Raw genomic sequence first — 144,179 nt, 5'->3', positions numbered from 1 at the left:
AGTGGAACTATACAGTAAAAGTTAACATGTTATCAATTCAATCAAGCAATAATGATAAAGCAATACAATCAAACATATCCTAATTACTCTTGTTAATGCAAAGATAATGATGCATGCCCTCGCCTGCACTCCCTCAGCGTCTTCATCTTACATACGCATGACAACCTCCCGTAGTGCTCCACAACGCCAAGGCACATGCAATGCGATGCATGAACATGATTACCAAGTTGTTATTAGTCTTTTTCATATAGCAGGATTGGGAAGCTAAGGTACCTTCCTTATATCAATTCTCAAATGGTGATCCATTATAGGGTCGTCAGTCCTAGACAATCTCATACGATATTATGGTTCTAAGTTGCTGCAAAGGGCTCGTCACCAATCAATGCATGCCTAATCATACCTTAGTTACTATAATAAGGTTCGTCGCCTCAATGCAGTATCAAGGTATGCTCGAGGTCACTATAAAGGGCTCGTTACCAATCAATGTAGGCCGACAACACGAATATAGTGTCCCATACCACCATAATTGGCTCATGAGTCTGGATTACTCCCTGGTCACTACGGGGAGGCTCCTCACCCTAGCATAGGCCGACAGCTTGACCACGGTGTTCCATACCACCATGCCCGGCTCATGAGTCTTAGTGGATCGAGGTACCATGGTTAACGGGATTTCACTGGTAAGTTTGGTACCCTAGATTCAAACAGTAGTGTCCATACATGGTGAACATCCACCGGGACAATCGGGTTACTTGACGAGCTCGATTAGCACGAGCGCACATTGAGTTGAACGACATGAAGTGCACAAACACTCCGTGTGGCCAAACCACTGCCGACAACCCTAATACGACTCGGGTTTGTCAAACACATCCTACGTGACGAAAGCGACCTCAACCACGAACTCAAAGCTTGTTACCAATTGCCTTGACCATAACGTGGCCCCATACACATTCAACCATAATAGCAAACATATTATAAAATGCAAGATAATGAGAATCCATTCATAAGTAAGGTGGTAAAATTAACAACTTGCATGAAGGAATTCAAATACATAGTTAACATGGATAGTTAGACTAAGAAATTCATGGAGGAAATAGTACAAATAAGGAAGTAGTTGGGATTTTATATCTTAACTCCCTCATAAATCACACCTTACTAAATACGAACTTATTCAGGCATTTTCACAAGCACTTGGACTACACTTGGCAACATACATCACATATGTCAGCCATATTACATAGTAGGGCAAATCCTTTTGACAAGGAGTTGTCGCATAAATAACAATCATATTCCTACGACAATTAATCATGGCAATCACAACGCCAAATTCCAAATGCATACAAACATTTCAACAAACACATGAATCACACTACTTACAACATAGAATATCTATATACGTAAAACGAAACATATATCGCATTTGGCATGTGAAATGGCACCCACGTCAGTAATAAATCATTAACTGACATTGAAAGCTTTGAAAACCATAACTTATACGAATATAGTCCATACCTTAAACCAGAAATTGCGCAACGGATTCGATTTAGACGATAAGTCTTCGTCAACGGCGAATAGGTGACCTAAGCCATGAATTAGATTAGCTACATCAACACTTAAACTATTCTAAGTTCCAAAACAGGTTAGGGTTTAATTAACTTACCCAAAAATGAGATTAGAATCGCTGGAATAATGATTCAAATGCGATGGATTAGGTATGCAGGGTAACCGGAAAGAATTCCAAGATGATTCACCAACTTCTCTCTCACTTTCTCTCTTTTCCTCTCTCTCTCTCTCTCTCTCTTAGCTAGGGTTTGAAAAATTCGTATGGAAATTGAGAGTGAGGGTTTAAGGTCTTTATATAGGCCTAAAATCGATGGAATAAGCCCAGGGCCAAGGTATACTTAGGTTATAACCAAATCGGGTCTATTTCGATTCAATGGAGCATTTCTGGAGGTCCTTTTTCTGAATGCAGTCGGACTTAAGGTCACTAATATTGGATCTTAAGCAAGTTAAGCTTTCTATCCAATTGGGTTTCCAATCGCTCATGGCGGACCAATTTCAATTCAACAGTCATAGAAACTCGATCAGGGCCATAAGCACTTTGACATGTGTGGGCCATCTTCCTTGATCCGAGGGTGACTTTGGGTCAGAATCCAACGGTCAGAATGCTTATAATCGATGCGCAAGAGACAAGACTCTGATTACTTAAATTCATATTTAATTTTTAAATAAATTCACCTTTCTCACACTCTTCACTCCGGACTCATGCAAATCGTCTCAGGACATCATCTGGACTTGATTTTCGAGCTGATTGTCAAGCCCAACAAGGTGGTCATAATTGTCTAAGTTTATCGCTATCGGACATTCGACGTGCGGTCCAGGTCTGATACAAAGTTTTCAAGTACTCCTGAGAGCAACTGGGTTTAGCGTTGAATCCTAGATTTCAGGGTAAGGTAGCGCTAACAATTCTACAGATTTTGGGTCTTACAGATCGTATCTAACGTGGTTGGTGCTAATTTTCGCAAGTAATCGAGTTTAGCGCTAGTTAATTCACGTTTAATTTCTAAAGGATTGAGTCCTAAGAGAATTCTAGTTGAGGTGGTGCTCGGGTCTTTGTATGGAATTTTTTGGGTGTTACAATCTACCCCCCTTAAAGAAAAAATTTCATCCTCGAAATTTGTACCTTTTCATACTCCTCGAGGATCTGAGGGTAGTTCTTTCTGACCTCAACTTTAGTCTCCCAAGTAGCCTCTTCTTCATTGTGATGTGTCCACAGTACTTTCACAAGTGGGATGACCTTGCTACGCAGTACCTGCTCCTTCCTATCCAGGATACATGCCGGTTGCAGTACATAGGTGGCATCCTCGCTCAACTGCACCTGCTCCCAATTAATAATATACGAAGGATCAGGAATGAACTTCTTCAACATGGATACATGAAATACGTTATGCACGCCCGCGAGTGGTGTGGACAAAGCAAGGCGAAAGGCTACTGCCCCCACTCGATCCAGTACTTGAAATGGACTAATAAATCTTGGCGTGAGCTTCCCCTTCTTAGCAAACTGCAGGACTCCCTTCATGGGGGAAACCTTAAGAAACACATGGTCTCCAACCTCGAACCCAAGCAGTCGCCACCTCGTATCAGCGTAACTCTTCTGCCTGCTCTGGACTGTCAGAAGTCGACGTCTAATAATGTTGATTTTCTCTGAAGTTGCCTGAACCAACTCTGGGCCAATCAAACTACGCTCGCCAACCTCTGCCCAGCAATGCGGTGCTCTACACGGGCGACCATACAATGCCTCATAGGGAGCCATGCCGATACTCGCCGGGAAGCTATTGTTATGCGCGAACTCTACATAAGGAAGACAGTCATCTCAACTGTCCTTGAAATCCAAAACACAAGCTCGCAACATGTCCTCCAAAATCTGATTCACAAGTTCCGTCTGCCCGTCTGTCTGCGGATGAAACGCGGTACTGAACTTCAATTTCACACCCATCGCTTCCTAGATATAAGTCCAGAAGATAGATGTGAATCGCGTGTCTCTGTCAGACACGATCTCCAAGGGAACTCCGTGCAGACGTACAATCTCCTTGATGTACAAACTAGCCAACTCATCTGTAGAGTTCGTAACTCTGATCGGTAAGAAATGAGTCGATTTCGTCAATCGATCGACGATCACCCAAATGAAGTCATGTCCCTTCCTCATTTTCGGTAGCCTTGAAATAAAATCATAGAGATAAAATCCCACTTCCATCCAGCTATGGGCATGGGTTGAAGCAGTCCAGAAGGTCGGCAATGCTCTGCCTTGACCTGCTGGCACGTGATACAACGGGATACGAACTCAGCAATGTGAACCTTCATGTTGTCCCACCAGTAGGATCTCCTCATGTCTTGATACATCTTCGTGCTACCTGGATGCATCGCAAGCTTCGAATTATGGGCTGACTCGAGAACCTCCCGTCTTAAGTCAGGAATGTCTGGGAAATATAGGCGGCCACGATATCGTAGGCCCCCATCTGAACCAACACTCCACTCGGAGTCCTCATCTGTATGAACCCGCTCTCTCATCTTCTCCAGTAGCTCATCATCTGCCTGAGCTGCAATGATCCTTCATCAATGAGGGGTTGTACTCAAATGTGTGCGATAACCTCATACGGCTCTTCCACCGTGAGTTTCTGCTCAAAGTCTCGCACAAACTCCATCATGTCTCATTCTGCTATCATTAGCGGAGCCGCAAACTCTATAGTCTCCTTGCGACTCAACGCGTCTGCCACAAGGTTTGCCTTGCCCGGATGGTAGGAGACCTCGAACTTAAAGTCCTTCAAGGTTTCCATCCATCGGCGTTGCCTCATATTCAAGTCACGCTGAGTGAATATATACTTAAGGCTCTTCTGATCACAAAAGAGCTCGAACTCCTCTCCGTAGAGGTAATGTCTCCAGAGCTTTAGTGCGAAAATGACAGCTGTCAACTCCAGGTCGTGTGTAGGGTAATTCTCTTCATGTTTCCTCAACTGTCTCGAGGCATATGCAATCACCCTGTCCTTCTGCATAAGGACACAACCCAGACCAATGCGAGAGGCATCAGTATATATCGTATACTTAACCCCTTGCTCTGGAAATACTAGCACAGGGGCGGACGTCAACTTGTCTTTCAGCTCTTGAAAAGCTATTTCAGCTTCTCATTCCAGGCAAACTTCAAGTCTTTCTGTGTCAACTGAGACAATGGTCTGGCTATCTTCGAGAAATCTCGTATGAAGCGTCGATAATATCCTGCTAGGCCCAGAAAGCTTGTCACCTCAGTAACCGAACCAGGCTGCTTCCAGTCCTGAACTGCAGCTACCTTAGCGAGGTCGACTGCTATCCCTTCCTTGGACACCACATGTCCTAGGAACTTGACTTCCTCTTTCCAGAAGTCACATTTCTTGTACTGCGCAAAAAGTTGATTCTTCCTGAGAGCATCCAAGACCGCTCTTAGGTGCTCCTCGTGCTGTCCCCGACTCATAGAGTATATTAAAATGTCATCGATAAAGACAATGACGAATCGGAACAAAAACAGCCGAAACACCTTGTTCATCAGATCCATGAATACGGCCGGTGCATTTGTAAGAACGAACGACATCACAAGGAACTCGTAATGGCCAAAGCTAGTTCTGAATGTGGTCTTCTGCATGTCCTCATCCTTGACGCGCAACTGATGATACCCTAACTGCAAATCTATCTTCGAAAAATGACGTGCCCCCTTCAACTAATCAAATGGATCATCGATCCTGGGCAAGGGATACTTGTTCTTCACTGTCACCTGATTCAATCTGCGATAATCTATACATAATCGCAAGGAACCATCCTTCTTCTTAGCAAACAGAACAGGTGCTCCCCAAGGGGACACACTAGGTCGAATAAAGCCTAAATTCAACAAGCCATCAATCTGCTTCCTCAATTCCTCCATTTCACTCAGAGGCATGTGATAGGTGGGCAATGAAATAGGTGTCGCACCAGGCATGAGATCGATGGTAAAATCAATCTCACGCTGAGGGGGTAATCAAGGAATCATCTTAAATACATCCTCAACATCCCGAACCACTGGCGTGTTTTCAAGCGCCGAACCAGCGATACTCTCCAACAAAGAAGTATAACAACCAAATCGAGAAGGGAAACTGACCTGAACAGGGAAAGTAAATGTCTCGCCCTCAGGTCCATGGGCTGTCACCAATTTAGCCTCACAATCAATCTCTGGTCGCATCTTCGTGAGTCAATCCATGCCCAAAATGGCATCATAATGATATAGAGGTGTGACAAATAAGTCAACTAGAATCGATCTGCTCCCTAGATCTATCGATCTACTCCCTAGATCTATCGAACAACCCATATAAACCCTGGTAATATCAGAGGAGGTCCTTGTAGCAGTAGTGAGTGTCACTCCCTTCATAGTAACAGTGCCCAAACTCAGGTGCTTAACTGCTGCATACGATATTATAGAGGTAGTGGACCCGGTATCCACCAACAAGAAGACGGGAATACCTTGGATGTGAGTTGAAACCTCAAAAGATCTCGGTGCTAAGTCACCCCCAAGCGCTTCAGCTATAAGCGCGTGAACTCGAGCCTGCTATGGGTGATTCGGCGGTGGTACCATAGGCCGTTGAGGTTGCCTGAAGTGCGGTATGAAAGGTCTGAAAGATGAGTGAACTAGTGCTGAACGAAGGAGTGGAGTTGATATGACCTGAGGCATCGGACGGCTGATCCTCTGTGGCGGCGTAAATCCACTGTCCCGCATTCGCGTGAAGCAATTACGATCCAAATGCCTGACTTTCCCACAGTATGTATAGTGCAAATCTGAATGCATCAGCTGAGCCGGCGATGCTGCACGTCTCAGAGGAGAATCTGCCTGTGGCCTCTTGCTAAGAAATGGTCTACTCGAAAAGTCAGGTCACAGTCTAGGAACCATAGGTGCTCGCATACGGGACAACCTGTCCCCATCCTGCTCAGCTCGCAGGGACATGCTCACCAACTCAACATAAGAAGAGATGCTAGCACAGCACATCTTCGATCGAATTTCAGGCCTCAATCCCTCAGAAAAATGCTGCATCTGCATTGGCTGATCACCTAGAAGCAAAGGAGCATACCTACCCAGCTCCATAAACCGGTTCTCATAATCTGTCACTGACATCCCTCCCTGACGGAGGCGAAGGAACTCACTCTCCTTCTCGTGTCGGTAAGTGATGGGAAAATACTTCTCATGGAAGTGAGTCTCAAACGCCTCACACATCCACACGAAACCCTCCACAACTGTGTGAAGAACACTGTCCCACCATAAACTGGCATCCTTCTCAAACATGAAGGAGGCAGGTTCAACCTGCTCCGCCTCAAAACAGTGAAGCGGCCCCAGCATCTTAGAGATGCGGTCAATCCAGTACTCGGCCTCCTCGGGTCTATGAGTACCCACGAATGTGGGAGGTCATAAGCGTTGGAATCGCTCAAATGTGCCGCTAGCACTAGCATTCCTAGATGGGTGCATAGGTGAAGCAGGTGGAGTCGCCCCCATCGACTGAGGAAAGATACCAGCCATGGTAGACAAAATCTGTTGTTGCTGCTGCATCAACAGCATTATCTGCTCTAGCCTATCAGGAGACAGAGCGGATGAAGATACATAAGGCGTCGACGCAGATGCACGATTCTGCTTAGGAACCGAAGGCGTGACTGGAGGAACCATAGATGGTGTCACGGGAGTCGGCCCAGCAGCGGGGCCAGTAGCTGGCTGAGAGTCCGACCCAACACCAAAATGAGACGGGCCCCACTGGGGGTCCATCTGGCTATCGCCTAGGGGGAGACCCTGTCAAGCGACTCACCCAAAGAGAGACGGGCCGAAGTCCTCGAGCCCTTAGGAGGCATACCCTACATTCAACAGAGGGTGCAACCTATGAGATTTAACATCCACATAATCCACCCACACAGCATTCACATCACAACTTAAGGAAAATAACATGCATTTCATTTAAAAAAATTGTCGCAATACAAGAAGTGCAGTATTACATGGATCACGACAGAGAAAGCATGCGAGCTAATACAACTTAAGCTTCAAACAACAAAACAACTTCCAAATTACTATGCCTATAATGGCTACACACAATAACAAGCAATAAAACAGGGTAAAGGATGACTACATATGCAACTACTCGTCAGAATCTGGTGATGGAGGAGGGGCACCCTTATCCTTCAGGCAACACAGGATAGATTTCAGAGTGTGAATCACCTTCTTGAACTTATGTTTCACGAGGCCCCGAATATCCATAATGTCCTGTTGTAGGACAGCCTAACCCTCCTCAAGTTGAGCTATACGGGCATCCCTGGCGGCCTGATCCATGCCCTGCTCCAGTGCCGTAGGAGGAAAACTCTCACTCGTGTCCTGAGCCTCCACTTCTTCCTCCTCCTGCTCTTCTTCTTCTTCTATTTCAGCTCCACCTTCTTCATTACTCTCTTCCTCTTCGCTGTCAGTCTCATCCTCACTTTCTTCAAGTAGAACTTGTCATCATCGTGGCCCGATGTCCATCTGATTAAGAGTCATCTCATTGATGTAACGGACAGGTACCGGCCTTTCTGCCCCAAGTTTGTAGCCAAACTCATGTGCAATCTTACATATGAGTCGGCCAAATGGGAGTGATTCAATCCTTCTATTTGAACATGCGATAAGGATTATCTGTCGTAAGATGTACGTAGGCACACATAGCTTCTCTCCTTACCCCACCTAATATAATTAATCCACCATCAGGCGCGTGCACTCATTGCGGTTACTCCACCTAGGATAGACGTTGAATGTGCATATGAGGTGAAGCAAGCGAAAGTTGTCCGTCATGTTGGTCACTAAAAGGCTTCTATTAGGCTGCTATTCAACCAGACGACCACAAAGGAACCACGTGCGGTGATCCCTTTCACGCGCACTACTCAGATTCTTCTCACTTGCATGAACCTCGCCAAGCGACATGTTCAGAAGTCGGGATATCAAAGCAACGTTTATTGTGGCCTCCCGATCTCTTCTGCAAGGGATCTTTAACTGCAATGGCTCCAGCGAAGGTTCTCGAATGTGGGCATAGAAAGCTCAGACAGTACCCACATTTGTGAGGTATTCAACCTCAAATAGCGGACCCCACCTGGCCTCTTCCAGACGCTCAAATAAGAGATATTCTCCAAATAGCCGCGCATCTATATGAGCTTCAAAAAGGACCCTGCGGCCCTCATAAACTCCATGAGATAGCTCCGCCAACAAGGTCCTTCCAACGGGATCCTAGGGATCGAGTTCCCGCTTTGTCTGAAACTCTCGAGTGGCGGTTGTGCTCGCGGCGGCGCCTCTCAGCCTCCTTGAACGGGTTGGGCGACTAGGCCTGACTTCATCAACGGGAGCTCTCTTCTTCCCCATGAAAGAGAGAATGATGGAAATGGAAAATATGGCTGTAATAAGCTCAAATAGGGCCATGGAAAATGAAACAAAAGAGGGAAATGGAAGGAATGATGGGGCTTTCACGAATTTGAGACTTAAAGTAGGGATTTGAGTGCTCAAATGGAAAGAAAAGAAAGGGAAATCAGCAATGGAGGTGGGTTTTGAGATGGGTAGAGTGAGGGTGCATGAAAATGGAAGAAGAAAGGGTTTGGAGAGGGATTTTTGTGGGGTTGTGAGAGAATTTTCAAGAAAAGGAAAGCTTGGAAGGGTGATTTGTGAAGGAAGGAGGGTTTGGGAGAGATTATAAATGTCCAACTATGGAGGAGTGGGCCACACTAGGCCCCAGCTGCATCGGACCGAGCCAGCCCACCCAGCTAGGCCCATGGGGCGGCGAGGGCTCGCCAAACCGGCGAGGGCCTCGCCGGTCTCTGGAGTGTTTGGTGAGGGCTCACCATTTGGGCGAGGTCCTCCTATCCCCAGGGTCAGAAAATGATGTGGGTCCCACCCTGGGTCCCCCTGAAAATGCCCCGGTTGGGCCCCCAGTCCGTTTCAACTCATTTCGAGTCACTTTGAATAGAACCTGATACAGATTCAAGTTTACCAAATTTTTAATGGCTGGAATGGGATGATACACAGTCTAGACCCGTCGATGGATGGTCTAGAAGTGATTTGGGGTCGTTGTGTGTGATCAAGAGTGTGCACGGATTCGATCTCGGCATTCGTTTTCAGTAAACTTTCATCGATTGGTGCAATTGGGAATCCTACATTATTTTTAGATTTATCTCACACCCTCCTATGCTAAGGTGGTGTCAGTGTGCATTGTGTGACCATAACCCAGGTCCGGTTTAATCCAAATCATGCTCCGATACTAACTTGTAATGCCCTGAAATTCGAGGGTCGAGCATAACTCAGCTCTCAAGTTTCAAAACATCACTTATGCAACATATGTAATGATGAATGTATGTTGTCTGTATTAGTGCATAAAACATGAAGTAAATTAAGCCAAACTGCAAACATAATCCAGGGACAGGTGAAACATGCAAGCGGAAGACTGAAGAAATATATATATATATATATATATATATATATATATATATATTTACATCCCTAAGATATGTATGCTCTGCCAGGTCATAATTACAAGTGTTTGTTTTAAAATACGAGTATCAAAATGAAATAAACCACTGCAACAATAACCCTGAATCCTCGTAGCTCAGGACACAGCTCACATGAACCCGCTTGAGAACTATATAAAGGAGAATGCCTCCTCGTCATCCTCATACTCTTGCTCTGCCTCGTGGGTCGCATCATCATCTGCATCTAAGACAGAGTCTGGTTGGTATTTAAACACCGTCCCAGAACGTGGGAGTGAGTGATCAACTCAGTGGAACTATACAGTAAAAGTTAACATGTTATCAATTCAATCAAGCAATAATGATAAAGCAATACAATCAAACATATCCTAATTACTCTTGTTAATGCAAGGATGTATGTAGAAATGATGCATGCCCTCGCCTGCACTCCCTCAGCGTCTTCATCTTACGGTACGCATGATAACCTCCCGCAGTGCTCCATAACACTAAGGCACATGCAATACGATGCATGAACATGATTACCAAGTTGTTATTAGTCCTTTTCATATAGTAGGATTGGGAAGCTAAAGTACCTTCCTTATATCAATTCCCAAACGGTGATCTATTATAGGGTCGTCAGTCCTAGACAATCTCATACAATATTATGGTTCTAGGTCACTGCAAAGGGCTGTTCACCAATCAATGCATGCCTAATCATACCTTAGTTGCTACAATAAGGCTCGTCGCCTCAATGCAATATTAAGGTATGCTCGAAGTCACTACAAAGGGCTCCTCACCAATCAATGTAGGCCGACAGCATGAATATAGTGTCCCATACCACCATAATCGGCTCATGAGTCTAGATTGCTCACTGGTCACTACGAGGAGGCTCGTCACCCCAGCGTAGGCCGGCAGCTCAACCACGGTGTCCCATACCACCATGCCCGATTCATGAGTCTTAGCAGATCGAGATACCATGGTTAACGGGATTTCACTGGTAACTTTGGTACCCTAGATTCAAACAGTAACGTCCATATATGGTGAACATCCACCGGGATAATCGGGTTACTTGACAAGCTCGACTAGTATGAGCGCACGTTGAGTTGAACAACATGAAGTACGCAAACACTCTGTGTGGCCAAACCACTGCCGACAACCCTAATATGACTCAGGTTCGTCAAACACGTCCTACGTGATGAAAGCGACCTTAGCCACGAACTCAAAGCTTGTTACCGATTGCCTGGACCATAACGTAGCCCCATACACATTCAACCATAATAGCAAACATATTATAAAATGTAAGATAACGAGAATCCATTCATAAGTAAGGTGGTAAAATTAACAACTTGCATGAAGGAATTCAAACACATAGTTAACATGGATAGTTAGACTAAGAAATTCATAGAGGAAATAGTACAAATAAGGAAGTAGTTGGGATTTTATATCTCAACTCCCTCATAATTCACACCTTAATAAATACGAACTTATTCAGGCATTTTCACAAGCACTTGAACTACACTTGGCAACATACATCACATATGTCAGCCATATTACATACTAGGGCAAATCCTTTTGACAAGGAGTTGTCGCATAAATAACAATCATATTCCTACGACAATTAATCATGGCAATCACAACGCCAAATTCCAAATGCATACAAACATTTCAACAAACACATGAATTACACTACTTACAACATAGAATTTCTATATATGTAAAACGAAACAGATATCGCATTTGGCATGTGAAATGACACCCACGTCAGTAATAAATCATTAACTGACATTGAAAGCTTTGAAAACCATAACCTATACGAATATAGTCCACACCTTAAATCAGAATTTGCGCAATGGATTCAATTTAAACGATAAGTCGTCGTCAATGGCGAATAGGTAACCTAAGGCATGAATTAGATTAGCTACATCAACACTTAAACTATTCTAAGTTCTAAAACAGGTTAGGGTTTAATTGACTTACCTAAAAATGAGATTAGAATCGCCGGAATAACAATTCAGATGCGATGGATTAGGTACGTAGGGTAACTGGAAAGAATTCCAAGATGATTCACCAACTTCTCTCTCACTTTCTCTCTCTTTTCCTCTCTCTCTTAGCTAGGGTTTGGAAAATTCGAATGGAATTTGAGAGTGAGGGTTTAAGGTCTTTATATAGGCCTAAAATTGATGGAATTAGCCCCAAGGCCAAGGTATACTTAGGTTATAACCAAATCGGGTCTATTTCGATTCAATGGAGCGTTTATGGAGGTCTTTTTCTGAATGCAGTCGGACTTAAGCTCACTAATATTAGATCTTAAGCAAGTTAAGTTTTTAGTCCGATCGGGTTTCCAGATCACTAATGGCAGACCAATTTCAGTTCAACGGTCACTGAAACTCGATCAGGGCCACAAGCACTTTGACATGTGTGGGCCATCTTACTTGATCCGAGGGTGAATTTGGGTCAAAATGCTTATAATCAACGCGCAAGCGACACGACTCAGATTACTTAAATTCATATTTAATTTCTAAATAAATTCACCTTTCTCACACTCTTCACTCTGAACTCATGCAAATCATCTCAGGACATCATCTAGACTTGATTTTTGAGGTGATTGTCAATCCCAACATGGTGGTCATAATTGTCTAAGTTTATCGTTATAGGACTTTCGACGTGCGGTCTAGGTTCGATACAAAGTTTCCAAGTACTCTCGAGAGCAACTGGGTTTATCGTTGAATCCTAGATTTCAGGGTAACGTAACGCTAACGATTTTACAGGTTTTGGGTCTTACAGATCGTATCTAACGTGGTTGGTACTAATTTTCACAAGTAATCGAGTTTAGCGCTAGTTAATTCACGCTTAATTTCTAAAGGATTGAGTCCTAAGAGAATTTTAGTTGAGGTGGTGCTCGGGTCTTTCTACGGAATTTTCTGGGATGTTACAATTACTCTCTCAAATACTTTAGAATTAGTTTCACATCTTCTTCTAGTTCTACTTCTTGTTAATTTCAGAAATGTACAAGTTTCAATCCTTGTGGATTCGACCTCGATCTTACCAAGATTATTACTACATCGCGACCCTACACTTGGGGTTGTGAACATTTCTCCATACCTATGTTTTTTAAAGTAGTACCATTGTCAGTGATGATTCTTTTCGAAACGCCATGGCGATATATTATCGCATGTCGGATATAATTCACAATGCCTTTTTCTTCAACGCTTCGCATTGCGATCACTTCGATCCATTTGGAGAAATAATTTGTTGCTGCCAAGATATATTGTCATCCTTTAGATGAAGGCAGATTTATTGGACCGATCACATCAAGTCCTTAGGCAACGAAGGGCCAAGAGGCTGCTGTTTGATGAAGGTCTTCAGGAGGAACATGTATGACATCACCACGTACCTAACATTCATTACATCATTTCGCATAATCAATCAGATCTTTGAATAATGTGGGCTAGTAATATCTCATTCGATGCACCTGATGGAATAAATTCCGACCGGCCTAATGTGCTCAGCATTCTTCAGAATGGGCTTCTTTTAATACTTGATTTGCTTCTTCTATATTCAGACATTATAATAGTATTTCATTATAAGATCTTTCGTATAACACTTCGCTGCATATGATAAATTTCTTCGGTCTCTACTTAATTTTAATTTTTGTGTTGGGTCCTCTGTCAGAATATCATATTTAAGATAATCTATGAAAGGCTGGTGCCAATCGTCTGCGGTAATCTCTATGCATGATACTGAAAGGGCCAAGCTATATGTCCTAGAGGGGGGGGGGGTGAATAGGACTATGCCAAATTTAAAATAATGACAATGGAATTAAATAATGTGATAGCCAAATAAAACAAATCAATTCACAATGCTTAAATGGAAAGCAACCTCAATAATCAAGTATTGAGAGATTGAAACAAATGCAGTTCTAAGGATAACCTTACACCATAAAAACCAAGGGTTTATGGCAGGACAACCTTATTTCTAGAACGTTCTTTGAATCAAAAACTCAAACTGAAAAGGAATAAATAAATAGCAAGGAATTGAGATAAATTGCAAGAATTTAAATCTAAATTATTACAACATTCTCCACTTTGCTTGAAATGCAAATATTATAACATTCACATCCACACATACATTCCACAAACTTGAATGATAAAAGATAGGAATTTAATCAAACATTCAAACCACAAAACACAAGGAATTATAGTGATTCACCTGTGTGTTCACCAACTGTTAAACAACAACCACACAACTACTCCACTCCTAATATCCTCACACAGGGGATATTAGCGTTCACTATCAAAATAGGTTTCATATGTTCACCTAAAACCTTCACAATTGTGTCTTTTTAACTTGGGCTTACACAATCCAAAAACCCACACTTTCTGAGTTTTCTGGCTCTCCTTAGATAACCAACATAATGAGATTTTTCTGGCCCAATCTCAAAAGAAACCAAAAGAATGTAAATTACATAAAAGTAAAATACCTGGATTTCTCCTTTTTGTAGTAGCCCGGTAGAACCAATCGGAGTAGATGTTCGAATCAATGTTCAATGTCCAATACTCACTTTATAATGGTTCTAAGTTCTAATTGATTTTAAATTAAATCAAATGGGCGTAGCTCTATTTGATTTTGTTCCAAGAAGAAGGAATATAGCAATTCCTCTTTTTAAATAAGATTGGAATATAGGAATAAAATCAAATAAGAAAAGCTAATAAAAAGAATATTAAATATCCACAATGTGGCTTAAAATGAACAAACTTATCTCAGAGTGGAGACTTGAATTTTCTTGAAATTAATCGATGAAAAACTCTGAAATTTGTGTTCAATTTATAGATGAAAAGATCACATCTATGACTAGTCTTAGGAACCCTTCGACTGGTCGTAGAACCAACGACATTTTGAAATTTTTTAGCGTGATCTTAAAAACCGTTCTACGACTGGTCTTAGGGAGTCTATGAATGGTCGTGGACCACCTACGATCGGTCGTAGTTGACCCAGGATTGGTCGTAGACAACCAGGTTTGGTTGCTGGAGTTTGATCCGTAGTTCTAGGACTGGTCGAAGGTCGAGTCGTGACCTCCCTTTGACCGGTCAAACAGTCTCCAGGACTGGTCGTAGAGTAACCAAAAAATTTTAAAAATCTTCAACAACTTAGGACTGGTCGTAGAATTTCTTGGACTAGTCAAACCAGTGCTAGGACTAGTCAAACAAGGTCCAAGACTAGTCTTAGAACAGACCAATTCATATAAATAGATTCATTTTGAATTATGTATACAAAATGACCTACCCTAAGGTCAATCTAAGGTCTATCATACCTGGGACATGAAGTATGAACATTGAACTTCATCCTTTCAGATGTAGGTTAACCTTTGAACCTTATGAAGCTTAAGATCTCTATCTTGATATAGCTTGATCTTGAGATCTTCGAAAGCTTGTGTAAGTGCTATAGTTTATATCCCTGTTTGTTGTCAAATTTGTAGTGCCAAAATCACTATTATACTCTGTTATACATAACTTGCATAAGTGAAGCTCTCTCAAGGATCAACATTCATAATCAAGCAAAGCTCTCAAGTACAAGACTCAGGATCTTGAATGAAAGAACTGATCACAAGACAAGACTCTTGAATGCAAGAACTGCTCACAAGACTCAAGCTGAAAAGAAAAAGAAAGTACAAGGCAAGACTCAAGCTGAACTCAAGACTCAAGTTGAAAGTCAAGCTGAACTCAAGACTCAAGTTGAAAGTCAAGCTGAACTCAAGACTCAAGCTGAAACTCAAGCCACTTTCATGATTGAGCTACTTCAAGGTTTAGTCTACATCAAGACTTCAAGGCTCATTCTTCATGGTCTCTTGTTTCAATGTCCATACTTCATGATTGAGGTTTGTTTGACCATAGGATGACCTTAGAAGTAGTTCAGTTCGGATACATAAGTCGAATGTTATTTTACATGTGATTGGTCTGTTCTTCGACCAGTCTTAGGACTAGTTTGAATCTTGGCGGTCGAAGCATTTCTTAGACTGGTCAAGCATAGCCTAGACTATTCAAACTTAGCCTTCGACTAGTCGAATTTATGCCTAACCAAAGTATAAGAACCCATGTATGATTAACATATGAAAGGACCTAAGTCTAGGGTCGTTCTAGGGTCAGTTATACTTTAAATTATTGGACATTGAAATTACTACTCGAATCTTCAGTAGCGCTTTGTAGAACTTCTACTTGAAGTGGACTTAAAATAGTAGCTTGATCTTGAACTTGAAGTAGAAGTAGGAATCTCGAAGAAATCATCGATTTAATTAAAGTATTCAAGCCAATCCTCGTCGAACTTCCTGAGAGATAATTTTGTGCTCCATCTAAGCTAAGTGTGCTTATTTAATATCTTCTTTCCTTAGCTTTATTTTAATTGATTTTGTTTGCTATTCCAATCTGATTTGAAAAGAGGAATTGTTATTCCCTTTCTTTGGAATCAAAATCAATTAAGGCAAGCTCTGTTTGGTTTAATTTAAAATCAATTAGAACTAGAACCATTGTAATCCACAAACTTAAATGACAAAAGATAAGAATTTAAGCAAACATTCAAACAACAAAATACAAGGAATTATAGTGGTTCGCCTGTGTGTTCACCAATTGTTAAACAACAGCCACACAACTACTCCACTCCTAATATCCTCACACGGGATATTAGCGTTCACTATCAAAATAGGTTTCAGATGTTCACCGAAAACCTTCACAATTGTGTTTTTAATTGGGCTATCCCCACATACAAAGCCACAATTGTAAGGGTTTTGGGTGCACTCCTTAGATAACCAACATAATGAGATTTTTCTGCCCAATCTCAAAAGAAACCAAAAGAATGTAAATTACATAAAAGTAAAATACATGGATTTCCTTTTTGTAGTAGCCCCGTAGAACCAATCGGAGTAGATGTTCGAATCAAGTTCAATGTCCAATACTCACTATATAATGCTTCTAAGTTCTAATTGATTTTAAATTAAATCAAATGGGCTAGTCTATTTGATTTTGTTCCAAGAAGAAGGAATATACAATTCCTCTTTTATAAGATTGGAATATATGAATAAAATCAAATAAGAAAGCTAACAAAAAGAATATGAAATATTACGGTGTTGCTTAAAATGAACAAACTTATCTCGTAATGGAGACTTAGAATTTACTTGAAATGCTAATTCGATGAAAAACTCAAATTTGTTGTTTCAATTTCATAGATGAAAAGATCACGTCTATGACTAGTCTTAGGAACCCTTCGTGGTCGTAGAACCAACGACATTTTGAAATGGTTGTTATGCGTATAAATCATTCAACCGTTCTACGACTAGTCGTATGGATTCTACAAATGGTCGTGGACCACCTACGATCGGTCGTAGCTGACCCAGGACTGGTCGTAGGAAACATGTTTTACACGTTGTAGTTTGAGTCGTAGATACATGACCAGTCGAAGGTCGAGTCGTAACCCTCCTACGACCCGTCGACCAGTTCTCAGGACTGGTCGTAGAGTAACCAAAAAATTTTAAAAATCTTCAACAACTTAGGACTGGTCGTAGAATTGCTTGGACTAGTCGAACCAGTGCTAGGACTAGTCGAACAAGGTCCAGGACTAGTCTTAGAACAGACCAATTCATATAAATAGATTCATTTTAAATTATGTATACAAAATGACCTACCCTAAGGTCAATCTAAGGTCAATCATACCTGGGACATGAAGTATGAACATTGAACTTCATCCTTTCAGATGTAGGTTAACCTTTGAACCTTATGAAGCTTAAGATCTCTATCTTGATATAGCTTGATCTTGAGATCTTCGAAAGCTTGAACTTAAACTTCATCTTTAGTTGTACTTGAGTCTTGAAATGTACTTGAGTCTTGAAATGTACTTATGTCTTAACATGTACTCTTCTTATCAATGTAGCTCTAAACATTGATGCTTAAAGTACATGACTTTACATTTCTTAAAGCATAATACCATACATGTCTTGAACCATTGTGATGCAGTGTCTTGATCATATATATATATATGTATCAACATACAAACACAAGACACAGATAGAGGTTTTGGCACAACAAAATTTGACAATCAAAGGAGCAACAGACCATAGCACTTACAATCTCTCCCTTTGTCAAATTTGTGACAAAACACACTCATATAAAAATAAGAGAAGCACTATATGCATAATAAAGAATCATGCACCAGTTGTCATAAACCAGAAAGCACACAACATTCATCTATACTTACTCCCCCTGAGTAGCAACACACATATGAAAAATATAATGATTGCTACACATATTATAGTACTACTCATATCCATAAGCAATCAAACCGAAAGCTTCCAAAAGCCTTCTCCCCCTTTTTGTCACAAAATAATAAAGGAAGAAACAATGTAAAGGATGAAAAGATGGAGTAATAGATGAATTTAATCAACAATATATAAGCAAGTAAAAGTTCACAATCCATTTACTAGTTTAACTAAAAAGTCAGCAAACCAACTAAAGTGCACAATCCAACATAAGTATGAAAGTTAATACAAACCAAGAATTAAAATCATTCAATCAGATCCTGAAAATGGAGCAAGAATGGTAGGATCAAGTTTATACATCCCCTTGTTCAAGCGGCTAAGATACTTACGCATATATTTAAACTGAAGATCATGGGTAACATTCATATTCTCTACCTTCTCCTCTAGAGCACGAAGATGAGCATCAAACTCAGATGGCTTATAGTCAGGATCATTTCCAGAATCTGAATCAAGTTCATCGAAAATATCATCCATATTCACATCATCAGAAGGACGATCACCAGCTTCTTCATTCCCAGCGTCAGCTCCTCCACCACCAACATCCACTTAGCCACGAGCCAATTCCAATTTCATCTTGTTAATATTCGAATTATTAAAAATAAGATGATAGATGGGAGCCTCTCCAACAGGCATAGTAACTAGCATGTGATTAGCTAAAATAATTATGAGATAGGCAAAAGGAATATCACTATGACCTAGATGGAGACGAGACTGATTAATGGAATGACATATAAATGAAGGCAAATTTTAGTACCAGAAATGATAGAGTGCAAAACACGGACCATAAAGGCAGTTAATTCTGTCTTATTACCAGAACGAGGATACAGATTAGAAATAAAAATCTTGGGAAGTACCCTGTATTTGGGTAACAAGTACCTTGAGGGGAGTGCATTCCCTTTATGAGTCCATTGCACATTCATGTTACATAAAACTCTGGTTAGCATACGCTTTTTAGATTCTGTGGGTTTTTCAGCTAAAGTATGAATAGGAATATCCTCCTTATTAATAGGTATATCCATTAACCCTGCAATCAGATGACGATCAACCTCAAATGGACCTTCTCTAGTATCAATTTTAAAAGTTAAATTCTCAAAAGAGAATTCTGAGATACATGCAAACATGGTCTGTGCAATAGATTGGTATGCAGGCCCACCCCAATGTAAAATGTTATCCCATCCTACAACTTGAAGGAGTGGAAAGATACCAAAAGGTGAAGTGTGTTCAATGGATACTGGTCTCTCAACAATGACACTATGTATACGCAAATCCCGCACATCAGAGGGATCATCTTCGGGAGACCAAAGATGAAGCCAAGTGATTGGAGTTGATCTAGAGGATGATGGACCACGAGAAGTTTTCTTTTTCCCTCTAGCATCCATTTTCAAGAATAAACACATGGAAACAAGAAGATTCAATAGATTTGAAATGGGGTTTTGATAGATCAGATTTTTTAAAAGGAAACCCCAAAATTGTAATGAAAGATCAAATAGATTACTCCAAGAGTGAAAATGGAGTACTATTAACAAGAATCTACAAGAAAAATGCAAAAGAACCACTAAACTCGAAGAATAATGAAGGTGGGTTTGACTGGTCGGGCTTTAGCACATTGAAGAGGAAAAAGGAAATGAGGAAGATGAGATTTTTCCTAAATTTTAAAAGACCCAACGCGCTCCACGACCAGTCTTAAGTTATCCTTGACCGGTCGTACCACGACTGGTCGAGTACATCCTCGATTGGTCGTGTACCGACTAAAATACGCAATTTTCATAAAAATTTAAAATTTAAACACATAAATTATCAAATATAAATACACTATGATACAATTATGTAAGAATATTCAATTTAAATTGCACATACCAAGATCAAATTTTAATTTACTAAACCTATTTTTGTCAAGCAGTTTAGCGAAAATGTCAGCAAGTTGAGTCTCGGTCGGTATATATTCCAAAGATATTATCTTTTCTTCCACTAATTCATAAATGTAATGATACCTAATGTCAATGTGCTTGGTACGTGAATGCTGGATTGGATTTTTAGAAATGTTTATAGCATTGGAATTATCACAATATAAGACCATAGAATCTTATGCTATTCCATAATCACTTAACGTACGTTTCATCCAAACAAGTTGAGTACATGCATTTCCAGCCGCAATGTATTCAGCCTTAGCACTTGAGAGTGATATAGAACTTTGCTTCTTGCTAAACCAAGAAACTAAACAATTTCCAATATAAAAACGACCACCACTGGTTGATTTCTTATCATCGATATTTCCAGCCTAATCAGCATTAGTGTACCCAGCCAACTGAACACTAGTATCATATGGATACCAAAGACCTAAATTAGCAGAACTTGTGACATATCGAATAATCCGCTTAACAGCTGTTAGATGTGATTCTTTAGGATTAGCCTGATATCTAGTGCAAATACCAACACTGAAAGCAATATCAGGTCTACTAGCAGTTAAATAAAGCAAACTACCAATCATGCTACGATACAATTTAGGATTCACATCTTTACCTGTAGAGTCCTTTAAGAGTCTTAGAGTTGTACTTATAGGAATCTCAAAACTCTTACCATTCTCAAATCCGAATCTTTTAATCAAGTTCAAGGCATACTTAGTTTGAGAAATAAAAATTCCATCATGTTGTTGTTTTACTTGCAACCCTAGGAAATAGTTTAACTCCCCAACCATGCTCATTTCGAACTTAGATTTCATTAAATCTGCAAACTCAATAGTCATGTCAATGCATGTTGATCCATAAATAATATCATCCACATAGATCTGAATCAATAAGATATCATCGTTATGTTTCTTAACAAAGAGCGTCTTATCGACACTACCCATTTGAAAATTATGACTTAGTAAAAACTTAGTCAATTTTTCATACCATGTTCTAGGAGCTTGTTTTAAACCATGTAGAGCTTTTTTAAGATGGTATACATGATCAGTAAACTTAGGGTCTTCAAACCCTGTAGGTTGTTCAACATATACTTCTTCATGTAAATTGCCATTCAAAAAAGCACTCTTTACATCCATTTGATAAATTTTAAACTTTCTAAAGCATACAATGGATATAAAAAGTCTGATTGATTCAAGGCGAGCAACTGGGGCAAAAGTTTCATCGTAATCAATGCCTTCTATTTGAGTGTACCCTTATACAACCAGTTTTGCCTTGTTTCGAATAATGTTACCAAGTTCATCAGAATTATTTCTGAAAATCCATTTTGTTTCAATAATATGTTTATCTTTAGGTCCAGGAATAAGATATCAGACATCATTTTGAACAAATTGATTAAGTTCTTCCTACATAGCTATTATCCAGTTTTCGTTAGAAAGCGCTTCTTTTACATTCACCGGTTCTATCTGGGAAGTAAAGTACACATAATTACATACGTCTTCTAATTGTCTACGAGTGCACACACCAGTGAGAGGGTTTTCAATTATTTGAGTGGTTGGATGATCTTTGACAGCCCTCAATTCAGAGTTTTCTTAATTTGATGAAGTATCAGGTTTGTCAATTAAAAGAACTTCATCATTATCTGAACTTGGGGCAGGTGTATTCAAGTGATCATCAATGACCACATTAATGGACTCTTGAATCACACCAATCATGTTATTCAATACACGATATGCTCGACTGTTTAAAGAGTATCCTAAAAAGATCCCTTCGTCACTTTTAGTGTCAAACTTTTCCAGATTTTCATGGTCACATAAAATATAGCACTTGCTACCAAAAACTCAAAAGTATTTGACTGTAGGCTTCTTATCAAACCAAAGTTCATATGCTGTTTTACTATTAGATTTACATGTATAAACCCGGTTAATAATATAGTAGGCGATATTCACTGCTTCAACCTAAAGATTTCTAGGGAGCTTCATATTATTCAACATTACGTTTCCCATTTCTTGAAGCACTCTATTTTTCCTTTCCATAATTCCATTTTATTGTGGTGTTTTGGGCATAGAGTTAGATTTTAAGAGCTCCTTAAGTAAATCAACTATTTTTTCCGCTAAAGGGTTTTGGTTCTGATTTTTATAGTTGAAATAGTTGCTTTTAGGTTTTTGAAAAGATTTAACATTTTTAGAAAAACTTTGATTAATACTTTTCCCTTTTGAGTTTGAGGTTTCTCCTCTTACAAACTTAGGAGGTGTATTTTTTTGTTTAGAAGGTCTATTCTTATCATAGCCCAACCCGGATCTATCACCACATTTTCTAAATCCAGATAAAAGTTTTTCAAACTTTGGATCTCCTTAGGCATACCTCCATGTATCCTTTAAACTCAAAAGTGAAGAGTTTTCAAGCTTAAGTTTATCATTTTCAGATTTAATATTTTCAATCTGGGAGGTTTTGAATTCTAAATCACTTTTTGTCTTTTTAAAACAATCTGAAATAAGGGATTTTTCTAAAACAAGTGAATCAAAATTTTCTTTGAGTTTTAAAAACTTTTCTTTTTGAAGTTTCAGTTTTACAGCAATTTTACAACTTTCCTTGTATAGGGCATTGTAAGCATCTTGAAGATCTTCTTCATTTTCATGATCACTATTCAGATTTTCTTCACTTGTTGAATCATCATGATCTGAAAAAGTAAACTTGGCTAGAGTCATAAGGGCTTTAACTTCATTACCCAACTCAATTTCAGAATCTTCTGATTCAGAAGAGGCTTCAATGCTGGAAGATTCATCCCAAGTAGCCAACATTCCTTTCTTGTTAGATTTGTCCTTTTTAGGACATTTGTTTGCTAAATGCTCATATTCTTGGCAGTTGTAACATTGACTATCTCTCAAAGACTTCCAAGTTTTAGTTTTAGATTTAGATATTCTCTTATCATTTGATTTTTGAAAGTCTACCCTCTTTTTACTTTTGAAAATCTTATAAAAATTTTTTGCTAAAAGAGCCATATCATCTTCAGAATTTTCTAAATTAGAGTTTTCTTAAGAAATACATTTAGAAGATTTAAGAGCGATAGATTTACATTTAGGAGCTTTAAAGTTTAACTCATAAGTTTGTAAAGAGCTAACTAGTTCTTCTACCCTCATATTGTCCGTATCACGATGTTCCAGGATCGCAGTTACCTTAGAGTTGAACCATTCAAAAAGTGAGCATAGTATCTTTGCACATACTTTACTTTCTGGGATTTTGTCGCTAAGACTCCCCATAGAGTTTACAATGTCATTTAATCTTGTATAAAAGTCCATAAACATTTCATTTTCCTCCATATGAATTTCTTTAAATTTGGTTGTGAGGAGTTGGACTTTAGATTTTTTGACAATTGATGTACCCTCGTGTGTCATTTCTAATATATCCCAAGCTTGCTTTACAGTATCGCAGGATATAATTCTTTTGAATTCATCCGGTGATAGTGCGCAAGTGATTGCGTTTAGTGCTTTTGCATTAGCACAACTCTCACTTTTCTGAAGTGTGGTCCAAGAAAAATAAGGTGAAATTTTTATATATTTTGAACCATCGACAGCAGTTACTTCCATGGTAGGAGGGGTTCATTCAGTCACTGTGGCTTACTACATGATCTCATCCATTAATTTGAAAAAAATCCTCATCATGGCTTTCCAATAGGCATAGTTGGAGCCATCAAATGGTGGAGGCCTAGTGACTGAAAGCCTATCAAAATTTGACATCTTAAATATAGCTTAGATCGTTAGCTCAGAAAATGAATCCAAAAAATAAAGAATTTAAAAACGAGCCATTAGGCTTTAATACCACTTGAAAAGGCCAAGCCATATGTCCTAGAGGAGGGGGGGAGGGTTTATAGGACTATGCCAAATTTAAAATAATGACAACGGAATTAAATAATGTGATAGCCAAATAAAACAAATCAATTCACAATGCTTAAATGGAAAGAAGCCTTAATAATCAAGTATTGAGAGATTGAAACAAATGCAGTTCTAAGGACAACCTTACACCATAAAAACCAAGGGTTTATGGCAGGACAACCTTATTTCTAGAACGTTCTTTGAATCAAAAACTCAAACTGAAAAGGAATAAATAAATAGCAAGGAATTGAGATAAATTGTAAGAATTTAAATCTAAATTATTACAACATTCCCCACTTTGCTTGAAATGCAAATATTACAACATTCACATCCACACATATATTCCACAAACTTGAATGGTAAAAGATAGGAATTTAAGCAAACATTCAAACCACAAAAACATATTGAATTATAGTGGTTCACCTGTGTGTTCACCAACTGTTAAACAACAGCCACACAGCTACTTCACTCCTAATACCCTCACACAGGAGATATTAGCGTTCACTATCAAAATAGGCTTCACAGGTTCACCTAAAACCTTCACAATTGTGTCTTTTTAACTTGGGCTTACACAATCCAAAAACCCACACTTTCTGAGTTTTTTGGCTCTCCTTAGGTAACCAACACAATGAGATTTTTCTAGCTCAATCTCAAAAGAAACCAAAAGAATATAAATTACATAAAAGTAAAATACTTGGATTTCTCCTTTTTGTAGTAGCTCGGTAGAACTAATCGGAGTAGATGTTCGAATCAATGTTCAATGTCCAATAGTCACTTTACAATGGTTCTAAGTTCTAATTGATTTCAAATTAAATCAAATGGGTGTAGCTCTATTTGATTTTGATTCCAAGAAGAAGGAATACAACAATTCCTCTTTTCGAATAAGATTGGAATATATGAATAAAATCAAATAAGAAAAGCTAACAAAAAGAATATTAAATATGCACAGCGTAGCTTAAAATGAACAAACTTATCTCAGAGTGGAGGCTTGAATTTGCTTGAAATTAATCGATGAAAAACTCTGAAATTCATTTTCAATTTATAGATGAAAAGATCATGTCTACGACTGGTCTTAGGAACCCTTTGACTGGTCGTAGAACCAACGACATTTTGAAATTTTTGAGCGCGATCTTAAAAATTATTCTATGACTGGTCTTAGGGAGTCTACAACTGGTCGTGGACCACCTACGACTAGTCGTAGCTGACCTAGGACTGGTCGTAGACAACTAGGTTTAGTTGTTGGAGTTTGAGTCGTAGTTCTAGGACTGGTCGAAGGTCGAGTCGTGACCTCCCTATGACTGGTCGAACAGTCTCCAAGACTGGTCATAGAGTAACCAAAAAATTTCAAAAATCGTTAATAACTTAGGACTGATCATGAAATTTCTTGGACTGGTCGAACCAGTGCTAGGACTAGTCAAACAAGGTCCAGGACTAGTCTTAGAACAGACCAATTCATATAAATAGATTCATTTTGATTTATGTATACAAAATGACTTACCCTAAGGTCAATCTAAGGTCTATCATACCTGGGACATGAAGTATGAACATTGAACTTCATCCTTTTAGATGTAAGTTGACCTTTGAACCTTATGAAGCTTGAGATCTCTATCTTGATGTGGTTTGATCTTGAGATCTTCGAAAGCTTGAACTTAAACTTCATCTTTAGTTGTACTTGAGTCTTGAAATGTACTTGAGTCTTGAAATGTATTTAAGCCATGAAATGTACTCTTCTTATCGATGTAGCTCTGAACATTGATGCTTAAAGTACATGACTTTACATTTCTTGAAGCAGAACAGTGTACATGTCTTGAACCATTGTGATGCAGTGTCTTGATCATATATATATATATCAACATACAAACACAAGACACCGATAGAGGTTTTGGCACAACAAAATTTGACAATCAAAGGAGCATGAGACCATAGCACTTACAGATACAGGAAGTGCTTCAGCAATTTCATCGATGAGTTCAGGTGATGGTAAGAACCTCCTTTCTTCGATTGTGACCTGAAGAGGACTCCGATCGGGACAGGATAAAGCTGCGGCCAAGCTGGCTAAAGTGTTTACCCTTGTGTTTTCGCATCACGGAATATGCTTGATTTCGACATTATGGAATTGCTCCAATAATTATTATACTCGACGACAGTACAGCAGGAGTTCTTGCTTTCTTATTTCAAACTTAGTTGTTAGCTGATTTATGTCCAATTTAGAGTCTCCGAAAATCTTCAGCGTTTTTATCTTCATCTCTTGTGCAATCTCCACTCCTATGATAAGAGCTTTATATTCAGACTCATTATTCGTAAATGCAGTGTCTAGTGTGAAAGAGTATGGCAGTAGATTGCCATGGGGGCTGATGAATATCACTCTAGCATCTGCTCCTGAAGATCTAAAGGCACCATCAAAGTACATTTGCCAAAAATTAGGCAATTTGATCATCATTACTTCTTCATCTGGGAAATATCACTAATCATTTCATTGTCTGCTATGGGATGAGCTACTAAGAAGTCTTCTACTGCTTGTCTTATTACTACTTTTGTTGGCTTATAAGTGATCGTATATTCTAAGAGGAGCAACATCCATTTGACCAATCTTCCTGATAACATCGGCCTTGTCATTAGAAATTTTATTGGATCCGCTCGTGAGATCAGGATTATATCATGAGAAAGGCAATAACGCCTTAATTTCTGTACTACGAATATTAATGCCAAGCATACTTTCTGAATAGGCGAATAATTACATTCTGTGCCTATCAGAGTTCGGCTCAAATAATAGAGCGCAATTTCTTTTCCTTGCTCATTCACATGTGCTAACAAAGCTCCCAAAGAATTTTCAACTGTAGAGATATATGGGATGTAAGATTTTCCTTTCACAGGGGTTGCTAACACCAGAGGTTGCTTCAGTAATTCTTTGATCTAGTCGAATACATTTTGACACGATTAAACCCATACGAATTCTATTCCTTTCTTCATCAAATGTGCAAATGGTTGATGTCACGCCTAAAACTCGAAAACCGGGCTCAAAAAATTCCTGATCGCTGAATCCAGTGCCGACAGCCTCCGTAGTACCCCATTCTCGACTCTCAGCGCCCATATGCCAGATTCTGATCCTGGGATCCTACAAGGAGGATTTTTCAACGTATATTTAACTTGTCATAAGCATAACCACAAATTTACCCAAATCACAAAGGCAACATCATCATCACTTATCCACTAATATAAACATTTGAATACAGTGCTGAAAGGGAAATACATATATCAAAAATCAAAGCTCCATAAGACCGTTGCACGCTTCAAGCTCAACCTTGCTACGACCTAACGCCATCTACATGCATCTATCATGCATAAGCTTATAGAAAGCTTAGAGGGTGGTGTAAGTGTATGCGCAAGGTAAGTGTCAAGTATGCAATATCAAAGTAATACGAAAATATGCTAGTAAGTCCATAAATATCATCAGCCTTATCCAGGCTATGCGATGTAAAAACATAATAAGCCAATATCATATACTGAGGAAGCAGTGCAGAACAGTTATATAATATGGAGACATAGTAAGTCAAATATCATATATTGAGGATGCAATGCAATATACGATGCAAATGAAATGACAAAGCTGAAGTGTGAAGTCGAGATGATAGTACATAGTGTCATAAGCTGTGGGGTCCATCACAAAGGGACTTCTATCCAAACCAGTCTCATACCAAAATTGGATAGATAGACTCAATGTGGTAAACTCCTGATCTCAGGTTGGTCACCTGCCCCAACCGAAATCCTAGCCAATGTGAAGGTACACATAAAAATTACTTGCACACTACCAGCCTTAGTGGATAGTGAATGAATGAATGATTGAAATGCTAAGTATGCAACTCCTGCTCAATAAGTCCACATATCAGTACCGTACATCTTTGGGATCATTAGTGGGTCTAGTACACTCCACATTGGCTACTGCCTCCTTAGCTGTACAGCCATGTAAGTGGAAAAGACCTCACTATCCGCCTAGCCAGTAGTCTGCCAATACCTATCCAGCTCATCGATAGCGGACCCATTTGGGAACTGGTCAAACTCAACCAAGTTTACAGACCCCTCACCCGGGTGGATAAGGCCACACCTCCTTCCAACCGACTACGACATAGTGAGAGACGTTGACTACTGGTATTCGGCACCCAGGCGCTCATGTATCCACTCGGTCTAGACGTTAGAGTCTTCTCCGATACTAGAGGATTTTGGGACTGTCACCCAAGGACATCCAATGTGCCCACAGTGCTAGAAACAAATATTTTTGGTATCCATCTGGCTAACCACGATGAACCTGTGGAGGCCACAACCCTAATATCGTTAGGGCACCAAGTGATCATGTCACACAAATGCGAGATGCATGAGTCATACAGTCCAATAATACATCAATCCTTCACATACCGTGTGCTCATGTAGGATGACTCCACCTATCCGGGTGTAACGTCTCGAAAAAAAATCGTACAAAGACCCAAGTACCACCTCAGGCAGAAATCACTAAGGACCAAATCCTTTAGAAATTAGAAGAAAATTAATTAAATATTAAACTAAATGATAGTGGAATTAACTTGAACAACTATCTATATGAACTTCAAGACCCAAAACCACTAATATCGCTAACTCAACATTACCCAAGAACTGAGGAGCAATCGAGGAGCAATCTCAAAACTCAGTTGCTCTCGGGAGCACATTGAAACTCCATATTAGACCTGTATTGCACGTCAAAAATCCAATTACCGTGAAACTATAAGATTATGACCACCTTACTAGGCTTGACAACCATCACAGAAATCAAGCCTGAATAGTACCCAGAAACGTACAACTAGAGCCTTGAGTAAAATGTGTGAGAAATGCAAATATCTTTAGAAAAGGAACTCAAACTTAAGTAAATTGGACCATTCACTTACCAGTGAAATTGAAGACTTCAGACCGTCAGATTCTGACCAAATTATACCCTTAGATCAGAGAAATTTTCCTACACATGTCAGTATACTTGTGGCCTTGATCGAGTGACGATGACCGTTGAACTAAAACAGGTCCTCCACGGTCGATCTACAAATTCGATCAGACCAAAAGCTTAACCTAGCTTAGATCCATGGTCAGGGAACTTACTCCATGCCATATGCGAGTAATGGACCTCCAGATGAATCCTGTTTGCCCGAAACAGACATCCTTTGGCTATAACCTAAGTATACCATGGCCATGGGGCCATTTACATCACTTCTGGGCCTATATAATGCCCTTAACCCACCCCTCTCTCATTCCATACAAATTTTCTCTTACCCTAGGAGAGAGAAAAGAGAAAAGAAGAGAAAAGAGTGGAGATCGAAGGGAAACCTTTGGGGTTTGCTGCAGTACTCATGTTCTGCCACTCCACTCAATGAATCGCCTTTACGTCTAGCTACTCAACTCATTTCAACTCCATTTTTGGGTAAGAAATCCTAACCCTAATCTGTTTTAGGAATCCAAATAGAGAAACCGGTGAAATAGCTAACCTATTTCAATGTTTAGGTAGCCGCTGTGCCGTAAATAAAGATGTGGTGTACGAAATGAGTTCGTAACGAGCGTACCGACGAAAGGTGCGGACTATAAACATTTAGGTTATGGTTTTCAAGGCTTTCAATGTCAGTAATGATTTATGTCTAACTTGATTGCTGTCATATGATCTTAGTTACGATTTTTGATATATCATGTATGTGTAAACTAGGTTGTATACTAAATCATTCCATGTGTTTGTTGAAATGTTTGAATGAATAGAAAATTATGATTTATGCTTGCTATGACTATTAATCTAGAATTCATGTTTGTTGTACGTATGACAACTCCTTTGTGAAAGGATTTGCCATAATATATGTTATAAGTAATTTATTACATGTATGTTGAAATGTGTAGTCTAAGTGTTTGATAAAATGTATGAATGAGAAATTGCTTGTTGAAATGTATTTAATGAGCGTGTTGAGATAGGATTCTCAATTACCTTATCTATAGTTACAATTTCCTTCATGTAACTTATCTTGCTACTACGTGATTTATGGATGAAACGCCTATGTATGTTAACATGTGCAATATGGTTGTTAAAATGCCCGAATCAGAATTGTATTTGAATTGGTTGTTAAATGTTCTTTTGACTATCACATATGAATGCCTATTGTATTTGAGTATGACTGAGACTAATAAGTAGTCCAGGCAATCGGTAATAGTTTCTGATCAAGTGGCTGAACTAGTTTTGCTACAACAGATATGTTCAATGAATCCGAGTCATACGGTGATTATTGGTAGTGGTTAGGCCACGAGGAGTGTGTATGCACTCCATGTCGATTAATTTAGTATGTGCTCATACCAATCAAACTTGTCAAGTAACTCGATTAGCCTGACGTGTGTTTACCATGTATGGACGCTACTGCTTGAATCTAAGGTACCACTTACCAATGTAAATCCCGTTTAACCTTAGTACTACGAACCGCTAAGACTTATGAGCCAGGCATGGTGGTGTGGGACACCATGGTCGAGCTGTCGGCCTATGCTGGGGTGACAAGCCTCCTCGTAGTGACCAGTGAGCAACCCAAACTCGTGAGCCGAATATGGTGGTATGGGACACTGTTTCGAGCTGTCGGCCTACAATCAGGTGACAAGCCTCTCGTAGTGACGTCGAATATAAAATAGGCCTACACAGATGGTGACGAGCCTCCCGTAGTGACCTCGAGTGTAAACTCGTAAACTTGCCTATCCACTACTTTTAAATTAGGAGAGATGTTGCCCTATAACTTGCGTATCATATGTGATTAACTAGGAATGACGAACTTAGATGGATCATTGTTTGGGTAAATGATTTAAATGGAGGTACTTTAGCTTCCCAAATCTGTTGTATGAATAAGCCTAATTAAGAACTCGGCTAACACGTGCATGCACTGCACTACATGTGTTTTGGCAATGAAGGCACAGTGGGAGTAGCATGTACAACCGTGAGATGGTATCGTTGAGGGAGTGCAGACGAGGGCATGCATCATTACCACATATCATCTTTGCATTAACCAGAGTAGTTAGGGAATGTTTGTTATATTGCTTTACTATTATTGCTTGACTAAATTGATAACATGTTAACCTTTGCTTTATAGTATCACTGAGTTGATCACTCACTCCCACTCTAGGATGGTGTTTTAAAACACCAACCAGACTCTGTTGTAGACGTAGGCGGCAACAATGTCTACGCTGTTGATTGGAATTTCATAGATGAGGAGGAAGAATTCTCTTACATTCAGCATCAGGCAGGCCCATTTGACCATGTACTGATCGTTGGGCTTATAGGGACTATAAGGATTAGTTGGACATTTACATTGTTATATTTTATAAATTTTGGATTAACACATGTATATATTCAGCCTGGTAACATACTCATACTTTGGGGATTGAGAAACACTTCTATACATTATATACCCATCTCAGTCTTCCGCTTGCTTAACTTAATTATCTCTGGAGTATGATATGTTGTTTTAGTATAATCTCACTCATGTTTAATGCACAAATATGGACAACATTTAAACATCATTATCTATGTTACATAAGTAATGTGTTGGAACTCGGGAGTTGAGCTTCTGGTTGACCCCCGATTTTTGGGGCATTACAAGTTAGTATCAGAGCATGATTTAGATTAAACTAGATCTGAGTTATGGTAACACGATGCACACTAACGTACTTTGACTTAGGAGGGGACGATTAAATATAGAAAATGTCCTATGATCTCAAGTTTCACCAACGAGCCAAAAGTAACTGTAGCATATAGCTTGTACGCGACCAAGACCATGTAAAATGATCTCAATTCCTCCTTAGGCCATCAAACAATGGGTTTAGACTATTACCTGGGACATATTTGAAACACGCCAAAAGGCGTGAATATGTGCGAGATGGGGTGAGAAAACAAACTTCACGGCCATAGGGTCCCAAACCGTAAAATACCGGGGGAATCAGAGTGGCCCCCACACATTTTTAAAACCCCCCCCGGGGGGGGGGGGGGGAAGGTCACTGTCCCCAGGCGGTGGTGCTGCCTACGGTCTAGCGAACCGCGGCAGGTTCGTGGATCCGGCGATGTGGGTCCTATTTGCATGTGGGTCCACCCTATTTAGGGTCCCTTTACCCTCATTTGCTCATTTCACCACTCCCCTAGCTTTCAAACCCCTCCAAACTTGCAATTTCTCTTTCAAATCTCTCCTCCATGCATCACAAACTTCATCTTCTTCCTTTTCTTGGACCCACCTCCACCATTCTCTCAAACCCATATCCTATTACCTTCAATCCCCTTTATTTCTTCTCATTTAAGTGCATAAACCCACCTTTGTGTCTTATAAACCTCCACATCCACCAACCCATCGTATCCTTTAATCTTGCTTTACTCTCATGGTTCTTTTTAAGCTAGTGGCTGCCATCTTTTCCCTTTCCACACTCCTTTCTCTTATGGGAAAGAAGAGGCCAACTGCGGATAAAGCCGGGCCTAGCTGCCCTACCTGTCTAAGGAAGTAGAAAGGCACCAAGGCTAGCACTAGCATTGAGCAGGAGCAAAGGACAAAGTGGGATCTTGATCCCCAAATTCCTCTCGAAAGAGCTCTTCCAGTGGGCATTAGACATGGTAGGTTTCAAGGGCGTAGAGTTATCTTTGAAGCACACATGGACGAAAGACTATTTGGGCTTTATCCAGTGATGGACCTCCTTTTGGACACTGTGTGGGGTCCCATATTGGAAGGTAAGTCACGTGCATGTGAGAGCACTGTCCGAGCCTTCTACGCCCATATTTGAGATCCACTGTTGGAGCCTTTACAGTTCACTATCCCCGTAGGAAGGCGGGAAGCCATTGTCGATGTGAACGTGATAACCCGAATTATGGGGATTCAATGTGGAGAGGTACATGCTAGCAAGAAGAGTCTCAAGAGTATGCATGAAAGAGATCATCGCACGCGATTTCTTTGTGGCCGACTGCTCCACTGGAAGCGAGGCAATTGCCTCCCAACGATCGAGATGACTCATGACTTCCACCTACTCTACCACATATTCACATACAATGTGTATCCTAGGCGGAGCAACTGCACAGAATGCACACGTTTGATGGTGGACTTCCTATACAGAGCTGGGCAGGGAGATAAGCTGTGTCTACCTACATATGTACTAATACAGATAGTCCAGACCGCACGTGCCGTTAGGACGGATATTTCACTTCCATTCGGCTGACTTATATGCAAGCTTACTAGTGAATTCAGCTACAAACGTAACATGGATGAGCTTGCCCTGATCCACTTCATAAATGACACTACACTCAACAACATAGGCATTGGGCCGTGTCAACGTCAAGCCCGACTTGATGAGTATGGTGACAAGATAGAGGAAGAGGAAGGAAGCAATGAAGAGGAGGAGGAAGAAGAATTTGAAGAAGAAAGTGTGGGAGAAGGTAGTGATGAAGGGGGAAGTGAGGATGAGGAAGAACGGGAAGAGGAAGAAGAGGAGTCACAAGACTCTGATGGGGGCCCTCCTCCTGCTACACATGAGCACCACCGTGATCGGGCTGCCTTAGAAGCCCGCTTGGCTCAGATTGAGGAGAGCCAGGCCACCATGAGACAGAGGTTAGAGAGACCCGAGCCGAAGTGAAGCAAGAGCTTGAGGAAAATAAGGCCTATATGAAACAAAAGTTCAAGAAGATGTCCCGCACTTTGAAGACCCTCCTATGCTACATGCAGGACAAGGGTGCTCCTCCTCCATCACTAGAGTCAGACGACTAGTCATATGTTGTAGTCATTCTTAGGCTTTCTTTGTTTTCCTGTTTTCTATGTGATAACCTTGATAGGCTTAGTAGTATGTTAGAGTTGTTGGTGTATTTTAGTGTTTAAAGCCTTATTTAGATTAGCTCACATGCATCTTTTGTCATGATCCATGTAAGACTACATCTCATGTATTGTGAAAATTTTGGTTAAATGAAATGCATATAGCTTCCTTTGATATGGACTGTGTGGAATTTTTAGCAAATTAACCTTTTCTGAATCTCACACATGTTGCACCCTATGTTGTATATAGGGAATGCCACCTAAGGCCACTCGGAGTACGTCACGTCTTGCACTTGGCGAATCAAGTGACGGGGCACCTCCCTTAAGCGATAGCCATATGGACCCCAGTTTGGGCCCGAATCACGAGACTATGTCAGATTCTCTACTAGCCACTGGCCCCACAAATGGGCTAACACCTAGTGCACAACTAGTTCCAGAACAGAACCGTGCATCTACCTCGACACCACACATGCCTCAAGTGGCTTCTCCTCCTAATGCAACAGCAGCAGCAGCAGATTTGGACCACTATCGTAGGGGCCCTTCCCAGAACATGAGCATGGCCCCGCCTGCACCACCTACGCACCCTGCTGGAAACATGAATGTCAACGGTTTATTCAAATGCTTCCAGCGCTTCTGACCTCCTACTTTTGCGGGTACTTACAGACCTGAGAAGGCCAAGTACTAGCTTGATCGCATCTCTAAGATGCTGAAGCTGCTGCACTGCACTGAGGAAGGCAGGTTGATTTGGTTACATACATGTTCTAGAAGGAGGCTAGTCTATGGTGGGACAGCGTCCTACGGACAGTTACTGCTGGGTATGTATGGACGTGGGAAGCTTTTAAGACCCACTTCAATGGGAAGTACTTTCCCCTCACTTACCACAATGAAAAGGAGGGAGAGTTTCTTCGCTTCCGACAGGGAGGGATGACTATGTCGGAATATAAGAACAGGTTTACAAAGCTAGCTAGATACGCTCCTTTGATACTAGCAGATGAGCTAATGCGAATGCAGCAATTTTCTGAGGGTCTGCTACCTAAAATATGTATGAAGATGTATTGCGCTAACATTCCCAACTATGTTGAGCTAGTGAACATGTCCCTGCGAGTTGAGCAGGATGGGAATAGATTGTCCTATACACGTATACCCATGGGTCTGAGGCCTTAACCTAATTTGTTGAGCAAACCGTTCCTCGAAAAGAGGCCACATGCAGATTCACCTCCCAAACTTACGGCTCGACCAGCATAGCAAAGGAGATCAGATGTGTGGTGCACCTACTACAAGAGTTGCATCATACTGACACTTACTGCTTTACCAGGATGAGGGACAACGACTTCGTCCCTCCTCAGAAGACCAACAGTCAGATGTTGCAACTTATCTCAGCTCCACCTCTACGATCAGCACCACCTGCATAGCCATCTTACTGGCCACCTGCACCTCGATTTAGGCCACCTTAACGACATATGGTGGCGTAACCGAATCATCCTCAACAAGCTCGGGTGCACTCACTTACAACTGAGGCTTCTGAGACAGCAACCGCAGCACCATTGGCTTTCGAAGTCACAACACATATCTAAGGTATACCAGTCTTCCTATTGGTGGACACTGGATCTACTATTTCAATAATATCATGCGCAGTAGTCAAGCAATTAGTATTGGAAACTACTCCTATGGTTGGGATGAGACTCCTTACCACCACAGGGACCTTCTCAAACACTACCAAGATTTGTAATGGTTGCTCGATAGACTTAGGAAGTAGAATAGTACTCGTTGACCTGATTGTTGCCCCACTGTGTCATTACGATGTCATCCTTGGTATGGATTGGTTCACCGAGATGAAGGCAGAGATCGATTATGATACTAGAGTGGTGATAGCCCATGGACCTGAGAGCATGACATTTACTTTTCCAGCTCAGGTTAGTAGGTACTACCTCATTATTTGTTATGCTACCTTGCTAGAGAATGTTAATGGTCCGACACTTGGGAACACGCCTGTAGTCCGAGATTTTACGGACGTGTTCAGGACGATACCTTGATTACCTCCTCGGTGCGAGATCGACTTTACTATAGACCTTGTGCCCGGTGAGACAACCATTTCGTTACCGACGTATCGTATGCCTCCATATGTAATGGAGGAATTGAGGAGACAGATTGACGGTTTGTTGGAATCAGGCTTCATACAACTGAGTGTATCTCTTTAGGGAGGACCTGTGTTGTTTATGAAGAAGGATGGATCACTGCGATTGTGTATTGATTATCGTAGGTTGAACCATGTGAGAGTAAAGAACAAGTATCCTCTGCCCAGGATTGATGATCTGTTCGACCAGTTGAAAGGGGCACAATATTTTTTAAAGATCGACTTACAGTCAAGGTATCACCAATTGCGGGTCAGGAATGAGGACGTGTAGAAAACAGCGTTCAGAACTAGCTTTGGGTACTACGAGTTCCTTGTGATGTTGTTTAGGCTCACAAACACACCAACCGTGTTCATGGACCTTATGAACCAGGTGTTTTGGCTGTATCTGTACCGATTCGTTATCATATTTATTGATGACATCCTGACATACTCCAAGAGTTAGAAAGATCAAGAGGAGCACCTGCGAGCAGTCTTTGATACTCTCAGGAAGAACCAGTTGTTTTCTTAGTACAAGAAATGCGACTTCTGGAAAGAAGTAGTCAAGTTCCTGGGACATGTGGTGTCCAAGGAAGGAATAATTGTGGACCTTGCTAAGGTGAACGTAGTTCAGGATTGGGAGCAACCCAGTTCGGTTACGGAAGTGAGGAGTTTCCTTAGTCTGGCAAGTTACTATCGTTGATTCATTAAGGACTTTTCCAAGATAGCCAGACTGTAACGCCCCAAAAATCGAGGGTCGAGCAAAGGCTCAACTCCCGAGTTCCAATGCATCACTTATGCAACATAGATAATGATGTTTAAATGTTGTCCATATTAGTGCAGTAAACATGAGTGAGATTATATTAAAACAGCATATCATACTCTAGAGATTATTAAGTTAAGCAAGCGGAAGACTGAGGGTATATAATGTATAGAAGTGTTTCTCAATCTCCAGAGTATGAGTATGTTACCAGGCTAAATATATACATGTGTTGATCTAAAATTTACAAAATACAAACATGTAAATGTCCAACTAATCCTTACAGTCCCTGTAATCCCATCGATCAGTACATGGTCTACATAGACCCACCTGATAGCTGAACGTAAGAGAATTCTTCCTCCTCGTCTATGAAATCCCAATCAACAGCATAGACATCATCGCCACTTGTATCTACAACAGAGTCTGGTTGGTGCTTTAAAACACCATCCCAGAGTGGGAGTGAGTGATCAACTTAGTGGTATTATAAGGCAAATGTTAACATGTCATCAATTCAATCAAGCAGTAATGATAAAGCAATACAACAAACATTTCCTAACTACTCTGGTTAATGCAAGGATGATATGTGGTAATGATGCATACCCTCGCCTGCACTCCCTCAGCAACACCATCTCACGGTCGCACATGCTACTCCCACTGTGTATTCATCACCAAAGCACTTGCGGTGCGGTGCATGTACGTGTTATCCGAGTTCTTAATTAAGCTTATTCATACAGCAGATTTGGAAAGCTAAGGTACCTCCCTTTAAATTATTTACCCAAACAATGATCTATCTAGGGTCGTCAATCCTAGTTAATCACATACGAGAGGCAAGTTATAGGGCAACATCACCCCTAATTTAAAAGCAGTGGATAGTCAAGTTCACAAGTTTACACTCGAGGTCACTATGGGAGGCTCGTCACCATTCGTATAGGCCTATTTTATACTTGAGGTCACTACAAGAGGCTCGTCACTTGATCGTAGGCCGACAGCTCGAATGAAGTGTCCCATACCACCGTATTCAGCTCACGAGTTTATGTTGCTCACTGGTCACTACAAGGAGGCTCGTTATCCTAGCGTAGGCAGACAGCTTGACCATGGTGTCCCATACCACCATGCCCGACTTATGTGTCGTAGCGGATCGTGGTACCAAGGTTAGACAGGCTTTACATTGGTAAGTGGTACCTTAGATTCAAGCAGTAGCGTCCATATATGGTAAACACACATTAAGCCAATCGGGTTACTTGAGAAGTTCGATTGGTATGGGCTCACACTAAATTAATTGATATGGAGTGCATACGCACTCCTCGTAGCCTAACCACTGCCAATAGTCACCGTACAACTCGGATTCATTGAACCTATCCATTGTAACGAAACTAGTTCGACCACTTGATTGGAAACTGTTACCGATTGCCTGGACTGCGTATTATTCCTAGTCATACTCAAATACAATAAGCATTAATATGCGATAGTCAAAATAGCATTTAACAACCAATTCAAGTACAATTCTCATTCGGGCATTTTAACAACCATATTGCACATATTATCATACATAGGTGTTTCATCCATAAATCACGTAGTAGCAAGATAGGTTACAGGAAGGAAACTATAACTATAGATAAGGTAATTGAGAATCCTATCTCAACACCCTCATTAAATACATTTCAATAAGCAATTTCTCATTCAGACATTTTATCAAACACTTAGACTGCACATTTCAATATACATGTAATAAATCAGTTATAACATATATTATGGCAAATCCTTTCACAAAGGAGTTGTCATACGTACAACAAGCATGAATTCTAGATTAATAGTCATGGTAAGCATAAATCATAATTTTTTATTCATTCAAACATTTCAACAAACACATGGAATGCATTTAATATACAACCTTGTTTACACATACTTGATATATCGAAAAAGTCATAACTAAAATCATATGGTACCAATCAAGTCAGACATAAATCATTGCTAAAATTAAAAGCCTTAAAAACCATAACCTAAACGTTTATAGTCTGAACCTTTCATCGGTACGCTTGTTACGAACTCAGTTCGTACACCACATCTTTCTTTATGGCACAACGGCTACCTAAACATTGAAATAGGTTAGCTATTTCACCAGTTTCTCTATTTGGATTCCTAAAATAGATTAGGGTTAGGATTTCTTACCCAAAAATGAAGTTGAAATGAGTTAAGTAGCTAGACGTAAAGGCGATTCGATGATTGGAGTAGCAGAATAGGAGTACTGCAGCAAACCCCAAAGGTTTTGCTTCGATCTCTACTCTTTTCTCCTCTTTTCTCTCTTCTCTCTCGTAGGGTTGAGAAAAATAGTTTGGAATGAGAGAGGGGTGGGTTAAGAGCATTATATAGGCCTAGAAGTGATGTAAATGGCTCAGGGCCATGGTATTCTTAGGTTATAGCCAAAGGATGTCTGTTTCGAGCCAACAGGACTCATCTGGAGGTCCATTACTCACATACGGCATGGAGTAAGTTCCCTGACCATGGATCTAAGCCAAGTTAAGGTTTTGATCCGATTGGATTTATAGATCGACCATGGAGGACCTATTTCAGTTCAATGGTCATCGTCACTTAATTAGGGTCACATGTATACTGACATGTGTAGGGAAATTTCCCTAATCCAAGTGCATAATTTGGTCAGAATTTGACGGTCTAAAGTCTTCAATTTTGTCTGCAAGTGAATGGTCCAATTTACTTAGGTTTGAGTTCATTTTCTAAAGATATTTGCATTTCTCACACATTTTGCTCAGGGCTCTAGTTGTGCGTTACTGGGTACTATTCGAGCTCGATTCCCACCGTGGTTGTCAAGCCTAGTAAGATGGTCATAACCTTATAGTTTTACGGTAATTGGACTTTCGATGTGCGGTCCATGTCCGATACGGAGTTTCAATGTGCTCCCGAGAGCAACTGGGTTTTGAGATTGCTCCTAGGTTCTTAGGTAATGTTGAGTTAGCAATTCTAGTGGTTTTGTGTCTTGTAGTTCGTATAGATAGTGGTTCGAGCTAATTCCACTGATTATTTAGTTTAATACTTAATTAATTTTTATCTAATTTCTTAAGGATTCGCTCCTTAGTGATTTCTGCCTGAGGTGGTACTCGGGTCTTTGTACGAATTTTTTCGAGATGTTACACAGACCGTTGTCTCAACTCACTTGGAAAGATCTTAAGTTTGCCTGGAACGAGAAGGCAGAAGCAGCCTTTCAGGAATTGAAGGACAAGCTGACATCCGCCCCTGTGCTAGTATTAACAAAACAAGGGGTCAGATATACCATATAGACTAACGCCTCTCATTTTAATTTGGTTGTGTTCATATGCAGAAGGACAAAGTGATTGTCTATGCATTGCGACAGTTGAGGAAACATGAGAAGAACTACCCTACGCATGACTTGGAGTTAACGGACGTCATCTTTGCATTAAAGCTCTGGAGACATTACCTCTACGGGGAGGAGTTCGAGCTCTTTTGTGACCACAAGTACCTCAGGTATATATTCACGCAGAGAGACCTGAATATGAGGCAACAACGATGGATGAAAACCTTGAAGGACTTCAAGTTTGAGGTCACCTATCATCCCGGCAAGGCCAACCTTGTGGCAGACATGTTGAGCCAAAAGAAGACGATAGCATTTGCAGCTCCACTGATGATACAGGAATGGAATATGGTCAAGTTTGTGCGAGACTTTGAAGAGAAGCTTATAGTAGAGGAGCCGTTCATGAGTGTCGCACACATTCGTGTCCAGCCACTTATCAATGACCGAATCATTGTGGCTCAGAGGGAAGATGAATGGTTGCTGGAGTTGAGAAAACGAGCTAGTGAAGATGAAGACTCTAAATGGAGAGTTGGTTCAGATGGGGTTTTACGTTATCATGGCCGCCTATGCGTCCCAAATCTTCATGACTTGAGAAGGGAAGTTCTCAAAGCTGCTCATAATTCGAAGATGGCGATGCATCCTGGTAGTACAAAGATGTATTGAGATATGAAGCGTTCATACTAGTGGGACAACATGAAGGCCCACATAGCAGACTTTGTGTTCCGTTGTCTTACGTGCCAGCAAGTCAAGGCCGAGCATCGCCGACCTCCTAGATCGCTTCATCTCACGCCCATAACTGAATGGAAGTGCGATTTCATATCTATGAATTTCATTACCGGTTTACCAAAGACGAGAAAGGAACATGACTCCATATGAGTGATTGTAGACCGATTGATGAAATCAGCTCATTTTCTCCCTATTAGAGTTTCAAACTCAGCAGATGATTTGGCCAACCTGTACATCAAGGAGATAGTACGTCTACATGGAGTGCCTATGGAGATCGTGTTAGATCAAGACAAGCGATTCACATCTATCTTCTGGACTCGTATCCAAGAAGCAATGAGTGTGAAATTGAAGTTCAGTACTGCATTCTACCCACAGACTGACGGGCAGACGGAATGGGTAAATCAGGTGTTAAAGGACATGTTACGGGCATGTGTGCTCGATTTCAAAGATAGTTGGGATGACTGTCTTCCCTATGTAGAGTTCACTTAAACAACAGCTTTCAAGCGAGCATTGGCATGGCTCCCTACAAGGCACTGTATGGGCGTCCGTGTTGAGCACCACATTGTTGAGCAGAAGTTGGTGAGAGAAGCCTGATTGGCCTAGATTTAGTACAGGCGACCTCTGAGAAGATTGACATTATTAGGCTTTGACTTTTTACAGCACAAAGCAGACAGAAGAGTTACACCGATACACGACGGCGACAGCTAGAGTTTGAGGTTAGGGACCGTGTTTCTGAAAGTTTTCCCAATAAAGGGAGTCCTTCGCTTTGGTAAGAAAGGGAAGCTTACACTGAGATTCATTAGCCCATTCCATATACTAGACCGAGTGGGTATGGTGGCATACTATCTCGCTTTGCCCACACCACTCGCAGGTGTGCACAACATATTTCATGTTTCGATGCTAAAGAAATACGTTCCTGATCATTTCCATATTATCAAATGGGAGCAAGTACAGTTGAGTGAAGATGCTACTTATGTACTATGACCAACACGTATCCTTGATAGTATGGAACAAGGGCTACATAGCAAAGTTATTCTACTCGTGAAAGTATTGTGGACTCACCACACTGAGAAAGAGGCAACTTGGGAAACAGAAGCTAAGGTCTGTAAGAACTACCCTTAGATTCTCGAGGAGTACGAAAAGGTACTAATTTCGAGGATTTTTTTTTTTTTCAAGGAGGCTAGATTGTAACGTCTCGAAAAAAAAATCCGTACAAAGACCCGAGTACCACCTCAGGCAGAAATCACTAAGGACTGAATCCTTTAAAAATTAGATGAAAATTAATTAAGTATTAAACTAAATAATCAATAGAATTAGCTTGAACCATTATCTATATGAACTGCAAGACCCAAAACTACTAGAATCTCTAACTCAACATTACCCAAGAACCTAAGAGCAATCTCAAAACCCAGTTGCTCTCGGGAGTACATTGAAACTCCGTATCAGACCTGGACCACGTGTCGAAAGTCTGATTACCGCGAAACTATAAGGTTATGACCACCTTACTGGGTTAGACAATCATCGCAGAAATCGAGCCCGAATAGTACCCAGAAATGCACAATTAGAGCCTTGAGTAAAATGTGTGAGAAACGCGAATATCTTTATAAAAGAAACTGAAACTTAAGTAAATTAGACCATTCACTTGCGGGCAAAATTGAAGACTTCAGACCGTCAGATTCTGACCAAATTATACCCTTGGATCAGGGAAATTTCCCTACACATGTCAGTATACTTGTGGCCCTGATCGAGTAACGATGACAGTTGAACTGAAACAGGTCTTTCACGGTCGATCTACAAATCCGATCAGATGAAAACCTTAACCTGGCTTAGATCCATGATCAGAGAACTTACTCCATGTCGTATGCGAGTAATGAACCTCCAGATGAGTCCTGTTTGCCCGAAACAGACATCCTTTGGCTATTATCTAAGTATACCATGATCGTGGGGCCATTTACATCACTTCTGGGCCTATATAATGCACTTAACCCACCCCTCTCTTATTCCATACGATTTTTCTCTAACCCTTAGAGAGAGAAGAGAGAAAAGAGGAGAAAAGAGTGGAGATCAAAGGGAAACCTTTGGGGTTTCCTACAGTACTCATGTTCTACTATTCCACTCATCGAATCACCTTGACATCTAGCTACTCAACTTATTTCAACTCCGTTTTGGGTAAGAAATCTTAACCCTAATCTAATTTAGGAATCCAAATAGAGAAACCAGTGAAATAACTAACCTATTTCAGTGTTTAGGTAGTCGGTGTGCCATAGACAAAGATGTGGTGTACGAACTGAGTTCATAACGAGCATACTGACGAAAGGTGCAGACTATAAACGTTTAGGATATGGTTTTCAAGGCTTTTAATGTCAGCAATGATTTATGTCTGACTTGATTGCTGCCATATGATCTTAGTTACGATTTTTTCGATATATCATGTATGTGTAAACTAGGTTGTATACTAAATGTATTCCATGTGTTTGTTGAAATGTCTGAATGAATAGGAAATTATGATTTATGTTGGACATGATTATTAATCTATAATTCATGTTTGTTGTATGTATGACAACTCTTTTGTGAAAGGATTTTTCATAATATATGTTATAACTAATTTATTATGTGTATGTTGAAATGTGTAGTCTAAGTGTTTGATAAAATGTCTGAATGAGAAATTGCTTGTTGAAATGTATTTAATGAGGTTGTTGAGATAAGATTCTCAATTACCTTATCTATAGTTACAGTTTCCTTCATGTAACCTATCTTGTTACAACGTGATTTATGGATGAAACACCTATGTATGTTAACATGTGTAATATGGTTGTTAAAATGCCCGAATCAGAATTGTATTTGAATTGGCTGTTAAATGTTGTTTTGACTATCACATATGAATGCATATTGTATTTGAGTATGACTGGGACTAATACGTAGTCCAGGCAATCGGTAACAATTTTTGATCAAGTGGCCAAACTAGTTTCGCCACAATGGATACATTCGATGAATCTGAGTCGTACAGTGATTATCGGCAGTAGTTAGGCCAAGAGGAGTGCGTATGCGATCCATGTCGATTAATTTAGCGTGTGCTCGTACCAATCGAACTTGTCAAGTAACTCGATTGGCCTGATGTGTATTTACCATGTGTGTATGCTACTGCTTGAATCTAAGGTATCACTTACCAATGTAAAGCCCATTTAACCTTGGGACCATGATCTGCTAAGACTCATGAGCGGGCATTGTGGTATGGGACACCGTGGTCGAGCTATCGGCCTACGCTGGGGTGACGAGCCTCCCCCTAGTGACCAGTGAGCAACCCAAACTCGTGAGCCGAATACGGTGGTATGAGACACTGTATTCGAGTTATTGATGTACGATCAGGTGACGAGCCTCTTGTAGTGACCTCGAGTGTAAACTCGTGAACTTGTCTATCCACTACTTTCAAATAAGGGGTGATATTGCCATATAGCTTGCCTATTGTATATGATTAACTAGGAACAATGACCCTAGATGGATCATAATTTGGGTAAATGATTTAAAGGGAGGCACCTTAGCTTTTCGAATCTGTTGTATGAATAAACCTAATTAAGAACTCAGCTAACACATGCATGCACTGCACTGCATGTGCTTTGGCGATGAAGGCACAGTGGGAGTAGCATGTGCGACCGTGAGATGGTGTCGCTGAGGGAGTGCAGGTAAGGGCATGCATTATTACCACATATCATCCTTACATTAACCTAAGTAGTTAGGGAATGTTTGTGGTATTGCTTTATCATTATTCCTTGACTGAATTGATAACATGTTAACCTTTGCCTTATAGTACCACTGAGTTGATCACTCACTTCCACTCTGGGACGGTGTTTTAAAACACCAACCAAACTCTGTTGTAAATGCTAGTGGCAATGATGTCTACACTGCTGATTGGGATTTCATAGATGAGGAGGAAGAAATCTTCTACGTTCAGTTATCAGGAGGGTCTATGTAGACCATGTACTGATCGATGGGCTTACAGGGACTATAAGGAGTAGTTGGACATTTATATTTTTGTATTTTGTAAATTTTGGATCAACACATGTATATATTTATCTTGGTAACATACTCATACTCTGGGGATTGAGAAACACTTCTATACATTGTATACCCATCTTAGTCTTCCGCTTGCTTAACTTAATTATCTCTAGAGTATGATATATTGTTAGTATAATCTCACTCATGTTTAATGCACTAATATGGACAACATTTAAACATCATTATCTATATTGCATAAGTGATGCATTGGAACTTGGGTGTTGAGCTTCTGCTCGATCCCCGATTTTCGGGGCATTACAAGTTGGTATCAGAGCATATTTTGGATTAAACTGGACCTAGGTTATGGTAACATGACGCACACTGACGTACTTTAACTTAGGAGGGGGTGATGAAATGTAGAAACAGTCGTAGGATCCCAAGTTTCACCAACGGCTGAAAAGTAACTGTTGCATATAGCCCGTATGCAACCGAGACCATGTAAAATGATCTCAATTCCTCCTTAGGCCATCAAACGACGGGTTTAGACTATTACCCGAAAAATCTCCAACTCAAAACACGCCAAAATACGTAAATATGTGCGAGATTGGGCAAGAAAACACACTTCACGGCCACAGGGGCCCAAACCATAAAATATGGGGGGAACCAGAGTGGCCCCCGCACATTTTCGGAACCCGGGGGGGGGGGGGGCAAGGTCTAGCGGACCGCAACACCACTGCGATGCATCATAGTCGGGTCCAGTAGGCTGCAGTGGGCCGCGGTGGGCTCGTGGATGAAGCTGGGCCTAGCCACCCTACCCGTCCAAGGAAGGAGAAAGGCGCCGAGGCTAGCACTAGCATTGAGCGGGAGCGAAGGATGAGCGGGATCTCGATCCCCAAAGTCCTCTTGAAAGAGCTCTACCGGCAAGCATCAGACACGGTAAGTTTTAAGGCTGTAGAGTTATCTTTGAAGCACACATGGACGAAAGACTATTTGGGTTTTATCCAGTGATGGACCTCCTGTTGGACGCTGGGTGGGGTCTCATATTTGAAGGCAAATCACGTATGTATGAGAGCACTATCCGAACCTTTTACGCCCACATACGAGATCCATTGCTGGAGCCTCTACAGTTCACTATCCTCGTGGGAAGGCAGGAAGCCATTGTCTATGTGGACGTGATAGCCCGAATTATGGGGATTCAATATGGAGAGGTACATGCTAGCGAGAAGAGTCTTAAGAGTATGCGTGAAAGAGATCGCCGCACGCAATTTCTTTGTGGCCAACTGGTCCACTAGAAGTGAGGCAATTGCCTCCCAGTGACCGAGATGACTCATGACTCCCGCCTACTCCACCACATATTCACATATAATGTGTATCCTATGTGGAGCAACCACACCGAATGCACAGGTTTGATGGTGGACTTCCTATATAGAGCTGGGCAGGGAGACAAGTTGTGTCTGCCTATGTACGTACTACTACAGATAGTCCAGACCACACGCACCATTAGGACGGATATTCACTCTCATTCGGCCGACTTATATGCTAGCTTGCTAGTGAATTCAGCTACAGACTTAACATGGATGAGCTTGCCCCGATCCACTTCATAAATGACACAACGCTCAACAACATGGGCATTGGGCCGCGTCAACATCAAGCCCGACTTAATGAGTATGGTGACGAGATAGAGGAAGAGGAAGGAAGCAGTGAAGAGGAGGAAGAAGAAGAATTTGAAGAAGGAAGTGTGGGAGGAAGTGATGAAGGGGGAAGTGAGGATGAGGAAGAGCAGGAAGAGGAAGAAGAGGAGGCCCAAGACTCTAATGGGGGCCCTCCTCCTGCTACGCATGAGCACCACCACGATCGGGCTGCCTTAGAAGCCTGCTTAGCTCAAATTGAGGAGAGTCAAGCCGCCCTGAGACAGGAGGTCAGAGAGACCTGGGCCCAAGTGAAGCAAGAGCTTGAGGAGAATAAGGCCTATATGAAATAGAAGTTCAAGAAGATGTTCCGCACTCTGAAGACCCTCTTGCGCTGCATGCAGGACAAGGGTGCTCCTCCTCCATCACCAGAATCGGACAACTAGTCATATGTTGTAGTCATCTTTGGGTTTTCTTTATTTTCCTTTTTTCTATGTGATAGCCTTGATAGGCTTAGTAGTATGTTAGAGTTGTTGGCGTATTTTAGTGTTTAAAGCCTTATTTAGATTAGCTCACATACATCTTCTGTCATGATCCATGTAAGACTACATCTCACGTATTGTGACAATTTTGGTTAAATGAAATGCATGTAACTTCCTTTGTTATGGACTGTGTGGAATTTTTGGCAAATTAAGTAACCATGTTCTAAATCTCACACATGTTGCACCCTATGTTATATATAGGGAATGCCACCTGAGGCCATTCGGAGTACGGCACGTCTCGCACTTGGTGAATCGAGTGACGGGGCACCTCCCCTAAGCGATAGCCATACGGACCCCAATTTGGGCCTGAATCATGAGACTATGCCGGATTCTTTACCGGCTACTGGCCCCACAAATGGGCCAAAACCTAGTGCACCACCAGTTTCAGAACAGAACCGTGCGTCGTCGTCAATGCCACACTCCTTATGCAGTAGCAGTAGCAGATTTGGACCACCATTGCGGGGGCTCTTACCCAGAACATGAACGTGGCCCCGATCGGGAGGGCCCTTGCCCAGAACATGTGCATGGCCCCGCCTGCACCACCTGCACACCCTGCTGGGAATACGAATGCCAACAGTTTATTCGAGCGCTTCTAGTGCCTTTGACCTCCTACTTTTGCAGGTACTCACTGACCCGAGGAGGCCGAGTACTGGCTTACATCATCTCTAAGATGCTGAAGCCACTGCACTGTACTTAGGTAGAACGAGTTGAGTTAGTTACATACATATTCGAGAAGGAGGCTAGTCTATGGTGGGACAGCGTCCTACGAACAGTTGTTGCTGGGTATGTATGGACGTGGGAAGCTTTTGAGACCTGCTTCCATGGGAAGTAGTTTCCCCTAACTTACCGCAATGAAAAGAAGGGAGAGTTTCTTCGCCTCCAACAGGAAGGGATCACCGTGTCAGAATATGAGAACAAGTTCACGGAGTTGGCCAGATACGCTCGTTTGATACTAGCAGAAAAGCCAATGCGAATGCGGCGATTTTCTGAGGGTCTGTGACTTAAAATACATACAAGATGTGTTGCGCTAGCATTCCCAACTATGCTGAGCTAGTGAAGACTCCCTGCGAGCTGAGCAGGATGGGGATAGACTGTCCCGTACACATGTACCCATGGGTCCAAGGCCTCGACTTTCCAAGGAAACCATTCCTCGGTAGGAGGCCATGTGCAGATTCACAACCCAGACTTACGGCTCCATCGGCCCATCTGAGGTGATCAGATGTGTGGTGCACCTACTGCAAGAGGTTGGGCCATACTGACACTTACTGCTTTACAAGGATGAGGAACAACGGCTTCGCCCCTCCTCAGAAGACCAACCATCAGATGCTGCAACCTATCTCAGCTCCACCTCTACGATCAGCACCACCTACACAGCCATCTTAGCGGCCACCTGCACCTCGATTTAGGCTGCCTCAACTACCTATGGCAGCGCAACCGAATCGTCCTCAACAAGCTCGGGTGCACTCACTTGTAGTTAAGGCTTCCAAAATAGCAACCCCAACACCATTGACTTTTGAAGTCATAGCACATATATAAGGTATACCAGTCTTCCAAGTGGTGGACATTGGGTCCACTATTTCAATAATATCATGTGCAGCAGTCAAACGACTTGTTTTGGAAACTACTCCTATGATTGGGATGAGACTCCTTACCACCACATGGACCTTCTCAGACACTACCAAGATTTGTAAAGGCTACTCAATAGACTTAGGAAGCAGAACAGTACTCGTTGACCTGATTGTCGCCCCACTGTGTCATTATGATGTCATCCTCGATATGGATTGACTTACTAAGATGAAGGGAGAGATCGATTGCGATACTAGAGTGGTGACAACCCATGGACTTGAGGGCACGACCTTTACTTTTCCAGTTCAGGTCAGTTGATACTACCACATTACTTGTTATGCTACCTTGCTAGAGAATGTTGATGGTCCGACACTTGGGAACACGCCTGTAGTCCGAGATTTTATGGATGTGTTCAGGATGATACTTGGGATACTTCCTCGGTGCGTGATCGACTTTACTATCGACCTTGTGCCTGGTGTGACACTATAACGCCCCGAACTTTCAATGCTTGTGTGTCATCACGTAGATCTAAATTAGCTTACATGGATATGATGATGCCCGTAGTTTAACTTGTATATCACCATCACAACACAATTAAGTTAACCCTGTGCTTAAATAAACGAAAATTCAAAATTTTAAAATCTCGATCTTGAAGATGATTTAGGAATACGCCTGTTCAGTATGATTAAATCATGTGAAGTAAACTTAGAGATCAAAATCACAAGATCCACCGTTCATCGGTCTACAACGTCCTGTTAGACGCTCTACCCTTTCAAGACACAAATCATTCATGATTAACCTCAGACCACACCTAAATGCTTTTTAAAACCCTTAGGGTTATTGGTAAGTAGATATTAGTTGATCCAACCATTAGAATTATATTAGTCAAATATTGGTCGACCCGAATATTAGTCAATCCCAACCATTTGATCTGTATGGGCCAACAATTTGAAACCAATGAAACTGTAGGGCTTCAAAGACTTGTAACGAACTACTAGGGACCTTAATTAAAACATCTTGTGGCCCACTTACACAACCACCTTAAAATAAGGCCCTACAATTTGATTCTAAAAATAGTAATAATAAAGTATTTAATAATATAAATTCAGGAGGTGGGTAGCCTTGCAAAGTGGGACCCATGACCTAACTAAGAAATGCATGCATGTGTGGGGGAAATAATAGTAGTAGTAGTAATAATAATAATAATAATAATAATAATAATAATAGTAATAATAATAATAATAATAATAATAGTAATAATAATAATAATAATAATAAATGTTAAAATTATTTTAATAATGACATTTAATGTTCTAAATGCATAGAACAGGGGGTCCCGGTCATCTGAATGAATTCTTAGGGGCCTTTTAACCATTGACGATCGATTTCGGGGTGGCCTGATCGTCAGATCGATGTGAATCCATGAATGGGACCCAAATCAAGCTACGGTCCCCACCTGAGAATTGGATCCACTTGATTTTTCAGTCAGAGGCCCGTGTCTGGGACCTCCGAAGCTAATGATTGGTGTGGATTTGATCACACACCTTGGTGGACCCCATTTAGAGACAACGCGTGAGCACTATCCACGTGCACCAGCGATGCACCAAACTGCACTGCCAGTCAAGTCGGACTGACCCGACATTTTCCAAAAATGGGAAGATCTCCCGCCAGCGTCCATTTCAATTGGACTGACCCAGTTTGGGTGGATCTACGGCCCACCATGATCACTCCATAGATGATCTGAACCGTCCATCGTGTTCCGGACGTGGGTCTTACTAAAACCCATTTTACTGCACTGAGGCCCACGAGGATGTGCACGGTTCCAGCTGAAATGGGAAGGCGCATAAACGAAGTTGTGCTTCCAGCTTCCCCAAAATCGAACTGGTGTGACCGAGGTGGGCCACTTCGGCCTAATCCAAACCGTTCATCAGATAGAGGAGTTTCTTCTGACTTAACACGTCATCCGTACATCCACGTGGACAGGCGTACGTGCACAAGATGAGCCCGAAAAGAGCTACGCGCGGCACTCCTAAAAACGGTAAAAGTTCCGTTTCCATTTTTGTTGCCAGCAGACGATCCGCTGAACAATCACCCTCGGATCTCAGCCGTCCATGGGAAGGGGATCCTGACCATCCAATGCCAGCTGATCCAGCTGGTAAATAAAAGAAAATAAAAAAAGAAAAGAGAGAATGAAAGAAAGAAAACAGGGAGAAAATCGTCTGCCTCTTCCTTGTCAAAACCCACCACCCCAAACGCCTTCAAGCTTCGATGAGGCACATCTGGAAGCACTCTAGGTTCCATACGAACCATCTGCAAGAGACGGATCGGAGGAAGAAGCATCCAGACGGTTTTCGCCATTGGAGCTAAGCTTCTTCTTCTCCGTTCGAATCACATCAAAGCAGCTCCAGTCGACTAAGTTCCTCTGAGTCCATTGCTGGACGCTTCCAGCAGCAGAAGGAGAGAAGAAAAGAAGAAGAAAGAAACAAAAATGAGAGAAGAGAGAGAGAAGAGAGAAAACGAGGAAGAGGGATGCTGTCGTTGTTGCTGTTGCCGCACCAGCGCAACTCAACTCAAACCGGGCCGAGTTTGGGCTGAGTCAGGTAGGGCCCATTGCTACTGTCGGATCTATAGTAGATAGAGAAGTAGAGAGAGGGGAAAGAGACCGAGTGAGGGAATAGGAGAGAGTGAAAGAGAGGTAGCAGGGGTGCTGCACCAGGCTTTGAGTCAGCTCGACTCGGTCCCTTTTCAGCCTCTCGGGTGGGCGAATCGCTATCCCACCGAGCCTAGGCCACTTCCGATTCAAATCACTCCTTACCCTCTCAAGGCTTTGCAGCGAGCTATAAAAAAAAAAAAGCCCCTCCGTTGAGCTGTTGCTGTTACACCACAAACATCAAAGCAGGCCTCAGCTGGGCCGTTACCGGAGATGAAAAAGACCCTCAGCTGGGCCATCCATGGGCTAGGTTCCAGTCGCCAATCAGCCCTGGGTTGGGCCGCAAATCAGGGCCAATGTGGACCCCTGAATTAGGCCTGTGGTGGGCTGAAATCAGCCCTGGACCTGGGCCGATCTGTCCCAGAAACTGGTCGAAATCAGCCCCAGTCCAAGCCCTTATAAGGCCTTGATTTGGGCTGCAGATACTCCACCAGTTGGGCCTCGAATCAAGCTGAAACAGGCCTCCAAATGGGCCTTGATGCAGGCTGAAAACACCCTCAGGCAGGGCCCTGATCTAAGTAGAAAGACGGTCCTCGAATAGGCCCTGATTTGGACTAAAACTAGGCCCAGTTCGGGCCTCGGTATTGGGCAATTTCAGAGAGCCACGGAGTTATGCATTTGTATACAACTATCTGAATTACAGTTCCACTACAGAATGTACTCATTCTTAGGTTTCCAATCAAAGATCTTTGTTTAATAATCACAATCCATAAGTTACAAAGCATAACATTGGATTCATTAAAGTCGCTCACAGAAGATTCCTTCCACCATGATACATATGCAACCATCATCCATTCATTAGAAGTCTACTTAGTTGAACTTTGTTCTTCTGATTAACTTCAATGAGAACTCTTATTATTGAGATCGTTAATATTAAGCATGATTAGACATTAGTAGGTCATCTATGACTTGTTATTATAAACAAACTTCAATTATTAAATAATAATATTTTATTTATCATTCTTGAATATTTTTATTGGATTATACTAATTGGTATCATCATAACAATTATTATTGTTACATTAGCTAGTATTAATTATAACACTCATGTAATAAATACTTTATAATTATATAAATTAACATTATAATTAATTACACACCACTAGGGTTCAACCTAAAAGATCTAGCCTAAATCTAAACTCTAGGATAAAATCCTAGACCTAGGTAATCTAATAGGTCAAGACCTTAATCAAGAATCTCACATAGAGCTGGGATCTAACTGTATAACCTTACAAGTTATGATAGGGTTGATTCTAAGGAAACACACATTCTCTATCAACACTGGTAGGCGGTTCAAAATATAAGGTGATGATTCTTCCCCTTGAGCTTTCTATCTTCTCATTAGCTTAAGTTATAGTATGTATTTTAATTTATAATTGATATCTCCTTTTTATAATCATGTGTTAGCTGGTGGAAATTAAATTGCTATATTACATACTTAATGTTCATCCTATATATTTGTTCATGCTTATGGATTGCTTATGGAACTTAAACTGGTACATCAGTGAGAAACCCCCACTTATACATGTACACCCATACTTGGGATGTAACCTGACTGGTTGTGACTGAAATAGACCTTAATCAAGAATATCGCATAGAACTGGGATCTAACTGTATAACCTTACACTTTATGATAGGGTTGATTATAAGGAAACATACATTCTTTAGCAACACTGATAGGTGGTTCAAATTATAAAGTGATGATTCTTCCCCTTGAGCTTAAGTTACAGTGTGTATTTTAATTTATAATTGATATCTCCCTTTTATAATCATGTGTTAGCTGGTAGAAATTGAATTGCTATATTACATGCTTAATGTTCATCCTGTATATTTGTTCATGCCTGTGGATTATTTATGGATTGTTGATGGAACTTAAACTGGTACATCAATGGGAAACCCCCACTTATACATGTACACCCATACTTGAGATGTAACCCGACTGGTTGTTACTGAAATTGACCTTCGGCTTAGTGCTTATTGAATGGTAGTTTAAATTAACCATTGATGTGGGCCTACCATCTAGGGTTGTTGTGTCTAAGTGACTTTCAAGGATGGTCTTTTATCACATGGTTTTGATACTCATCATATGTGGCCTATTTTGAAAATTGCCCTATGTGGCTGGTTTTAGTATCGCCCTTTGAGGCTTTGTTCTGGTATTTTCCCTATATGGGTTCGACGTTTTTATCATGCAACCATGCGATGGTAAGCCTCATATACTGTAATATGATTGGCCACTAGTCGACGGGTTTCCATTAAACATCCTAAGGTGGTAGCCTCATAAGCCGGGGATGGTGGTATGGGACCTATGCCCGAGCTGTCGGCCTACGCTGGTGACAAGCCCCCGTAGTGACCTTGAGCTTATTTAAATTAGCTGATTGTAACTGGACTAATAATGGTATGGCTAATCATGCATCCATGGCATATTGGCGATGACGGGTGGCTAATTTTGGATGCTATAGCACGTGCCTTAAGATCATCGGGGTATCGTTTCGCTAGCTCCCAAACCACCGACTATCGATCTATTGTTCCGGCTAGATGATTTTCCCAAGTCGATGATTGCATGGGTGATGAGCCCAATTTCCGCATGGATGTGCATCCCCAGGGTGATGTGCATTCACGCATCCATACATTTAAAAAGACTGTATCATGTGTTATTTTGATTGCCTTGATTTTTTATAACTATGCTTACCCAATGCGGCAGTGTGTAATCTTGAGGGGAATTCACACTGAGTTGGCCACTCATCCATCAAATATATAACCGTACAGGTAGCACAGGTGACTTAAGTGAGTTTCAGGTTCAGACAGATGAGGAGTCAGGGATGCACGACTGTATTGCTAAGAAGAGTCGTGCGGTCTTGCAGCTTATGTTTACATTCTTCTATTATTTCTCATATATCAAAATTATGTAAATTCTTGTATTTATTATATCGAGACATTGGTTTGTATAAGTCATTATGGGCAACCTCTTGTACATCTTAAATATAAATGAAATTTTCTATTATGTATGATTTGTCCTTTTTACGCTCATCTACTTACTCTGATAGTTGAAATATATATATATATATATATATATATATATACACACACACACTCTAATTTACCCATTCATTAAGGTTAACACTTGAGTTTTTAGAAAACGAGTCATATACTTGGGTCCTAAAAAGTCGGGGCGTTACAGACACTCATTTCGCTACCGACGTATCGCATGCCTCTGTGTGAAATGGCGGAATTGAGGAGACAGATCGACAATCTATTGGAATCAAGCTTCATACGACGAGTGTATCTCCTTGGGGAGCACCTGTGTTGTTTGTGAAGAAGAAGGATGAATCACTGCGATTGTGTGTTGATTATAACAGGTTGAACCAAGTGACATTAAAGAACAAGTATCTTCTGCCCCGGATTGATGATCTGTTGACCAGTTGAAAGGGGCACAGTATTTTTTTAAAGATCGACTTACAGTCAGGGTATCACTAGTTGCAGGTCAGGAAAGAGGACATGCAGAAAACAGCGTTCAGAACCATCTTTGGGCATTACGAGTTCCTTGTGATGTCGTTTGGACTCACAAACGCACCAGCCATGTTCATGGATCTTATGAACTGGGTGTTTCGGCCGTATCTATACTGATTCATCATCGTATTTATAGATGAGATCTTGATATATTCCAAGAGTTGGAAAGATCACGAGGAGCACCTGCGAACAGTCTGTGATACTCTCAGGAAGAACCAGTTGTTTGCTTAGTACAAGAAATGCGACTTCTGAAAAGAAAAAGTTAAGTTCCTAGGACATGTGGTGTCTAAGAATGAATAGTTATGGACCTTGCTAAGGTGATCACGGTTCAGGACTGGGAGCAACCCGGTTCGGTTACTGAAGTGAGGAGTTTCCTCGACCTGGCAGGTTACTATCGTCGATTCATCAGGAACTTTTCCAAGATAGCCAGACTGTAACACTACGAAAATTGGGGGTTGAGTAGAAGTTCAACTCCCGAGTTCCAACGCATCATTTATGCAACATAGATAATGATGTTTAAATGTTGTCCATATTAGTGCATTAAAAATGAGTGGACTTATACTAAAACGACATATCATACTCTAGAGATAATTAAGTTAAGCAAGCGGAAGACTGAGATGGGTATATAATGTATAGAAGTATTTTTCAATCCTCATAGTATGAGTATGTTACCAGGCTGAATATATACATGTGCTGATTTAAAATTTACAAAATACAAAAATGTAAATGTCCAACTAATTCTTAGAGTCCCTATAATCCCATTAATCAGTACATGGTCTACATAGACCCGCCTGATAGCTGAACGTGGGAGATTTCTTCCTCCTCATCTATGAAATCTCAATCAGCAGTGTAGACATCATCGCCACCTGTATCTACAATAGAGTCTGGTTGGTATTTTAAAACACTGTCCCAGAGTGGGAGTGAGTGATCAACTCAGTGGTACTATAAGGCAAAGGTTAACATGTCATCATTCAGTCAAGTAGTAATGATAAAGCAATACAGCAAACATTTCCTAACTACTCTAGTTAATGCAAGGATGATATGTGGCAATGATGCATGCCCTTGCCTGCACTCCCTCAGCGACACCATCTCACGGTCGCACATGCTACTTCCACTGTGCCTTCATCGCCAAAGAACATGCAGTATGGTACATGCACGTGTTAGCCGAGTTCTTAATTAAGTTTATTCATACAGAAAATTCGGAAAGCTAAGGTACCTCCCTTTAAATCATTTTCTTAAATAATGATCCATCTAGGGTCGTCAATCCTAGTTAATCACATACGATAGGAAAGTTATAGGGCAACATCACCCCTAATTTAAAAGCAGTGGATAGACAAGTTCGCAAGTTTACACTCGAGGTCACTATGGGAGGCACGTCACCATCCGCATAGGTTTATTTTATACTCAAGATCACAATGAGAGGCTCGTCACCTGATCGTAGGTTGATTGCTCAAATATAGTGTCCCATACCACCGTATTCGGCTCACGAGTTTGGGTTACTCACTGGTCATTACGGGGAAGATTGTCACCCCAACGTAGGCCGACAGCTCGACCACAGTGTCCCATACCACCATGCCCATCTAATGAGTCTTAGCGGATCGTGGTACCAAGGTTAAACGGGCTTTACATTGGTAAGTGGTACCTTAGATTCAAGCAGTAGCGTCCATACATGGTAAACACACATTAAGCCAATCAGGTTACTTGACAAATTTGATTGTTACGAGCACACGCTAAATTAATCGACATGGAGTGAATATGCACTCCTCGTGGCCTAACCACTACCGATAGTCACTGTATGACTCGGATTCATCAAGCGTATCCGTTATGGCGAAACTAGTTTGGCCACTTGATCGGAAACTGTTACTGATTGCCTGGACTACGTAATAGTCTCAATCACACTCAAATACAATTGGCATTCATATGTGATAGTCAAAACAATATTTAAAATGAATTAAAATACAATTCTCATTCGAGCATTTTAACAACCATATTGCACATGTTAACATATATAGGCGTTTCATCCATAAATCACGTAGTAGCAAGATAGGTTACATGAAGGAAACTGTAACTATAGATAAGGTAATTGAGAATTCTATCTCAACATCCTCATTAAATACATTTCAACAAGTAATTTCTCATTCAAATATTTTATCAAACACTTAGACTACACATTTCAGCATACATGTAATAAATCAGTTATAACATATATTATGGCAAATCCTTTCACAAAGGAGTTGTCATATGTACAACAAACATGAATTCTAGATTAATAGTCATGGCAAGCATAAATAATAATTTCCTATTCATTCAAACATTTCAACAAACATATGGAATGCATTTAGTATACAACCTAGTTTACTCATACATGATATATCGAAAAACTCGTAACTATGATCATATGGCAGCAATTAAGTCAGACGTAAATTATTGCTGACATTGAAAGCCTTGAAAACCATAACCTAAACGTTTATAGTCCGCACCTTTCGTCAGTACGCTCATTACGAACTCAGTTTGTACAACACGTCTTTGTCTGCGGCACAACGACTACCTAAACATTGAAATAGGTTAGCTATTTCACCAATTTCTCTATTTTGATTCCTAAAACAGATTAGGGTTAAGATTTCTTACCTTAAAACAGATTTGAAACGAGTTGAGAGCTAGACGTAAAGATGATTCGATAAGTGGAGTAGCAGAACAGGAGTACTACAGCAAACCCCAAAGATTTCCCTTCGATCTCCACTCTTTTCTCTTATTTTCTCTCTTCTCTCTCCTAGGGTTAGAGAAAATTCGTATGGAATGAGAGAGGGGTGGGTTAAGGGCATTATATAAGCCCAAAAGTGATGTAAATAGCCCTAGGCCCATGGTATACTTAGGTTATAGTTAAAGGATGTCTATTTTGGGCAAACAGGACTCATCTGGAGGTCCATTACTCATATACAACATGGAGTAAGTTCCCTGACCATGAATCTAAGCAGGTTAAGGTTTCGGTCCGATCGAATTTGTAGATCGACCGTGGAGGACCCGTTTTAGTTCAACGGTCATCGTCACTTAATCAGGGCCACAAGTATACTGACACGTGTAGGGAAATTTCCCTGATCCAAGGGTATAATTTGGTCAGAATCTGACGGTCTGAGGTTTTCAATTTCTCCCGCAAGTGAATGGTCCAATTTACTTAGGTTTAAGTTCCTTTTCTGAAGATATTCGCGTTTCTCACACATTTTGCTCAGGGATCTAGTTGTGCATTTCTGGGTACCATTCAGGCTCGATTCCTGCAATGGTCGTCAAGCCCAGTAAGATGGTCATAACCTTATAGTTTCGCGGTAATCGAACTTTTGACGCGGGGTCCAGGTCCGATACGGATTTTCAATGTGCTCACGAGAGAACTGAGTTTTGAGATTGCTCCTAGGTTCTTGGGTAATGTTGAGTTAGTGATTGTAGTGGTTTTGGGTCTTGCAGTTCGTATAGATAGTGGTTCGAGCTAATTCCACTAATTATTTAGTTTAATACTAATTAATTTTCATCTAATTTTTAAAGGATTCGGTCCTTAGTGATTTCTGCCTGAGGTGGTACTCGGGTCTTTGTATGGATTTTTCCAAGACATTACAATCTACCCCCCTTAAAGAAAAATTTTATCCTCGAAATTAGTACCTTTTTGTACTCCTCAAGAAAATGAGAGTAATTTTTACGGACCTTGGCTTCTGTTTCCCAAGTCGCCTCTTCCTCAGTGTTGAGTCCATAATACTTTCACAAGCGGAATAACTTTTCTGCGTAGCACTTGTTCCTTCCTATCAAGGATACGTGTTGGTCGTAGTACATAAGTAGCATCTTCACTCAACTGTACTTGCTCCCATTTGATAATATGGTAAAGATCAGGAACGTATTTCTTTAGCATCGATACATGAAATACGTTGTGAACGCATGCGAGTGGTGTGGGCAAAGCTAGACAGTATGCCACCACACCCACTCGGTCTAGTATCTGGAATGGGACAATAAATCTCAGTGCAAGCTTCCCTTTCTTACTAAAGCTAAAGACTCCCTTCATTGGAAAAACTTTCAGAAACACATGGTCCCCAACCTCAAACTCTAGCTGTCGCCGTCGTGTATCGACGTAACTCTTTTGTCTACTCTGTGCTGTAAGAAGTCAACGCCTGATAATGTTAATCTTCTTAGAGGTCGCTTGTACTAAATCCGGGCCAATCAGGCTTCCCTCACCAACTTCTGCCCAACAATGTGGTTCTCGATACGGATGCCCATCTAGTGCATCGTAGGGAGCCATGCTAATATTTGCTTGAAAGCTATTGTTATAAGCGAACTCTACATAGGGAAGACAATCATCCCAACTGTCTTTGAAATCAAGCACATATGCCCGCAACATGTCCTTTAACACCTGATTTACCCATTTCGTCTGCCCGTCAGTCTGTGGGTGGAACGAGGTACTGAACTTCAATTTCATACCCATTGCTTCTTGAATACGAGTCCAGAAGATAGATGTGAATCATGTATCTCGATCCGACACGATCTTCATAGGCACACCATGCAGACGTACTATCTCCTTGATGTACAGCTTGGCCAAATCATCACTGAGTTTGAAACTCTAATAGGGAGAAAATGAGCCGATTTCGTCAATCGGTCCACAATCACCCATATGTAGTCATGTCCCTTTCTCGTCTTCGGTAACCTGGTAATGAAATCCATGGCTATGAAATCCCACTTCCATTTAGCTATGGGCATGGGCTGAAGCAATCCAGGAGGTCGGCGATGCTAGGCCTTGACCTGCTGGCACGTAAGACAATGGGACACAAAGTCTGCTATGTGGGCCTTCATATTGTCCCACTAGTACGAACACTTCATATCTCGATACATCTTTGTACTACCAAGATGCACCGCCATCTTCGAATTGTGAGCAGCTTCGAAAACTTCCCTTCTCAAGTCATAAAGATTTGAGACACATAGGCAGCTACGATAATGTAAACCCCCATCCGAACCAACTCTCCATTCAAAGTCTTCATCACCATTAGCTTATTTTCTCAACTCCAACAACCATTCATCTTCCCTCTAAGCCACAATGATTCAGTCATCGATAAGTGGCTGGACGCAAATGTGTGCGACGCTCACGAACGACTCCTCTACTATAAGCTTTTGTTCAAAGTTGCGCACAAACTTGACCATATTCCATTCCTGTATTATCAGCGGAGCTACAAATGCTATCATCTTCTTGCGGCTCAACGCGTCTGCCATAAGGTTGGCCTTACCGGGATGGTAGGAGACCTCAAACTTGAAGTCCTTCAAGGTTTTCATCCATCGTCGTTGCCTCATATTCAGGTTTCTCTGCGTGAATATGTACCTGAGGCTCTTGTAATCGCAAAAGAGCTCGAACTCCTCCCCGTAGAGGTAATGTCTCCAAAGCTTTAATGCAAACATGATGGCCACCAACTCCAGGTTGTGAGTAGGGTAGTTCTCCTCGTGTTTTCTCAATTGTCGCGATGCATAGGCAATCACTTTGTTCTTCTGCATAAGAACACAACCCAAACTAACACAAGAGGCGTCGGTGTATATGGTATATCTGACACCTTACTCTAGCAATACTATCACAGGGGCGGACGTCAGCTTGTCTTTCAATTCCTGAAAGGCTACTTCTGCCTTCACGTTCTAGGCAAACTTAAGATCTTTCCGAGTGAGCCGAGATAGGTTGCGGCACCTAACAGTTGGTCTTTTGAGGAGGGGCGAAGCCGTTGTCCCTCATCCTGGTAAAGCAATAAGTGCAGTATGGCCCAACCTCTTGCAGTAGGATCACCATAGATTTAATTGCCTCAGCTGGGCCGGTGGAGCCGTAAGTCTGGGAGGCGAAATCTGCACGTGGCCTCTTACCAAGGAACGGTCTGCTCGGCAAATCAGGTCGAGGCCTCGGACCCATGGGTACACGTGTATGGGATAGTCTATTGTAACGCCCTGAAATTCGGGGGTCGAGCATAACTCAGCTCCCGAGTTCCAAAACATCACTTATGCAACATATTTAATGATGGATGTATGTTGACTGTATTAGTGCATAAAACATGGAATAGATTAAGCCAAAACACAGATATGATTCAGGGATAAGTGAATAAAGCAAGCGGAAGACTTATAAAAAAATATGTGTACAAGTGTAAACCCCTGAATTACATATACAAGCCAGATCGTATGAAAGTGTTATTTAACAAAATTATAAGCATCAATTACATCGTTTCAGTTCCCAAAAATAATCCCAGAAATCCCGCACATCGGACCGAGGCTCGCTAAAACCCGTCTGAAAACTGCATATAGGAGAAGGTAGCCTCGTCATCATCCAGCTCCCGCTCTGCCTCAGACGTCGCATCCACATCTGCAACATCAGGGCCTAAGACAGAGTCTAGTGGGTGTTTAACACCGCCCCAGAAACGTGGGAGTGAGTGATCAACTCAGTGGAATAATAAGGCATTGGTTAACATGTTATCAGTTCAATCAAACAGTAATGATAAAGCAGAACAATTAAATAAATCCTAAGTACTCTTGTTAATGCAAGGATGAATGCAATATGATGCGTGCCCTCACGCGTACACCCTCAGCGTCTTCATCTTACGTTACGCATGACATCGCCTCAAAGTGCGCCACATCTACAAAGCACATGAAAATGCGGTGCATGGATATGATTACCAAGTTGTTATTAATCCATTTCACACAGCAAGATTGGGAAGCTAAGATACCTTCCTCATATCACCATCCAAACAGTAATCCATACTAGGGTCGTCAATCCTAGACATCTCATACGATCATATGTTTGAGGTCGTAGCAAAGGGCTCGTCACCAATCAATGCACGCCTTTCATGCCTTTATTACCACAGTGCGGCTCGTCACCTCATTGCGGTATCCAGGTATGCTCGAGGTCACTACAAAGGGCTCGTCACCAATCAATGTAGGCCGACAGCACGAATATAGTGTCCCATACCACCATAATCGGCTCACGAGTTTAGTTGCTCACTGGTCACTACGGGGAGGCTCGTCACCCCAGCGTAGGCCGACAGCTCGACCACGGTGTCCCATACCACCATGTCCGGCTCATGAGTCTTAGCGGATCAAGTACCATAGTTAATTAGGATTTCACTGGTAAGTTCGGTACCCTAAATTCAAACAGTAGCGTCCATACATGGTAAACATACATTGGACAATCGGGTTACTTGACGAACTCGACTAGCACGAGCGCACGTTGAATTGAACGACATAGAGTGCGCAAACACTCCGCGTGGCCAAACAACTGCCGACAACTCTAATACGACTCAGGTTCATCTAATACGTCCTACGTGGCGAAAGCAATCTCAACCACAAACATAGGGTCAATTACCGATTTCCTGGACTAAAGCATAGTCCCAAACATCTTACACTACTACAGATATTCATATGGAATGTAAGACAATAATGGAACAATAACTCAAATCATGATACATACGCATCTGAAGAATATCAACTTAACATAAATGTAAGCATAGGAGATGCTTGAATTTAAATAACTTGGAATGTAACTAGCATAAAAGAAATCATGCGCATCAATAGGAGTATTGAGAATCACTTCTCAATGCCCACGATAAGTATAATAAGTTACACTTTAGATCATTCATGCATTTCTACAAACACTTAGCATACATGGAACAACATACATGATGTATGTTGGAATACATGCACTTAGACAATTCCTTTTACCAAGGAGTCGTCATACATGCATCTAGCATACATACATGACAAATAATCATGGCAAACACAAGTGCATATTTTATACGTATTCGGTACTTTATAAGTACACATAGAATACACAAATCTCAATATAGCACATGCATATCAAGAAAGCAACATAAACACAACATTTGGCATGTGAAATCTCATCCATAACAAGAATAAATCACTAAATGGCGTTGAAAGCCTTGAAAACCATAACCTATACACTTAAAGTCCGCACCTTAAGCAAAGAAAGAACCACCGAACTGATTTAGACGAGTTGTCTTCGTCAACGGCGATGGAATACCCTAAAGCAAGAATAGAAATGAGATACGACAACACCAAAACTATTCTAAGCTCCAACACAGATTAGGGTTAGGTTAACTTACCCCAAAAGAACTCAGAACCGTCAGAAGAACGATTCAAAGTGATGGTTCAAAGATGAAGAAGAACAAAGAAGAATCCAAGATGATTCACCAACTTATCTCTCTCACTTCCTCTCTCTTTTCCACTCTCTTTCCAAGCTAGGGTTAGAGAAAATTCGTATGGAAAAGAGAGCTAGGGTTTAAGGACTATAAATAGGCATATTCTTGATGAAAATAACCCCAGGGTCAAGGTATACTTAGGTTATAACCAAAGCATGCCTTTCTCGATCCAACGAAGCACTTCTGGTGGGCCTATAACCACGAAAGGTCGGACTTAAGCTCCTTGACCATGGATCTAGGTCAAGCTGAGTTTTCATACCGACCGGCTCTTCAGATCAGCCGTGGCGGACCACACTCAATTCAACGGTCACGGAATCTCGATTAGGTCCACAAGCACTAGGATATGCCTGGGCCAACTATCCTGATCAGAGGGTGAAATTGGGTTAGAATCCAACGGTCAGATAGCTTAAAATCATCGCGCAAGCGACACGACTCAGATTTCATAAAAAGCTTAATAAATTCCAACCGTTCCCACACTCTTCACTCCGAGCTCAAGCAAATCGACCCAGAACGTCACATGGACTTGATTTTCGAGGTGATGGTCAAGCCCAACTCGGTGACCGCAACAGCCTAAGATCATCGCTATTGGACTTTCGACGCGCGGTCCATGTCCGATCCAGATCTTCCAAAAATTCCCCAGAACAACTGGATTTAGCGATGGATCCCAGATTTCAGAGTAACGTAGCGCTCACTAATCTACACGTTTAGAGCCATGCAGATACAATTTAAAGTGATTGATGTGGATTTCACAAGCAATCGAGTAAAGCGCTAATTACCCCAAAACAACTACTTAAGGAAAGATTAGCACAGAAAATTCCAAGGTCGTTACAATCTACCCCCCTTAAAGAAAATTTCGTCCTCGAAATTCATACCTTCATATAAGTCTCAAGGATCAGAGGGTAGGTCTTCCTGACCTCAGCTTTAGATTCCCAAGTAGCCTCTTCCACACCATGATGCGTCCATAGCACCTTCACAAGAGGGATAACCTTGCTACGCAATACCTGCTCCTTCCTGTCGAGAATACGCGTCGGTCGCAGTACATAAGTGGCATCCTCACTCAACTGCACTTGCTCCCAACTGATAATATGCGAAGGATCAGGAACGTACTTCTTCAGCATAGAAACATGAAATACGTTATGCACGCCCGCAAGAGGTGTGGGCAAAGCAAGGCGGTATGCTACCGCTCCCACTCGATCCAGAACTTGAAATGGACCAATAAATCTTGGCGTCAGCTTCCCCTTCTTACCGAACCGCAGAACTCCCTTCATAGGAGAGACCTTCAAAAAAACATGGTCTCCAACCTCAAACTCAAGCGGTCGACACCTCGTATCAGCATAACTCTTCTGCCTGCTCTGCGCTGTCAGAAGTCAACATCGAATGATGTTAACCTTCTCAGAAGTCACCTGCACCAACTTTGGGCCAAGCAAACTACGCTCACCAATTTTTGCCCAACAATGTGGTGCTCTGCACGGGCGACCATACAACGCCTCATAGGGAGCTATGCCGATACTCGCCTGGAAACTATTATTATAAGCGAACTCTGCATACTTGAAGACAATCATCCCAACTGTCTTTGAAATCCAAAACACAAGCTCGCAACATATCTTCCAGGACTTGATTCACGCGCTCCGTCTGCCCATCTGTTTGCGGATGAAACGCGGTGCTGAACTTCAGTTTCACACCCATTGCTTCCTGGATACGAGTCCAGAAGATAGATGTAAAACGCGTGTCTCTATCAGACACAATCTCCAGGGGAACTCCATACAGACGCACTATCTCCTTGATATACAACCTAGCCAACTCGTCTGCAGAGTAAGTGACTCTGATCGGTAAGAAATGCGCCGACTTCGTTAATCGATCGACGATCACCCAAATAGAGTCAAATCCCTTTCTCGTCCTCGGCAACCCAGAAATAAAATCCATAGAGATGAAATCCCACTTCCATTCAGCTATGGGCATGGGCTGCAACAGCCCAGGAGGTCGGCGATGCTCTGCCTTGACCTGCTGGCACGTGAGACAACGAGAAACAAATTCAGCAATCTGGACCTTCATATTGTCCCACCAATAAGACCTCTTCATATCCTGATACATCTTCGTGCTACCTGGATGCATCGCAAGTTTAGAACTATGGGCTAACTCGAGAACCTCACGTCTCAATCAGGGATGTCAGGAACACATAACCGGCCACGAAAACGTAGGCCCCCATTAGAACTAACACTCCAGTCGGAGTTCTCATCTATACCAACCCACTGCCTCATCTTCACCAAAAGCTTATCATCTGCCTGAGCTGCAACGATCCTCTCGTCGATAATGGGCTGTACACGAATGTGTGCGATAACCTCATACGGCTTAGCCACCGTAAGCTTCTGCTCAAAATCGTGCACGAACTCCAACATATCCCACTCGGCTATCATCAGCGGAGCCGCAAACTCAATAGCCTTCTTGCGACTCAACGCATCTGCCACAAGGCTCGCCTTACTAGGATGGTAAGAAACATCGAACTTGAAGTCCTTCAATGTTTTCATCCATCTACGCTGCCTCATATTCAAATCACGCTGCGTGAAGATATACTTAAGGCTCTTGTGGTCGCAAAAGAGCTTGAACTCCTCACCATAGAGGTAATGTCTCCAAAGCTTTAATGCGAAGATGACAGCTGCCAATTCTAGGTCGTGCGTAGGGTAATTCTCTTCGTGTTTTCTCAACTGATGTGAAGCATAAGCAATCACCCTGTCCTTCTGCATAAGGACACAACCCAAACCAACGTGAGAGGCGTTAGTATATATAATATACTTAACCCCTTGCTCTGGCAATACTAGTACAGGGGCGGACGTCAACTTGTCCTTCAGCTCCTGAAAAGCTAACTCCGCCTGCTCACTCCAAGCAAACTTTAAATCCTTCCGTGTCAGCTGCGACAACGGTCTGGCAATCTTCGAGAAGTCCTGAATAAAGCGTCGATAATAGCCTGCAAGACCCAGAAAACTCCTCACCTCAGTAACTGAACCAGCCGCTCACCCGCACCGCAGCCTACCTTAGCAAGGTCGACGGCTATTCCTTCCTTGGACACCACATGTCCCAGAACTTGACTTCCTCTTTCCGGAAATCACATCTTGAACTGTGCAAAAAGCTAATGCTCCCTAAGAGTATCCAAAACCGCTCTTAAGTGCTCCTCGTGCTCTGCCCGGCTCGCCGAATAAATCAAAATGTCTCGATAAAGACAATGATGAATCGGAACAAGAATGGCCGAAACACCCTGTTCATCAGATTCATGAACACAGCCGGTGTGTTCGTAAGACCGAACGACATCACAAGGAACTCATAATGACCGGAGCTAGTCCTGAAAGCGGTCTTCCGCACGTCCCCAACCTTGACGCGCAAATGATGATACCCTGATGCAGATCAACCTTCGAAAAGTACCGCGCCCCTTCAACCGATCAAACAGATCATCAATCCTGGCAAAGGGTACTTATTCTTCACAGCATAACTTCAACTGCGATAATCAATACACAATCGTAAGGAACCATCCTTCTTCTTCACAAACAAAACAGTGCTCCCCAAGGAGACACATCGGTCGAATAAAGCTCAAATTCAGCAAACCATCTTTCTGCTTCCTCAACTCCTCCATTTCACTCGGAGGCATACGATAGGTGGGTAAAGAAATGGGCGCCGCACCAGGCATAAGATCGATAGTAAAATTAATCTCACGCTGAGGAGGTAATCCAGGAATCGACTCAAACACATCTTCAAACCCCTGAACTAACAGCGTACTAACCAACGCCGATTCGGCCGAACTCTCCAACAGAGAAGAATAAAAATCAATATGAAGAGGGTAACTGACCTGAACTGGAAAAGTAACAATCTCGCCCTCAGGTCCATGGATCATCACTGATCTAGCTTCACAATCAATCTCAGCTCGCATCCTCGTGAGCCAATCCATACCCATAATAACATCGTAGTGATAAAGCGCTGCGACTAACAAATCAACACGGATCGATCCACTTCCCAGATCGACCAAACAATCCATACAACGCTTGCCCAAAGCAGAGGACATCCCCGTAGCGGTAGTAAGCGTCACTCCTTGCATAGGAACAGATCTCAAACCCAAACGCCTAACTGCCACATAAGAAATAAGAGAAGTAGTGGACCCTGTATCCACTAGCACAGAAACCGGAATACCTTCAATATGCGCTGTCACCTCAAAGGACCTCGGCACCAAGTCAAACATAGGCGCTTCAGTTGAAAGCACATGAACACGAGCCTGCTGCTGACGATTCGGCGGAGGAACCATGGGCCGCTGAGGTGGCCTGAAACCAGGAACTGCAGGTCTGAAGGATGGATGAGCTGGCGCTGATCGAAGAGGAGGAGGAGAAATAACCTGAGGCATCGGACGGCTAACCCTCTGCGGTGGAGTAAAACCACCTGCTCACATACGGGAGAAGCAGAAACGGTCCAAGTGCCCCACCTTCCCACAATAAGAACATCTAAGATCAGCTCTCATCTGCTGAGCGGGCGGCGCTGAATGCCTCAGAGGAGAATCAACTCGCAGCCTCTTGCTGAGGAAAGGTGCACCTTGGAAATCCGGTCGTGGCTTAGGAACCATCGGTGCTCGCATGCGGGACGCTCTATCTCCGTCCTGCTCTGCTCGCAAGGACATGCTCACCAGCTCCGCATAAGAAGAAATGCTAGCACAGTAAATCTTCGATCGGATCTCAGGTCTCAGTCCCTCAGAGAAACGCCGCATCCTCATCGGCTGATCACCCAGGATCAAAGGAACATACCGCCCCAACTCAGTAAACCGGTTCTCATACTCCGTAACCGACAACCCTCCCTAGCGGAGGCGAAGGAACTCACTCTCCTTCTCATGTCGGTACGTCATCGGAAAATACTTCTCGTGGAAGCGTGCCTCAAACGCCTGCCACGACCAAACAAAATCCTCCTTGACAGTGCGAAGCACACTGTCCCACCACAAACTGGCCTCCTTCTCAAACATGAAGGTGGCAAGCTCAACCTGCTCGACCTCAAAGCAGTGCAACGGCCTCAGCATCTTAGAGATGCGGTCTATCCAATACTCGGCCTCCTCGGGTCTATGAGAACCCGCAAAAGTAGGAGGTCGCAAGCGCTGGAATCGCTCGAATGTGCCGCTGGCACTGGCACTCCCGGATGGAGGCATAGGTGAAACAGGTGGAGTCGCCCCCACTGACTGAGCAAAGATGCCAGCCATGAAAGAGAGGAACTCCTGCTGCTGCTGCTACTGAATCTGCTGCTGCTGCATCAACAACATCATCTGCTCAAACCTATCAACAGGTGGAGTAGATGAAGGTGCACGGCTCGGCTCAGGAACTGAGGGTGTGACTGGGGGAGCCATTGGTGTCGACCCAACACCGGCACGAGATGGACCCGCCTGCGGATCCGACTGGCTATCGCTCAAGAGAGGAACCCCAGCAAGCGACTCAATCAGAGGGAGACGGGCCGAAGTCTTCGAACCCTTAGGAGGCATCCCTACATTCAATCAGAGGATGCAACCTGTCAGATTCTAAGTCACATAATCCATCCACACAACAGCACAGCACAGCACAACTCCAAAGATAAACAACATGCATTCCATTAATCAAAATCGTCGCAATACAAGTAGTGCAGCAATACATGATCACGACTAGGAAAGCATGAAGACAACAACATCTAACACTTCAACAACCACAACAACTACAACAACCACAAACAACTACCACAACTACAACACTACAACACTCCAACTACAAGCCAACAACGGCTACACACAAAGAAAAACATAACAAAGCAAAGACGGCCACGACGATGCTACTCATCGGAATCAGGAGATGGAGGTGGAGCACCCTGCAAGCAACACAGGATAGACTTCAAAGTCTGAGACATCTTCCTAAGCTTATGCTTAACAAAGCCTCGAAGATCAACCATCTCCTGGCGTAAAGCAGCTTGCCCTTCTTCAAGCCGTGTAAGATGGGCATCTCTGGCAGTCTGCTCTGCGCCCTGCTCTGGCACCACAGGAGGAGAGCTATCACTCGAATCCTGTACCTCAATCTCTTCATCGTCTTGCTCTGTTCCTTTCTCAGACTCCGCACCACCTTCAGCAAAACTCTCAGACTCAGCCTCACCCTCTGAGGCAAGCCGACCAGAACCAACCTCCATCAGCTTAAGAGTCCTCAAATTGATATAACGAACAGGAACTGACTTCTCAGCTCCAAGCCTATAGCCAAACTCATGTGCAATCCTTCAAATGAGGCGGCCAAAGGGAAGCGACTCGGTCCTTCTACTCGAACGAGCGATGAGAATAATCTGGCACAGGACGTACGTCGGCACACACAACTTCGCTTCCTGCCCCACCTGATATAGAAAATCCACCATCAGGCGCGTACACTCGTTGTAGTTGCTCCACCTTGGATATACATTGAAGGTAAAGATGTGGTGAAGTAAACGGAAGTCGTCCGTCATGAAAGAAGCCAGAAGACTCCTATTCGGCTGCCATTCAACCAGACGACCACACAAGGATCGGGTGCGACGATCCCTCTCGCGCACACTGTCCACATTCTTCTCGCCAGCATGCACTTCACCAAGTGGCACTCTCAGGAGGTGGGATATCAAAGCAACATTGACAATACCCACACGACCACTACCACAAGGAATCTTAAATTGCAGAGGCTCCAGCGAAGGCTCCAGAATGTTGGCATAAAAGGCCCGAACAGTGCTAGCATTCGCGCGATACTCGCCTTCAAACAAGGGACCCCAACCAGCCCCTTCTAGGCACTCCAACAACAAAAACTCACCAAAGAGCCGCGGGTCAACATGAGCCTCAAAAAGGACTCTACGGCCTTCATAGACTCCATGCGACAATTCCGCCAACAAAGTCCTACTAACGGGAGCTCGAGGATCGAGGTCTCGCTTTGTCTGGAATTCACGTGTGGCGGACATGCTAGCGGCGGCACCTCTCGACCTCGGTGCACGGGTTGGGCGGCTCGGCCCAGCTTCATCCACGGGCGCTCTCTTCTTCCCCATCAAGGAAAGAAGGGAAGAAATGGAAAAGATGGCCGTCACAATCTCAAAGAGGGCTATGGGAAATGAGAGAAAGAGAGAAATAGGAAGATGGTGAAGCTTCCACACAACTATTAGCCAAATAGGGAAAGCAAGGGCTCAAATGAGAAGGAAAGAAGGAGAAATCAGCAATGGGAAGGAAGATTTGAAGATGGGGTGATGGGTTTGCACAAAAAATGGAGGAAGATGAAGATTTGGGAGAGATTTGAGAGGGTTTGGAGAGGTTTTTGAAGAAAGGGAGAGCTTGGGAGTGGGTTTTGTGAAGGAAATAGATAAAAGGAAGGGATAAAAAGGGAAAACCATGGAGAGGTGGGCCACATTAGGCCTAGGAACGATCGGCCCACCGCGGCCCGGCCCACCAAGCCCGCTGACCGGGGATCCCTCGCCGAACCGGCTATGGCATCGCCGTCTCTGGACAGTCCAGTGATGCCTCGGTGTTTTGGCGAGGCCCTCCTGGTCCCCCATGGTCCAAAACAAGTGGTCCCCCCTTGGGTCCCACAGAAAATGTCCCAATTGGCCCCTTGCATAGATTGACGCCTATCGGGTCATTCTGACAGAAATCTGATTCAAATAGCGATTTCTAGAAGGTTTAAAGATGAAAAAGGGAGGATAGACCGTCTAAGCTCAGTAATAGAGGGTCTAGGAAAGGTTTTGGGTCGCTGTGTGTGATCAGGTAGGAGTACAGACTCGATCTCGGCGAAGGTTTTCAGGAAACTTTCGCCGATAGAAGCTACGGAGCACAAACACAAAAGCGATGATAGATCCGCACCCAAATACACTAAAGTGACGACAACGTGCGGTGTGTGACCATAACCCAGGTCCGGTTCAATCCAAATCATGCTCTGATACCAACTTGTAATGCCCTGAAATTCGGGGGTCGAGCATAACTCAGCTCCCGAGTTCCAAAACATCACTTATGCAACATATTTAATGATGGATGTATGTTGACTGTATTAGTGCATAAAACATGGAATAGACTAAGCGAAAACATAGATATGATTCAGGGATAAGTGAATAAAGCAAGCGGAAGACTTATAGAAAAATATGTGTACAAGTGTAAACCCCTGAATTACATATACAAGCCAAATCGTATGAAAGTGTTATTTAACAAAATTAGAAGCATCAATTACATCGTTTCAGTTCCCAAAAATAATCCCAGAAATCCCGCACATCGGACCGAGGCTCGCTAGAACCCGTCTGAAAACTGCATATAGGAGAAGGTAGCCTCGTCATCATCCAGCTCCCGCTCTGCCTCAGACGTCGCATCCACATCTGCAATATTAGGGCCTAAGATAGAGTCTGGTGGGTGTTTAACACCACCCCAGAAACGTGGGAGTGAGTGATCAACTCAGTGGAACAATAAGGCATTGGTTAACATGTTATCAGTTCAATCAAACAGTAATGATAAAGCAGAACAATTAAATAAATCCTAAGTACTCTTGTTAATGCAAGGATGAATGCAATATGATGCGTGCCCTCACGTGTACACCCTCAGCGTCTTCATCTTACGTTATGCATGACATCGCCTCAAAGTGCGCCACATCTACAAAGCACATGAAAATGCGGTGCATGGATATGATTACCAAGTTGTTATTAGTCCATTTCACACAGCAAGATTGGGAAGCTAAGATACCTTCCTCATATCACCATCCAAACAATAATCCATACTAGGGTCGTCAATCCTAGACATCTCATACGATCATATGTTTGAGGTCGTAGCAAAGGGCTCGTCACCAATCAATGCACGCCTTTCATGCCTTTACTACCACAGTGCGGCTCGTCACCTCATTGCGGTATCCAGGTATGCTCGAGGTCACTACAAAGGGCTCGTCACCAATCAATGTAGGCCGACAGCACAAATATAGTGTCCCATACCACCATAATCGGCTCACGAGTTTAGTTGCTCACTGGTCACTACGGGGAGGCTCGTCACCCCAGCGTAGGCCGACAGCTCGACCATGGTGTCCCATACCACCATGTCCGGCTCATGAGTCTTAGCGGATCAAGTACCATAGTTAATTAGGATTTCACTGGTAAGTTCGGTACCCTAGATTCAAACAGTAGCGTCCATACATGGTAAACATACATTGGACAATCGGGTTACTTGACGAACTCGACTAGCACGAGCGCACGTTGAATTGAACGACATAGAGTGCGCAAACACTCCGCGTGGCCAAACCACTGCCGACAACTCTAATACGGCTCAGGTTCGTCTAATACGTCCTACGTGGCGAAAGCAATCTCAACCACAAACATAGGGTCAATTACCGATTTCCTGGACTAAAGCATAGTCCCAAACATCTTACACTACTACAGATATTCATATGGAATGTAAGACAATAATGGAACAACAACTCAAATCATGGTACATACGCATCTGAAGAATATCAACTTAACATAAATGTAAGCATAGGAGATGCTTGAATTTAAATAACTTGGAATGTAACTAGCATAAAAGAAATCATGCGCATCAATAGGAGTATTGAGAATCACTTCTCAATGCCCACGATAAGTATAATAAGTTACACTTTAGATCATTCATGCATTTCTACAAACACTTAGCATACATGGAACAACATACATGACGTATGTTGGAATACATGCACTTAGACAATTCCTTTTACCAAGGAGTCGTCATACATGCATCTAGCATACATACATGACAAATAATCATGGCAAACACAAGTGCATATTTTATACGTATTCGGTACTTTATAAGTACACATAGAATACACAAATCTCAATATAGCACATGCATATCAGGAAAGCAACATAAACACAACATTTGGCATGTGAAATCTCATCCATAACAAGAATAAATCACTAACTGGCGTTGAAAGCCTTGAAAACCATAACCTATACACTTAAAGTCCGCACCTTAAGCAAAGAAAGAACCACCGAACTGATTTAGACGAGTTGTCTTCGTCAACGGCGATGGAATACCCTAAAGCAAGAATAGAAATGAGATACGACAACACCAAAACTATTCTAAGCTCCAACACAGATTAGGGTTAGGTTAACTTACCCCAAAAGAACTCAGAACCGTCAGAAGAACGATTCAAAGTGATGGTTCAAAGATGAAGAAGAACAAAGAAGAATCCAAGATGATTCACCAACTTATCTCTCTCACTTCCTCTCTCTTTTCCACTCTCTTTCCAAGCTAGGGTTAGAGAAAATTCGTATGGAAAAGAGAGCTAGGGTTTAAGGACTATAAATAGGCCTATTCTTGATGAAAATAACCCCAGGGTCAAGGTATACTTAGGTTATAACCAAAGCATGCCTTTCTCGATCCAACGAAGCACTTCTGGTGGGCCTATAACCACGAAAGGTCGGACTTAAGCTCCTTGACCATGGATCTAGGTCAAGCTGAGTTTTCATACCGATCAGCCGTGGCGGACCACACTCAATTCAACGGTCACGGAATCTCGATTAGGTCCACAAGCACTAGGATATGCCTGGGCCAACTATCCTGATCAGAGGGTGAAATTGGGTTAGAATCCAACGGTCAGATAGCTTAAAATCGTCGCGCAAGCGACACGACTCAGATTTCATAAAAAGCTTAATAAATTCCAACCGTTCCCACACTCTTCACTCCGAGCTCAAGCAAATCGACCCAGAACGTCACATGGACTTGATTTTCGAGGTGATGGTCAAGCCCAACTCGGTGACCGCAACAGCCTTAGATCATCGCTATCGAACTTTCGACGCGCGGTCCAGGTCCTATCCAGATCTTCCAAAAATTCCCCAAAACAACTGAATTTAGCGATGGATCCCAGATTTCAGAGTAACGTAGCGCTCACTAATCTACACGTTTAGAGCCATGCAGATACAATTTAAAGTGATTGATGCGGATTTCACAAGCAATCGAGTAAAGCGCTAATTACCCCAAAATAACTACTTAAGGAAAGATTAGCACAGAAAATTCCAAGGTCGTTACATCTATCCCCATCCTGCTCAGCTCGCAGGGACATGTTTATTAGCTCAGCATAGTTGGGAATGCTAGCACAACACATCTTCATACGTATTTCAGGTCGCAGACCCTTAGAAAATCGCCGCATTCGCATCGGCTCGTCTACTAGTATCAAAGGAGCGTATCTAGCCAGTTCCGTGAACCTGTTCTCATATTCTAACACGATCATCCCTCCTTGTCAGAGGCGAAGAAACTCTCCCTCCTTTTTTTTGCGGTAAGTGAGGGGGAAGTACTTCCCATGGAAGCGGGTCTCAAAAGCTTCCCACGTCCATACATACCCAGTAGCAACTGTCCATAGGACATTGTCCCACCATAGACTAGCCTCCTTCTCGAACATGTATATAACCAACTCAACTTGCTCTGCCTTAGTACAGTGCAGTGGCTTCAGCATCTTAGAGATGTAATCAAGCCAGTACTCGGCCTCCTTGGGTCTATGAGTACTCGCAAAAGTAGGAGGTCGGAAGCGCTAGAAGCACTCGAATAAACTGCTGGAATTCATGTTCCCAGTAGGGTGCACAAGTGGTGCAAGCGGGGCCAAGCTCATATTCTGGCCAAGGATCCCCGCGATAATTGTCCAAATCTGCTGTTGCTGCTGCTGCATCAGGAGTATCATCTGCTCCAACCTATCGGGAGGAGAAGCCGACTGAGGCATGTGTGGCATCGAGGTAGATGCACGGTTCTGTTCTGGAACCGGTGGTGCACTATGTGTTGGCCCATTTGTGAAGCCAGTGGCCGGTACAAAATCCGGTATAGTCTGGTGATTCGGGCCGAAACTAGGGTCCGTATGGCTATCGCTTAGGGGAGGTGCCCCGTCACTCAATTCGCCAAGTGCAAGACGTGTCGTACTCCGAGTGGCCTTAGATGGCATTCCCTATATACAACATAGGGTACAACATGTGTGAGATTCAGAGCAAGGTTACTTAATTTGCCAAAAATTCCACACAGTCCATAACAAAGGAAGCTTCATGCATTTCATTTAACCAAAATTGTCACAATACATGAGATGTAGTCTTACATGGATCATGATAGAAGATGCATGTGAGCTAATCTAAACAAAGCTTTAAACACTAAAATACACCAATAACTCTAACATACTACTAAGCCTATCAAGGCTATCACATAGAAAATAGGAAAACAAATAAAACCCAAAGACGACTACAACATATGACTAGTTGTCCGACTCTGGTGATGGAGGAGGAGAACCCTTGTCCTGCATGCAGCACAGGAGGGTCTTCAGAGTGTGGCACATCTTCTTAAACTTCTATTTCATATAGGCCTTATTCTCTTTAAGCTCTTTCTTCACTTCAACCCGTGTTTCTCTGACCTCTTGTATTAGGGCGGCTTGGATCTCCTCAATCTAAGCCAAGCGGGCTTCTAAGGCTGCCCGATCATAGTGGTGCTCATGTGTAGTAGGAGGATGACCCCCATCAGAGTCTTAGGCCTCCTCTTCTTCCTCTTCCTGCTCTTCCTCATCCTCACTTCCCCCTTCATCGCTTCCTTCTCCCACACTTCCTTCTTCAAATTCTTCTTCCTCCTCTTCACTACTTCCTTCCTCTATCTCGTCACCATACTCATCAAGTCGGGCTTGACATTGACGCGGCCCAACGTCCATGTTGTTGAGCGTAGTGTCATTTATGAAGTGGATTGGGGCAAGCTCATCTATGTTAAGTCTGTCGCCGAATTCACTAGCAAGCTTGCATATAAGCCGGCCGAATGAGAGTGAAATATCCATCCCAATGGCGTGTGCGGTCTGGACTATCTGTAGTAGTACGTACATAGGCAGACACAGCTTATCTCCCAGCCCAGATCTGTATAGGAAGTCCACCATCAAACGTGTGCATTTGGTACGATTACTCTACCTAGGATACACATTGTATGTGAATATGTGGTGGAGTAAGCAGAAGTCATGAGTCATCTCGGTCGCTGAGAGGCAATTACCTCATTTCCAGTGGACCAGTCGTCCACAAAGAAACTGCGTGCTGCGATCTATTTCTCGTGCACTCTTGAGATGCATTTCACTAGCTTCACCTCACCACGTGGAATCCCCATGATTCGGGCTATAACACCAACATCAACAATGGCTTCCCGCCTTCCCACGTGGATAGTGAACTGTAGAGCCTCCAACAGTGGATCCCATATGTGGGCGTAGAAGGCTCGAAAAATGCTCTCACACGCACGTAACTTGCCTTCAAATATGGGACCCCACCTGGCATCCAACAGGAAGTCCATCACCGGATAAAGCCCAAATAGTCTTTTGTCCATGTGTGCTTCAAAGATAACTCTACGTCCTTGAAACCTACCATGTCTGACGCCCACCGGCAGAGCTCTTTCGAGAGGAATTTGGGGATCGAGATCTCACTTCATCCTTCGCTCCCACTCAATGCTAGTGTTAGCCTCGATGCCTTTCTACTTCCTTGGACGGGTAGGACGGCTAGGCCCAACTTTATCCACGGGCGCCCTCTTCTTTCCCATAAGGGAAAGGAGTGTGAAAAGGGAAAAGATGGCAGCCACTAGCTTAAAAAGAGCTATGAGAGTGAAGCAAGATTGAAGGATAAGATGGGTTGGTGGATTTTGAGGTTTATGAGACACAAAGATGGGTTTGTGTACTCAAATGAGAAGAAATAAAGGGGATTAAAGGTAGTAGGAGATGGGTTTAAGAGAATGGTGGGCGTGGGTGCAAGAAAAGGAAGAAGATGAAGTTTGTGATGTATGGAGGAGAGATTTGAAAGAGAAATTGCAAGTTTAGAGGGGTTTAAAAGCTAAGGGAGGGGTGAAATGAGCAAAGGATGGTAAAGGGACCCTAAATAGGGTGGACCCACATACAAATAGGCACCACATGTGTGTCGGAGGGGCAGCGGGCCGCCGGACCCGTGCTACGCTACCACCTAGGGGTGATGGCCTCCCCCTCGAGGTTCTGAAAATGTGCAGGGGCCACTCTGGTCCCCCCCATATTTTGCGGTTTGGGGCCCTATGGCCGTGAAGTGTGTTTTCTCGCCCCATCTCGCATATATTCATACCTTTTAGCATGTTTCAAGTTGGAGATTTTTCGAGTAATAGTCTAAACCCGTCGTTTGACAGCCTAAGGAGGAATTGAGATCATTTTACATGGTCTCGGTCACGTACGGGCTATATGCAATGGTCACTTTTCACCCGTTGGTGAAACTTAGGATCTTACGACTGTTTCTACATTTCATCACCCCCTCGTAAGTCAAAGTACGTTAGTGTGCGTCGTGTTACCATAACCCGGGTCTAGTTTAATCTAAATCATGCTTTAATACCAACTTAAAACGCCCCAAAAATTGAGGGTCGAGCAGAAGCTCAACTCCTGAGTTCCAACGCATCACTTATGCAACATAGATAATGATGTTTAAATGTTATCCATATTAGTGCATTAAACATGAGTGGGATTATACTAAAACAACATATCATACTCCAGAGCTAATTAAGTTAAGCAAGCGGAAGACTGAGATGGGTATATAATGTATAAAAGTGTTTCTCAATCCCTAGAGTATGAGTATATTACCAGGCTGAATATATACATGTGTTGATCCAAAAATTACAAAATACAAAAATGTAAATGTCCAACTTATCCTTATAGTCCTTGTAATTCCATCGATTAGTACATGGTCTACATAAACCTGCCCGATAGCTGAACATAGGAGAATTCTTCCACCTCGTCTATGAAATCCCAATTAGCAGCGTAGACATCGTTGCCACCTGCATCTACAATAGAGTTTGGTTGGTGTTTTAAAACACCGTCCCAGAGTGGGAGTGAGTGATCAACTCAGTGGTACTATAAGGCAAAGGTTAACATGTCATCAATTCAGTCAAGTAGTAATGATAAAGCAATACAATAAACATTCCCTAACTACTCTAGTTAATACAAGGATAATATGTGGTAATGATGCATGCCCTCGCCTGCACTCCCTCAGCAACACCATCTCACGGTCTCACATGCTACTCCCACTGTGCCTTCATCGCCAAAGCATATCTAGTGCGGTACATGTACGTGTTAGCCGAGTTCTTAATTAGGCTTATTCATATAGCAGATTCGGGAAGCTAAGGTATCTCCCTTTAAATCATTTACCCAAACAAAAATCCATCTAGGGTCGTCAATCCTAATTAATCACATATGATATGCAAGTTATAGGGCAACATCACCCCTAATTTAAAAGTAGTGGATAGGCAAGTTTGCGAGTTTACACTCGAGGTCACTACAGGAGGCTCGTCACCATCCGCATAGGCCTATTTTATACTCGAGGTCACTACGAGAGGCACGTCACCTGATCATAGGCTAATAGCTCGAATATAGTGTCTCATACCACCGTATTCGGCTTACGAGTTTGGGTTGCTCACTGGTCACTACGAGGAGGCTCGTCACCCCAACGTAGGCCAACAGCTCGACCACGGTATCCCATACCACCATGCCCATCTAATGAGTCTTACCAGATCATGGTACCAAGGTTAAACGGGCTTTATATTGGTAAGTGGTACCTTAAATTCAAGCGGTAACATCCATACATGGTAAACACACATTAAGCCAATCGGGTTACTTGACAAGTTTAATTAGTACGAGCACACGCTAAATTAATTGACATGGAGTGCATATACACTCATTGTGGCCTAACCACTGCCGATAGTCACCGTACGACTCGAATTCATCAAGTGTATCTGTTGTGGCGAAACTAATTTGGCCACTTAATCGGAAACTATTACCGATTGCCTGGACTACGTAATAGTCCCAGTCATACTCAAATACAATAGGCATTCATATGTGATAGTCAAAACAACATTTAAAAATCAATTGAAATACAATTCTCATTCGAGCATTTTAACAACCATATTGCACATGTTAACATACATAGGCATTTCATCCATAAATCACGTAGTAGCAAGATAGGTTATATGAAGGAAACTGTAATTATAGATAAGGTAATTAAGAATCATATCTCAACACCCTCATTAAATACATTTCAACAAGCAATTTCTCATTCAAACATTTTATCAAACACTTAGACTACACATTTCAACATACATGTAATAAATCAGTTATAACATATATTATGGCAAAATCCTTTCACAAAGGAGTTGTCATACGTACAACAAACATGAATTCTAGATTAATAGTCATGGCAAGCATAAAGAATAATTTCCTATTCATTCAAACATTTCAACAAACACATGGAATGCATTTAATATACAACCTAGTTTACACACATGATATATCAAAAAAGTCGTAACTATGATCATATGGCAGCAATCAAGTCAGAAATAAATCATTGTTGACATTGAAAGCCTTGAAAATCATAACCTAAATGTTTATAGTCCGCACCTTTCGTCAGTACACTCGTTACAAACTCGGTTCGTACACCACGTCTTTGTCTACGGCACAACGGCTACCTAAACATTGAAATAGGTTAGCTATTTCACCAGTTTCTCTATTTGGATTCCTAAAATAGATTAGGGTTAGGATTTCTTACCAAAAAATGGAGTTGGACAAGTAGAGTAGCTAGACGTAAAGGCAATTCGATGAGTGGAGTAGCAGAACAGAAGTACTGCAGCAAACCCCAAAGGTTTCCCTTCGATCTCCACTCTTTTCTCCTCTTTTCTCTCTTCTCTCTCCTAGGATTAGAGAAAATTCGTATGGAATGAGAAACGGGTGGGTTAAGGGCATTATATAGGCCTAGAAGTGATGTAAATGGCCCTAGGATCATGATATACTTAGGTTAAAGCCAAAGGATATCTATTTCGGGCAAACAAGACTCATCTAGAGGTCCATTACTCGCATACGGCATGGAGTAAGTTCCTTGACCATGGATCTAAGCTAGGTTAAGGTTTCGGTCCTATCAGATTTGTAGATTAACCATGGAGGGCCTATTTCAATTCAGTGGTCATCGTCACTCGATCAGGGCCACAAGTATATTGACATGTGTAGGGAAATTTCCCTGATCCAAGGATATAATTTGGTCAGAATCTGATAGTCTGAAGTCTTCAATTTCGCACACAAGTGAATGGTCCAATTTACTTAGTTTTGAGTTCCTTTTCTAAAGATATTCACGTTTCTCACACATTTTGATTAGGGCTCTAGTTGTACATTTTTGGGTACTATTCCGGCTTGATTCCTGCAATTGTTGTCAAGACCAGTAAGGTGGTCATAACCTTTTTGTTTCATGGTAATCAGATTTTTGACGCGCGGTCTAGGTCCGACACGGAGTTTCAATGTGCTCCCGTGTAACGCCCTGAAATTCGGGGGTCGAGCATAACTTAGCTCCCGAGTTTCAAAACATCACTTATGTAACATATTTAATGATGGATGTATATTGTCTATATAAGTACATAAAACATGGAATAGATTAAGCCAAACTGCAAACATAATTTAGGGATAAGTGAAAAACGCAAGCGGAAGATTTAAAGAAATATATGTGTACAGGTGTAAGTCCCTGAAATACGTATACCTGTCAGGTCATACTTACAAGTGTTTCTATTCAAATTACAAGTATCAAAATGAAATTATCTATTCCAAAAGAAAACCCAGAATCCCCGCACATTAGGACATGACTCACAAGAACCCGCCTGAAAACTGCATAAAAGAAAATGCGGCCTCATCATCCTCAAACTCCTGCTCTGCCTCAAGGGTCGCGTCAATATCTGCATCTAAGACAGAGTCTGGTTGGTGTTTAAGCACCGCTCCAGAACGTGGGAGTGACTGATCAACTCAGTGGAACAATACTGCAAAGGTTAACATGTTATCAATTCAGCAGTAATGATAAAGCAGAACAATCAAACATGTTCTAATTACACTTGTTAGTGTAAGGATGTATGTATAAATGATGCATGCCCTCACCTTACTCCCTCGGCGTCTTCATCTTACGTTACGCATGACATCCTCCCGCAGTGCCAACGACTTCCACGTACATGCAAATGCGGTGCATGAACATGATTACCAAGTTGTTATTAGTCCTTTTCATACAGCAGGATTGGGAAGCTAAGGTACCTTCCTCATATCAATTTCCACACAGTGATCCATTCTAGGGTTGTCAGTCCTAGACCATTTCATACGATCGTATTATTTTAGGTCGCTGCAAAGGGCTCGTCACCAATCAATGCACGCCTATCATACCTTCGTTACTACTCTAAGGCTCGTCGCCCTAATGCAGTATCCAAGTAAGCTCGAGGTCACTACAAAGGGCTCGTCACCAATCAATGTAGGCCGACAGCACGAATATAGTGTCCCATACCACCATAATCGGCTCACGAGTCTGGTGTGCTCACTGGTCACTACAGGGAGGCTCGTCACCCCAGCGTAGGCTGACAGCTCGACCACGGTGTCCCATACCACCATGTCTGGCTCATGAGTCTTAGCGGATCAAGGTACAATGGTTAATAGAATTTCATTGGTAAGTTTGGTAACCTAGATTCAAGCAATAGCGTCCATACATGGTGAACATACATCGGACAATCGGGTTACTAGACGAACTCAACTAGCACGAGCGCACGTTGGGTTGAACGACATAGAGTGCGCAAAAACTCCGTGTGGCCAAACTACTGCCGACAACTCTAATACGACTCGGGTTCGTCAAATCACGTCCTTCATGGCGAAAGCAACCTCAGCCACGAACTCAAGGCCGATTAACGATTTTCCAGACTATTTCCTAGTCCCAAACATATTCCATTATAATAGATATGCATATACAATTTAGAACAGTAATGGAACAACAATTCAAATCATGTAGTATATGAGCATTTGCAGAATATCAACTTAACATGGATTTAAACATAAGTAGTGCTTGAACTTAAAGAAAAAAGAATGTAAATTGAATGTAAGAAATCATACACACCAATAGGAGAGTTGAGTCTCAACGCCCGCAAATAGGATAATATATTACACTTTAAACCATTTAGACATTTCTACAAACACTTAGGCCCCGTTTGTTAAATCTGAAGTCTAAAGCCTGAATCTGAAATCTGAAGCTGAATTTGAAATCTGAAGCCTGAATCTGAAATCTAAAGTCAAAAAACTTGTTTGGTAATTATGGCTGAAGTCTGAAAATTAAGTACTAAATTTGAAATAATTTGTTTGTTAACAAACATCTGAAATGTCTAAAATATGTTAATTTGACACATTTGCCCCTATCTCTTGTTTCGAAATGTTTTACATTATAAAGATATTATTTTTTATTAAATGAAAATACAATTATTCTATTTAATTCAAATAAACTATAAAGTACTTAATAAAAAATTAAAATATCATTATTCATAAAAGTCAAGGTGGGCCCCATATAGGTTTTCGGCACAGTAACTTCCTGCGAAAGGCTTTCCCACGGAATCCACATCCATGGGCTAGTGTACCACACAGAAAATGGATTGGCTACTCCCATTGCCACACAAAACAATGGGGATAATGATTTCCACCGTTGAAACCTTTCTAGGCCCCACAATGCTGTTTATTTGTCATCCAACCTGTTCATTATATCATAAGGGCATGGATGAAGGGAAAACAAAAATATCGGCCCACTATAACATTTCTGTACCACATACCAACTATATAGTTGGTGTAAATATTTGTCGTGCACGCTTCTCCATGTCCGAGTTGTGCGAACGGTTCAAAGGAGATCAAAGTTACATGGCCCTATAATAATGTATTTATTATATCCACACTTTTCATCAATTTTTTTAGATCATTTTAGAGCATTATCCAAAAAATGAATCATATCCAAAACTCAAATGGACCACACCAAAAATAGCAACGGGATAATGTTTTTCACCGTTAAAAAATTCATAGGCCCACTATAACGTTTATTTTCCATCTAATCTATTCATAAGGTCAAAAAATATCTGGATGAAGAGGAAAAAAAAATTCATATTGATCCGAAACTTCTATGACCCTAAAAGGGTTTCAATAATAGACGTTCAATCTCCCGCTGCCTTTCGCAGTGTGGTCCACTTTATCTTTAAATCTGTCTTATTTTTCGGCTCATGCCTTATGACGAGCTCGCAAAATGGATGGACGGTTTGGATATAACAAATACATCACGACAGGACCCACAAAAGTTGCTGACGTCAATACATGCCAATCCGCTTCCCAATCGGAAAAGGATTGGCTACTCCCCTGCCCCAGCCCCGTGGCTGATGGTCGGTGTTCTGTGCGCCCCACCATAATGTATGTGTTTCATCCATTCCATTCATCCATTTTTAAGATCATTTTAGAACTACTACCAAAATTGAGAGGGGTATAAATCTCAGGTGGACCACACCATAGGAAAATAATAGTGATTGGATATCCACCATTAAAATCCTCTTCAAGCCCACTGTACTGTTTATTTGACATCTAATTCGTTAATTAGGTCATAAAGGCACAGATGAAGGGAAAAAACAAATATCAGATTGATCCAAAACTTTTATGGCCCCCAAAAGGTTTTTAATGGTCGACGCTCATTCGACACTGTTTCCTGTAATGTGGTCCAATTGAGATTTATATATACCTCGGTTTTGGTCTCCTATCATAAAATGATATGGAAAAATAGATGGACGGAATGGATGAAGCACAAAATTCATGTTGGGCCCACAGAGCCATTGGCTGGTGGCAGGGGGAGTAGCCAATCCGCGTCCTTCCCAATCCCGTCGCCAACGGACGCGGATTTCCTGTCGAAGCCTTCCGCAGGAAGATCCTGCGCTGAGAACTCAGATGGGGCCCACTTTGATGTTTGTGAGAAATCCTCCCCTTCCATCAGTTTTTTGAGATCATTTCAGGGCATGATACCAAAAATGAACTGTATCCAAAGCTCATGCGGGTCGTGCTAAAGGAGAATGTAGTTTGGGAAATTCCTACCATTGAAACCTGTTTGGGTTCGATAGTGATGTTTACATGCAATCGATACCGTTAATAACTTCATTCTTATTGGGATGAACTGAAATCACAAATATTAGCATGATTCAAAACTTATGTGGCCCACGAATATTTCAACTGTGGACATTCAATTAACACGTTGTCGGCCCACTTGAGATTTGGAAACAGTTCGTTTTTGGCATCATGTCCTAAAATAAACTCACAAAACATATGGACGGGTAGGATTTCTCATAAACATCAGCAGTGGGTCCCACCTAAGTTCCAAGTGCAGGAAATCCGCGTCCGTCCCCATCCCATCCGCTTCGAACGCGGATTGCGTCCTACCCTGCCCGGACGGATTACCGTCGGGTCAGGGCTCTGTGGGGCCCACCGTGATATAAGTATTTTATCTAAGCCGTTCATCATTTTTCTTATATTATTTTAATATATGATATAAAAGAGTCCATAGCTTCAGTGAGCCACACCAAAGGATGCTGCGGTGATAATGACAGCCTCCGTTGAAACCTTTCTAAGGGCCACTGTGATGTTTTTTTACCATCCAACCTATTCATTAGGTCATGTAGACGTGGATGAAGTGAAAACACAAATATCAGCTTGATAAGAAACTTCTCCAGCTCTCAGGAAGCTTTTAACGATGGACGTTCAATCCCCACCTTGTGGTCCAATTAATCATTGGACCTGCTTCTTTTATTGGATCACACCTTAAATTATCTGAAAAAGTTGATGGACGGTGTAGATCAAACACATAAATCATGTTGGGGCAAAAAGAAGTTTCATAGGTTAAAGGTTGATTTTGTATTGCGCAAACAACTTAAAAGAAAAAATTGCCGTCGTAGCTTGGAAAGGGGTACTTTTGGAAGCAAAAACTTTTTATTTAATGAAAAATCACATAGCGCATTCCGCGTTCACCATTAAGCGAGACTCCTATCACGGAAAGAATTCAGTGAAAAGCCACTTAGCGCATTCCGTCTTCCGCGCTAACAATGCATTAACAAACACCACTGAACACGGAAAATTTTCCTAATTCCGTGTTAAGTGCAAAAATTCAGCGTTAACAAACACAACCTTAGACTACATAGTTCAACATACATGACGTATGTTGGAATACACACATTTGGACAATTCCTTTTGCCAAGGAGTTGACACACATACAATTAGCACAAGTACACGACAAATAATCATGGCAAACACATGTTCATATTTTATACGTATACGATACTTCCTACATATACATAGAATACACAAATCTCAATATAACACATACATATTAGGAACGCAAAATAAACATAGCATTTGGCATGTGAAATTGCACCCACAATAGGAATAAACCATTAACTGACATTGGAAACCTTGAAAACCATAACTTATATGAAAAAAGCACACCGAACTGATTCAGACGATATGTCTTCGTCAACGGCGACTAGATAACCTAAGGCAAGAATAGAAATGAGCTACATCAACACATAGACTATTCTAAGCTCTAAAACAGATTGGGGTTAGATTAACTTACCCAAGAAGGAACTTAGAATTACCGGAATAACGATTCAAAAGTGATGGTTTAAGGATGTAGAGTAATAGGAAAGAATCTTAAGATGAGTCACCAACTTCTCTCTCACTTTCTCTCTTTTCCTCTCTTTCTTAGCTAGGGTTAGGAAATTCGTATGGAAAAGAAAGTGAGGGTTTTAAGGTCTTTATATAGGCCTAACATTGATGAAAATAGCCCCAGGGCCAAGGTATACTTAGGTTATAACCAAATCAGGCCTCTCTCGATCCAACGGAGCACTTTCGGTGGTCCTTTTTCCACGTGCGGTCGGACTTAAGCTCACTGACCATGGATCTAGGTCAGGCTGAGTTTTCGTACCGATCGGATTTATAGATCAGCCGTGGCGGACCATACTCAATTCAACGGTCACCGAAACTCGATCAGGTCCACAAGCATAATGACACGCCTGGGCCATCTTCCCTGATCCGAGGGTGAAATTGGGTCAGAATCCAACGGTCAGATTACTTAAAATCGTCGCGCAAGTGACACGACTCAGATTTCATAAAATCACATTTAATTTCTCACCGTTCTCACACTCTTCACTCCGGACTCAATCAAATCGACCCAGGACATCTTCTGGACTTGATTTTTGAGGTGATGGTCAAGTCCAACATGGTGACCATAATTGTCTAAGATCATTGCTATCGGACTTTTGACGTGCTGTCCAGGTCCGATCCAAAGCTTCTAAAAATTCCCGAGAGCAACTGGATTTAGCGTTGAATCCTAGATTTCAGAGTAACATAGCGCTAACGATACTACATGTTTTGAGTCCTGCAGATCAAATTTAAAGTGATTGATGCTAATTTCACAAGCAATCTAGTTTAGCGCTAATTAACCCACAAATAACTTCTAAGAAAATAGAGGTAGTACTCGGGTCTTAGTATGAAATTTTTTGGGTCATCACAATCAACCCCCCTGAAAGAAAAATTGTCCTCGAAATTCGTACCTTCTCATATTCCTCAAGGATCTGAGGGTAACACTTTCTGACCTCAGCTTCAGTCTCCCAAGTAGCCTCTTCTTCACTATGATGCGTCCATAGTACTTTCACAAGAGGGATGACCTTGTTACACAATACCTGCTCCTTCCTGTCTAGGATATGCGTCGGTCGTAGTACATATATGGCATCCTCGCTCAACTGCACCTGCTCCCAACTGATAATATGCGAAGGATCGGAACGTACTTCTTCAGCATAGAAATATGAAATATGTTATACACGCCCGCAAGTGGTGTGGGCAAAGCAAGGTGGTATGCTACCGCTCCCACTCGATCCAGAATTTGAAATGGACCAATAAATCTCGGCGTGAGCTTTCCCTTCTTACCAAACCGCAGAACTCCCTTCATAGGGGAAACCTTCAGAAATACATGGTCTCCAACCTCAAACTCAAGCGGTCACCTCCTCGTATCAGCGTAACTCTTCTGCCTGCTCTAGGCTGTCAGAAGTCGACGTCGAATAATGTTAACTTTCTCTAAAGTCGCCTGCACCAACTCCGAGCCAATCAAACTACGCTTGTCAACTTCTGCCCAGCAATGCGGTGCTCTGCACGGGCGACCATACAATGCCTCAAAGGGAGCCATGCCGATACTCGCCTGGAAACTGTTATTATACGCGAACTCTGCATAAGGGAGACAATCATCCCAACTGTCCTTGAAATCCAAAACACAAGCTCACAACATGTCTTCCAGAATCTGATTCACACATTCCGTCTGCCCATCTGTCTGCGAATGAAATGCGGTGCTAAACTTCAATTTCACACCCATCGCTTCCTGGATACGAGTCCAGAAGATAGATGTGAATCGCATGTCTCTATCAGACACAATCTCCAAGGGAACTCCATGCAGACGTACAATCTCCTTGATGTACAATCTAGCTAACTTGTCTGCAGAGTTTGTGACTCTTATCGGTAAGAAGTGAGCCGACTTCATCAATCGGTCGACGATCACCCAAATAGAGTCATGTCCCTTCCTCGTTCTCGGTAACCCTGAAATAAACTCCATAGAGATGAAGTCCCACTTCCATTCTGCTATGGGCATGGGCTGAAGTAGCCGAGGAGGTCGGCAATGCTCTGCCTTGACCTGCTGGCACATGAGACAACGAGATACAAACTCAGCAATGTGAACCTTCATGTTGTCCCACCAATAAGACCTTCTCATATCTTGATACATCTTCGTGCAACCAGGATGCATCGCAAGCTTAGAAGTATGGGCTGACTCGAGAACCTCCCGTCTCAAGTCAGGAATATCTGGGACACATAACCGGCCACGAAATCGTAGGCCCCCATCTGAACTAACACTCCACTCGAAGTCCTCATCTGTACCAACCCGCTCTCTCATCTTCACCAAAAGCTCATCATCTGCCTGAGCTGCAACGATCCTCTCGTCAATGAGGGGTTGTACACGAATGTGTGCGATAACCTCATACGGCTCTTCCACCATAAGTTTCTGCTCAAAGTCTCGCACAAACTCCAACATGTCTCATTCTGCTATCATTAGTGGAGCCGCAAACTCTATAGTCTTCTTGCGACTCAATGCATCTGCCACAAGGTTCGCCTTGCCCGGATGGTAAGAAACATCAAAGTTAAAGTCTTTCAATGTTTCCATCTATCGGCGCTGCCTCATATTCAAGTCACGCTGCATGAAAATATATTTAAGGCTCTTGTGGTCACAAAAGAGCTCGAACTCCTATTCGTAGAGGTAATGTCTCCAGAGCTTTAATGCAAAAATGACAGTTGCCAACTCCAGGTCGTGTGTAGGGTAATTTTCTTTGTGTTCCTTAACTGTCTCGAAGCATAAGCAATCACCATGTCCTTCTGCATAAGGACACAACCTAGACCAATGCGAGAGGCATCAGTATATATCGTATACTTAACCCCTTACTCTGGCAATACTAGCACAGGGGCGAATGTCAACTTGTCCTTCAGCTCTTGAAAAGCTATCTCCGCCCTCTCATTCCATCCAAACTTCAAATCTTTCCGTGTCAACTGAGACAACAATCTGGCTATCTTCGAGAAGTCTCGTATGAAGCGTCGATAATAGCCTGCTAGACCCAGAAAGCTTCTCACCTCAGTAACTGAACCAGGCTGCTTCCAGTCCTGAACTGCAGCTACCTTAGCAAGATCAACAGCTATCCCTTCCTTGGACACCACATGTCCTAGGAACTTGACTTCTTCTTTCCAGAAATTGTATTTCTTGAACTGCACAAAAAACTGATTCTTCCTGAGAGTATCCAAGACCGCTCTTAAGTGCTCCTCGTGCTCTTCTCGACTCGCAGAATATATCAAAATGTCATCAATAAAGACAATGACGAATCGAAACAAGAATGGCCGAAATACCCTGTTCATCAGATCCATGAATACAACCGGTGCGTTCGTAAGACCGAACGACATCACAAGGAACTCATAATGGCCAAAGCTAGTCCTGAAGGCGATCTTCTGCACGTCCTCAATCTTGACGCGTAACTGGTGATACCCTGACTGCAGATCAACCTTCGAGAAGTATCGTGCCCCCTTCAACTGATCAAATAAATCATCAATCCTAAGCAAAGGGTACTTATTCTTCACAGTCACCAGATTCAACCTGCGATAATCAATACATAGTCACAAGGAACCATCTTTCTTCTTAACAAACAGGATAGGTGCTCCCCAAGGAGACACACTAGGCCGAATAAAACTTAAATTCAACAAACCATCTATCTGCTTCCTCAATTCCTCCATTTCACTCAGAGGCATACGATAGGTGGGCAAAGAAATGGGTGCCGCACCAGGCATGAGATCGATAGTAAAATCAATCTCACGCTGAGGGGGTAATCTAGGAATCGACTCGAACACATCTTCAAACTCCCGAACTACAGGCGTGCTTTCAAACGCCGATCCAGCAATACTCTCCAATAGAGAAGTATAATAACCAAGACAAAAAGGGTAACTGACCTGAACTGGGAAAGTAACTGTCTCGCCCTCATGTCCATGGATTGTCACCGACCTAGTTTCATAATCAATCTCTACCCGCATCTTCGTGAGCCAATCCATACCCATAATGACATCGTAATGGTAAAGAGGTGCGATAAAAAGGTCAACAAGAATCGATCCACTCCCTAGATCAATCAAACAATCCATATAACGCTTGTTCATAGTAGAGGAGATCCCTGTAGCGGTAGTGAGCATCACTCCTTTCATAGTAACAGTGCCCAAACTTAGACGCCTAACTGCCGCATATGATATAAGAGAGGTAGTGGATCCTATATCCACCAACATAGAAACAGGAATACCTTGGATGTGAGCAGTAACCTCGAAGGATCTCGGTACTAAGTCAGCCATAGGCGCTTCAGTTGAGAGCGCGTGAACTCGAGCCTGCTGCTGGCGATTCGGTGGAGGAACCATGGGCCATTGAGGTGGCCTGAAGCTAGGTACAGAAGGTCTGAAGGATGGATGAGCTGGGGCTGAACGAAGAGGTGGAGGTGATATAACCTGAGGCATCGGATGGCTGATCCTCTGCAGTGGAATAAATCCACTATCTCGCATACCCGAAAAGTAAGTACGATCCGAATGCCCCATCTTCCCACAGTACGAACGGCGAAAATCAGCTCGCACCTGCTGAGCGGGCGGCGCTGAACGCCTCGGAAGAGAATCTGCCCAAAGCCTCTTGCCGAGAAATGGTGCACTCTGAAAGTCAGGTTGTGGTCTGGGAACCATAGGTGCTCGTATAAGGGACGACCTGTCCCCGTCCTGCTCAGCTCGCAGAGACATGCTCACCAACTCTGCATAGGAAGATATACTAGCACAGCACATCTTCCATCGGATCTCAGGCCTCAACCCCTCAGAAAAACGCAGCATCCGCATCGACTGATCACTCAGAATCAAAGGAGCATAGCGACCTAGCTCAGTAAACCAGTTCTCATACTCCGTCACCGACATCCCTCCCTGATGGAGGCGAAGGATCTCACTCTCCTTCTCATGTCGGTACATAACCGAAAAATACTTCTCGTGGAAGCGTGCCTCAAACGCCTGCCACGACCACTCATACCCTTCCGCAACAGTGCGAAGAACACTGTCCCACCATAAACTGGCCTCCTTCTCAAACATAAGGAGGCAAGCTCGACCTGCTTAACCTCAGAATAGTGCAGCAGTCTCAGCATCTTAGAGATGCGATCAACCCAGTACTCAGCCTCCTCGGGTCTATGAAAACCCATAAATGTGGGAGGTCGTAAGCGCTGGAATCGCTCAAATGTGCCTCTCGCACTAGCGCTCCCAAATGGGTGTATAGGTGAAGCAGGTGGAGTCGCCCCCATCGACTGAGTAAAGATGCTAGCCATGTAAGATAGAAACTGCTGCTGCTGCATCAATAGCATCATCTGCTCAAACCTATCAGAGGGCGGAGCAGATGAAGATGCATACAACATTGACGTAAATGCAAGGTTCGGCTTAGGAACCGAAGGCGTGACTGGAGGAGCCATAGGTGGAATCACAGGTGTCGGCCCATCTCCAGTATGAGACGGGCCTGACTGTGGATCCGTCTGGCTATCGCTTAGGGGAGAAACCCCGACAAGCGACTCGACCAAAGAGAGACGGGCCGAAGTCTTCAAACCCTTAGGAGGCATGCCCTACATTCAACAGAGGATGCAACCTGTAAGATTCAACATCCACATAATCCACCCACATAGCATTCACAGCACAGCTTCAACGATAAACAACATGCATTCTATTTAATAAAATTGTCACAATACAAGAAGTGCAGCATTACATGAATCGCGACAAAGAAAGCATGTGAACTAAAACATCTAAAACTTCAAATAACAAACAACTTCCAACTACTATGCCAACAACGGCAAACAACAAAATAAAGCAAAGGATGATTACAACTGCAACTACTTATCGAAATCAGGAGATAGAGGTGGGGCACCCTTATCCTGCAAACAACACATGATAGACTTTAGAGTTCGAGTCACCTTCTTAAACTTATGCTTCACAAGGCCTCGAAGATCCATGATATCCTGGCGTAGAACAGCCTGACCTTCCTCAAGCCGAGCGATACGGGCATCCCTGGCAGCCTGATCTGTGCTCTGCTCTAGTGCCACAGGAGGAGAGCTCTCACTCGTATCCTGTGCCTCCACCTCTTCCTCGTCCTGCTCTGCTTCTTCTTTAATCTCAGCTCCACCCTTGCCATAACTCTCTTCCTCATCGCTCTCCGTCTCATCCTCACTTTCTGAGGCTTGTCGATGAGGCCCAATGTCCATCTGATTTAGGGTCGTCTCATTAATGTAGCGAACAGGTACCGACTTTTTTGCCCCAAGCCTGAAGCCAAACTCATGTGCAAGCTTACAAATGAGTCGGCCAAATGGGAGTGACTTGGTCCTCCTGTTCGAACCCTTGATAAGGATAATCTAACATAAGATGTACGTTGGCACACATAGCTTCTCTCCTTGCCCCACCTGATACAGAAAATCTACCATTAGGTGTATACACTCGCTGCGGTTGCTCCACCTTAGATTACATTGAATGTGTACATGTAGTGAAGCAAGCGGAAGTCGTCCGTCATGTTAGTAGCTAGAAGGCTTCTATTAGGCTGTCATTCGACCAGACGACCACACAGGAGCCGCATGCAGCGATCCCTCTCGCGCTCACTGCTTAAATTCTTCTCACTGGCATGCACTTCACCAAGCGGCACATTCAAGAGTCGGGATATCAAAGCGACATTGACCGTGGCCTCCCGACCGCTTCCACAATGGATCTTAAACTGCAGAGGCTCTAGCGAAGGATCACGAATGAGGGCATAAAAAGCTCGAATAGTGCTCGCATTGGCGCGATATTCGCCCCTAAATAAGGGACACCAACCGGCCCCTTCCAGCGCTCCAACAAGAGAAACTCGCCAAATAGCCACGGATCTACATGAGCCTCAAAAAGGACCATACGACCTTCATAGACTCCATGAGATAGCTCCGCCAACAAGGTTCTTCCAATGGGAGCTTGAGGATCAAGGTCCCGCTTGGTCTGAAACTCACGGGTGGCGGTCGTGCTTGCGGCGGCACCTCTCGGCCTCCGTGCACGGGTTGGGCGGCTAAGCCCGGCTTCATCCACGGGCGCTCTCTTCTTCTCCATCAAAGAGAGAAAGGTGGAGATGAAAAATATGGCCGTGACAAACTCAAAGAGGGCCATGGAAAATGAGAGAAATGGGAGAAATGGGAAGAATGGTGAGGCTTCCACACACTTGAGATCCCAAAGAAGGATTTGAGAGCTCAAATGATAAGAAAAGGGAGTGAAAACAGCAATGGGGATGGATTTTTGAGATGGGTTGAATGAGTGTGCACGAAAATGGAAGAAGAAGGAGATTAGGGAGGGATTTTGGTGGAGTTTTGAGAGAGACTTGAAGAAAAGGAAAGCTTGGAAGGGTATTTTATGAAGGAGAGAGGGTTTAGGAGGTGTTTTAATTGACCAACCATGGAGGGATGGGCCACACTAGGCCCCAACGGTGTCGGCCCGAGCCGGCCCGCCCAACCTGGCCCACTGGGTGGCGAGGGCTCGCCGAACTGGCGAGGTCATCGTCGGTCTCTGGACAGTCCGGCGATGACTCGCCATTTGGGTAAGGTCCTCCTGGCCCCCTAAGTCCAAAATGAGGTGGGCCCCCCCTGGGTCCCCCTGGAAATGCCCCGATCGACTTTTTAGTCCGATTCGACGCCTATCGGGCCACTCGGGTTAAAATCTGATACAAACACATGTTTACTAACATCTTAAGGGCTGAGATGGGAAGATAAACTATCTAAACTCATCAATAGACGGTCTAGAAGAGATTTTGGGTCACTGTGTGTGATCAGGAGTGCACACAGACTCGATCTCGGCGATCGTTTTCAGTAAACTTTCACCTATAGAAGCAACAGAAACACATACACAAATTCTACACTAAACTCGCACCCTCCTATACTAAGGTAGCGACAGCATGTGGTGTGTGACCATAACCCAGGTCCGGTTTAATCCAATTCATGCTCTGATACCAACTTATAACGCCCTGAAATTCGGGGGTCGAGCATAACTCAGCTCCCGACTTTCAAAACATCACTTATGCAACATATTTAATGATGGATGTATGTTATCTGTATGAGTACATAAAACATAGAATAGATTAAACCAAACTGCAAACATAATTCAGGGATAAGTGAAAAATGCAAGCGGAGGACTTAAAGAAATATATGTGTACAAGGTGTAAGTCCCTGAAATACGTATACCTGCCAGGTCATACTTACAAGTGTTTCATTCAAATTACAAGTATCAAAATGAAATTATCTATTCCAAAAGAAAACCTAGAATCCCCGCACATCAGGACATGGCTCACAAGAACCCGCCTAAAAACTGCATAAAAGAAAATGCGGCCTCATCATCCTCAAACTCCTGCTCTGCCTCAGGGGTCGCATCAATATCTGCATCTAAGATAGAGTCTGGTAGGTGTTTAAACATCGCCCCAGAATGTGGGAGTGAGTGATCAACTCAGTGGAACAATACCGCAAAGGGTAACATGTTATCAATTCAATCAAGTAGTAATGATAAAGCAGAACAATCAAACATGTCCTAATTACTCTTGTTAATGCAAGGATGTATGTATAAATGATGCATGCCCTCGCCTTACTCCCTCGGCGTCTTCATCTTATGTTACGCATGACATCCTCCCGCAGTGCCAACGACTTCCACGCACATGCAAATGCGGTGCATGAACATGATTACCAAGTTATTATTTGTCCTTTTCATACAGCAGGATTGGGAAGCTAAGGTACCTTCCTCATATCAATTTTCACACAGTGATCCATTCTAGGGTTGTTAATCCTAGATCATCTCATACGATCATATTATTTTAGGTCACTGTAAAGGGCTCGTCACCAATCAATGCACGCCTATCATACCTTCGTTACTACTCTAAGGCTCGTCGTCCTAATGCAGTATCTAAGTAAGCTCGAGGTCACTACAAAGGGCTCGTCACTAATCAATGTAGGCCGACAGCACGAATATAGTGTCCCATACCACCATAATCGGCTCACGAGTCTGGTGTGCTCACTGGTCACTACGGGGAGGCTCGTCACCCCAGCGTAGGCCGACAGCTCGACCACGGTGTCCCATACCACCATGTCCAGCTCATGAGTCTTAGCGGATCAAGGTACAACGGTTAATGAGATTTCATCGGTAAGTTTGGTACCCTAGATTCAAGCAATAATGTTCATACATGGTGAACATACATCGGACAATCGGGTTACTTGACGAACTCAACTAGCACGAGCGCATGTTGGGTTGAACGACATAGAGTGCGCAAACACTCCGTATGGCCAAACCACTGCTGACAACTCTAATACGACTCGGGTTCGTCAAATTACGTCCTTCGTGGTGAAAGCATCCTCAGCCACGAACTTAAGGCTGATTACCGATTTCTCGGACTATTTCCTAGTCCCAAACATATTCCATTATAACAAATATGCATATACAATTTAGAACAGTAATGGAACAACAATTCAAATCATGTAGTATATGAGCATTTGCAGAATATCAACTTAACATGGATTTAAACATAAGTAGTGCTTGAACTTAAAGAACAAAGAATGTAAATTGAATGTAAGAAATCATACACAATAATAGGAGAGTTGAGAATCGCTTCTCAACGCCCGCAAATAGGATAATATATTACACTTTAAACCATTCAGACATTTCTACAAACACTTAGACTACATAGTTCAACATACATGACGTATGTTGGAATACACACATTTGGACAATTCCTTTTGCCAAGGAGTTGACACACATACAATTAGCACAAGTACACGACAAATAATCATGGCAAACACATGTTCATATTTTATACGTATACGATACTTCCTACATATACATAGAATACACAAATCTCAATATAACACATACATATTAGGAACGCAAAATAAACATAGCATTTGGCATGTGAAATTGCACCCACAATAGGAATAAACCATTAACTGACATTGGAAACCTTGAAAACCATAACTTATATGAATATAGTCCGCACCTTAAACCAGAAATAGCACACCGAACTGATTCAGACGATATGTCTTCGTCAACGGCGACTAGATAACCTAAGGCAAGAATAGAAATGAGCTACATCAACACATAGACTATTTTAAGCTCTAAAACAGATTAGGGTTAGATTAACTTACCCAAGAAGGAACTTAGAATCACCGGAATAACGATTCAAAAGTGATGATTTAAGGATGTAGAGTAACAGGAAAGAATCTTAAGATGAGTCACCAACTTCTCTCTCACTTTCTCTCTCTTTTCCTCTTTCTTTCTTAGCTAGGGTTAGGAAATTCGTATGGAAAAGAGAGTGAGGGTTTTAAGGTCTTTATATAGGCCTAACATTGATGAAAATAGCCCCAGGGCCAAGGTATACTTAGGTTATAACCAAATCAGGCCTCTCTCGATCCAACGGAGCACTTTCGGTGGTCCTTTTTCCACGTGTGGTCGGACTTAAGCTCACTGACCATGGATCTAGGTCAGGCTGAGTTTTCGTACCGATCGGATTTACAGATCAGTCGTAGTGGACCATACTCAATTCAACGGTCACCGAAACTCGATCAGGTCCACAAGCATAATGACACGCCTGGGCCATCTTCCCTGATCCGAGGGTGAAATTGGGTCAGAATCCAATGGTCAGATTGCTTAAAATCATCGCACAAGCGACACGACTCAGATTTCATAAAATCACATTTAATTTCTCACCGTTCTCACACTCTTCACTCCGGACTCAATCAAATCGACCCAGGACATCATCTGGACTTGACTTTTGAGGTGATGGTCAAGTCCAACATGGTGACCATAATTGTCTAAGATCATCGATATCGGACTTTCGATGCGCAGTCCAGGTCCGATCCAAAGCTTCTAAAAATTTCCAAGAGCAACTGGATTTAGCCTTGAATCCCAGATTTTAGAGTAACATGGCGCTAACGACACTATAGGTTTTGAGTCCTGCAGATCAAATTTAAAGTGATTGATGCTAATTTCACAAGCAATCTAGTTTAGCGCTAATTAACCCACAAATAACTTCTAAGGAAAATAGATGTAGTACTCGGGTCTTAGCACAAAATTTTTCGGTCATTACATCCCGAGTGCAACTGGGTTTTTGGTAATATTGAGTTTACGATTCTAGTGGTTTTGGGTCTTGCAGTTCGTATAAATAGTGGTTCGAGCTAATTCCACTGATTATATAGTTTAATACTTAATTAATTTTCATCTAATTTCTAAAGGATTCGGTCCTTAGTGATTTTTGCCTAAGGTGGTACTTGGGTCTTTGTACGAAATTTTTTTTTGAGCAGACAGAAGAGTTACGCCGATACACGACGACGATAGCTAGAGTTTGAGGTTAGGTACCACGTGTTTCTGAATGTTTCGCCAATGAAGGGAGTCCTTCGCTTTGGTAAGAAAGGGAAGATTACACCGAGATTCATTGACCCATTCCAGATACTAGACCGAGTGAGTGTGGTGGCATACCGTCTCGCTTTGCCCACACCACTCGCAGGCGTGCACAACGTATTTCACGTATCGATGCTAAAGAAATATGTTCCTGATCCATCTCATATTATCAAATGGGAGCAAGTATAGTTGAGTGAAGATGCTACTTATGTACTGCGACCAACACGTATCCTTGATAGGTAGGAACAAGTGCTACACAGCAAAGTTATTCCGCTCGTGAAAGTATTGTAGACTCACCACACTGAGAAAGAGGCGACTTAGAAAACAGAAGCCGAGGTCTATAAGAACTACCCTCAGATTCTCGAGGAGTACAAAAATGTACTAATTTCGAGGATGAAATTTTTCTTTAAGGGGGGTAGATTGTAACGTCTCAAAAAAAATTCGTACAAAGACCCGAGTACCACCTCAAGAAGAAATCACTAAGGACCGAATCCTTTAGAAATTAGACAAAAATTAATTAAGTATTAAACTAAATAATCAGTGGAATTAGCTTGAGCCACTATCTATTTGAACTGCAAGACCCAAAACCACTAGAATCGCTAACTCAACATTACCCAAGAACCTAAGAGTAATCTCAAAACCTAGTTGCTCTCGGGAGCACATTGAAACTCCATATCAAACCTGGACTGCGTGTCGAAAGTCTGATTACCGCGAAACTACAAGGTTATGACCATCTTATTGGACTAGACAACCATCGTAGAAATCGAGCCTGAATAGTTCCCAGAAACGCACAATTAGAGCCTTGAGCAAAATGTGTGAGAAACACGAATATCTTTAGAAAAGGAACTGAAACTTAAGTAAATTGGACCATTCACTTGCAGGTGAAATTGAAGACTTTAGACCGTCAGATTCTAACCAAATTATACGCTTGGATCAGGAAAATTTCCCTACACATATCAGTATACTTTTGGCCCTGATCGAGTGATGATGACCGTTGAACTGAAACAGGTCCTCCACGGTCGATCTACAAATTTGATCGGACCGAACCCTTAACCTGGCTTAGATCCATAGTCAGGGAACTTACTCCATGCCGTATGCGAGTAATGGACCTCCAGATGAGTCTTGTTTGCCCGAAACAGACATCTTTTGGCTATAACCTAAATATACTATGGCCTTGGGGCCATTTACATCACTTATGTGCTTATATAATGCCCTTCAACCCACCCCTCTCTCATTACATACGAATTTTCTCTAACCCTAGGAGAGAGAAGAGAGAAAAGAGGAGAAAAGAGTAGAGATCGAAGGGAAACCTTTGGGGTTTGCTGCAGTACTCCTGTTCTGCTACTCCACTCATCGAATCGCCTTTACGTCTAGCTACTCAACTCGTTTCAACTCCATTTTGGGGTAAGAAATCCTAACCCTAATTTGTTTTAGGAAACAAAATAGAGAAACCAGTGAAATAGCTAACCTATTTCAATGTTTAAGTAACCGTTGTACCGTAGACAAAGACGTGGTGTACGAACCGAGTTCGTAACAAGAGTACCGATGAAAGGTGCGGACTATAAACGTTTAGGTTATGGTTTTCAAGGATTTCAATGTCAGCAATGATTTATGTCTGACTTGATTGCTACCATATGATCTTAGTTACGACTTTTTCGATATATCATGTATGTGTAAACTAGGTTGTATACTAAATGCATTCCATGTGTTTGTTGAAATGTTTGAATGAATAGGAAATTATGATTTATGCTTGCCATGACTATTAATCTAGAATTCATGTTTGTTGTACGTATGACAACTCCTTTGTGAAAGGATTTGCCATAATATATGTTATAACTAATTTATTATATGTATATTGAAATGTGTAGTCTAAGTGTTTGATAAAATGTCTAAATGAGAAATTTCTTGTTAAAATGTATTTAATGAGGGTGTTGAGATAGGATTCTCAATTACCTTATCTATACAGTTTCCTTCATGTAACCTATATTGCTACTATGTGATTTATGGATGAAACGCCTATGTATGTTAACATATGCAATATGGTTGTTAAAATGCCCGAATGAGAATTGTATTTGAATTGGTTGTTAAATGCTGTTTTGACTATCACATATGAATGCCTATTGTATTTGAGTATGACTAGGACTATTATGTAGACTAGGCAATCGGTAATGGTTTCTGATCAAGTGGCCGATCTAGTTTCGCCACAACGGACACGTTTGATGAATCTTAGTCGTACGATACTTATCGACAGTAGTTAGGCTATGAGGAGTGCGTATGTGCTCCATGTCGATTAATTTAGTATCGCTCGTACCAATCAAACTTGTAAAGTAACCCGATTGGCCTAATGTGTGTTTACCATGTATGGACGCTACTGCTTGAATCTAAGGTACCACTTACCAATGTAAAGCCCGTTTAACCTTAGTACCATGATCCGCTAAGATTCATGAGCCAGACATGGTGGTATGGGGCACCGTGGTAGAGCTGTCGACCTACGCTTGGGTGACGAGCCTCCCCGTAGTGACCATTGAGCAAGCCAAACTCGTGAGCCGAATACGGTGGTATGGGACACTATATTCAAGTTGTCGGCCTACGATCAGGTGATGAGCCTCTCTTAGTAACCTCGAGTATAAAATAGGCCTACGCAGATGGTGATGAGCCTCCTGTAGTGACCTCAAGTGTAAACTCGCAAACTTGCATATCTAGTGCTTTCAAATTTGAGGTGATGTTGCTCTATAACTTGCATATCGTATGTGATTAACTAGGAACGACGACCCTAGATGGATCATTATTTAGGTAAATGATTTAAAGGGTGGTACCTTAGCTTCCCGAATCTGCTATATGGATAAGCCTAATTAAGAACTCGGCTAACACGTGCATGCACCGCACTGCATGTGCTTTGGCGATGAAGGCACAGTGGGAATGGCATGTGCGACCGTGAGATGGTGTCGCTGAGGGAGTGCAGGCAAGGGCATGCATTATTACCACATATCATCCTTTCATTAACCACAGTAGTTAGAGAATATTTGTTGTATTGCTTTATCATTACTGCTTGACTGAATTGATAACATGTTAACCTTTGCCTTATAGTACTACTGAGTTGATCACTCACTCCCACTCTGGGATGGTGTTTTAAAACACCAACCAGACTCTGTTATAGATGCAGGTGGCAACGATGTATAAGTTGCTGATTGGGATTTTATAGACAAGGAGAAAGAATTCTCCTATGTTTAGCTATTAGGCAGGTCTATGTAGAGCATGTACTGATCGATGGGCTTACAAGGACTATAAGGATTAGTTGGACATTTACATTTTTGTATTTTGTAAATTTTGAATCAACACATGTATATATTCAACCTAGTAACATACTCATACTTTGAGGATTGAGAAACACTTCTATGCATTATATACCCATCTTAGTCTTCCGCTTGCGTAACTTAATTATCTTTGGAGTATGATATGTTGTTTTAGTATAATCCTACTCATGTTTAATGCACTAATATAGACAACATTCAAACATCATTATCTATGTTGCATAAGTGATGCGTTGGAACTCGGGAGTTGAGCTTCTGCTTGACCCCCAATTTTCGGGGTGTTACATAGGGAGTCCCATAAACAACCTGCCTTATGGCATATGCAATTGTCAATCACATCTCATAACAAACTTACAGATGATGCTTACGGGTATGTATCATGATGCTATGCTATCACATACTCATAATCGGTATCGATAACCGACACCGATAATCAGCCTCGATGATCGCATCAGCCTCGATAATCGGCATTGATATTCAACATCGATAATCGGCACCGATATAGTATCGATTATCGACACCGATAATCAGCATCGATAATCGACTTAACAAAGGGCCTAAGGGAAGGTCACAATGTAGACATTTAACTAGCATTGCCCATCAATGTGGACATTTAACCAACATTACTCCTAAGGAATGGCCCACATAGAGCTAAACTTATAGTGGGCCCATGGCCTCAGACAAGGGCATAATATACATCACCATGGGCCTCACTCAAGGGCCACTATTACATCATATTGGGCCTCACTCATGGCCACATAAACATCACATTGAGCCTCACCACATAGGCCATATAATCATCACATTGGGCCTCAACCCATGGACCTTATATATATCAAGTGGGCCGCAACAATGGGCTTCATATGCATCAAGATGGGCAGCAACAATGGGCCTTATATACATCAAGATGGGCTGCAACAATGGGCCTCATATACATCAAGATGGGCCAATCGCATGGGCTTCATATACAACACATTGGGCCTCATCCTATGGGCCTCATATACAAAACATTAGGCCTCACTCATGGGCCACATATACATCATAATGGGCCTCACCAAATGGGTCATAAATATATCACTTTGGGCCTCATCAATGGGCCACAAATATACTACATTGGGCCCATCATATGGGCCATAAATACATCACTACAAGCCACACAAATGGACGACATAGGTATACAATACATACATCACGGCGGACCGCACAAATGAACGACATAGATATACAATACATACATCACGGTGCATCCCGTGGTACACCATCCAGATAGACAGTATGGGTAACAGATGCAACACGGTGCATCCCACAGCACTCACTAGTGGGATCCACATATATGGACGGCATTGATAAAACACATGCACCATGTGGGCCCTCACCTAGGTGGTCGGACGGCGTGGATATACCCCACATCTGGTGGGTCCCACGGAACTTGCTGATGTCATTACATTAGCAAAATAGCTGGTGTGTAAGGTACACGAGACAATCAGCATGGTGGGCCCCACGTACTGGAGGTAGCATGTCGTCCAAGTGGGCCCCACATCCATTGACCACACGTGTCACCAAGGTGGGCCTTGCACGGATGGACGGAGTGGATTAAAACCCATACATCATGGTGTGCGCCACATAACAGGGATGAAACACATACATCCTACGCGCCCTACTTAGCACACCATCCAAATGGACAGTGTGGATACAAAATACATAAATCAAGGTGGGTCCCACTTGCCCACACGTGTCACATGTGTGGGGTGGGCCCAACCTCAAAATAGGTGGACGGGGTGTATAAAACACATACATCAAAGAGGGGCCCCACAGTCCTGCCCAATGGACGGTGGGTATGGAATTCATACATCAAGGTGAGCTTCACATGCACCATCCAGATGGACGGTGTCAAGATAAAATCCATACATCAAGGTGGGTCCCACCTTACACGTGCCACACGTGTGGGGTGGGCCCCATGTGCCAAAAAAATGGGACGAGATGGATATAAAACACACACATTAAGGTGGTGGGGTCTATATCCTCAAACAGACAGACGGTGTGCATATAAAATATGTAGAGCAAGGCGGGTCCCATCCCACACATACAACACATGTGGGGTGGGCCCCACACAATGCCAAATGAATGGGTGGTAGGGATAACATACGTAAATCATGGTGACTTCATCCACCACCGTCCAAATAGATGGACGACTGAGATCATGCGGGACCACAAAACTTACTGACGTCATTCCAGCATAGCAGCCACATTGTAGGGGCCCACCATCTAGATGATGGATGGCTAGGATATAACATATACATCACAAGGGGCCCACTGGGCTAGCTGTCGTCATCAGCTATATAGTTGGTGTGTAGCCAGGCTGTAAATGCTATCTAACTTAGCTCCTAGGTTTGTCAAATTTTGTAGTGCTAAAACCTCTTTGAATCTGTATCTTGTGTAGTGCCAAAACCTCTTGGAATCTGTATCTTGTTTGGTGCCAATACCTCTTGGAATCTGTATCTTATGTAGCTGTTCTATAAGATCAACTTCATCCTTGCCTACATTCAAGTACAAGTTCAAGAAGTTCAAATACAAGCTTAAGAAGTTCTAATTCAAGTTCAAGAAGTTTAAGTATAAGATCAAGAGATTCAAGAACAACATCAAGAAGTTCAAGTACTAGTTCAAGTCTTCAAGCTTCAACTACATCAAAAGAATGATATGTGATGATTCCATCCCACAAATAAGGTTTGTTTGACCTTAGGATAGGTCATACAATTTTCATTTATATCATAGGTCATTTAATAATTTTATAGGTCATATTTTGACTAATCTTAGTCATGGTTTGACTAGTCCAGACACTGGCTTGACTAGTCTATGATTTTTCTCGACCAGTCCAAGGTTTGTTGTGAATTTTCAGAATTTTCTATTGGACCCTCGACCAGTCCTGGAGACTGCTCGACCAGTCGAGTGAACAGTGCTCGACTAGTCGAGTAGGCTCGACTCAAAGTCCAACAACATTTCTGGGTCCTACTTGACCAGTCGAGTAAGCCAATTAAACAGTCGAGCAACGATCTTATCTTATTGCACCTGAAATTTTGAATTATTGTTGATCCTTCGACCAGTTGAACCAACCTCTTGGTCAGTCGAGTGAATAGTATTTTTGCTTATAAATTGAGGACAATTTTCAGAGTTTTTCAATTCATTCCAAGATCTTCAAATCAGAACTCTGAGAAAACTTGTCCCCACATTCGAGAAGCTAATTGGTTAATATTTAAGATTCTTTTAATAGCTTTTTTGCATTTAATTTTGTGATCCCTATTCAATTCTATTTCTTTTTAAAATGGAATATTTCTTTTACCCTTTTTAAGATCAAAATCAAATCAAGCTAGCACAGGTTAATTTATTTTAAAACTCATTTAGACCTAAGAACCCTTTCATATGTGAGATTGGACATTGAACATCTACATCAAATTGGTTCTACCGAGCCTCATCAAAAGAAGAATCCTCAAATAAATACATTTTAATTTTCTGTATTTGGTTTGTAAGATTGCCAGAAAATCTTTTATTTTTGGTTTTGATTGAGATAGCCAGAAAATCTCAATGAGTGGGGTTTTTCATTGTGGTAGCCCTTTAAAAACACAATTGTGAAGGTTTTGGGTGAACCTTGGAAAACCTATTTCATAGTGAAAGCCAATATCCCGTGGGTGAGGATATTGGGAGTGGAGTAGTTGTATAGCCGTTTTCTAACAGTTGGTGTACACACAAGCGAACCACTATAATTGCTAGAGTTGTCTGGATGGTTGAATGTGCCTAAGTGTTTGAATGTTGTAATTTATTTTCTACACATGTGGTGAATGATTGTAATTTATTTTCTGCACATGTGGTGAATGTTGTAATAGCAGTAGATATTTATTTCTGTTTTATTCTTTATTCCTTTGTATTGGTTTGGAATTTTGATACACAGATCGTTCTAGAAATTAGGTTATCCTACTATAAGCCATTGGTTTTTGGTGTAAGGTTGTCCTTAGAATAACTTCTATATCAACCTCTCAATACTTGTGCATTTGACGTTGCTATTCATTTCTGCTATTTGAATTGATAAGTGCTATCTTTATTTATTTCTTTCTTATTCTGCATTAAAATTTTTAATTTGGCATAGTCCTATTCAGCCCCCTCACACACACACACACACACACACACACACCTCTAGGACTCTTAGCTCGGCCTTTTCAAGCGGTATCAGAGCCTAATAGCTCTTTTTTTTTTTTAATTTGGATTTAATTCCTAAGCTAATCGAGCTAAGCTTTTTAAGATATCAAATTTTGATAGCCTCTCAGTCACTAGGCCTCCACCATTTGATGGCTCCAATTATGCCTATTGGAAAGCCAGAATGAGGATTTTTTTTTAAGTCCATGGATGAGAGCATGTGGCAAGCCACAATGACCAATTGGACCCCTCCTACCACTGAAGTGATTGGTACTAATGAATCTAAAACTATAAAAGTCACACCTTACTTTTCTTAGACCGCTCTTCAGAAAAGTGAGAGTAGTGCCAATGTAAAGGCTTTAAACGCTATTACTTGCGCACTATCACTGGATGAATTCATGAGAATTATATCCTGTGATACTACAAAGCAAGCATGGGATATTTTGAAAATGACACATGAGGGTACAACAATTGTCAAGAAGTCTAAAGTTCAAATCCTCACAACCAAATTTGAGGAAATACTTATGGAAGAAAGTGAAACTTTTATGGACTTCTATACAAGATTGAATGATATTGTCAACTCCATATGGGGTCTTGGTGATAGGATCCCAGAAAGTAAAGTCTGTGCAAAGATACTACGCTCGTTGCCTGATCGGTTCAATTCAAAAGTGATCGCGATCCAGGAACTTCGTGATACAGATAATATGAGGGTAAAAGAGTTAGTTGGGTCTCTTCAAACCTATGAGTTAAATTTTAAGGCCCCTAAAGGTAAATCAATCACCCTTAAGTCTTCTAAAATTATTTCTCATGAAAATAGTAATAATTCTGATTTGGAAACTTCTGAAGATGATATGACTCTTTTAGCCAAAAAGTTTTATAAGATTTTCAAAAGTAAAAAGAGGGTTGATTTGCAAAAACCTATTGAAAAGAAAATATATAGATCTAAAACTTGGAAATCTCTAAAAGATAGCCAATGCTACAACTACCTTGAATATGGGCATCTAGCAAACAAATGTCCTAAGAAGGACAAGTCTAAAAAGAAAGGTATGTTGGCTACATGGGATGAATCTTCTTGCTCTGAAGTCTCTTCTTAGCAGAAGATTCTGAAACTGAGTTGGCTAATGATGATAAAGCCCTAATGACTTTAGCCAAGTTCACTTTCTCAAATAATGATGATTCAACTAGTGAAGAAAATCTGGATAGTGACCATGAAAATGAAGAAGACCTTCAAGATGCTTATGATGCCCTATACAGGGAAAGTTGCAAAATTGCTGTAAAGTTAAAACTTCAGAAAGAAAAGTTTTTAAAACTAAAAGAGAATTTTGATAATCTAGTCTTAGAAAAATCATACTTTTCAGATTGCTTTGAAAAAACTAAGTGCAACTTAGATTTCAAAACATCCCAAGTTGAAATTTTAAAATCTGAAAATGAAAAGCTAAAACTAGAAGTCTCTTCGCTTTTGAGTTTGAAGGACACATGGAGGTATGCCCAAGGTGATCCTAAATTTAAAAAACTTTTATCCAGATCTAGAAAATGTGGTGATCGATCTGGATTGGGCTATAATAAAAGTATTCCTCCTAAATATAAGAATACTGCACCTAAATTTGTTAAAGGGGAGTCTTCTAACTCAAAAGAAAAAATTCTGAATCAAAATAATTCTAAAAATACTAAAACTTTTCAGACTTTAAGACCTAAAAGCAACTATATCAACTATAAAAATCAGAATCATTATCCTTTAACTGAGAAAATTGTTAACTTCCTTAAGGAGCTCTTAAAATCTAACTCAGTGGGTAGGACTTATAGAAACTATAAACACAAGAAGACCAACTATTCTCCTAAACCCAAAACTGTAATGAAATGGGTCCCTAAGGTTACTTGTTTAGTTGTCCACACCGCTTTCAAAACTTCAAGCCATTCAAAGTGGTACCTACACAGTGGTTTCTCTAGACATATGACAGGTGACAAAGGTCTGTTCACCAGTCTTAAAGACATGACTGATGGTTCAGTCACATTCGGTGATGATAGCAACTGTAGAATTGTTGGTCAAGGTACGTTCAACTCTTTAACCTCCCTCTATTTGAAAATATTTTATATGTAGAAGGTTTAAAACATAATCTATTAAGCATCTCTCAAATATGCAATAATAATCATAGTGTAAAATTTACCAACCAAGGGTGTGAAAATTTTAATAAGAATGGTTCTGTAAAATTAACTGGTCGCAGAACTTTTGAGAACTGATACATTGTTAGTGATTCAAGGTCATCTAAGATATTGTGTTACATGGTCCAAACCGATGAGATCGAATTATGGCATAAGCGCCTAGGACATGTACGCTACTACAACTTGCATAGATTGATCAAAAGAGAATTAGTAAAAGGTCTAACCAAAGTAAAGAAAGTGGATAAAATATGTGGCGAGTGCCAGATTGGTAAACAAACCAGGAGTGCTCACAAAAAGGTGAACTCCAAAGTCACATTTAAACCACTCAAACTTCTCCACATGGATCTCATTAGACCAATTAGAACGGAGAGTCGAGGTGGCAAGAAGTATATTCTGATGATTGTAGATAACTTACGAGGTATACTTGGGTAGTCTTCTTAAGAGAGAAATCAGAAACTCTTGACGAAGTAAAAAGGGTATTTAAACGTATCCAAACTGAAAAAGAATCACAAGTCACTAAGATCTGTAATGATCATGGTTCTGAGTTTGAAAATAGCATTTTTAAAAAATTTCCCTATGACCAGGGAATATCACATGAATATTCTGTACCCAAAACACCACAATAAAATGGGGTAGTGTAAAGGAAAAATAGAGTGCTTCAAGAAATGGCAAATGTAATGCTAAATAGTATGAAGCTTCCTAAAAATCTTTGGGCTGAAGACGTAAATGCTGCTTGTTATATAATTAACCGTGTTTATACTAGAAAATCAAATAGTAAAATAACTTATGAAATGTGGATTGATAAAAAGCCTACTGTCAAATACTTTTGAGTTTTCGGTAACAAGTGTTATATCTTGCGTGACTGAGAAAATCTGGGTAAATTTAATACCAATAGTGATGAAGGGATATTTTTAGGGTATGCTCTGAATAGTCGAGCATATCAGTTCTTAACAAGAGGACTGGTGTAATTCAAGATTCCATTAATGTGGTTATAGATGATAACTTGAATACACCTATCTCAAGTTCATGAAGTCCTTTTATTTGATAAACCAGACTCTTCATCTAGTCAAAATAACACTGAATTGCGGACATTTAAAGACCATTCATCAGATCAAATCCTTGGAAACCCCCTCACTGGTATGCGCACTCGTAAACAACTAGAAGATATGTGTAACTATGTGTGCTTTACATCTCAGATAGAACCGACTAATGTAAAAGAAGCCCTTACTGATGAAAACTGGATTGTAACAATGCAAGAAGACCTCAATCAGTTTGTTAGAAATGATGTTTGGTACTTAGTTCCAAGACTAAAAGATAAACACATTATCGGAACAAAATGGATTTTTAAAAATAAGTCTGATGAACTAGGTAATATTATTATAAACAAGGTCGTCTTGAATCAATTAGACTTATATCCATTACGTGCTTTAAAAAATTCAAAATATATCAAATGGATATAAAGAGTTCATTCTTAAATGGAGATTTGTATGAAGAAATATATGTTGAACAACCAAAGGGTTTTGAAGACCCTAAGCATAATAATCATGTTTATCGCCTGAAAAAGACACTTTACGGTTTGAAATAAGCTCCCAGGGCATGGTACAAAAAGTTAACAAAGTTTTTACTAAGTCATAACTTTGTAATGGGGAGTGTAGATAAGACATTATTTGTTAAGAAAAATAATGATCATATAGTAATAGTACAAATCTATGTGGATGATATTATCTATGGATCTACCTGTGTTAACATGTCTGTTGAGTTTGCAGATCTTATGAAATCTAAATTTGAAATGAGCATGGTTGGAGAACTAAACTATTTACTAGGGTCGCAAGTCAAACAGCTCCCTGATGGTTTCTTTATCTCTCAAATCAAATATGCTCTGAACTTAGTTAAAAATTTTGGATTTGAGAGTGGGAAATTTTTTTATACTCCAATGAGTACTACTCTAAAACTCTCTAAGGATTCAACAGGTAAGAGTGTGGATCCTAAGTTGTATTGTAGTATGATAGGTAGTTTACTTTATTTAACCGCAAGTCGACCTGATATTGCTTTTAGTGTAGGAATTCGTGCTAGATATCAATCAGACCCTAAAGAGTCACACCTGATTGTTGTTAAGTGCATTTTACGATATGTCGCTAGTTCAACTAATCTTGGTTTCTGGTATCCACATGATACTAGTGTGCAATTAGCTGGTTACACGGATGCTGATTGGGCTAGTAACATTGATGATCATAAATCAACCGGCGGTGGTTGTTTCTAAATTGGGAATTGTTTGATTTCTTGGCTAAGTAAGAAACAAAGTTCCATATCACTCTCCACAGCTGAGGCTAAATATATTGCTGCTAGTAATGCTTGCACTCCTCTTATTTAGATGAAAAGAATGCTAAGCGATTATAGAATTGTGCAAGAATCAATGGTTTTATATTGTGACAATTCAAGCGTAATTAATATTTTTTAAAATCCAATTCAGCATTCACGAACCAAGCATATTGACATTAGATATCATTATATTCATAAATTGGTGGAAGACAAGATAATTTCATTGGAATATATTCAGACCGAGAATCAACTTACGGACATATTCACAAAACCGCTTTACAAAAATAGGTTTGCAAAATTGAAATTTGATCTTGGTATGTGTAATATGAATTGATGATTTATGCCTATTTGTATCATAATGTATATATTTATTATGTTGAAATTTTTAAATTTTAAAAAGATACAAAATTATAAATTTTTAGTGGTGCACGACCAGTCGAGTACACACTCGACCAGTCATGGCTCGACCGGTCGAATATGTACACGACCAGTCGTGAAACTTGGGTTTTACTTTTTATTTGGGGAAAAAAACCTTTTTTTTCACTTGGTTCTAAAAGTGCCCTGGTTTGTCAATTAACATGAATGTTGAGTCGACTAGATAGAGAAGCTCCATAGGAAGATCAATCAACCGTCTGCTTCAATCGGATGTGGGCCCGAACTTGCCATAGGTAAATCTAAGCCTCACATCCCATGTCCCAAAACACCAGGTAATTAAAACTCTTAAAACTGATTAGAATATCATAGGGTTTTTTAGTTAGAAAACTTTTTTCAAATTAAGAAAATCTCTAAGTTTTCTACCTCTATCGATTTATCAATAGACTGATTGATAAAATCGAGAAGTGTTGTCGATGTCCTCGATGTTCAATCGATACTATCGAAATGAGGACAAAAGATGTCTAGCAACCACATATTCTTCTGGTCGGAATTATCGATGTATCGATAGAACTATCAATATCATCGAAATTTGAAACTCGAGTCTATCGAAGTTGACTCGATACAATCGACAACAGAGAATTTGTGTCCCTGTTTTTCTATGAAAAATCATAAAGACCTTCGATATATCGAAGTACTCCTCGATATCCTCGGAATTCAAAAACTGATGATATCGGAAGGCCTTCGATGATATCGATCTTGGACACAGTTTACCAGCAATATTTTTAGGTGGTTTTTATCTTGGATCGAGGGTCACTCGTTAGAATCGATATTCAAATATCGATGATATCGAGGCTGGGTCGATGACATCGAGAATGGACATAAACTGTCCATCAAGCTTAACTGGAAAATCCTTTTGATTTATCAATGCATCGACATGACCTTCGATATCATCGACATTCAAATTCTAATGATATCGAGTGTACCTCGATCTTATCCTTGACCTGAAATATTACTAAGGCTTGTCTCTCTCATTTTCAAGTGTCGAGAAATCGATCCTCGTGTCAATGAAATCGGAGTTCGAAATCCGATGACATCGACTCATGTTTCGATTCCCTTGACCAGTTGGTAAAATATTTCAAAAACGTATGACATTTGAGTTTGTGTCATTGAGCGACCAGTCGATACAATTGAGAGTATACGCTCGATGATATCGAACTCTGTCATAAATGTGACTATTTTATATCCGTTGGAACTTTTTGCCTATATATAGAGAGCTTGTCTTTAGTTGCTGGTGGAGAAAGAAGAGAGTGCATTTGAGTGTTTAACCTTAGATTATATACCCAAAGCCCTTTCTCTCAGGGAGTTCATTCTCCAATCCACCCTCCTTATTAACATTCAATAGAGTGGATTGGGGAATGAACTTCCACATTCAACTATCCTCCAGCAACCATCTTAATGGCAAATCATTGAGCTAGGATGCCTTGAATGCATGAATGATTGGAATCGCTCTATCTTCCTTATTGGAAAACATTTAGGAGAGTAGGATTCTATCATAGCCTTGACCCAACCTGTCGCCATACATTGGTACCTCTTCTAAGTTGCAATTCAAGGAAGCAAAAGACTCTTCATCAACAAAGGAGGAGATCTTCGACAACGAGCTAAAAGGGACTCATCCGCTTATCTATAAGTTATTAGAGTCGAGAGGACCTTCGTGATCATTCCTTTGTAGGATTGGGTCTAAGGCGTTTCTCACCCCTTGCAAGTCCTCTATGAGGCCTTCAGCGGGAGTGTACATAGTGGGTGCATTATATTGACTGTTGCTCTGTGGAGAGCATAAATAGTTAGGGTCTTGTGGAAGATCCGTGGCCAGTGTGCCTAAAAGTGGGTGTGTTGTGTTAACCTTTGCTCGTGAGAGCATAAACAGTAAGGTTCCTTGTGTGGATCCTTGGCCAGTGTGCCTAAAATCAGGTGCTATGTATTGACCCTTGCTCGTGGAAGCATAAACAGTTAGCCTAGGTGTGGTTGTGAAGGTTAAAAGTGAACCTGATTTAAAACCATGGGTTTGGGGTGAACCGTGTGAAACCTCCTTAGTGAAATCCGATATACTCAAGGGTTGAGTGCGGTTACTGGGAGTGGAGTAGACAAGTAGTCGAACCACTATAAAAATGACTGTGTTTGAGATTGTTATTGTCTCCATTTGTTTATGTGATTTCTTTAAATACTTTTATATCTGATGATCTAAGATCACACCTCACACACATGCACAGTCATATCCATCATAAACCAGTATGCATATTGTTCATCTCTTAAATAGTTTGTGATCGGATCCTTTACTAGGCTTGGAAGCTAGTAGAGTTGCTTTCAAGTAATCCTAATATATGATTGTTATAAGGATTAGAGTGATAGGATTTTAAATTGGTATAAAATTATTAAAAAGTCCTATTCACCCCTCTCTAGGACATATTGGCATATTCCTACTTCAACTAAAGCGGTCATTACCATAATTTCAATTGGTATCAGAGCGGGTCTCTCTTTAAGGGCTTCACCACCTAGAGAGTGATCTTGACTGAAGTTGGGAAATGGCAAAAGGAGAGGGGTCATCGGTCTCTAGACCTCTAGTATTTGATGGATCAAATTATGCATACTGGAAGGCTAGAATGCATGACTTTCTGAGATAATTGGATCATGATGTTTGGGATATAATTGAAAGAGGATATGTAACACCATCTGAACAAATAGTACTTGAAAACGGCATAACTATCACCAAACCAAAATCTAAAGAGAAGTGGACAGCATTCGACAAAGAAAACCAAACTGCTGAGGCTAAAGCTATGAATGCTATCTACTGTACTGTGTCCTAAGATATTTTCAATCAAATCAGTATGTGTGGGACATTTAAAAAAGCATAGGATTTGTTGGAAACAACCCATTAAGGAACAAACACTGAGAAGAGATTCAAACTACAACTTCTAACATCATAGTTCGAAAGTCTCAGAATGGAAGAGCATGAGACCTTTATGGAGTTTTTCACAAAACTGAATATCATCTGCAACTCCATGGGTGGATTAGGTGAAAAGGTTCCGGTCCTAAAAATCTATAGGAAAATACTAAGATCACTCAATCTTAAAGTAACAACTATTGAAGAATGTAGAAACATAGATGAAATGAAAGTAGAAGAAATAGTAAGTTCCATACAAACATTTGAACTACACTTCAAACAAATCCCAAAATCCAAAACTATTGTCCTCAAAACATCAAAGAAAACAACAAATGAGGACATTGAAAGTGAAAGAGAAGATGAAGATAAGGAAGTGGCTTTGTTGGCTCAACAATTCAGAAAGTTCTTTCAGAAAAATCATGGCCATCCTTAAAGGAAGAAGGATGGATAACAGACAGTCTGCAGGAAAATTTAAGACCAAAGAACCACAATGTTATGCCCGTCAGAAGTTTGGACACCTGCCTATTGAATGCCCAAACAGAAAAACTAAGGGTAAAGCAATGGCTGCCACATGGGATGATACAGAAGAATCAAACTCGGAATCTAGCAAATCAGATAGCGATGAAGACTAGAAATCTTTGAAAATTTTGATGGTCTCCACTGCCATTCCCAGCGAAACTGAGAACGAGAAAGAACCACAAGCCACTGAATCATTTTCGTTAGACAATGAGGAAACTGAAAAGGAAGAAGAAGAAGAACAGAATAAACTACATGGTGCTTACAATCAACTTTATATCCATAGCATCAACATTATTAGAAGACTTGGAATATCTGAAAACAAAAAGGAATTGCTGCAAAAAGATCTAGATAAAACTCTGGAAATTAATACACATCTAATCAATGATTTACAGCAATATCATTCAAATAATGATAGACTTGAAAGAATTAACATCTTTCTTAAATCTGAGTCTGAAAAACTAAACAAACAAGTCAAGCAATTAAAAGATAAAAATATGCTCCTCCAAAATGAAAATCACACACTCCTGTTTGACTTAGAAGAATCTAGAAAAATTGCTAAGCTAAACTATAAGTTTTCCCAGAGTAGTGAGAAGTTAGAAAAACTCTTAGGTATGGGAAGACCTGAAAAGGACAAGAGCGGCTTAAGATATGAAAAATCTAAAACAAAATCTGGAAAAGCAGCACCAACAACATTAAAATCTATTGCCTTAGGAAGTAATACAAAAACTACCCTAGTTTGTCATTTGTGTGGTGATTTGGGTCATTATAAGTTTAAATGCTTGACACCTAGAAGGACTCCACATAACTCTGGTCAAAATCATATTGATAAATTCAAACCGACTAGAGAAATACAAAATGTCAAAAGTCCACCTAGGAGATTGATTAAAAGAAATACCCATCCATCACCACCTAGAATGAATGACAGAATGAAGGATTCATTGGATCAAGTGGGTGAGATAAACATGAAAACTAAATCTAACACAGTAAAGAATTCTGTCTCAAAATGGATAGTGAAAGAAAAGCTGAATTATCTGATAACTCACTCTATTCATATACCTAGAAATATTAAGCATGAAAAGACAAGTCCAGGTCATGCATCAAGATCTGGATATTTGCTGAAATGATGTAATTTTGTTGAGCTCTTAATGATCTATCTGAGGTTCCTCTCCTCGATCTTTTTATGTATAGACATCTTAATGTTTATAATTTTGATTTGTACAAATGCTTGTACAAAATTTTGCTGTGTATACTGTTGATTAAAAGATATTCTATACTATACATGAAAGTCTAGCGATCTGTGGAAAAATGAAAAATACTCACCTTTGATAAGTTTGTCGATAAGTCATGAGCATTTTCGATCAAATCGATCAATAGTCGATATGATCGACACCTCTTCAGAATTTGGAAAGTCACATGATTGAACTATTATCAAAGCCATTATCGATAACATCAAATGAGGATCATCGATATAATCGAAACTAAGTTCGATGAAATTGAAGGATGCAGCCTGATAAAAGGCGGTCGAGCAGAAAAAAAATAATTTATTTTCTTTCGAAAGGGCATTTCACTTTTTCCCTGCTCAGCCGGAAGTACATCAGTGGGTCCCGGAAGCTCCCCAAAACTGGTATTACCCTTCCATTCCTTCTTTTCCAGATTCTATCTTACTTTTGGGGTGGGTATTTCCAAGTTTTTTTTAAGGAGAAATTTTGTCCGGTCTCTTAAATCTCTGTCTATATGGGTAAGGACAAAGAAAAGGTGTCTGGGCCTGGAAAGTCCTCTAGGGCCTCTCAACAAAAATCCCTTGCTATAAAAGAGAGAGCAAGAGCTCCTGAACGGGGGACCCCCACTCGTCAAAGGTCACGACAAACTTCATGTGGTGGGTCCAAATCTGACATACCAACCCCTTCTCTGAATAGAATAAATCTAGTTTTGTCTAAATATACCGGCAGGAAGCTTATCCATGAGAGAAAAGTTGACAGGGATTGTTTAATACCATACAATCTAGAATCCCTTTTTGCTGCAATCGATTGGTTACCTGTTCTTGACTTCGGTGGGCCATGTCATCTTGAATGAACACGCAACTTTCTTGGCTCTTGTCACTCACCAGTGTCTGATCCTCCCTCCATCATGGTATCTATTGATGGTGATTATGTGATAATCACTCTTGCTACGATTGCAAACATCCTAGGGCTAACGATGTCACCCGATGGTCTTCCTGAAATGGACCTTGAAAACGTTGAAATCCGGTCCATGGTTACTAAATATCTCTGTCATGATAGAGACATTCCTTGGTACCAAGGAAATGAATTGAAATCTAAGTTCATGGAACCACGATTTTGGATCTTGCACGGTATCTTCACCATAAACATCTATCCTAGAAGTACCAACTGTTCCGATCTCACAGGATTCATGACCATGATAGTGTACTTAATAGCCACAACGATAAAAATCTGTCTCCTGACTCTGATTGTACATCAGTTGGTCTATGCCATTCATACATCTTGGGATCTTCACTTGAACTATCCCTGGATTATACACATGATGTGCAACACCATCAGCTTTCCAACTACCAATGATGCTGAACTTCCCCTCCAAATCTTCAACAAGAACAACATTCAAAGGATGGACTTGAAGTTCCATAAGTATCTCGAGGATTCAGAGGAAGGAATTCACGCAGCAGGAGAAGGAGGTGATGCTCCCACTGAAGAGGCTGGAATGACTGAGGAAGAAGCTCCTGCGTCCCATTAAGCATTGTCCACATCTACACCCAGTCATGTGAAAAGATTTAAGCTCCATCAGGATAGGATTGGATCAATTCAGCGAGATTTCTCCTAGCTCAGGGAATCGGTGAATGAAAGGTTTACCATCTTGGAATGTCTGGTAAATGGAGTGTGACAGACCGTGCAATAGTTGGTTGATCTGTTCACCTGCCGTCGAGACGACACGACACCTTCTTCTTTGGATCCATAGTGCTGGTCTCTGGATGTTGTCACATACACCTTACTCGTATTTTCACATATGAGCATTAGTATCTTTTTGGATGCTCTACACTCCCATGAGTGTATGTGATAACTCACTAATCTGCACAATCTGACAGATTTTTTGTTGTTTATACCCATGGTTGGGCTAGGCTAAATACTGATGATTGACTTTTGGGTACCCATGGATGGGTTTGGGGATTTTGTTTGGATGACTGTTATAATATTGCCAAACTGGGGCAGTATATACATTTTGAATATTTTTAGAATGGCTAATTATAATTCACACAAATTTACAGCCATGTTTTACATCCCCTGCTCTCTCTCTCTCTCTGGTGTATGATGCATGTGATATTTTGATCTACATATTGTCAATACATACATAGTTGCTGAAATGTGATGTTTACATCTATCTTATGCATGCTCTATTTGGTCTGCTATGCGTACATAGTTTCTAAAAATGATGTCTGATTAATTTTCCTTGCTGAACTGTTTTGATCATTACACATTTATCTATTATCTCTGTATGCTCTTTGAATGTTGGTTCTCTCAAATACTTCAAACTTCAGTCAATATCAACTGCTATAACATTTACCAATGACTAACAAAAATGGGGAGAACAATTCAAACACCCCGAAAGGAAAATTGTATATCTACTTATGAATGGTGATGCAGGTGTTAGGGGGAGCAGTTGCACCAAGATAAGGGGAGAATGCTGTTAGGGGGAGTAATTACTGATTGTGTGTATAGTTTCACTAGACATTATAAAATTGTGTAAATTACATGTACACACAATTTAAGATGTATTTGTCTATATGTTGTTCTAGGGTGTTTTGCTATTTTGTCACATAATTGAAAGAGGGGGAGATTGAAAGAGCCCTGGTTTGTCAATTAGCGTGAATGTTGAGTCGGCTAGACAGAGAAGCTCCATAGGAAGATCAATCAACCATCTGCCTCAACTAGATGTGGGCTCGAACTCGCCACAGGTAAATCTAAGCCTCACATCCCATGTCCCAAAACACCAGGTAATTAAAACCCTTAAAACTAATTAGAATATCATACGGTTTTTTAGTTAAAAAACTTTTTTTAAATTCAGAAAATCTCTAGGTTTTCTACCTCTGTCAATTTATCGATAGACTGATCGATAAAATCGAGAAGTGCTGCCGATGTCCTCGATGCTCAATCGATACTATCAAAATGAGGACAAAAGATATCCAGCAACTACATATTCTTCTAGACAGAATTATCAATGTATCGATAGAACTATTGATATCATCGAAATTTGAAACTCGAGTCTATCGAAGTTGACTCGATACAATTGACAGCAGAGAGTTTGTGTCCCTATTTTTCTATGAAAAATCATAAAGACCTTCGATATATCGAAGTACTCCTTGATATCCTCGGAATTTAAAAACCGATGATATCGAAAGGCCTTCGATGATATCGATCTTGGACATAGTTTACCAGCAATATTTTTAGGTGGTTTTTATCTTGGATCGAGAGTCATTAGTTAAAATCGATATTCAAATATAGATGATATCGAGGCCGAGTCGATGGCATCAAGAATGAACATAAACTGTTTAGCAAGCTTAACTGGAAAATTCTTTTGATTTATCGATGCACCGACATGACCTTCGATATCATCGACATTCAAATTCTGATGATATCGAGTGTGAAATTGCAGTAAAGACTGCTTTATTAAAGTAAGAATATGTCAATATGTCCTAGAGGGGGGGTGAATAGGACTTTTAAAGTTTTTATGGTTTATTTAAAATCCTATTGCACTAATCCTAATAACAAGCTCATATTAGGATTACTCAAAAGTAACACTACTAGCTTCTAAGCCCGGAAGAGGATCCAATCACAAACTATATAATAAGTGACCAATAGGCAAACTAGTTTATGATGGATATGACTGTGTATGTGTGTGAGGTGTGATCTCAGATATTCAGATATGAAAATATTAAAGTAAATCACACAAACCAAAGAATAGCAATCTCAAACACAGTCATTTTTATAGTGGCTCGACTACTTGTCTACTCCACTCCCGATAACAGCACTCAACCCTTGAGTGTACCAGATTTCACTAAGGAAGTTTCACAGCGGTTCACCTTAAACCTAAGGTTTTAAATCAGGTTCACCTCCAACCTTTACAACCTACACTATGGCTGACTGTTTATGCTCTCACGAGCAAGGGTCAACACAACACACACACTTTTAGCCACACTGGCCAATGATCTTTCATAAGACCCTAACTGAGGTTTCACACGGTTCACCTCTAACCTAAGGTTTTAGATAGGTTCACCTTCAATCGGATGTTTATGCTCTCCACAGAGCAAGGGTCCACACAATGCACCCACCATGTACACTCCCACCGGAGGCCTCCTACGAGGGCTTGTAAGGGTGAAAAACACCTTAGACCCAATCCTACAGAGGAATGATCAAAGGTTCCTTTGGACTCTAGTTACTTACAGATAAGTGGATGAGTCTCATTCAGCTCATTGATGAAGATGTCCTCCTTTATTGATGAAGTGTCTTCCGCTTCCTTGATCCGTAACTCAAAAGATGTACCAATATATGGTGACGAGTTGGGTCAAGATTATGATGGAATCCTACTCTCTAAATGTTTTCCTATTAGGAAGATACAGCAATTCCAATCATCTATGCATTCAAGGCATTCCAACTTAATGATTTGCAATTAAGGTAGTAGCTGGAGGATCCTTGAATGCGGAAGTTCATTCCCCAATCCACTCTATTGAATATCAATGATGAGGGTGGATTGGAGGATAAACTCCCTTGAGAGAAAGGGCTTTGGGTATATGATCTAACGTAAAACACTCAAAAGCACTCTCTTCTTTCTCTACCAGCAACAATAGACAAGCTCTCTTTATATATGCAAAAGGTTCCGAAGGATATAAAATGGTCACATTTATGACAGAGTTCGATATCATCGAGCAGGGTCAATATCATTGAGCGTATACTCTCGATTGCATCGACTGGCCGTTTGATGACACGAACTCAAATGTCATACGCTTTTGAAACCTTTTGGCAGCTGGTCAAGGGAATCGAAACCCTTATCGATGTCATCAAATTTCAAACTCCGATATCATCGATGAGAGGTTCGATTCATTGACACTTGAAAATGAGAGAGGCTTGTCATGAAATATTTCAGGTTTACAAGAATGATCGAGGGACCTTCATGATCATCGGGATTTGAATGTCGATGATATCGATAGAGTTTCAAGGCATCGATAAATCCAAAGGATTTTCATTTAAGCTTGCTAGACAGTTTTTGTCCCTATTCAATGCCATCGAAACCGTACCGATATCATCGATATTTGAATATCGATTCTATCGAGTGCCCCTCGATCGCAGATAAACAATCCTGAAATAATTGCTGGAGAACTTAGGCGCCCATGACCGATAACATCGAGAGCCTTCTGATATCATTGAGATTTGAACTTCGATGGTATCGAGAACGACTTCAATATATCGATGCACGTATGATTTTCTTAAGTAAAAACAGGGGCGCCGGAGATCTGTCTGTCGATATTATCGAGTCACCTTTAATGGACTCAAGATTCAAATATCGATGATATCGATATGTATATTGATACATCGATAAATCAGTCCAGATGAGTATGTGGTTGCTGGACATATTTTGTCCTCATTTCGATGATATCGTTTAAGCATTGAGGACATCGACAACACAAGTTGATTCATTCGAGAAGTGTATCAATAAAATCGACAAAGCAAGAAAACTTAGAGAATTTTTTTATTTTGAAAAAGTTTTCTCAACTTTAAACCCTATGATGTTCTAGTTTGTTTTAAGGGTTTATATACCTAGTGTTTTGGGACATGAGATGTGAGGCTTAGATTTACCTGAGGTGATCTTGCACACATCCCGGTTGAGGCAGACGCTTAAATTGATCTTCCTATGAGGCTCTGCAGTCTGTCCGACTCAACACTCACGCTAATTGACAAACCAAGGCACTTTCAATCTCCCCCTTTGTTAATTACATGACAAAATACCAAAACACCCTAAAACAGTATGTAGACAAACACATCCTAAATTATGTGTACATGTATTTTACACAATTTTACAATTTCTAGAGAGCCCATGTACACAACCCAGTATTTGCTCCCCCTAACTGCAGACTCCCCTTTTGTTGATGCAGCTGCTCCCCCTAACACCTGCAACACCATTCAAGCAGATATACAATTTCTCGTTCCGGGTGTTTAACTGTTCTCCCCCTTTTTGTCAGTCATTGGCAAAGGTGTAGCAGTTGATCTTGACTGAAGTTTAAAGTATTTGGGAGAAAAGTAAGCAGAGATGAGTAATAATTAAATCAGTTTAAGCAGTCATTATTTTCAGAAACCATGGATACATATTAGACCAAGTAAAATCACATGCATTCCATGTTAGAGCCTAAATAAACCAAGGGACCTTTGAGACATAATCATAGCAATAAAAATAGTGAATTATAATAGCCACATCCAAATATACAAAACACATACTGCCATAAACAACAGTAGATTAACAAAAATCACCACGCCATCTAAGAGCACCCAGAAATATCCAGTAGTAACAAACCCACACCGGGGCATATACAAAAAAAAGATGTCAGACTACCAAGAGGCTATCACATTCATTCATGAGAGCGTAGAGCACCCAAAAAGATACTAGAGCTCATACAGAGAAATAAGTGTGTGCGAATGTGATAGCGATCAGAATCCCGTACTACGGCGGAGGAGCAGAGGTAGATGGCATCGTATCGTCTCGACAACAGGTGATTATCTCAACCAATTGTTGGACTGTCTATTGTACTCCTTGGACCAGCCGTTCCAAGATGGTAAGCCTCTCGTGCACCGAGTGGACATCCCTCTGAATTGCTCCAATCCGATCCTGGTGGAGCTTAAAGCGTTTAGCATGTCCAGGAGCTAATGTCGATGGAGCATGATGAGGTCCAGAAGCTTCTTCTTTGGCTAGCTCAGTCCCTTTCATGGGAGCGTCACCAGCACCTCCTTCACCTCCAGCTGCTTCTTCGTGAATGCCTTCCTCTGGATCCTCGAGATACTTATAAAATTTTAAGTCCATCCTTCGAATGTTGCTTTTGGTGAAGGATTGGAGAGGAAGTTCCGGATCACTAGTTGTTGGGAAGCCGATGGCATCACATACCCTGTTTATGATCTAAGGATAGGGTAGGTGAAGATCCCTGGATGTATGAATAGCGTAAACCAACTGATGCACAATCAGAGTCGGGAGGCAGATTTTTGCCCCGTTAGCTATTGATTACATTATCAGGGTCATGAATCCAGTGAGATCAGTCCGGTTGGTAATTCTAGGATAGATGTTTGTGGTGAAGATACCGTGCAAGACCTGAAATCTTGGTTCCATGAACTTAGATTTCAATGCATTTCCTTGGTACCAAGGAAAGTCCCTATCATGACAGAGGTATTTAGTAACCTTGGACCAAATTTCAAGATGTTCGAGGTCCATTTCGGGGAGACCATCGGGTGACATTTCCAGCCCTAGGATTTTTGCAATTGTAGCAGGAGTGATCAGTATATCATCACCATTAATAGACACCATGATAGAAGGAGGATCAGACACGGGTGAGTGACAGGAGGCGAGAAAATTACGTGTCCGTTCAGGATGATATGGTCCACTGAAATCAAGAACAAGTAACCAATCTATAGCAGCCAACAGAGGTTCCAGGTTATATGGAATCAGACAACTTCTATTAACTTTTCTTTTAGGAATAACCTTTCTTCCAGTGAACTTAGTTAAGATTGGATTAACCTGAACAGGAGGAGGTGCTTGGGCTTCAGACTGGGACCCACCATGTCTTGTGCATTGCCTTGTGGGGGTCCCATGTTCCAGGGCCCTTACCCTTTCTTTTGGGACAAGCACCTTTTGTCAAGAGCTTGTAGAAGATTCACCGAGACTGGACAGTTTTCCCTTGTCTTTTCCCATGTGGACAAAAAGAGGGTTTGAAGGATTTGGGAAAAAGGACAAAAAAATCCAACAGAAACAGAAATACCAAAACAAAATGGACTCTTGATGTAAAGAAAGGTATTACTAGATTTGTTGAATGATTAGGGCAGTCCATCGAGGGTCTGAGTGCTTCGGTCGAGAGAATCGAGCAGGGAAGAAGAGAGAAGACCAAAAAGAACTTTTTCACACTCCACCGACTTATATCAGGCAGCATCTGTTGATATCATCGATCCTTGTTTCGATGATATCGAGGGACCCTGATCGATTTCATCAATCCTATTTTTGATATCATTCTTGATCATATGACTTTTCTTATTCCAAGGAGGCGTTGTTAATATCGACCCTTTATCGATTAATCGAGAATGACATATCGATAGTCGTATCGAAGGTGAATGATTTCTCATTTTTAGCATTCAGACGACCCTTCAAGTATACTTTTAGTATTTCTATCAATCAATAGTATACTCAGCAAAATTATGTACAATCATTGTACACATCAAAATTATAAACATTTGAATGTTTATATACAAAAGTAGAGGTGAGGGACCTCAGATATATCATTTAGAGCTCAGCAAAAATAGCATCATTTTAGCAAATGTCGAGACCTAGATGCATGACCTGGACTTGTTCATTTCATGCTTTTATATTTTAGGGTATATGAACAGAGTTAGTTATCAGACAATTCAGTTTTTCTTTTACAATCCATTTTGAGACAGAATTCTTTTTAGTTTTCATGTTTATCTCTCCCACTTGATCCACTGATTTCATTTTAGGTGGTGATGGGTGAGTGTTTCTCCTAGGTGGACTTTTGTCATTTTGTATTTCTCTGGCTCGTGTGAATTTACTAGTGTGATTTTGACCAGAGTTAAGTGAAGTCCTTCTAGGTGTCAAGCATTCAAACTTATAATGACCCATATCACCACATAAATGGCAAACTGGAGAAGTTCTGATATTGCTACTTGAACAGCAGATTTTTTAGTTGTTGGGGCTGCATTTCCAGTTTTCCTTTTAGTTTTATCATATCCTAGACCATTCTTGTCTTTTCCTTGTCTTCCCATACCTAACAAATTTTCTAGCTTTTCACCACTCTGAGAAAATTTATAATTTATTTTAGCAAATTTTCTGGATTTCTCTAAGTCATAATAGAGTGTGTGATTCTCATTCTTAAGCACTCATTTTCATCTTTTAATAATTCCACTTGTTTCATAAGTTTTGATGATTCCGTGTTTAGGGATAGATTGATTCTCTCTAACTAATCTTTGTTTGGATGATATTGCTGTAAATCATTGATCAAATGTGTATTCATTTCCAAGGTTTCATCCTAGTCTTTTTACAGCAATTCCTTTTTGTTTTCATACATTTCAAGTATTTTAAGGATGTAGATGCAATGAATGTAGAGTTGATTATATGCATCTTGCAGTTTATCCTTTTCTATCTCTTCTTCTTCTTTTTTCAGTTTCTTCATTATCAGATGGAAATGATTCGATGGCTTGCTGTTCTATCTCGTTCTCAGATTCACCGGGGATGATTAGAGTAGTGGAGACCATAAGAATTTTCAAGGATTTCTGGTCTCCATCACTCTCTGAGTCACTAGATTCTGAGTTTGACTTTTCTATATCATCCCATGTGACAGCCATTGCTTTGCCCATAGTTTTTCTATTTGGGCATTCGGTAGACATATATCCATACTTCTGACAGACATAACATTGTGGTTCTTTGGTCTTTTTACCAAATTTTCTTGTAGAAGGTTGTTGTCTACCCACTTTCCTCTAGATGGACAGCCACAATTCTTCTGAAAGAATTTCCTGAATATTTGTGCCAGCAGAGCCACTTCCTCATCTTCATCTCCTTTTTCACTTCCATTATCCTCATTTGTTGTTTTCTTTGAAGTTTTTAGGACAGTATTTTTGGATTTTTGGGATTGTTTGAAGTGTAATTCAAAAGTTTGTAGGGAACCTACCAGTTCTTCAACTTTCATTTCATTAATATTCCTACACTCTTCAATGGTTGTTACTTTGGGATTAAACCGTTCTGGCAGTGATCTCAGTATTTTCCTACAGATTTTAGGAACCGAAACTTTTTATCCCAAACCACCCATGGAGTTACAAATGATATTCAACTTAGTGAAAAACTCCAAAAAGGTCTCATGCTCTTCCATTCTGAGACTTTCAAACTGTGAAGTCAGGAGTTGAAGTTTAGATCTCTTCATAGTGCTTGTGCCTTCATGGGTTGTTTCCAATAGATCCCATGCTTCTTTGAATGTCCCACACATACTTATTTGATTGAATATATCTTAGGACACGGCATAGTAGATGGCGTTCATACCTTTAGCTTCAATAGTCTGTTTTTCTTTATCGAACGTTGTCCACTTTTCTTTCGGTTTGGGTTTTGTGATGGTTGTGCCACTATCAAGCACAACTTGTTCAGATGGTGGCATAAATCTACTTTCAACTATATCCCAAACATCATGATCTAAAGATCTCAGAAAATAGTATATCCTAGCTTTCCAGTATGCATAATTTGATCCATCAAATACTGGAGGTCTAATGACCGATGAGCCCTCTCCTTTGGACATATTTCTAACTTCAGTCAAGATCACTCTCTAGGTGGTGAAGCCCTTAAAGAGAGAGCCGCTCTGATACCAATTGAAATTGCAGTAAAGACTGCTTTAGTTGAAGTAGGAATATGTCAATATGTCCTAGTGGGAGGGTGAATAAGACTTTTAAAGTTTTTATGGTTTATTTAAAATTCTATTGCACTAATCCTAACAACAAACTCATATTAGGATCACTCAAAAGTAACTCTACTAGCTTCCAAGCCCAATAGAGGATCCAATCACAAACTATTTAATAAGTGACCAATAGGCAAACTAGTTTATGATGGATATGACTGTGTATATGAATGAGGTGTGATCTCAGATATTTAGATATGAAAATATTAAAGCAAATCATACAAACCAAAGAATAATAATATCAAACACAGTCATTTTTATAGTGGTTTGACTACTTGTCTACTCCACTCCCGGTAACCGCACTCAACCCTTGAGTGTACCGGATTTCAACAAGGAGGTTTCAGAACGGTTCACCTTAAACCTAAGGTTTTAAATCAGGTTCACCTTCAACCTTTACAACCTACACTGAGGCTAACTGTTTATGCTCTCACGAGCAAGGGTCAACATAACGCACCCACTTTTAGGCACACTGGCCAAGGATCTTCCATAAGACCCTAGCTGAGGTTTCACACGGTTCACCTCTAACCTAAGGTTTTAGACAAGTTCACCTTCAACCAGATGTTTATGCTCTCCATAGAGCAAGGGTCTGCACAACTCACCCACCACGTACACCCCCGCCCGAGGCCTCCTACGAGGGCTTGTAAGGGTGAGAAACACCTTAGACCCAATCCTACAGAGGAATGATCAAAGGGTACTCTGGACTCTAGTTACTTACAGATAAGTGGATGAGTCCCATTTAGCTCGTTAATGAAGATCTCCTCCTTTTTTGTTGAAGAGTCTTCAGCTTCCTTGATCCGCAACTCAAAAGATGTACTAATATATGGCGACGAGTTAGGTCAAGGTTATGATGGAATCCTACTCTCTAAATATTTTTCTATTAGGAAGATAAAGTGATTCTAATCATCTATGCATTTAAGGCATCCCAGCTTAATGATTTGCCATTAAGGTAGTAGCTGGAGGATCCTTGAATTGGGAAGTTCATTTCCCAATCCACTCTATTGAATATTAATGATGAGGGTGGATTGGAGGATGAACTCCCTTGAGAGAAAGGGCTTTGGGTATATGATCTAAGGTATTACATATTATATTATATTATATTATAATATTAGGTATATATATTACAGATATATATGGGGTGGGCCCTGCGTGGGACCCACCTCTGCCCTCTCCTTAATGTGTAAAGCTGCATTAGCAGCAGAGATACATATATATTAAAATATATTATATTATATATACCTTGTATATATTTAAGGGTGGGCCAGCAGCAGTTGCATGCTTGTACACGGAAGCTACATTGCTGCTATGCACAGCAACAAATGTACCCCACCACTAGCTGTTGTACACGGCGGCAAGTTCCATGGGTCCCACCGGGACCCACCATAATACATGTGTTGTATCTAAACAGTCCAACCATTTGTGAGATCATTTTATGGCATGGAGTAAATGAGTGAGATTCAAAGATCAAGTAAACCCCACCATTTGCAATAATAATGGGGTACAGTAGCATCCATCGTTTAAAGCTTCTTAGGAGCCACAATGGTTCCCGCTCAAGCTGATATTTGGTTTTTACTTCATCTATCTCTATGCTAACTTATGAATAGGTTGGATCTCCAAAATGCATTGGATTCAGCCCATTTGAGTTTGCTCATTTGATCGGCCCATTAGATTCGGCCCATTTGAATCGACCCACTTGATTCGGCCCATTTGATCGGCCCACTTAAATTGGCCCATTCGAATTGGCCCATTCGAATCGGCACATTTGATTTGGCCCATGTGAATCGGCCCATTTGATCGGCCCACTTAATCGGACCGATGAGATGTATGTGAGGCCCATTGTAACGTCGCAGAAAAATCCGTACAAAGAACCGAGTACCACTTCAGGCAGAAATTACCCAGGACCAAAACCTTTTAGAAATTAGGTTAATACTAGCAAGTGCTAAACTAGAGTACTTATGAAATTAGCACTAATCGCTTTACATATGATCTACAAGACCAAAAACGTGCAGAATCATTGATGCTACATTACCCTGAAATCTAGAATCCATCTCAAAACCTAGTTACTCTCAGGAGCATCTTGAAACTTCGTATCGGACCTGGACCGCACGTCGAAAGTCCGATTACTCCGAAACTATACAGTTATGACCGCATTACTGGACTTGACAACCCCCTCGGAAATCAAGTCTTAATCATGTCTAGAACTGCACAACTTGAGCATGAAGCGAAGAGTGTGAGAAACATGAAAATATTTAGAAATAAAATTTAAATTTAAGTAATCTGAGTCGTGTCACTTGCGGGCCAAATATAAGGATTCAGACCATCAGAATCTGACCCAAATACACCCTCGGATCAGGAGAAATGTCCCACGCATGTACGTGTACTTGTGACCTTGATCAAGTGACCGTCACCGTTGAACTGAAACTGGTTCGCCACGGCTGATCTGTAAATCCAATCGGAACAAAACTTAGTTTGACCTAGATCCATGGTCAGGGAGCTTAAGTCTGACTGCACGTGGATAAGGGGCCACCAGAAGAGCTCCGTTGGACCGGAACGGTCCGTATTTGGATATAACTTAAGTATACCTTGGCCCTAGGGCCATTTCCATCAAACCTAGGCCTATATAAGGACCTTAAACCCTCTCTCTCTCACCCCATATGAATTTGAGAAACCCTATGAGAGAGAGAAGAGAAAAGAGAAAGGAAAAGAGAGAAAGTGAGAGTGAGAGTTGGAGATTCTTCCTGGGATTAGATCCCGCTACTCCACGCACATAACCGCCACTCCTGTGTCTCTATACGGGTGATACCAATCCCGTTCTTAGGTAAGAAAACCTAACCCTAATCTGTTTTAGGGTTTCAGATAGTGCAAGTTATGAAATAGCTAACCTAATTTATGCTATAGGTTGTCAATCTGCCGTAGACAAAGACTTAGCTTTAAAACTGAGTTCGTTACAAGTCTACCGGCGAAAGGTGTGGACTATAAATGTATAAGTTATGGTTTTCAAGGCTTTCAACGTCGGTTAATGGTTTATTACTGATGTGGGTGCAATTTCACATGCCAAATGCGATCTTTGTATCACGTTTCTGATATATATGAACTATATTGAGATTAGTGTATTCCATGTATATGTAGAAAGTATCGTATGTGTATGAGATTTGAACGTGTGCTTGCCATGATTAATTGTTATGTGTTTGTGCTAGTTGTATGTGTAACAACTCCTTGGAAAAAGGATTTGTCCTAATACGTGCTATCACCAACATACTCATGTATGTTAGAATATGTAGTCTAAGTGTTTGTAGAAATGTCTAAATGAACAAGTGTGTAATAAATTATACTTTATATGGGTACTGAGAAGAAATTCTAAACTACCTTAACAATGTGTATGATTTCCTCCATGTAATTTACATTCTTTGTCTGTTTTACTTAGACACTGCTTATGTGTGAATTCATGTTTAAGTTGAAATCCATCAAATGCTCACATGCTTGTATGATTGGAATTGTTAATCCATTACTATTTTGATTAGCTTGTATGATTATCTATTATAATTGAATGTGTTTGGGACTATGAAATAGTCCAGGCAATCGGTAACATGTTCTGATTTAGTAGCTGAAGTTGTTTTCACCACATAGGACGTGATCGATGAATCTGAGCCGTACTTGGGATGTCGGCAGTGGTTAGGCCACACGGAGTGCTTACGCACTTCATGTTGATTAACTCAATGTGCACTCGTACTAGTCGAGCTCGTCAAGTAACCCGATTGACCCGATGTATGTTCACCATGTATGGACGCTACTACTTGAATCTAAGGTACCAAACTCACCAGTGAAAACCCCTTTAACCTTGGTACCTCGATCCGCTAAGACTCATGAGCTGGGCATGGTGGTATGGGATACCGTGGTCGAACTGTCGGCCTACGCTGGGGTGATGAGCCTCCCCGTAGTGACCAGTGAGCAACTCAAACTCGTAAGTCAAATACGGTGGTGTGGGACACTGTATTCGGGCTGTCGGCCTACACTGATAAGGTGACGAGCCCTTTGTAGTGACTTCGAGCGTATGCTAAGACTACGTAGAGGTGACGAGCCCTTACGTAGCAACAAGAGTAAACTAGGCCTACACTGATAAGGTGACAAGCCCTTTGCAGTGACCTAGAACTGTAACATCGTATGAGATTTACTAGAATTGACGACCCTAGAATGGATCATTGTTTGAGAATTGATATAAGGGAGGTACCTTAGCTTCCCAATCCTGCTGTATGAAAGGGACTAATAATAACTCGGTAATCACGCTCATTTCATCGCACTGCATGTGCCCTAGGTTGAAGAGCATAGAGGGAAGAAAGCATGCTGCGACCGTAAGATGGTGTCGCACGAGGGAGTGTAGATGAGGGCATGCGTCATGCTTACATTTCATCCTTGCATTAATAAGAGTATATAGGAATGTCTGATATGTCTGCTTTACCATTACTGCTTGATTGAATTGATAACATGTTAACCTTCGCTCTATGGCTCCACTGAGTTGATCACTCACTCCCACGTTCTGGGACGGTGTTCTGAACACCCACCAGACTCTGTCTTAGATGCAGATGATGATGCGACTCAGGAGGCGGAGCCCGATTACTATGACAATCAGGATGAGTTCTCATATATGCAATTCTCCGGTGGTTTCGCTTAAGCCATCCGGATCGACGGGGCTACGGGGTTTATTATTGTAGTTGCACTATTTTGAACTATTACATGTATGTGGTGACTCGGTGATGTATTCATACTCTAGAGACCGATCGTGATCCTTTTGGCTCATACATGTTTATATACATTTTTTTCCAGTCTTTCGATTGTGTTATATGAATTGATCTGGAGTATCAATTACTGTTTTGGTATAATCCTACTCATGATTAATGCACTAACACAGACAACATTTAATCATCATTATCTATATTGCATAAGTGATGCATTAGAACTCGTGGGTTGAGTTTATACTCGACCCTCGATTTTTAGGGCGTTACAAGTTAGTATCAGAGCATGATTTGAATTAAACCGAACCTGGGTTATGGTCACACGACGTACGCTAATGCTTTTCAACATAGTTGGGTGTGAGAGAAATGTAGAAACAAGCTTAGGTTTCCCTGATTTCGCTAATTGGCAAAGTTCACCGAAATCAATCGCTTTGCTCGGGTCTGTACACATCCGTGATCACTTGAGTCGACCTCAGATCATCCCTAGACTGTCAATCGATGAGTTTAGACCATGATTTACCCAATCCCAGCCTTCAACAATCGAGAAAAGACAAGGTTGCATTAGAAAGTGCTCGAAATCACCCGAAACGACTCAAAATGTAGTCGAGGGCCTAATAGCAAATCTCTAGGGGGACCCAGGGTGGGATCCACACCTTTTTGGGACCCAGGGGACAAGAGGACCTCGCCCAAAGGGTGAGCCCTCACCGGATAGTCCAGCGACTGGCGAGGAACTCGCCAGTTTGGCGAGGCCTCTCCGCCAAACAGGCTTGGCTGGGTGGCCCGGCTCAGGCCAATGGGTCCTGGGTGTTGTGTGGCCCACGCATGCATGTGGGGTCAGTTAAAACTCCTCCCAGGTTATCTCTCCTTCACAAACCACCACCCCAAGCTTTCCTTTTCTCTAAAAAATCCCAGATTTTCTATCCAAACCCCTCCTTCAAACACTCCTTTTCTCATTTTCGTGCAACCCTTGCACCACACCCCTCAAAAACCTTTACCATAGCTGCCAACCCCTTTCCATTCTCTCATTTGAGCTCTTAAACCCTCCATTTGAGTCTCAAATTCGTGTAAACTTACTAACCTATTCTATTCCATCATTTGCCCTCTTTATCCCCTTTCATTTGAGCCAATACATCCCCTTTTTGTAGCTCAAGATTCCAACACCCAACAATCCCTCTTCTAATCTTCCTCATTCCTTCAACTTTCTTCATTCCTTCTCTTTTTGGAACACACAAATACCATTGTGTGCTTCAATGATCTTGTGAGCCCATAACCCATCTTATTCCCACTTTTCCTTCCATTTCAATAGCTCTTTTTGAGCTTGTGACGACTATTTTCTCTCTTTCTGCCCTTGTTTCTCTCATGGAAAAGAAAAGAGCCCCTGTGGAAGAAGCTGGGCCTAGTCGCCCTACTAGTTCGAGGAGACCGAGAGGTGCCGCCGTGAGTACAAGCGTCACTCGAGAGTTTTAGACTAAACGGGATCTTGATCCCCAGGCTCCCGTTGGAAGGACTCTGTTGGCGGAGCTGTCACATGGAGTTTATGAGGGCCGTAGGGTCCTTTTTGAAGCTCATGTGGATGCAAGGCTATTTGGGGAATACCTCTTGCTTGAGCGCCTGGAAGAGGCCGGGTGGGGTCCGCTATTTGAGGTCGCGTACCGCGCAAATTTGGGCACTATCCAAGCTTTCTATGCCCACATTCGAAAGCCTACGCTAAAGCCCTTGCAGTTCAATATCCCTTGTGGAAGAGATCGGGAAGCCACAGTTGACGTTGGTTTAGTATCTCGGCTTATAAATGTGCCTCTTGGCAAGGTACATGCAAGTGAAAAGAATCTGAAGAGTGCACATGAAAGGGATCGCCGCACACGGACCCTTTGTGGCCAACTGGTTCAGTGGCAACCCAACAATAGCCTTCTAGCGACCAATATGCCTGGCGACTTCCTTCTACTTCACCACATCTTCACGTTCAACATCTACCCCAGGTGGAGCAACCGCAGCGAGTGTACGCGCCTGATGGTAGACTTCCTGTATCAAGTGGGGCAGGGAGAGAAGTTATGTGTGCCTACGTATGTTCTTCGACAGATAGTTCTCACCGCACGCTCTAATAGGAGGTCGAATTCGCTCCCAGTCAGTCGACTCATATGTAAGATTGCACATGAGTTTGGCTACAGACTTGGGGCGAAAAAGCCGGTGCCGATCCATTGCATCAATAAAGCGACTCTCAATCAGATGGGAATCGGGCCATGGCAATGACAAGCCCGACTTGATGAGAGTGAGGATGAGATAGAGAGCGAAGAGGAAGAGAGTGAGGAAGAAGGGGGAGCTGAAATAGAAGAAGAGCAGAGTGAGGAAGAAGGGGAAGCTGAAATAGAAGAAGAGCAGAGCGAGGAAGAAGAGGAGGCGCATGATACGGATGAGAACTCCCCTCCTACAGCACCGGAGCATGGCACTGTTCAAGCTCGCTTAGCTCGACTTGAGAAAGGTTAGGCTATCCTACGACAGGATATAATGGACCTTCGGGGCCTCATGAAACACAAGTTTAAGAAAGTGAGTCACACTTTTAAGTCCATCCTGTGCTGCCTACAGGATAAGGGTGCCCCTCCTCCGTCGCCAGACTCGGATGTCTAGTCATCCATGTTATCGCCCTAGTTTATTTTATTACTGTCTTAGAGAGCGTGTGTTTTAATGTTAGCTTGTTTTAACGTTTGCAGCTTTACTTGTAATAGCTCATATGCGTTTCCTATCATGATTCATGTTATCACGTATCTCATGTAATTGTGACAATTTTGGTAAATGAAATGCATGCGATCTCTTTTGCTATGAAGTCATGTGGAATGCTTAAAGGATTGTGTATTGCTATGCTACATCTTATGTAAGTTGCACCCTATTTTATATAGGGAATGCCACCTGAGGTCACACGGAGCACGGCACGCCTCACACTTATTGATTCGATGGACCAGGCACCTCCCCAGAGTGATGGTTGTACGGACCCTGGTTTGGGCCCGGTTCCTGAGACTATGCCTGAGCCTCAGCCTTTTACTAGTCCTACGGTTGGGCCGCCACCCTATACACCACCGATTCGTGATCAAAACCGTGTGTCTTTTTCAACGCAGCATGAGCCTCAGTCGACCCCACCTACTGATAGGTTGGAGCAGTTGATGATGGTGATGCACCATCAGTACCATTAGCTCTTGACCACGATTGCAGGGGCCCTAGCTCAGGGTGGAAGTGCGACTCCACCTTCACCATCTGTACGCCCTGCTGGGACTATAGGGCCTTCTGCTCAAGATGAGGGTGTGCCTTCACCTGCACCTGCTATATACCCTACGGTGAACTTGGGTATGAGTGGCCTCCTCGAGCGATTCCAGCGCTTGCGACCTCCTGCCTTTGCGGGTTCTCACAGACCCGAGGAGGCCGAATATTGGCTAGACCGCATCTTTAAGATGCTGAGGATGCTACATTGTACAGAGCCGGAGCAGGTTGAGTTGGGCACCTTTATGTTTGAAAAGGAGGCTAGCTTGTGGTGGAATAGTGTCCTGCAGACCATTGCAGTTGACTATGTATGGACGTAGGCAGCTTTTCAGTTCCGCTTCCATGAGAAGTACTATCCGCAGACGTACCGGCATGAGAAGGAGAATGAGTTCTTGTGCCTCAGACAGGGAAGCATGTCAGTGACAGAGTACGAGCACCAGTTTACAGAGTGGGCAGGTACGTCCCTATAGTACTTGCTGACGCGCATATGTGGATGTGGCATTTTTTCGAAGGCCTGCGACCTGATATTCGCTCGAAGATGTGTTGTGCTAGCATACCCTCCTATGTCGAGCTAGTACACATGTCTATGCGGGCGGAGCAGGATGGGGATCGATTGTCACGTTCTCATGGGCCTATGATCCCTAGGACACGACCAGATATGCTGAGCAGGCCATTCCTCGGCAAGAGATCCCGTACCAACTCTCCTCCCAGGATCGCAGCGCCACTAGTTCCGATGAGGCGACCTGGTGTGACATGTACGTATTGTGGGAGACCAGGTCATGCTACGGAGAGTTGTTTTGCATGCATAAGAGATAGTGGGTTTTCGCCGCCATAGAGAATCGACCGCCCTCGCCCTCAGGCTCTATCGGCTCCACCCCTATAAACAGCACCTGCACATCCTTCCTTCAGGCCCTTACACCTCGATTTAGGCCACCTCAGCGACCTATGGTGCCCAGCCCAATAGATCTCAGCAGGCACACGTTCACGCACTTACAGTGGAAGCACCTGACACTACAGCTACCGCACCTTTGGCCTTCGAGCTCACCGCCCACGTTGAAGGTACCCCTATATTTCTGTTGGTGGATACGGGATCCACTATATCCGTAATATCATGTTCTGCAGTCCAGCACTTAGGGCTAAATACGACTCCGATGGTTGGGGTGCGAGTTATCGCAGCACCAGAGACTTTTTCAGATGCCACTAAAATGTGTGCGGGTTGTTTGATAGATCTAGGGAGCAGGACGATATGCATTGACTTGATTATCACCACCCTATACCATTTCGACGTCATCCTTAGTATGGATTGGTTAACTGAAATGAGGGCTGAGATTGACTGTGAAACCCAGCGTACGGACCTAAGGGCAAGCCCTTTACATTTCCCGTGCAGGTCAGTTGCCCTTTTTAAGTTCTTTGTTATGCTTCCTTACTGAAGAATATTGATGGCCCGGCACTTGAACATACGCCTGTAGTTCAGGATTTTGCGAAAGTGTTCAATAAGATACCGGGGTTACCTCCTCATCGTGAGATTGATTTCACCGTTAATCTAGCGCCTAGTGCGACGCCTATATCTCTTCCGACTTATCGCATGGCTCTAAGTGAGATAAAGGAACTGAGGAAACAGATTGACGATCTGTTAAATGCTGGCTTCATACGGCCAAGTGTGTCTCCTTGGGGAGCACCCGTGTTGTTTGTGAAGAAAAAAGATGGGTCACTGCGGTTGTGTATTGATTACCACAAATTGAACCAAGTGACGATGAAGAACAAGTATCCTCTACCCAGGATAGACGATTTGTTTGATCAGTTGAGAAGAGCGCAGTATTTCACGAAGATCGACTTGCAGTCAAGGTATCATCAGTTACACGTTAGGGATGAAGGCGTGCAGAAGACGACTTTCAGGACTTGTTTTGGGCACTATGAATTTTTTGTGATGTCGTTCGGTCTTACGAACGCTCCGGCTGTGTTCATGGACTTGATAAACAGAGTATTTCGGCCGTTCCTTTACCGATTCGTCATTGTGTTTATTAATGACATTCTGATATACTCCAAGAGTCGAGAAGAACACGAGGAGCACCTGCGAGCAGTCTTGGATACTCTGAGGAAGAACCAGTTGTTCACTGAGTACAAGAAATGCGACTTCTGGAAAGAAGAAGTCAAGTTCCTGGGACATGTGGTGTCCAAGGAAGGGATAGCTGTGGACCTTGCTAAGGTAGCCACAGTTCAGGACTGGGAGCAGCCCGGTTCGGTTACCGAGGTGAGGAGTTTTCTCGGTCTGGCAGGTTACTATCGATGATTCATTTGGGACTTCTTGAAGATAGCCGACCTTTGTCTCAGTTGACACAGAAAGATTTAAAGTTCGCCTGGAATGAAAAGGCAAAAGCAGCTTTTCAGGAGCTGAAGGACAAGTTGACGTCCGCCCCTGTGCTAGTATTGCCAGAGCAAGGGGTCAAGTATGTCATATATACCGACACGCCTCGTGTTGGTTTGGGTTGTGTCCTTATGCAAAAGGACAGGGTGATTACATATGCCTCGAGACAGTTGAGGAAACATGAGGAGAATTACCCTACGCACGACCTCGAGTTAGCAGCAGTCATATTTGCATTAAAGCTCTGGAGACATTACCTCTACGGAGAGGAGTTTGAGCTCTTTTGCAACCACAAGAGCCTTAAGTATATATTCACTCAGCGGGATTTGAATATGAGGCAGCGCCGATGGATGGAGACCCTGAAGGACTTCAAGTTCGAAGTCTCTTACCATCCTGGCAAGGCCAACCTTCTGGCAGATGCACTGAGCCACAAGAAGGCATTGACATTTGCGTCTTCATTGATGGTAGCAGAGTGGGACATGGTAGAGTTCGTGCGAGACTTTGAGCAGAAACTCACGGTGGAGGAGCCGTATGAGGGCATCGCACATATTCGAGTACAACCCCTCATTGATGACAGGATCATCGCGGCTCAAACAAACGATGAGCTATTGGCGAAGATGAGAGAACAGGCAAACAGCGATAAGGACGCCGAATGGAGAGTTGGAACGGATGGAGGCTTACGTTGTCGTGGCCGCCTATGCGTCCCAAACCTCCCTTACTTGAGGAAAGAAGTTCTTGAGGCTACTCACAATTCAAGGATGGCGATGCATCCAGGCAGTACAAAGATGTATCGTGACATGAAGAGGTCATACTGTGGGACAATATGAAGGCTCACATAGCAGATTACGTGTCCCGTTGTCTCACGTGCCAGCAAGTCAAGGCAGAGCATCGCTGACCTCCTGGACTACTTCAACCCATGCCCATAATAGAATGGAAGTGGAATTTCATCTCTATGGATTTCATCTCAGGGCTACCGAAGATGAGGAAGGGTTATGATTCCATTTGGGTGATCGTGGACCGGTTGATGAAATCGACTCATTTCCTCCCTATCAGAGTTTCAAACTATGCAGATGAGTTGGCCAGGTTGTACATCAAAGAGATTGTACATCTGCATGGAGTTCCCTTGGAGATCGTGTCGGACCGAGACACGCGATTTACATCCATTTTCTAGACTCGCATCCAGGAAACGATGGGTGTAAAGTTGAAGTTCAGTACCGTGTTCCACGCACAGACTGACGGGCAGACAGAACGGGTGAACCAAATTCTGGAAGATATGTTGCGGGCCTACGTGCTGGATTTCAAGGACAGTTGGGATGACTGTCTTCCCTATGCAGTGTTCGCCTATAATAACAGCTTCCAGGTGAGTATTGGCATGACTCCTTATGAGGCACTGTATGGACGCTCATGCAGAGCGCCGCATTGGTGGGCAGAGATTGGCGAGAAAAGCTTGATTGGCCCAGAGTTAGTACAGGCGACCTCAGAGAAGATCGACATTATCAGACGCCGACTACTGACAGCACAGAGCAGACAGAAGAGCTACGCCGATACGAGGCAGCGACCGCTAAAGTTCGAGGTCGGAGACCATGTGTTCCTCAAAGTTTCCCCTATGAAGGGAGTCCTTCGGTTTGGCAAGAAGGGGAAGCTTACGCCTCGATTCATTAGCCCATTCCAGATACTTGATCGAGTGGGGGTGGTAGCATACCGCCTTGCTTTGCCCACACCACTTGCAGGCCTGCATAACGTATTTCATGTATCTATGCTGAAGAAATACGTTCCCAATTATTCCCACATTATCAGATGGGAGCAGGTAGAGTTGAGCGAGGACGCTACATATATACTGCGACTGACGCGTATCTTAGACAGGAAGGAGCAGGTGTTGCACAGCAAAGTTATCCCACTTGTGTAAGTGTTATGGACGCATCACACGGAAGAAGAGGCTACTTGGGAAACAGAAGCCGAGGTTCAAAAGAACTACCCTCAGATTCTCGAGGAGTACGAAAAGGTACTAATTTCGAGAATGAGATTTTTCTTTAAGGGGGGTAGATTGTAACGTCTCGAAAAAATCTGTACAAAGACCCGAGTACCACCTCAGGCAGAAATTACCCAGGACCAAAACCTTTTAGAAATTAGGTTAATGCTAGCAAGTGCTAAACTAGAGTGCTTATGAAATTAGCACTAATCGTTTTACATATGATTTGCAAGACTAAAAACGTGCAGAATTATTAACGCTACATTACCCTGAAATTTAGAATCCATCTCAAAACCCAGTTGCTCTCGGGAGCATCTTGAAACTCGTATCGGACCTGGACCGCACGTCAAAAGTCCGATTACCCCGAAACTATACAGTTATGACCGCATTACTAGACTTGACAACTCCATCGAAAATCAAGTTTTAATTGTGTCTAGAACTGCACAACTTGAGCCCGGAGTGAAGAGTGTGAGAAACGTGAAAATATTTAGAAATAAAATCTGAATTTAAGTAATCTGAGTAGTGTCGCTTGTAGGCCAAATATAAGGATTCAGACGTCAGAATCTGACCCAAATACACCCTCGGATCAGGAGAAATGTCCCACACATGTAAGTGTACTTGTGACCCTGATTGAGTGACCGTGACCGTTGAATTGAAACTGGTCCGCCATGGCTGATCTGTAAATCCGATTGGAACAAAAACTCAGCCTGACTTAGATCCATGGTTAAGGAGCTTAAGTCCAACCGCACGTGGATAAGGGGCCACCAAAAGAGCTCCGTTGGACTAGAACGGTCCATATTTGGATATAACCTAAGTATACCTTAGCCCTGGGGCCATTTCCATCAAACCTGGGCCTATATAAGAACCTTAAACCCTCTCTCTCTAACCCCATACGAATTTGAGAAACCCTAGGAGAGAGAGAAGAGAAAAGAGAAAGGAAAAGAGAGAAAGTTAGAGTGAGAGTTGGAGATTCTTCCTGGGATTCGATCCCGCTACTCCACGCACTTAAATGCCACTCCTGTGTCGCTATACGGGTGATACCAATCCTGTTCTTAGGTAAGAAAACCTAAACCTAATCTATTTTATGGTTTCAGATAGTGTAAGTTATGAAATAGCTAACCTAATTTATGCTATAGGTTGTCAATCTGCCACAGACAAAGACTTAGCTTTAAAACTGAGTTTGTTATAAGTCTACCGGTGAAAGGTGCAGACTATAAACGTATAGGTTATGGTTTTCAAGGCTTTCATGTCGGTTAATGGTTTATTACTGATGTGGGTGCAATTTCACATGCCAAATGCGATCTTTGTATCGCGTTTCTGATGTATATGAACTATTGAGATTAGTGTATTCCTTGTATATGTAGAAAGTATCGTATGCGTATGAGATTTGAACGTGTGCTTGCCATGATTAATTATCGTGTGTTTGTGCTAGTTGTATGTGTAACAACTCCTTGGCAAAAGGATTTGCCCTAATACGTGTTATCACTAACATACGTCATGTATGTTGGAATATGTAGTCTAAGTGTTTGTAGAAGTGTCTGAATGAACAAGTGTGTAATAAATTGTACTTTATATGGGTATTGAGAAGAAATTCTCAACTACCTTAACGATGTGTATGATTTCCTCCATGTAACTTACATTCTTTGTCTATTTTACTTAGACACTACTTATATGTGAATTCATGTTTAAGTTGAAATCCATCAAATGCTCGCATGCTTGTATGATTGGAATTGTTGATCCATTACTGTTCTGATTAGCTTGTATGATTATCTGTTATAATTGAATGTGCTTGGGACTATGAAATACTTCAGGCAATTGGTAACAGGTTCTGATTTGGTGGCTGAAGTTATTTTCACCACATAGTACGTGATTGATGAATCTAAGCCGTACTTGGAATGTCGGCAGTGGTTAGGCCACACGGAGTGCTTATGCACTTCATGTCGATTAACTCAATGTGCGCTCGTACTAGTCGAGCTCGTCAAGTTACCCGATTGACCCGATGTATGTTCACCATGTATGGACGCTACTACTTGAATCTAAGGTACCAAACTCACCAGTGAAAATTCCTTTAACCTTGGTACCTCGATCCGTTAAGACTCATGAGCCGGGCATGGTGGTATGGGACACTGTGGTCGAACTTTCAGCCTATGCTGGGGTGACTAGCCTCCCCGTAGTGACCAGTGAGCAACTCAGACTCATGAGCCGAATACGGTGGTATGGGATACTATATTCGAGATGTCGGCCTACACCAATAAGGTGATGAGCCCTTTGTAGTGACCTCGAGCGTACGCTAAGACTGCATAGAGGCAATGAGCCCTTATGTAGCAACAAGAGTTTACTAGGCCTGCACTGATAAGGTGACGAGCCCTTTGCAGCGACATAGAACCGTAACATCGTATGAGATTTACTAGGATTGACGACCCTAGAATGGATCATTGTTTGGGAATTGATATAAGGGAGGTACCTTAGCTTCCCAATCCTGCTATATGAAAGGGACTAATAATAACTTGGTAATCACGCTCATTTCATCGCACTACATGTGCCCTAGGTTGAAGAGCATAGAGGGAAGAAAGCATGCCGTGACCTTAAGGTGGTGTCGCACGAGGAAGTGTAGGCGAGGGCATGCATCATGCTTACATTTCATCCTTCCATTAATAAGAGTATCTAGGAATGTCTGATAAGTCTGCTTTACCATTACTGCTTGATTGAACTGATAACATGTTAACCTTTGCTCTATGGTTCCACTGAGTTGATCACTCACTCCCACGTTCTGGGATGGTGTTCTGAACACCCACCAGACTCTGTCTTAGTTGCATATGATGATGCGACTCAGGAGGCGAAGCCCGATTACTATGACGATCAGGATGAGTTCTTATATATGCAATTCTCCGGTGGTTTCGCTTAGGCCATCTGGATCGATTGGGCTACAGGGTTTATTATTGTAGTTGCACTATTTTGAACTATTACATGTATATGGTGACTCGGTGATGTATTCATATTCTGGAGACCGATCGTGATCCTTTTGGCTCAGAAATATTTATATATATTTTTTCTAGTCTTCCACTTGCGTTATATGAATTAATCTGGAGTATGAATTACTGTTTTGGTATAATCCCACTCATGATTAATGTACTAACACAGACAACATTTAATCATCATTATCTATGTTGCATAAGTGATGCGTTGGAACTCGTGGGTTGAGTTTATACTCGAACCCCGATTTTCAGGGCTTTACACCCATGAGCGAGGCCCAATGTGATGTATGTGTGACCGTTGCACTGTGCATGAATTCCTTATTTAAGCCACCCTTTGGGAGCAATGTTGGTTTGACGTCCACATTGATGGGCAATGATGGTTAGATGTCCTCATTATGACCTTCCCTTAGGCCTTGTTAAGCCCATTCTCTTCGTGGGTTAACCCAAATAAGTGGGCCCCATTCACTGTAGACGAATGACTTCATAACCACAGCCAATGCCGATTATTGACCCTGATCATCGGTGCTAATTACCGATGCTGATTATCGGTGCCGATTGCCGAGGCCGACACCGGTTATTGATATCGATTATGAGTATGTGATAACATGACATCATAATAACATGCCCATATGCATCATCTGCATGTTTGTGATGAGACGAGTGATTAATCATAACGCATGCCATTGTGCAAATTGTTATGGGACTCCCTGGTAGAGAGAGATGCCCACATAAGCACGTAGTACGCGCATGATTGCTGTATGACTGGATTGCGTGATTCATGCATCTCGCATTGTGTGACATGTATACTATACGCCCTAGAGACATCAGGGCCATAGCTGGCACAGGCATATCATGATTGGCAGGATTGGATACCGAAAATTTTGTTCTACATGGGGTACTATAGATATCCCTAGGTGAAAGTCCCTAAACCCTTATGGTACCAGGAGGTTGCTCCAACATCTAGACTGAGTAGGTGCAGGAGTGCCGAGTGTCAATTACCAGAAGGTCGTGCTTTCCACTGTGTCATGGTCTGTTGGAAGGGGGTGCGACCTTACCCGCTCGAGTGGAGGGGGCAAAGCTAGGCTGAGTTTGACCAGCTCGAGGAATGGGTCCGCTATCAACGAGCCGAACCCGATATTGGCAGGCAGATAGTAAGGTCTCTTCCACTCACCTTATTGCGCACGATGGGACGACAATCTAGTTGGAGTGTACTAGACCCCGGTGATATTCTAGATTTGAGTTGTATTGATATGTGGACTTAGATGAGGATTCGTATGCTTGAGCTTGTATTTCGCATCGCATGGCCTTGGTATGGCCGACATCATTCATACCTTGCATCATATAGCCTTGGTACGGCTAATGGTATTCATGGATTTATCAGCATATTCCGCATTACTCTGATACTGCATACTACTACCTTGCGCACACACTTTCACCGCCCTCTAAGCTTTCCATAAGCTTATGCACGATCGTTACGTGCAGGTGACATTGGACCGCAGCAGTGTTGAAGTTAGATCGTGTGGCAGATCATCTTAGAGCTTTTTGTCCTTTATCATTGTATTTCCCTTTATGCTCATTGTACTTGTAAATTTTTTTATCATAGTGAAAATGTGATGGAGTTTTTGGTTGTTGTTTGTGGGTTATACCTTTAGTTATGCTTATTACGAATCAAACTAACATTGAAAATCCTCCTCGTAGCATCCCAAGATCGGAACCTAGCGAATGGGCACTGGGAGCCGAGAATGGGGTACTACGGAGGTTGTCAATGCCGGATTCAGCAATCGAGAATTTTGTGAGCCCGGTTTCCGAGTTTGGGGCATGACAGATCCGGTTAACTATTTTTTTAGTTTATGATCACCCTGGGCATACCTCCAAGTATCCTTCATACTCAGGAGAGAAGAGACTTCTAGTTTTAGTTTTTCATTTTTAGATTTTAGGTTTTCAATTTGAGAAGTTCTGAAATATAAATCACACTTAGCTTTTTCAAAAAAATCTGAAAAATGTGATTTTTCTAAGACTAGATTATGAAAATTTTCTTTTAATTTTAAAAACCTTTCTTTTTAAAGTTTTAATTTTACAGCTATCTTACAACTTTCCCTATATAGGGCATCATAGGTATCTTGTAAATCTTCATCATTTTCAGGATCATTTCTCATATTTTCTTCACTAGTTTAATCACCACTGTCTGAGAAAGTGAATTTAGCTAGAGTCATTAAGGCGTTGACCTCATTAGTAGACTCAGGTTCAGAATCATCTGACTCAAAAGAGGCTTCAGAGCAAGACGATTCATCCCATGTAGCAAACATGTCTTTCTTTTTATATTTGTCCCTCTTTGGACATTTGTTTGTCAAATGCCCGTATTCATGGCAGTTGAAACATTGGCTATCTTTAATAGATTTCCAAGTTTTAGATCTAGTCCTTTTCTTTTCAAAAGGTTTTTGAAAATCTATTCTCTTTTTACTTTTGAAAATTTTATAAAACTACTTGGCTAATAATGTCATATCTTCTTCAGAGTTTTCAAAATCAAAATTACTAACATTTTCATAAGAAATATTTTTAGAAGACTTAAGGGCGATGGACTTACCTTTAGGAGCCTTAAAGTTTAACTCGTAAGTTTTTAAAGAACCAACCAGCTCTTCAACCCTCATATTATCCGTATCACGAAGTTCCTGAATGGCAGTAACCTTTGAATTGAACCTATCAGGTAATGAGCGCAACATCATTGCATAGACTTTGCTTTTTGGGATGTTATCACCAAAACCCCACATAGAGTTGACTATGTCATTTAACTTAGTATAAAAGTCCATGAAACTTTCACTTTCTTCCATACGGATCTCCTCAAACCGAGTGGTGACGATTTGAAGTTTCGATTTCTTGACAATAATTGTACCCTCGTGTGTCATTTCTATAATGTCCCAGGCTTGCTTTGCAGTATCATAAGATATAATTCTTTTGAATTCATCCGGTGATAGTGTGCAAGTAATTGCATTTAAAGCCTTTGCATTGGCACTACTCTCATTTTTCTGAAGTGTGATCCAAGAAAAATAAGGTGCAACCTTTATAGTTTTAGTTCCATCAGTGCCTAGAACTTCAGTGGTAGGAGGGGTCTATCTAGTCACTGTGGCTTGCCACACGCTCATTCTGGCTTTTCAATAGGCATAATTAGAGCCATCAAAAGGTGGAGGCTTAGTGATTGAGAGGCTATCAAAATTTGACATCTTATAAGCTCGGATCAGTTAGCTCAGGAACTAAATCCAAATAAAAAGAGCTATTAGGCTCTGATACCACTTGAAATGGCTGAGCTAAACATCCTAGAGGGGGGTGAATAAGACTATGCCAAATTAAAAAATAAATGCAAAAATGAAAGAAAGATAAAACAATCAAATAATAAAGAAACACAAGTAAATAGGAACCTCAAATGTACTAGTCTTAAAAGGTTGATACAAACTTAGTTCTAAGGACAACCTAACACTAAAAACCAAAGGCTTATGGCAGGACAACCTTACTAGAACGTTTGTAAGTATCAAAAACCCAAACCAAAAAAGAGGTAAAGGAAATAGCAAATAAATTACACCATTCACCAAAAATGCTTAAAGTAAATTACAACATTCACACATATAAGCACATTCAATCATCCATCACAACTCCAGGAATTATAGTGGTTCACTTGTGTATACACCAACTGTTAGAAAACAGCCACACAACTACTCCACTCCTAATATCCACTCCCTCGGGATATTAGCGTTTACTATGAAAAAAGGTTTTCAAAGGTTCATCTTAAAACCTTCACGATTGTGTCTTTGATTTGGCTTACACAATTACAAAAACCCCGCACTCTGAGATTTTCTGGATCACCTCAGACAAAATCAAAAAGAGATTTTTCTGGCATAACATCAAAAACTAAAAAGATACAAAATTGTAAATGATACTTATCTAGAAATTCTCCTTCGAAGAAGCCTGGTAGAACCGATTCGATGTAGACAAAGATGTTCAATGTCTAGTGTCACAGATGAAAAGGTTCTAGTTCTAAATGATTTTTAAATTAAATTAACCTGGGCTAGCTTGATTTGATTTTAATCTTGAGAAAGGGGAAAATACAAGTCCATTCTTAAAGTAAGATTGGAATAAAGATCTCAAAATCAAATTACAAAAGATAATTAAAGAGAATTTAAAATGAGCACAATATAGCTTAATAAATTCACAAACTTATCTCTCAGAGTGGTGTCTTGATTTTGCTTTTATGAATGAATAAACTTTAAAATTTGTGCTCTATTTATAGGTGAAAATACTGTTCACTCGACTGGTCTAAGGGTCGGTTCGACTGGTTAAAGGACCAATAAAATTTCAAATTTTCTGGCGTGATAAGATAAGTTTGTTACTTGACTAATCGAGTGGCCTGCTTGACTAGTCGAGAAATGCACTCGACTGGTCGAGTGGGACCAAAAAAGGTTGATGGACTTTGAGTGAAGCCTGCACAACCGATCGAGCACTATTCACTTAACTGGTCGAGCAGTCTCCTGGACTGGTCGAGGGTCCAACAGAAAATTCTAAAAATTCACAACAAACCTTGGACTGGCCAAGAAAACTCTTAGACTGGTCGAGCAA

This window comes from Magnolia sinica, chromosome 5 (assembly GCF_029962835.1).
Source record: "Magnolia sinica isolate HGM2019 chromosome 5, MsV1, whole genome shotgun sequence".
Classification (NCBI taxonomy): domain Eukaryota; kingdom Viridiplantae; phylum Streptophyta; class Magnoliopsida; order Magnoliales; family Magnoliaceae; genus Magnolia; species Magnolia sinica.
Note: the sequence above shows the minus strand (reverse complement) of the source record.